The sequence below is a fragment of the Pipistrellus hanaki genome (genome assembly GCF_964339955.1).
Source record: "Pipistrellus hanaki genome assembly, chromosome: 1".
Lineage (NCBI taxonomy): Eukaryota > Metazoa > Chordata > Mammalia > Chiroptera > Vespertilionidae > Pipistrellus > Pipistrellus hanaki.
Window position 1 is genome coordinate 92553342 of NC_140503.1, and position 144179 is coordinate 92697520.

The window sequence follows — 144179 nt, forward strand, 5'->3', positions numbered from 1 at the left end:
ATTTTTTTTGCATGTATCTGTCCAATCTTCCCAACACCATTTATTGAAGAGACTATCTTGACTCTATGGTATGGTCTTTCCTACTTTGTCAAATATTAATTGGACAGCTTGAATCCATAATTTCTGGGGTCTCTGTTCTCTTCCATTGATTTATATGCCTATTCTTGTGCCAGTACTGGGCTATTTTAATGATAGTGGCTTTGTAGTATAACTTGATATCTGGTATTGTGATCTCCCACTTTGTTACTCTTTCTCAAGATTGCTGTGGCTTTTTGGGGTCTTTTTTTGTTCCACGTAAATTTTTGGTATGTTTATTCTAGATTCCCTAAATATGCCATTAGTATTTTGATGGGGATTCCATTGAATCTATAGATTGCTTAGGGTAGTATGGACATTTTAATGATGTTAACTCTACTAATCCATGAACATGGTATATTCTTCCATTTATTTATATCTTCCTCCATCTCTTTTTTTCAACATCCTGTAGTTTTCAGAGAACAAGTCTTTTACTTCCTTTGTGAAGTTTATTCCTAAGTATGTTATTTTTTTTTGTAGCAGTGGTAAATGGGATTATTAGTTTCTCTTTCTGAGAATTTGTTATTGGTGTATAAAAATGCCTTAGATTTCTGGGTGTTAATTTTCTATCCTGCTACATTGCTTAATTCATTTGTTAAATATAGTACCTTTTGGTGGTGTCTTTAGGGTTTTCTATGTACAGTATCATGTCATCTGCATATAATCATAGGATTATTTCCTCCTTTCCAATATTGATGCCTTTTATGTTTTCTCCTTGCCTGATGGCTCTGGCAAGGACTTCCTGTACTATGTTGAATAAGAATGGTGAAAGTGGACATCCCTGTCTTGTTCCTGATTTTAGAGGGAGTAGTTTTCAGTTTTTCCCATTTAGTATGATGTTGGTTGTAGGTTTGTCATATGTAGCCTTCATTTTGTTGACAGAAGATCCTCTATTCCCACTTAGCTGAGAGTTTTTATCAAAAATGGGTATTGGATTTTGTTGAATGTTTTTCTGCATCTATTGATATGATCATATGATTTTTTTCTTTCAGTTTCTTTATGCAATGTATCATGTTTATTGATTTGAAAATATTTTAGATTTTTAAAAATATTAATTTTTGTTAGGGATGTTTCCATTTTAATTTTTTAATTTCTCCAGAGTTGATTTGTGGATTTAACATTTGCATGACAATAAATAATCCTGCCATCATTTTTAATCTGAAATCTTTATCTTCTATTCTCAGGAAGGAATACAATTTTTTCACCTATAATTTGGAAGTTAAGTAAATAACAAAATGAAGCCCGTAAAGCATCAGTTGCCCTCTAGTAATAAGTTGTCAAGTGTTCCAGAATTAAGTTACAACAAAGGACTTCTTAATTCACCATTGTCACCTAAACCAAAGGAAAAACAAAGTTCAAAATCAGTGCGTGATAAACTTGAGCCAATGGTCTTAAGATCTCCACCAACAGGAGAATCCGTTGTGAGGTATGCTTTGCCCATTCCATCAAGTAAGACCAAGGAATTAATAGCAGAAGATGAATTGCTCAGAAAAATTACCAAACATCTGAAGATGGTAAGCCATTTGTTTGTTCCTGTGTGGAGGATCCCATGACCTTCCCTGGGTTTAGTGATTTGCTGGGTGGACTCACTGGGTTCAGCATATAGTCATATTGATGGTTAAGATTTATTATAGTGAAAGAATACAAAGCAAAACCAGCAAAGGAAGAAGGCACATTGGTGAAGTCTAGAGGAAACCAGGTACAAACTCCCAAGAGTCTTCTCCTTTGGAGTCATACAGAACATATCTTAATTCCTCCAACAACAAAAATGAAATGTCTACAAGAGAAGTTCATTGAAGACTCAGTGCCCAGGGAGTTTGGGGCTTGATCAACTAGATACTCTCTGCTTATCTTTATCAAATTCCAGACTCCCTGGAGGAAAGCAGGTGTTAGCATAAGTTATTATTTGTACAAACATTGGAGGAACCCATAGTGAATGGTGGGAACCCTTCTGAAATCCAAGTTCTGAGATGCAAACAGATCTTTTTTAGGGGTAGTTTTTTTTTGAAGTCTCATGCCTGCTATGTCACCTCATCTCTGCATTTTAGAAACTTTGGCTCTTGGTGTTGGGAAATAAATCTCCCTTTCTTTGGGGTTCTTTTTGCTCAATGATCCAGAATCTATATCTATAAAAGGCTAAGTGATGGGCCAACCCACCGACTGGATGGTAACTATGATACGCACTGACCATGAGGGGGCAGATGCTCAATACAGGAGCTGCTGAGCAACAGCAACTTTGTAGAGTGCCCTCTTGCACTCCAGGACCTCTCATGGGATGTCAGACTATTGGTTTCTGCCTGATCCCTGCAGGCCTGGCTGAGGGATCCCTATCTGCCGGGGGGACCCTGCTCACTCTGTTAATGCCCCTCAAGCCCTGGTGCTGCCCCAGGTGCAGCCTGCCAGGGAGGGACCATGGGAAGTTGGCTCCAGGGCATGTCCAACCTATCTCACCCAGTCCCACTCCACTGGCCACCTTCTAATTAATTTCTTTTCAATGTGCACAAATTTGTGCACTGGGCCTCTAGTTTAATTATAAATGTACCAAATACTATTGGTATAAAGACTGAAAAATGAGGAATAGCACAAACATAAAAAAATAAGAGTTTGTCAAGCTTCCAAAATACAAGTTTGCTCAAAGTTTGAGGGGTTAACTCAGATAATTTCCTTTAAAACAGTGGTTTCCAACTAGTGGTCTGCAAACTACTGTTGGTCCATGAGATCCAAAAGGTTAGCGATTGCTGCTTTAAAAATGTACAGCTTTCTGGTTTCCATTTCTCTATTTTCCCTACTCTCTCCAAAGGAGAAAGTTGAGTCAGTTAAATTTTGAGGAATACTTTGGTGGTAAAGTAAAGTTGATGCTTCAGCTATGCATAGGGAGTCTCTCTTCTTTTTAAATACCTGCCAACACAGAAATGGAAGAGTCATAGGGCCTCTCTTGCTAGGAAGTAAGGTTAAAGACTTGCTCATGACTTCTTCATGAAGATATGAGCTGGGGCATAAAATGGAAAATTTAAGTTGAGTACTGGCAGAAATAATTTTTTTTCTTTATTGATTTTTAGAGAGAGAGAGGAAGGGAGAGGGATAGAGAGATAGAAACATTGATGAAAGTGAAACATTATCGATGGGCTGCCTCCTGCATGCCCCCCACTGGGCATTGAGCCTGCATCCTGGACATGTGCCTTGACCAGGAATCAAACCAGGGATCTCTTTGGTTTCTGAATCGACCCTCAACTGCTGAGATACACTGGCAAGGCAGAAATAGTCTTATTGCTAAGAAGGTCCTGACATGGTTGATTTAATATATTTTTTAGATTTAATGTAATAATTTTAAACTGGAAATGTAGTTAATTTGCTTTTTCTCATAGGTTGTTTCTTCTTTGGAAGAAACCTATGGAATGTCCAGTGAAACTGTAGAAAAACCACTGGTGAAGTCTAAACCTGAAGAATTATCTTCATCTGTAAGTATATGCAAATGCTAATGTAGAGAAATGAACACTGAAAAGAACTAAGATTTTATTTTGTATCTACATATGTTTACAGAATGAATTCCTTATCCATGAAAAATGATCCATTTAGGATACTTGAAAATAAGAGTACTGATATTTTCATCCTCTGCCAACCACATTTTCTTAAAGTTTAACACACACACACACACACACACACACACACACACTGTTAGGCAAAAATAAGTTACAGTTGTGAGTACATAAAACACAGAGTTCATTCTTGTATTATTATTTATTGTTATATTTTTTCCAAATGAACAACTATAAATCTACTTTTGCCCACTTCTGTGTATTTTATAATCAGAAGTCATAATTTATAAGGTATACCCATAGTACTTACTTTTTTGGCCATTCATAATATTTCAGGAGTCTAAGGCTGGTTTGCTTGATTTTCTGCAACTATATAGATGAAAATGAGAGCAGAGACATAACTGGGAATGTACTTGTAAATTTTCTGGGAGCATCTGCTAGTATAGCATTTGGAGCCTGTCTAATATGTTTGAATTAACATAAATTACATATACAAAGTTATTTTTAAAATTAGTTAAATATATTAAAATATAGATGAATATGCATACAGGTTCTAAAATAAAAGCAACTTTCTATTATTCTTTTCAAAGGTTGGGGATGATCTAAATTCATTCTTGGTATGTTGTTCACAATTTGCAACTCAATTAGAAGGAGCAGTTAAAGAGGAGAGTCATGTATGTATTCTGTGTAAACTATCAAGTATAAAATATTCCTTACTATTTTAATAATATTAATAATAATATAAATAAGCTGACAATATTAATAAACATTTAAATTATTAATTATTAACACTAATTAATAATAAAATATTTAATGTTATATTGGTTATTTGACTTGACTGTGATTATCCAGAAGCATTATTAGTCTATTTTCCTTACTCGTTTTTAAATCTTTATTTTTGAAAATATTACATATGTCCCCCTTTTTTCCTCAATGACCCCTTTTAGCTCACCCCAGGCCTTTACCATCCTATTGTCTGTGTCCATGGATTTTGCATATATAGATACAATTTCTTTGGTTGATATCTTCCCACCTACCCTCGCTTACCCTATGAGATTTGACAGTCTTTTCCATGCTTCTCTGTATCTTTGATCTATTTTGTTCATCAGCTTATTTTGTTCATTAGATTTCACATATGAGTGAAATCATATGGTACCTATCTTTCTTTGACTGACTTATTCCACTTGGCCTAATCCTCTTCAGGTCCCTCTATGCTGTCTCCTTCTTTTTTTTACTGCTGCGTGGTATACCATGATGTAAATATACCACAGCTTTTTTATTTACTCATCTACTGATGGACACTTGGGCTGTTTCCAGATCTTAGCTATTGTAAATTGCACTGCTATGAACATAGAGGTGAATACATTCTTTCTGATTGGTGTTTCCAGTTTGCTAAGATATATTCCTAGAAGTGCGATCACTTGGTCAAATGTCAGTTCCATATTTAATTTTTTGAGGAAATTCCATACCTTTTTCTATAATGGCTGCATCAGTCTGCATGCCTACCAGCAGTGTAATAGGGTTCACTCTTCTCCATATCCTCACCAGCACTTGTCATTTGTTGATTTGTTGATGGTAGCCATTCTGATAGGTGTGAGGTGATACCATTGTCATTTAAATTTGCATTTCTCCCATGATAAATGAATTGGAGCATTTTTTCATATGTCCCTTGGCCATCTGTATGACCACTTTGGAGAAGTGTAAATTTAGGTCCTTTGCCTATTTTTTAAAATGGCATGTTTGTCCTCCTTTTGTTAAGTTATATGATTTCCTTATATAATTTGAATATTAACCCTTTATGAGATGTATCATTGGCAAAGAGGATTTCTTTTCATTTTCTTGATGGTTTGTTTTGCTGTGCAGAAGCATTTTATTTTATTGTATTTACATTTTTTTTCTGTTTTATTTCCCTTGCCCTAGAACATGTATCTGCAAACATATTGCTATTAGAGATGTCTGAGATTAAACTCCCTATGGTTTCTTCTAGGATTTTTATGGTTTCCCGACTTACGTTTTAAGTCTTTTATCTATTTTGAGTTTATTTTTCTGTATGGTGTAAGTTGGTAGTTTAGTTTCATTTTTTTTGCATGTATCTGTTCAATTTCCCCAAGATCATTTATTGAAGAGACTGTCTTGACTCCATTGTATGCTCTTTCCACCTTTGTCAAATAGTAATTGAGAATAATGGCTTGGGTCGATTTCTAAGTTCTCTGTTCTGTCCCATTGATCTATATGCCTATTCTTGTGCCAGTACTGGCCTGTTTTAATTACAATGGCTTTGTAATATAACTTGGTATCTGGTTTTATGATCTCTCCCAGTTTGTTCCTCTTTCTCAAGATTGCTGTGGCTTTTTGGGGTATTTTCTGGTTCCACATAAATTTTTGGAATGTTTTTTTCTAGGTCCGTGAGATAAGCTGTTGGTATTTTGATGGGGGTTCCATTGAATCTATAGATTGCTTTGGGTACTATGGACATCTTAATAATGTTAACTCTACCAATCCATAAACATGGTATATTCTTCCACTTGTTTATATCTTCCTCTGTCTCTTTTTTCAAAGTTCTGTAGTTTTCAGAGAACAAGTCTTTTACCTCCTTTGTGAAGTTTATTCCTAAGTATGTTAATTTTTTTTTTCCAGTGATAAATGGGATTATTAGTTTCTCTTTCTGAGAATTTGTTATTGGTGTATAAAAATGCCTTAGATTTCTGGGTGTTAATTTTGTATCCTGTTACATTGCCAAATTCATCTATTAAATTTAGTTTTTGATGGAGTCTATAAGGTTTTTTTTATATACAATATCTTGTCATCTGTGAATAATAACAGTTTTACAACTCCTTTCCAATTTGGATGCCTTTGTTTTTCTTTCTTTGTCTGATCTATCTGGCTAGGACTTCCTGTACTATGTTGAATAAGAGTGGTGAAAGCGGATATTCCTTTCTTGTTCCTATTTTTAGAGGAAGTAGTTGACTATGATGTTGCCTGTATGTTGTCATAAAAGGCCTTTTTTATGTTGAGGTATGATCCTCTTATTCCCACTTAGCTGAGAGTTTTTATATAAAAAAAGGGTATTGTGTTTTGTTAAATGCTTTTTCTGCATTTATTGATGTGATCATATGATATTTTTTCTTTCAGTTTGTTTATTGAATGTATCACATTTATTGATTTGCGAATATTGTAACAACCTAGCATCTTCAGAATGAATCCTACTTGTACATAGTGTATGATCTTTTTATATATTGCTGGATTCGACTTGCTAATATTTTGTTGAGGATTTTAGGATCTGTATTCATCAGGGATATTGGCCTGTCATTCTCTTTTTTTTTTTTTAGTGTCTTTATCTGGTTTTGCAATTAGGATAATGCTGGCATCACAGAAAGAGCTTGGAGGTTCCTTCCTCTTGGATTTTGGAGTATTTTGAGGAGTATAGTGTTGGCTCTTCTTTGAGTGTTTATAGTAATACTCCTTTGTGAAGCTGTGTGGGCTAGGATTTTTATTTGTTGGGAGTTTTTTGATTACTGCTTCATTTCTATTACACTGTTTCCCCGAAAATAAGACAGTGTCTTATATTAATTTTTTTCTCCCAAAGTTGTGCTAGGTCTTATTTTCAGGGGATGTCTTATCATTCCATGCGATAGGTCTTATTTTCGGAGGATGTCTTATTTTTGGGGAAACACGGTAGTTGTTATTGGCCTATTCAAGTTTTCTGATTCTTCCTGAGTAAGTTTTGAAAGATTGTATTTTTCTAAGAATTTTTCCATTTCATCAACACTATCCAGCTTGTTGATAGATAGTAGTTCATAGTATTTTCTTACATGTCAGATGTTACTTTACTGTTTTTCATTCTTATTTTATTTATATGGGTCCTCTCTCTTTGTTGCTTATGAGTCTGGCTTGTTCATTAATCTTATCTTTTCACAGAATCAGATCTTGGTTTCATTGATGCTTTTTAGTCTCTACGTCATTTATTTCTGCTGTCATCTTTTTAAAAATATATTTTTTTTTACTGTTGATAGTATTACAGATATCTCCCATTTCCACCCTTTCAACCCTAGCTACTCCCTCCTGGTCTTTACTACCCTATCTTCTCTATTCTTTTTTTTTTTTTTTTTTTTTTTTTAATATTTTTTAGCCAAAACTGGTTTGGCTCAGTGGTAGAGCGTCGGTCTGCAGACTAAAAGGTCCCGGGTTTGATTCCGGTCAAGGGCATGTACATTGGTTGCGGGCACATCCCCAGTGGGGCGTGTGCAAGAGGCAGCTGGTCGATGTTTTTCTCTCATCGACGTTTCTAGCTCTTTATCTCTCTCCCTTCCTCTCTGCAAAAAATCAATAAAATATATTTTTTTAAAAATATATTTTTTATTGATTTCAGAGAGGGAGAGAGGAGAGAGAGATAGAAATATCAATAATGAGAGAGAATCATTGATAGGTCACCTCCCACACACCCCACACCAGGGATAAATCCTGAAATTCAGGTATGTTTGTGACTGAGAATTGAACTGTGACCTCCTGATTCATAGAATTGAACTGTGACCTCCTGGCTCATAGGTCAACACTCAATCACTAAGCCAAGCCAGCTGGGCTCTTTTCTTATCTTTATTATTTCCTTCCTTCTACTTACTCTGGACTTTTTGTTTTTTGTTTTTCTCTTCCTAATTCTTTAAGTTCTAGTTTGTTATTGTTTTTAAAAAGCTTTTTTTTTTTTTTTTTTTTTTTTAGTTTGGCCTATAGTGCTATGAACTACCCTCTCAATATTGCTTTTGTTGTGTCCTAGAAAAGAGATGTTGGTTATTGTGTGTTTATTTTCACTTGTATTGAGAATATCTTTTATTTCTTTCTTGACCTTATTGGTAACCAATTCATTGTTTAATAACATGCTATTCAAACTTGATGTTTTTGAATGTTTTACTGTGATTGATTTCTAATTTCATTCTATTGTGATCTAAGAAATTGCTTATGTTATTTCAATATTTTTGAATGTGTAGAGAGTTGTTTTGTGTCCTAACATGTTGTCTGTCTTTGAGACTGATCCTTATGCCTTTGAAAAGAAAGCTGTTTATTCTGAAGCTTTGCATGAAATATTCTATAAACGTCAATAAATCCATTGAGTCCAGTGTGTTATATAGAGTCACTGTTCCCCTGTTAATTTTTTTTGTCTGGAAGATCTATCCAGTGAAGTCAGTGGGCTGTTAAAGTCCCCTACTATGACTATTTCTGTTGATCTCTCCCTTAAAGTCCTCCACAAGTTTTATTCATATATATCCTATAGATGGTGCATATATCTTGTTAGATAGATTCCTATGCTGAGAACCAAAATCAACAGTAATTAATATAAATGAAAGAAGTCCTTTCAGAAAGCTGAATTTGGGCACTTCGATATTCACAGGGTGAATATCTACATTTTATTACCTACTGCTGATTCAATGGCTTAAAGCAAACTCCCCACAACCTGATAATCTTATTGTTTACTAAACATTACCATTGATATGTCTGTTTGTATCCCTAAAAGGCAATTGTGTATTCTAGTAAATAAAAGCAGATGGGAATGGAGCCTCAGTGGAACTTGAATATTACAGTTAAGTTTTCCCTGGCTTCCCCCATAACAGTGGTTCTCAACCATTTTAATGCTGCAACACAGTTCCTCATGTTGTGGTGACCCCAACCATAAAATTATTTTCATTGCTACTTCATAACTGTAATTTTGCTATTGTTATGAATTGTAATGTAAATATCTGTGTTTTCTGATGGTCTTAGGCTCTACAGCATTGGCTCTATAGCAGCAGTTCTCAACCTGTGAGTTATTAGCAGGGTTGCCTAAGACCATCGGAAAACATAGATATTTATTTATTTACTTATTTTTTCCCCATTTCTTCTTTCATATGCGGGCTGTTTTTTGGTCTCCCCATGATCTAGGATGTCTGGTTGTGTAGTTCTCTCTCTCCTGCTTTGATTTAAAGGCACAAATTCTTCTTTCATATGCGGGCTGTTTTTTGGTCTCCCCATGATCTAGGATGTCTGGTTGTGTAGTTCTCTCTCTCCTGCTTTGATTTAAAGGCACAAAATACAACACAACCAGGTACAATATACAAGGCACTGAATAGAAATGTGTTTGCGATATTACTAACCACCAATAAGGGTGACTAGAACCCAGCTAACAAAGACATACAATCAAACAAAAAGCATAGGCAAATCAATCTTATAAAAGAAAAGCATACAACTTCAGTAAAGTTAACATTCAACATACAACTTCAAAGAGTTAGAGAGAAAGACTGTTTTGTTTTTTTTGTTTGTTTTGTTTTGTTTTTAGGACAACTGCGAGAGAGGTGTGAATGGGTTTGGAGCAGGTAGTTGGAAGTTAGATATATACAAGTAGGGTGAAATTTTAGGAGGGGGTAGACAGAAGGAATGGGGGAAATCTAGAGTAGGAAAGGGTTAAGATAAACAGGGTATCAAAGGAAAAGATTGGAAAGAGGGTGAAGGCATAAAGGTAGGGTTGAGATAGAATAAAGCATTGGAGAAAGAAGGATAGATAAAGACTGTAGAACAGTAATCCTGAGATTAAAAAAAAAAAAAAAATATATATATATATATATATATATATATATATATATATATATATATATATATATAATCAAATGAAATAAAAATAATAAAAATAAAGAAAATAAGATGAAAAAGGTAAATTAGTAGTAGTAATAATGTTGATTACATATACAATGTAATAATTATCAAGATAAAATCAAGTGAGGAAAAAGAAAAAAAAATAGTTTCTTGAGTAAACGTTGCAAATAATGAAAACAAAAATAAAAAACAAAAATTTAAAAATTAAAAAAAATAATAATAAAATTTTAAAAATTTAATTAAAATTTGCAGTAATGAAGGTCATTTGCTTCCTCTATTGTTATGATACAGTCCTGATTTTTAGGCAAGTTTTGCTTTGTTTTTATTACACTAGAGTCAATTTGTGAATTAGCCTCTGGGGGCAGTGTTTCTAGGTTGACTTCCAGACTCAGCCTCTCCAGCTTTTTTTTTTTTTTTTTTTGTCCTCTCTGAAGCTGGAACTACGGAGGGGGGGACGGGGCAGGTCCGAGCAACTGCAATCTCCCGCAACTCTCCGATATCCCTCCGAGCCGGATCCAAATGTGTTGCTCTTTAGATATCTCCCGTTAGGAGCCCCGTCCACTTTCAAGGGTGACAACTGCCCAACAGTGGGGGCTTCTACTTGTAATCACCGCCCTTGTCCTCCAGTTTCTGTGCGCTCTGTGCTCGCAGGCTTTTGTCTTCGCAGCAAACACTCTCCACCCTCTCCCCGCGAAATCTGACCTTTTCGCTGAGCAGTGGGGCACTCCAGTGCAGTCAGATGTTCGCGCCGCCTGGGATCCGCGTTCTGGGGGTCACAGATGCTTGGTGGTCGCTGCGGCTGTGGATATTCAGGCCTCTGACACGATCCTATCTTCCTCTCAAGATGGCGAGGTTTCCCCATCCAAGCTGGTAGGTAGCTCCGGGCAGGGACACAGCCCGCGTGGGTGCTTCCCTGTGAGGGGCACCTCTGTCAGCGGCCCCCCAGCAGTTTCTTTTGGTGTTCGCTGTCTCCCAGCTTGCTAATAAACACTCACAGCACAAAACCCTCAGTTGTTCTCTCTTTCTGCTTCGGGAGAGGGCTCAGAATCTGCCCATCTATTCTTCCGCCATCTTACCTCCTCTCCCATTTCTTTATTAAGGTATTATATGTGTACATTTCTTACCATTGCCCGCCCCCCCTGCCCTACTCCCATACATGCCCTCACCCCCCAGTGTTTTGCTTCCATTGGTTATGCTTATATGCATGTATACAAGTCCTTCAGTTGATATTTCTCCTCCAGCTCTCCCTAACTTCCTGCTGTAATTTGACAGTCCGTTTGCTGCTTTACTGTCTCTATATCTATCTTTTTCTTCATCTAACCTAATAATAGAGTAATATGCAAATCAGCCACTACACCAACCACGCCCACCATTCATGCCCACCAGCCAATCAGAGCGAGTATGCAAATTAACCCAACAAAGATGGTGTTTAATTTGCATATGCGGAAGGAGGGAGGAGTGAAGACTGAAGACAGCATAGAAGGAAGAGGGAGGAAAACCACTGCTGGAGGGAAAGCACTGGCAGCACATGCGGGGCAGGGTGAGGTGCACAGCAGCAGCAGTGGGAGGCAGTGGGAGGAGTGGGCACAGCGGGTCAGGTGGAAATGGTGGCAGCATGTGCAGCCATGGAGGAAGCAGCAGCTGCAGGCACAGTGGGTCAGGTGTACAGGGTGAGGTGTGCAGCGGTGGTGGCAGTGTGCAAGGCCGCGGAGATGGTGGCGGCGGTGGTGGTGGTGGTGGTGGTGGTGGTGGCTGTGGGTGGGGTGGGAGGGACGGACGGGGAGCCCCGCCCATTCTGATCTCCCACCCACTGCAGCGGGAGAGGTGGGGAGGGCAGGAGAGGTGGTGGTGTGGGAGGGAAGCCTGCCGGAAGTCTTGCAGGAATATTCCTGCAACAGGTGCCTAGTCAGTTAAGAATGTTCTTTATTATCCATAAATGAGTTAGATCATGTGGTATTTTTCTTTCATTGACTGGCTTATTTCACTTAGCATAATGTTCTCTAGTTCCATGCAGGTTGCTGTAAATAATAAGAATACCTTCTTTTTTTTTCCTGGTAGCATAGTATTCCATTGTGTAGGTATACCATAGTTTTCTGATCCATGGGCACCTAGGTTGTTTACAAATCTAAGCTATTGTAAACTGTGCTGCTATGAACATGGGGGTGCAAATATCATTTCTAATTGATGTTTCTAGCTTCTCGGGATATACTCATAGAAGTGGAATGACTGGGTCAAATGGAAGTTCCATTTTAGTTTTTTGAGGAAAGTCCATACTTTTCTCTACAGTGGCTGTACCAGCCTGCATTCCCACCAGCAGCGCACGAGGGTTCCTTTTTCTCCGCATCCTCACCAACATGTGTTGTTTGTTGATTTGTGGATAATAGCCATTCTGACAGGTGTGAGATGGTACCGCATTGTCGTTTTGATTTGCATCTCTCGGATAATTAGTGACTTTGAGCATTATTTCACATGACTCTTGGCAGTCTGTCTTCTTTTGAAAAGATTCTATTTAGGTCCATTGCCCAATTTTTTATTAGATCATTTATATTCCTTTTATTAAATTGCATAAGTTGCCTGGAGATGTTGGAGATTAAACCTTTATCAGTGATAACATTTGTAAATATGTTCTCCCATACAGTGGGCTTTCTTGTTGTTTTGTTGATGGTTTATCTTACTGTGCAAAAGCTTTTTATTTTGATGTAGTCCCATTTGTTTATTTTCTCTTTACCTTCCATTGCCCTAGGGGCAGTATCAGTGAAGAACCTTTGGCATATGTCTGATATTTTGCTGCCTGTGGATTCCTCTAGTATTTTTATGATTTCCTGTCTTATGTTTGTCTTTTATCCATTTTGAGTTTATTTTTGTGTATGTTGTAGTTGTTGATCTAGTTACATTTTTTTTTTTTTGCATCTATCTGTCCAATTTTCCCAACATCATTTACCGAAGACACTGTCTTGGCTCCATTGTATGTTCATGCCTCCTTAGTCAAATATTAATTGAGCATCGTTGTTTGGGTCAATATCTGGATTCTCTATTCTATTCCAATGGTCTATATGTCTGTTCTTGTGCCAGTACCAAGCTGTTTTGAGAACAGTGGCTTTGTAATACAGTTTGAAATCTGGTATTGAGATCCCACCTACATTCTTCTTCTTTATCAGGATTGCTTCAGCCATTCAGGATCTTTTTTTTATCCCAGATGAATTTTTGGAGAGATCTTTCTAGGTCTGTGAAATATGCCATTGATATTTTAATGGTGAGTGCATTGAATTTATAGTTTGCTTTGGGTAGTATGGACATTTTAATAATGTTGATTCTACCAATCCATGATCATGGTATGTTCTTCCATCTGTTTCCATCTTCCTCTATCTTTTTTTAAAATTTTTATCAGTGTTCTGTAGTTTTCTGCCTATAGGTCTTTTACCTTATTGGTTAAGTTTATTCCTAGGTATCTTAATTTTTTAGGTGTGATGGTAAATGGGATTGCATTTTTAGTCTCTCTATAAGTTCTCTCTATATTGGTGTATAGAAATGCCATAGATTTCTTGGCATTAATTTTATATCCTGCTATAATGCTGAATTCATTTTAAGTCTAAAATTTTTTGATGGAGTCTTTAGGGTTTTCTATGTACAGTATACTGTCATTTGCAAATAAGAACAGTTGTACGTCTTCTTTTCCAATCTGGATGCCTTTTATTTCTTCTTCTTGTCTGATTTCAATGGCTAGTATTTCCAGTACTATGTCAAGCAGGAGTGGTGAGAGTGGGCATCCCTGTCTTGTTCCTGTTCTTATGGGAAATGGTTTTAGTTTTTGCCCATTGAGTATGATGTTAGCTGTGGGTTTATCATATATAGCTTTTATTATGTTGAGGTATGGTCCTTCTATTCCCACTTTGTTGAGAGTTTTTTTTTTTTTTTTTAATTAAGAAAGGGTCTTGGATATTGTCAAATGTTTTTTTCTGCATCAATTGATATAACTATGTGATCTTTATATCTCAATTTGTTTATTAATGCATCACTTTTATTGATTTGTGGATATTGTACCATCCTTGCATCCCTGGGATAAATCCTACTTGGTCATGGTGAATGATCTTTCTGATATACTGCTGGATTCGATTTGCTAGAATTTTGTTGAGGATTTTTGCATCTATGTTCATGAGGGATATTGGCCTGTAATTCTATCTCATTGTGTTGTCTTTATCTGGTTTTGTGGTTAGGGTGATGCTGGCTTCATAGAATCAGTTTGAAAGTGTTCCTTGCTCTTGAATATTTTGGGATAGTCTGAGGAGGATAGGTTTTAGTTCTTCCTTGAATGATTGGTAAAACTCCCCTATGAAATCGTCTGGTCATGGGACTTTGTTTGCCATAAGCTTTTTGATGATTGCTTCAAATTCTTCCATATTTAATGGCCTATTGAACTGTTTAGATTCTTACTGATTGAGTTTTGGAAGCTTGTATTTTTCTAGGAATATGTCCATTTGCTCAATGTTGTCCAGTTGGAATAAAGTTGTAGTATTTTTTTTTAACAATCCTCTGTATTTCTGTGGGGTCTGTTGTTATTTCACCACTTTCACTTCTGATTTTGTTTATTTGGGTCCTCTCTCTTTGCTTCTTGTTGAGCATGGCTTTAGGTTCATCAATCTTGTTTATCCTTTCAAAGAACCAGCTCTTGGTTTTGTTGATCTTTTGTAGTGTTTTTTTGGTCTCTATGTTGTTTATCTCCTCTCTGAGATTTATTATTTCTTTCCTTCTGCTTACACTGGGCCTTTCTTGTTGCTCTATTTCTAACTCTTTGAGTTGTAGGGTTAGGTAATTTATTACCATTGTTTCTTTCTTTCTCTTTTCTTTTCTTTTCTTTTCTTTTTTTTTTTTTTTTTTTTTTCAGTATGCCTGTAGAGCTATGACCTTCCCTCTGCTTTCGCTATGACCCATAGATTTTGGATTGTTGTGTTTTCATTGTCATTTGTTTCCATGATGTTTTTTTTATTTCTTCCTTGATCTGTGTGGTAATCCAGTCATTGTTTAGTATCATACTGTTTAGTCTCCATGTGTTAGATTTTTTTGGATTGTTTTTATTATAGTTGATTTTCAGTTTTATGCCATTGTGATCTGAGAAGATACTCGGTTTGATTTCTATCTTCTTGAAATTGAAGAGACTTTGCCTATGTCCCAGCATATTGTCTAACTTTGAAAATGTCCCATGTGCACTTGAGAAGAATGTATATTCTGTGGCTTTGGGGTGAAATGTTCTGAATACGTCAATTAATTCCATCTGGTCTAATGAGTCATTTAGGATTGATGTTTCTTTGCTGATTTTTTGTTTAGAGGATTTGTCCAATGGTGATAGTGGGGTATTAAAGTCTTCTACTATGAGTGTATTGCTGTCAATCTCTCCTTGGGTGCATATATGTTTACCAGAGTTATTTCTTCTTGTTGGATTGCTCCCTTTAGTATTATGAAGTGGCCTTCCTTATCTCTTGCTATGTCCTTCACTTTAAGATCTATTTTGTCAGATATAAGTATTGCTACCCCAGATTTTTTTTTTTCATTTCCATCATGCCAACCCCAATAGCCAAGGACTATTCTTGGCACAGACCTTCCCCAGTCCTCCAGCTCCCACATTGTGTGCATTTCTCTCTCCCGCAGGAACCAGAGACCTCACCGTATCCCAGGCGAAATCTGGCCTTTCTATGGTGGAGCGTAGACCTTCTCTGAAACTGTTCCTTTGCGCCAATTGGGGCTCGGTGTTCTGGGGCTTGCAGCTGTTTGGTAGTTGCCGCAGTTGCAACTTTTCAAGCTTCCGATAAGATCCACTTTCCCCTTCAAGATGGTGCAGTGTCCAAGACAGTTGCTCTGAGAGGGAACCCAGCCACAGTGGGGCCTGCCCAGTCAGGGAAACCCTATCCAGCAGTCCTCCACCTTCTCCTGGAATTTAGCTGTCCTTTGACTCGCCAACAAATACTCCCCATGTGACCCTCAGCTGTTCCTTTTTTCTGCTCCAGGACAAGGCTTGAGACCTGTCTGTCTATTCCGCCGCCATTCCCCCCCGCCTCAGAAAATACAGATATTTACATTATGATTCATAACAGTAGCAAAATTACAGTTATGAAGTAGCAATGAAAAAAATTTTATGGTTGGGGTCACCACAAATAGCAATTGTATTGGGTTGCAACATTAGAAAGGTTGAGAACCACTGCCCCATAATTTCTTGTCTTGTGTTTTAATTTGCGTGTCAGCTCTTTCTTCAAGCCTTTGAGCCTGAAAGCCATGCTGGCCATGGCTTTTCACACCTTTAGTGTTATGTAGTGACCTTTATTGTCTCTTGTGACGGCTTTCATTTTGAAGCCTAATTTTTCAGATATGAGTACTGCTATCCCAGATTTTTTTTTTCCTTTTCGTTTTCATGGAAAATTTAGTCCATCCCTTCAAGCTCTTCCTAAGTTTTTTGTTCTGAGGTGGTTATCTTGTAGACAGCATATATTTGGGTCAAGTTTTCTTATCCATTCAGCTACTCTATATCTTTTGATTGGAGTATTTAATTGATTTACATTTTAGATTATTATTAGATACTTATTGCTATTTTAATTCTTTATGACTATGTTTCTCTCTATATATTTATTATTATTACAGCAGTTCTTTTAACATTTCTTGAAATGATGATTTGGTGATGATAAATTCCTTTATCCCATTGTTTTTTGGTCTGTGAAGCTCTTTATTTCACCAGGTATTTCAAATAATAGCCTTTCTGGGTATATTAATTTTGGTTTCAGATCCTTGTTTTCCTTACCTTGAATACTTAATGTCATTCCCTTTTGATCTGTAGAATTTCTTATGAGAAATCAGTTGACAGCCTTTGGGAGCTTCTTTGTAGATAATACATTTATTTTTTCTTGCTGCTGTTAAGATTCTCTCTTTGTCTTTAATTTTGCCATTTTAATTATGATGTGTCTGAGCATGGGGCTATTTGAGTTCTTACTGCTGGGGCCTCTCTGTGCCCCCTGAATTTGTGTAACTTTTCCTTCAGGTTTGGCAAGTTTTCTGCCATTAATTCTTCAAACAGGTTCTCTGGCCTTTCATCACTTTCTCCCTTTTCTGGTACTCCTGTGATGTATTATTACATTTCGTGTTTTCCCACAGCTCTGTTGAGTTGTCCTCCTGTTTTTTTTCTTTTTGGTTCTCTGACTGAATGATTTTCCTACCCTGTCTTCTAATTATTGGTCCAATTCTCAGCTTCTCCTAATCTGTTATGTATTCCTTTCAGTGTTCTTTATTAGTGTTATGTCATTCTTCAGTTCTGACTGTTTTTTTTTTTTTCATAGTTACTATAACTTTTATCATGCTGTTGAGCATCCTTGCCATCATTATTCCGAACTCTATATGGGATACATTCCTTTTCTCCATTTCATTTAGCTCTTCTTCTGGATAATTCTCTTGTTCTTTCATTTGGGGCTGTCTTTTTTTTTTTTGTTTTTTTTTTTTGTTTCCCCGATTGGTTTTTGTATCTATATATCAGGTAGATCTGTTACCAGTCCCAATCTCTAGTTCAGCAGAATGTCTGATGCTGTTTGTGACTGGCCCTGAGTATCCTTTTGGGCACTATCAGAAATCCATAGTTTGTGGCTTCCTCTGGTGGGGCTAGGTGCCCTTTTACAGGACTAAAATGTGTACCAGGGTCTGCTTTTCCTGGCTCTGGGACCAGAAAGGGATCAGGTAAGGACTCAAGACTCCAGATATCCATTTCTGCCTGTAGTCTGATTGTTATTAAGTGTTAGCCAGTTAACTGCCATGTGTCCAAAACAGAAACCATCCTGACATGCCACAATATTTTAAATTTTAATTAAAAAATATCTGACTCTGGAGTTGAATAAAGGATGTTTTCTTCTTATGAAGTGCTTGGTTCAATTATTTTTTAATCTGATGCCATTATTGGGATTGAATTTTATTTGCACAATATAATATATTACAACATAAAATTCAATAGCAAAATAATGACAATTTTCAATTCTACAGAAATAACAAGAGCAAGCACAAAATAAAAATAAAACATTGATATGAAAAGCCTCAAAAACACAAAATTTTGTTCATGTTCCAAAAATGAAACCTGTAAAAAAAATAATGAAGAATTCTCACCATGTTTATCATTTTTGGCATGAAATTCATAACACAAATCTCAAGTGTCACAATGACCAATAAAAACCTTAAGCGTCACAGTGTTTATCTCTCACAAGTCTGAGTGGCAACATTATATAATGATTTTGGAATTCCTTCCATATGCCCTGGAATATTTTCAAATTTTAGTTACCATAATTTTCTTTACAAACCCAGAGATGTCACTAACAAGTCTGATTTTCAAATTGGGCACCACTGTTGATATGCGAGGTTTGCAGCTATTTACGCACAATACGTGTGGGGAAGGTCCACCGATTTCATCTAGAGATACTTATGGTGTACAAAGGGTTAACTAATTTCATGCTATTGACCATACATAGAGCGAGAGGTTTTCCAACAGGGGCCAATGCTTCCCCCTCAGGGAAAAAAACTGCCTGGATGGTAAAAGTCTGCCACAGGAAGATATCCTCTGTAGTATGAGGGAATGACAGTACAGGAAATGGGGGTGGCTACCCGCCAACCTCTAACCTCAGAGCCCCCAACACTGGATTTTTTTCACATAGGTCTAGTCCACTCTGCCCTCCCTCTGCCAGAGGCCAAGGTGAGTGATTGCACATGAAATTTTTTCATGTTGACCCTTTAAGAGGGTTCCTGCATATCCAGCCATCTCTCCCTCAGAAGTTTTACTTCTTTTCCAATGTGGATGCCTTTTATTTCTTCTTATTGTCTGATTGCTATGGCTAGCACTTCCAGTACTATATCAAATAGGATTTGCTTTATAATATTATGCCATTGTGATATAAGAAGATTCTTTATATGATTTCAATCTTCTTGAATTTGAAGAAACTTTGCCTGTTTCCCAGTATGTGGTCTATCTATGAAAATGTCCCATGTACACTTGTTAAGAATGTATATTCTATAGCTTTGGGGTGAAATGTACTGAAGATGTTGATTAAATGAATCTGATGTAGTGAGTTATTTAGGATTGCTGTTTCTTTGCTGTTTTGTTTATTTAGAGCAGCGGTCGGCAAACTGCGGCTCTAGACACATGCCATGTGCGGGCAGTATTCAAAATAGACTTGCCCAGGCCAAAAACTGACTTCTTCATGCTCGCCCACCTGTGGTATTTTGTGGAAGAGCCACACTCAAGGGGCCAAAGAGCCACATGTGACTTGCAAGCCACAGTTTGCCGACCACTGGTTTAGAGGACCTATCTAGTGGTATACATGGCATATTAAAGTCCCTTATTCTGATTATATTAATGTTGTTCTCTCCCTTGATATCTTCCAGAAGATTTTATTTAATTGGGTGTTCCTATATTGGGTGCATATATCTTTATCAGAGTTATATGCTTATTCTATTAATCCCTTTAGTATTTTGAAGTGGTCCTCCAAATCTCTTGTTATTGCCTTCACTGTGAGGTCTATTTTGCCACATATAAGTATTGCTATTTCAGCTTTTTTTTTTTCATTTACATTTTTTTCTGAAAATTTTTTTTCATACCTTCACTATCAGTATGTGTGAGTCCTTTTATTCTGAGATGTGTCTCTTATAGGCAGCAAATATATGGGCCATGTTTTCTTATCCATTCATCTATCCTGTCTTTTGAATGGAGCATTTAATCCATTTGTGTTTAAGATGATTATTGATAGGTACTTGTTTATTGCCATTTTTATTCTTTATGCCTGTATTCTTTCTTGCTTTCTATTTCTCCATTTTACAGCAGTCCCTTTATCATTTTTTGCACTTCTGGTTCCCTTAGCCTTTCTTTTGTCTATGAAGCTCCTGATTTCCCCTTCAATTTTGAATGATAGCGTTGCTGTGTACATTATTCTTGGATTCAGTCCCTTGCTTTGGATCACTTTATTCCATTTCCTTCTGGCCTGATGTGTTTCTATTGGGAAATCAGTTGATAGTCTAATGGGTGATCCTTGGTAGGTAAGGATCTCCCATTAGACTTTCTGTCTCTCTCTGAAAGTCTTTAAGATTTGTACTTTGTTATCAATGTTTGCTAATTTAATTATTATGTGTCTTGGTGTTGGTCTTTTGAGGTTCATCTGTTTTGGGACACTGTGTGCTTCTTGGACTTGTGTAATGTTTCCCCCCCTACCCCCCAAATCAGGGACATTTCCTGCCAATGATTCTTCAAGTAGATTTTCTATTCCTTGCTCAGCTTCCTTCCTTCTGGCAGGCACCCTGATTATGTGGATATTGTTTCATTTTGTATTGTCTCAAATCTCCCTTAGGCTCATCTTTTTAAGATTCTCCCCTCCACCCCCCAGTTTCTGCTCTGCTTTTTTGTTTTGTTTTGTTTTTTGCTATCTTGTCTTCTAACTTGCTGATGTGGCCTTCAGCTTCTCTTAATCTACTGTTGAACTTTTCCTTTGTGTTCTTTATTTCAGATATGTCATTCTTAATTTCCTCTTAATTCTTCTTCATTTCTTCCTGATTCTTACACATCTTGTTGAATTTGTCTTTTATACTTTTCAGTGTCCTTACAATCACTGCTCTGAATTCTTTCTCTGACAAGTTGATTACCTATATTTCATTTCTTTCGTTGCTGGTGATTCCTCCTTTTCTTTCATTTTTGGGTTGTATCTTTGCCTTCCCATTTTAGCTGTTTCTTTGTGATTGTTTCTATGTATTATATTAAACTGCTATGCCATCTAGACTTTTTGAGTTTGTCTTATATAGTGGAATTTTTTGTGGGACCCAGTGGTGCAATCTCTCAGGTCTTCTGGAGTAGGTATACTAGGGATGCCCTCTTGGAATATTTGGGTTCTCTTGGTGTACTTGTATCTTGAGTGTTATTGTCCAATTTGTGGATGGAGTCTCCTCTTAAGGTGTCTGTTTATGTGGCTTTCTCTCTTCCGTGTGGACCAAACAGCACAAAATACAACTTGACAAGACACAATACAAAGGAAACAAAATGCAGAATGTTCTCATGACACCAATAACCCCCAAAAAAGTGACCAACAGAGAAAATAGGAGAGAAAAGAGAGAAAAAAATGATATTGATAAAATAAAAAAAGGTAATAAAGAAAAAGAAGAAAAATATATGGGAATAAAACATCACAAAACAAACAAATAAACCAAAAAATGAAAACAGTAAACACCCAGAAAAAGGGGGGATAGAATCTGTAAAGGCAGAGCTTATGTACAGACAGTAAGGTTCAGGAATTGAATGAATAAGGGAAGGACCATGGTTCAGTATAGAAGAGGTAGAAAGAGAATGAGTGGAAAAGAATAAAATAAAAATGAATAAGTAAAAAGATAAAACAGAGAGCTGATGAGGCAATCTGTGGACAGAAATGTTGGAGATCACCTAGAGAGAGAGTCAATGTAGGAGAGAGCTACAAAACCAGACATCCTGAGAGGAGTGAACTTGGGGAGACACAGAAACAGCTCCCATATGAAAGAAAAGGAAGAAGCACTGGTAAAGGAAGTAAACAAAATGGAGGCAAGCAATATGTCAGAGAAAGAATTCAGAGTAATGGTCATAAAGATGCTGAAAAGAATGGAGGACAAAGTCAACAATATGTGTAAGAACTAAGAGGAAATGAAGAAGAATCATAAGAAGAAATGAAAAATGACATTGCTGTAATAAAGAACACAATGAATAGCATCAACAGTAGACTATGAGAAGTGAAGGACTGCATCAGTGAGCTAGAATGCAACATAGAAAAAATACCCAAGCAGAATAACAACTGAAAAAAGATTAAAAAACAGGAGTACAGCCTAAGGAACTTTGGGATGAAATGTAACAACAACTGCATAATAGTGGTGTCAGGAGGAGAGGAAGCTGAGCAAGGATTAGAAAACTTGTTTGAAGAAATAATGACAGAAAATGTAAATGATTTTGGGAAGAAAAACTCACACAAGACCAAGAAGCACACAGAGTCACAAACAAGACACATTATAATTAAATTGGAAAACACTAACGACAAGGAAGAATCTCAAAGGCTGTCAGAGAGAGACAGAAAGTTACCAACAAGGTATTTCTGAGCAGGCTATTGACTGATTTCTCAACAGAAACACATCAGGCCAGAAGGGAATATAATGAAATATACAAAGTCATGCAAAGCAAGGGTTTGAATTCAAGAAAACTGTGCCCAGTAAGGTTATCAATCAAGTTGAGGGTGGAATCAGGAGCTTCACAGACAAAAAAAAAAAAAAGAAAGAAAGACTAAAGGAGTTTATTACCACCAAACAAGCAATGCAAGAAATTCTAAAGGGTCTGCTGTAAAATGAAGAAATAGGAGGGAAAGAAGGAAAACAGGTATAAAGAATAAAAATGATGACAAGTAAGTACCTATCAATAATAACTTTAAATGTAAATGGATTAAATGCCCCAATGAAAATACATAGTGTAGCTTAATGTATAAGAAAACACAACCCATATATTTCTGTCTACAGGAGATCCACCTCAGAACAAAGGATTAACAACTAACACAGACTGAAGTTAAAGGGTTGGATAAAAGTTTTTCAGGTGGATGCCAATGAAAAAAAAAAAAGGTGGGATAGCAGTACTTATATATGACAAGTTAGACCTTAAGGTGAAGGCCATAACAAAAGATGAGGAAAGCCGCTTCACAATACCAAAGAGAGTATTTCAACAAGAATTTATAACTCTGGTAAAGATATATGCACTCTATATAGGAGGACCCAAAAACATTAAAAAAACAAACAAACAAACCCCCCCCCCCCAAACTCCTGGAATATATCATGGAGAGATTAACAACAATACAGTCATAGTAGGGGACTTTAATAACCCACTAACACCACTGGACAAATCCTCTAAACAAAAAATCAGCAAAGAAACATCAACCATAACTAACTTACTAGATCAGATGAACTTAATTGACATATTCAAAACATCTGCTCTACAGCCACAAAATATACATTCTTCTCAAGTGCTCATGGGTTATTTTTAAAGAGAGACCACATCTTGGGAAACAGGGAGTCTCTTCAAAGTCAAGAGGATAGAAATCATATCAAGCATTTTCTCAGATCACAATGACTTAAAGTTAGAAATCCACTACAGTAAAAACAATGAAAAAAATCAAATACTTGGAGGCTAAATAGAATGCTATTAAAAATGATTGGGTTGCAAAGAGATTAAAAAAAAACAACAACAAAGAAAAACAACATCATGGAAACAAATGACTATGCAAACACAACAATCCAAAATCTATGGGACACAGTGAAAGCAGTCTTGAGAGGGAAGTTCATAGTTTGAAGCAGGGGTCTTCAAACTACGGCCTGCTGGCCACATGCAGCCCCCAGGGGAGTCTGATCCTGCCCGCCAGGTTTTTTGGGCAGTGAGCGCAGCCAAGGTGTTACAGTAGGGATTAGTAGTTCATATAGTCCGGCCCTCCAGCTCTCTGAGGGACCGTGATCTGGCCCCCACTTTAAAAAGTTTGAGGACCCCTGCTTTACAAGCCTACCTCAAAAAACAAGAAAAAATGGTAATTATCTAACCTTACACCTCAAAGAGTTAGAAAAAGAGCAATAAGAAAAGCCCAGAATAAGCAGAAAGAAGAGGAAGACATACTTCCAAGCTCTTTCTATCAAGATAGCATTACCCTAACTCCAAAATCAGGTAAAGACACCACAAAAAAACACAACAAAAACAAACAAACAAACAAAACCACAGGCCAATATTCTTGATATATATAGATGATAAAATTCTCAAAAAAATTATAGCAAATCAGGTCCAGCATTACATTAGAAAGATCATACACCATGACCAAGTGGGATTTATTATGGAGATGCAAGGATGGTACAATATCCACAAATCAATAAATGTGATACATCACATAAAGTAAGAGACAAAAATCACATACTCATATCAATAAATGCAGAAAAAAAATTTGGTAAAATCCAACACACTTTCTGGATAAAAACTCTCAGCAAAGTGGGAATAGAGGATCATTACCTCAACATAATAAAAGTCCTATATGACAAACCTACAGCCAGCATCCTATTCAATGGGCAAAAACTAAAGTCATTTTCCCTAAGAACGGGAACAAAACAGGGATGCCCACTTTCACCACTCCTCTTCAATATAGTACTGGAAGTGCTAGCCATAGTGATCAGATAAGAAGAATAAATAAAAGGCATCCAAATCAGAAAGTAAAATTGTCCTTATTCGCAGATAACATGATACTATACATAGAAACCCCCAAAGACACCATCAAAAAACACTAACGTGTTTCCCTGAAAATAAGACATCCTCTGAAAATAAGACCTACTTACAGGTTTCCTTCTGAGAGAAATATAAGGCATCCCCCCAAAAATAAGGCCACCCCTAGGCTAAACATGAGAGATTTGGTCCACTGATTCTGAAAGAAATGGAGTCACGCCGAAACCGGTTTGACTCAATGGATAGAGTGTTGGCTTGGGGACTGAAGGGACCCGAGTTCAATTCTGGTCAAGGGCATGTACCTTGGTTGCGGGCATATCCCCAGTAGGGGGTGTGCAAGAGGCAGCTGATTGATGACTCTCTCTCATCGATATTTCTAACTCTATCTCTCTCCCTTCCTCTCTGTACAAAATCAATAAAATATATTTTTAAAAAAATGGAGTCACAAGAAATTCACCAGGAAATTCAGGAATTGGATTGTTATGTCCAATTCCTGAATTTCCTGGTGAATTTCTTGTGACTCCATTTCTTTCTTTCTTTTTTTTTTTTTTTTTTTTTTTTTTTGATGATGTTCCAGAAGATGATGACATGATTGTCATTGAATAAATGAGTAAATTCTTGATACTGTAGGATTCACAGTTTGTCTGGTTTGTGTTGACAACTACTGTAGTACCGTACCGCAATCAGATAATAAATTTCCTTTATTTTCATTTAACAATAAATGTGTACCGTATTCTTCTTCATGGAAAAATAAGACATCCCCTGAAAATAAGACCTAGCGCATCTTTGGGAGAAAAAATTAATATAAGACACTGTCTTATTTTCAGGGGAACAGGGTAGATCTAATAAATGAATTTGGCAATGTAGCAGGATACAAAATTAGCACCCAGAAATCTATGGCCTTTTTATACACCAATAATGAACTCACAGAAAGAGAAACTAAAAACAACACACACACACACACACACACACACACACACACACTGCCATTGCCCCATTTGACCCAGTGATCCTAGATATAGGACTGTATCCCAAGAAACCAGAAATACCATTCACAAAGGATATATGCACCCCTGTGTTCATAGCAGCCTAATTTGTAATAGTTAAGATTTGGGAATAGCCCAAGTGCCCATCAGCAGATCAGTGGATAAAAAACAACAACAGAGGTATATCTACAGTGTAGATTCTACACAATGGAATATTATGCTGCTATAAAAAAGAAGGAATTCTTACCTACTGGTGCCCCTGGGTGGGCATCCATTAATGTCGGGGTTATTGTCCCAGTATTAATAGGGGTGCTGCAATCTGGAGAAAGGAACTGTGCATAGATTAAATAAGGAATCCAAGGATGAAAGATAATTTTGAAAGGCATTGGGGGTCAGAGGAGTTTTAACTAAAGGAGCTAAAGACTACCTCCTTGACTAAGGATCCTGCTTTTATTAACATAATTTGTCCTAAAGTGGAGATAACACACTTCAAAGGATTTACAGAAGCACTGTCAGATTGGGGAATAGCCTACAGCTGTTCAGGTGTTTGGCCAATAGGAGACAATAACATGCAGATTAAAATGCCCGGAGCTGTCTGGCAGCAAACAATCCTATTCAGGTTTGGGGAAGATGCTTTTTAGCTGTCCCAGATAATTAGCCCTGCTAACGTGCTGGAATTGGCTTCTGGTACTTACCATTTGCAATAGCATGGATGGAACTGGAGAGAATTATGCTAAATGAAATAAACCAGGCAGTGAAAGAAAAATACCACATGATTTCACTCATTTATGGATAATAAAGAACATTACAACTTGATGAACAAAAACATAGGTACAGAGCAGAGAAGCATCCAACAGACTGTCAAATTACAGCAGGAAAGCAGGGGAGGGTTGGGAGAAAGTAAGAAATCAACCGAAGGATTTGTATGCATGCATATAAGCATAACCATGGACACAAGACACCGGGGAATCAGATGGAGTGACGGCATGTGCTGGGGGGTAGAGGAGGCTGGGGGAAGGTCAATGGGGGAAAAAAGAAGACATATGTACTACTATTTGTAATACTTTAAACAATAAAAAAAAAAGAGAGAGAGAGAGAGAGACCTCAGAGGTTAAAAAGAAAGAGGAACTTTTACAATTTGCGACATCGTGGATGGAACTGGAGAGCATTATGCTAAGTTAAATAAGCCAGTTAGAGAAAGATAAATATCATATGATCTCATTCAAGTGTGGGATATAATGATCAACATAATTTGATTAACAAAAATAGACCCAGAGATAAATGGCAAGGGATTTGGTGGTGGTAGGGGGAGTTTAGAGATCAACCGAAGGACTTGTATGCATGCATATTAGCATAACCAATGGACATAGACACTGGGGCAGTGGGGGCTTACCTGGCATTGGAATGGCTTGGGGTTGGGGGGTGTCAATGGAGGATAAAGAAGACATATAAAACTTTAAATTAAAAGAAAAGATAAAACAAAGTTTCTTTTTAAGTTTATTGATTTATTCATTTATTTTTGAAAAGGAGAATAGCAGATAGGCTTGATTTTAATGAGTGAAATTAAACAATTAGGAGAAGAAAACAGGAGAGCAAAAGCATGAAAAAATTGGCAAATAAAGAAGAAAGGGAAGTTTGCATGAGTAGGGGAGAAGAAATTAGATATATTAGTAAGCCAACAGAAACTATAGTAATAATAACACATCAATAAAGCAGATGAAAGTAGATCAATTTTTAATAAGGAGTAAAAAGAAAGGAAAGTGAAAACAGAATGAAAATTGAGAAGTGAGGAAGAAAAGTGTGGAAATAAAGAAAAAATAAGATAAAATATCAACCAGAACAAAAAACTGAATGAAAAAAAATATACAAAAAAGGTAACAAAATAAAGAAAAAATAAAAATAAAAAAATGAACAAGTGAAATGTTCACTTTAGCTGAATTTTAACCTGTTAACTGGGGAGTTCCCTTTTTAATTACGCAACGTACAACGGGCGCATACTCTTTCACTAGGACGTATCAGTACGTCACACCCAGTGGACATAATTTTATATTATTGTTTTTTTATTTATACTTAATTAAAATAAATGAAATATATATTTTTCATTTATTTATATATAAAGCACAAAGTAAAATACAAAATTACAAACAAATAGAAAAGAATACCAACAAAAAAATGGAAACATCGAATTAAAAAATTATAAATTTTACAAACAATTATAAAGATTACAAAAAATATATTTTTTTATTTCTGTACACAATAAAAAATAGAAAAAGTTAACAATTACAGAACAATAAACAAAAGCACACAAATAAAATAGAAATATTGAGTTTAAAAAATTGAAATATAGATGTAAAAATTCAAAACTCAACTTCCGTGTGATATATTTTAAAACAATTGTTGATACCTTACAATTTACCAGACACCAGTATGTAGATTCTTTCCTAACACCTTTTCTGTAGCAAACTCAGCATTTCCTGGATTTAGTTTTTCCTATATCGCTTTTCATTTGTTCTGGAAAATGCCTTTCAACTAAGCGTGATGGTTTAGATGTAGAGCTGCTTGTTGATGTCTTTGGGTGGGTTTTCACTATGTTGTTATCTACCAATTTCTCTACACACTCTATCAAAAAGTGTAATCGATCCAAATGACCCTTAACTTTTTTGTATATAATATATGCATTGAAGCAGCACATATCAATTAATTGTAGAAAAATTTTTTTATAAAATTTTTTTACCCTATTAGTGTAGGCCACCATAACTCCATCTCCCAAATCTACGCCGCCCATATTCTTGTTATAATCCAGGACAACATTCAGTTTTTCTTGCCTTCTTTCTCTCTTTTCAATCATTGTCTTTTCGCCATTATGAATAGAACTGAACATCAATACGTCTTTTTTATCCTTCCATTTTAAAACCATAAGTTTGTCTTTGATTCTTACATATGTTCATTTTTCTGTAATTTTTTTGTTTTTATTTCACTGGGGATTCCGACTCTGTTTATCCTCATTGTTCCAACAATGTCTGTATTGTTTTAACACAAGAGTTCAGCCAAATGAATTGATGCATAGAAATTACCTAAGTAAATCCTATACCCTTTATTCAGTAAGTCATGTGTTAACTCCAAAACAATTCTTATTAATTGTTTTTCTTGTGGGTAGTTCGAACCATAATTTGTGTCCTTGCCTGTGTATAAAATTATATTTTGTACGTATCCAGATTGGCTTTCACTCAAAATAAACAACTTCATTCCAAATCTAGCTCTTTTTGTAGATATATATTGTTTCCAAGATAAATTCCCTTTCCATAATAAAAGAGATTCATCTACGCATATTTCTCGTTCACATACATAAAAACTTTTAAACTTTTCTGACAAATTATTGATGATTGGATCAATTTTATATGTTTTTTTATTATGTAAAGGTTGGGGATATAAAAAATAAAAGTAAATAATATATAATACGAAAATAAGTAGGTAAGTGTAAGTACGTACCCGTCACTGCTCACCCAGAACATGTCCACCACTCTTAATAGCAAAATTATACTGATTCCCTCTGTGTCTTAAATTCATGTCGAGACATGTATGGATGACTAATACCTTTGTTGTTTGGAAATATACATCCCTCCCGTTTCATGGCGCAACATATATTTCAAGGACGTATTCATAGTCCTACCCGTACCCAATATTGTTTACGTTTGACGTATGTATACGTCTCACTCGGTTAACAGGTTTAATGTCCCCTTTGGGGCTGGTTTAAGATCCCACTATTCTGTCTACTACTTCTCTGTTTCCTGTTACATAGTCAGTACCGTGTTGAAATTCCAAATGATCCACTGCTCCTCAGTGTCTATCTGAACAGCATTGGCTGTAAGCAGGAAGGACCAATCTGCTAGCTTTGTCTGTCTGCCTGCTGTCAATCTTAATTACTCAAGTCTGTTTCTGACAGGGCTGTATTGCTTTCTGGTACCGAATGACCCTTCTTTAACCCAGTCCCTGGGGACTCTTTGGGGCTATTCAATGTCTTTGTTTCCTTTGTAAAGCTCATGGTGTAGGCTGGGTGTGTCTGTATTAGCTGTCTTGAGGCTGCTGGGATAGGCTGGCTTTTAAGGAGAAAAATGGCTGCTTAGGTTTGGACAATCACGAATGTCTCAGTGCCAGATTCTTGTCACCTTTTCCTTTCCTGCTCTCCTCCATAGCCTCTCCCCAGTCTCCACAAATCAGCACCTCTACCTGCATTGCAGCATTGGGGGAGTGTTTATAATTGAAAGGTCCTATAAAATGGGTTTAATGAATAAAAGCAGAGACAAAGTAGAGGCAAAACAACCACGCAACTGCAAGTTTCTCTTCCCCCAGAACTGTGCTGCTTCGGCAGCTTTTCAGGCTGCCTTTCTGGGTGCAGCCGCTTGTGGCTGTGGACTTAGATCTACATTTCCCAGCTGCCAGCAGCTCTGTGGACTTCCTTTCCACAGTTGATGTTACACCTATCCCTAAGATGCAGTGCAGCTTCCGTCTGACATTCTCGCCCCAGTGTTCATGCACCTCTCTCCAGCTCAGATCCCCGATCCTACCATTCTCCAGGTGTCCTCTACCCTTCCTGGCTGCAAATTGTTTCACCAGATGTGTCTATTGGTAAAGTATTCTGTTTTCTTATTGACATTCTGTCTTGATTGTTCTACCCATAACTGAAAGTGGGTTTTTGAAATCTTCTAATATCATTGTGTTGCTCTCTGTTTCTTCCTTCAGTTCTGTCAGTGTTTGTTTCAGATATTTTGGTGTTCTAATATTAGGCACACCTATATTTATAGTAGTTGTATATTCCTGGTAAATTGATCCTTTAATCCTTATATGATGTCATTCTTTGTATTTTTTTGGGCACTTTTCATTTTAAACTCTATTTTGTCTGATATAAAATTGGCTACTCCTACCCCCTTTAGGTTTCTGTTTACATGGAATATCTTCTAGCTTTTCTCTTTTAACCTATGTCATTGCTGAGCTCTAAAGTGAGTGTAATGTAGGTAACATTTAGTTGGATCTTAAAAAAATAAATTTAGCCATAATGTCTGCCCTTAAATTAATTTGTTTAATTGATTTACATTTAATGTAGCTACTAATAGGGAAGGACTTTCTATTGTCATTTTGTTAATTGCCTTCTCTGTCTCTTGTTTTTTTCTTCCTCTTTACTTTCCTTGCTCTCTTTTGAGTTTTGTTGATTTTTGTGTAGTGACATCTTTGATTTCCTTCTCATTTCCCTTTTTAATATATTCTACAGATATTGATTTTGTGGTTACTATTGAAATTACATGCAATTTTTTTAAAGTTACAACAACCTATTTGAAACTGATAACAACTTAACTTCAATTGCATATAAAAACACATACTTTCTCCCTTCTGCTATATGTTACTGATGACACAAACAACATCTTTTTATATTGCATATCATTAACACAAATTTATAATGATTTTTATGCATTTAAGTAAAAATTCTGTACCTGATTTGTAATTATTTACTCACTTTACAACATTATAGGATTTTTGTATTTGATATATTTACCTTTGCAAGGGAATTTTATATTTTTAAATGCTTTGTGTTGATATTTATTGTCTTTTTATCAGTTGGTAAGATGCCCATCAGCAGTTTTTGTAGGAAAGATATAATGGTGATGAACTCCCTCAACGTTTTTTTAATTTTTTTTTTTTATTTTTAAATCTGGGGAAGTCTTTTTTTTTTAAAAAAAAATTTATTGTTCAGATTATTATAGATATCCTTCTCCCCCCAACCCCATAGTTCCCCTCCACCCAGTTCCCAACCCACTCTGGGCTTTCACCACTCCACTGTCTGTGTCCATAGGTACTGCATACATGCATATAATATCTTTGTCCAAATCTCTTCCCACCCACCCCCAAACCCCCTTCCCCTCGAGAATTGTCAGTCTGTTCTATTTCCATGCCCCTGATTTTATTACATTCACCAGTTTATTCTATTCATCAGATTTTTAATTCATTTGATTTTTAGATTCACTTGTTATATATTTGTTGTCGCTTTGTTGTTCATAATTTTTATCTTTACCTTTTTCTTCTTCCTCTTCTTAAAGAATAACCTTCAGCATCTACACTAATAAAAGAGAAAGATGCAAATTAGGGATGAGTATGCAAATTAACCCAACAAAGATGGTGCATACACAGGTGCTGAGTGGCTGGGGGTGAGATGCTTGCATAATCTCCATGGCAATGATGTAGGCGTTCTGCACCACCCTAGCTGCTCCAGGCCTCTGGGCAGCGTGGGAAGGTGGAAAAGCAGCTTTGGGCCAGAGCAAAGGCGGTGCTGTCAGCCCAGGGAAGGAAGGCTCATTCTTGCACAAATCTTCGTGCATTGAGCCTCTAGTTTCATATAATAATGGTTTGGTTGTGATGAACTCCTTTTGCTTTTTTCTTGTCTGTGAAGCTCTTTATCTGACCTTCAATTCTAAAAGACAGCTTTTCTGGGTAAAGTAATCTTGGTTGGAGGTGCTTGCTATTCAACACTTTGAATATTTCTTGCCACTCCCATCTGGCCTGAATAATAGTTTCTGTTGAGATATCAGCTGACAGTAATGTGGGTACTCCCTTGTAGGTAACTGTTTTTCTCTTGTTGCTTTTAATATTCTCTTTGTCTTTTGCTCTTGGAATTTTAATTATGATGTGTCTTGGTGTGGTCCTCTTTGGATTGTTTTTGTTTGGGGTTCTGCATGCTTCCTGGACTTGTAGGTCTATTTCTTTCACCAGGTGGGGGAAGTTTTCTGTCATTATTTCTTCAAATAGGTTTTCAATATCTTGCTCTCTTTCTTCTTATGGAACTCTGATAATTCAGATGTTGGTACACTTGAAGTTATCCCAGGGGCTCCTTACACTATCTTAATATTTTTGGATTCTTTTTTCTTCTTCTTTTTTTTTTTTTTTTTCTGGTTGGGTATTTCAAATATTTGGCTTGATTCTTGGGATCCTCTAGTCGGCTGTTGAATCTTTGTATATTGTTCTTTATTTCAGTTAGTGTATGCTTAATTTCTAATTGGTCCTTTTTCATATCCTTGAGAGTCTCACTATATTTCTTGGAGGTTTTTAGAAGATTATAACTGTGGTTTTGAACTCTATATCTAGTAGTTTGCTTTCCTCCATTTCTTCCATTTGTGACTGTTTCTTTGTCTCCACATTTTGGCTACTTCCCTATGTTGATAGAGTGGCTTTGTGTGCAAAGTGTCTTATAGGGCCCACCATTACCTGAGGTAGACATTCTTGGTATACCCCTTTGTCAGCTGTGTGTGCAGTCTTATTGTAGTTAACACTTGATTGCTGTTGGTATCACTTGGAGGAATTGACCTCCAGGCCAGTTGGCTGTGAGGACCAGTTGTGTCTACAATGGGAGAACTTTTGTGCTGGAGATCCCCTTATGGGAGAGGACTTGCTTCAGTGGGGCTTTGGCGCTCATTGAGTCTGCCTCCTGAGTGGGTCTCTTATGGATGTGAAGAGTTGTAATCTGGATGGTCTCACTCTAACCATTGGGTACACTAGCTCTTGGATCTCGAAGGAGGTGCAAAGTCATCCACTGCCTGAGGCCACCCAGCAGGAGCTACAGAGAGATCTTCAGATTCCTCCTCCTTTGTTTGGCATTTGGAAGTGCCCAGATGAGGCCCAACTGTGAATGTTGATGCTGGTGAGGCCTTAGTCCTTCTTTTTATAGGTTTGGGGCTCCCTAACCCAGCAGTAAGCTTGTTTGACAGGTTGTAGGCTGATAAAGTATAGACCATTCATATGCAAATGCCTCTGCACACAGCTTGGGTGGGTTATAAATTGGGTAGGGCTGGGTCTCAGGGAATCTCAGGGCAAACAGCAATGGCTGCCAGTCAGCCCTGCATCAGGGAGGTCCCAGCACAGGAACTGTTGTGAGCACCTTTGTCTGTAAGAAAGTCACCCTGAATTCCTGCCCTGATGCCAGACAGTCCAGTTTCTCCCTATTTGTTTCTGGGTCCCTCTGAGTCTTGCTAGCACTGGAGCTCAGAGCAAGTGGGAACTTCTATCTTCTTCCCAATTAAAAAAGGTGCCAGCCCTTTTTGCACATTCACACCTTCTACCAGTCTCAATGTACTTTCTTCTTCTTCTTTTTTTTTTTTTTAAATCAATCTTTATTGTTCATATTATTACAAAGGTTCCTCATTTCCCCCTTCTACCAGGTTCCCACCCCACCCTCTGCCCCCTCCCCAGCCCCCATTGTCCTCATCAATAGGTGCACAGTTTTTGTTCAGTCTCTTCCCACATCCACCACTCCTCCTTTCCCGGAGAACTGTCCGTCCACTCCCCTCCCATATCGCCAACTCTACTACAATCAACAGCTAATGTTCATCAGGTTTTTCAATCTCCTTTTTTTGTTGTTGTTGTGTGTTTTTTTTTTTTAATTAATAAACTTTTACACTTCTAAGAATAAATTTTAAAATCTAATAATTTTAAATCTTGTTTTTTTCTGCCCTGGGAATTGAGAAGCAAACTTGTTTACATGTAAACTTGCCCTTAGGCTATCAAAAAGTGTAGCCATTCAAGTGTAAATGAACACATTGTTTAAAGATAGCTGCTGGTTGGAATTGGATTACCTGTTCTGGGTGGGAAGGGCTTGTCCTCCCCTTTCTCCATTAAAATTAAGGTGTTAGCTTTAAAACCTCTTTTTGGCAAGAGACCTTAAACTTTCAGAACTTTAAGTTTTTCAGGTAGTAAATCAGTTACTTAGCATTTTCTCAAATCAATAATACCTCCATATGCCCAAGGATACACTTCACACAAAAGACATTTCCAAATAGATCAACCAACATCATCCAGACCCCACACAAGGCACTCACAGATCAACACCCCAGCGCTATACTAACTCAACACATCCAGATCTAAGCCTTCATCATTTGATTCAGCAGACCCTCAAGTTCCCCCAAAAGTTTCCAGCCATGTCTCAGAGGCAGCCCTGGGGCAGGGGCAGGCGAGGAGCGGGCTGTTCCGGGCCTGGCTGCTCTGGGCCTGGCCTCTGTTGCTCTGGTTCGCTCCACAACCAGCTGCTCCGGGTCTGGCCACTGCCTCTCCTGGCCTGGCTGCTGCTGCTCCTGGCCTGGATGCTCTGGGCCTGGCTGCTCCGGGCCTGGCCACTCCAGCCTGGGTGCTCCTGGGCTGGCCACCCTGGGCTTGGCCGCCTCTGCCCCAGGCCTGGCTGCCACTGCCCCAGTTCTGGCTGCTCCGGGCCTGGCTGCTGCTGCTCCAGGCCCGGCCACTCTGGGCCTGGATGCTCCCGACCTGGCTGCTCTGAGCTTGGTTGCTGCTGTTCTAGGCCTGGCTGCTTCCGACCCGGCTGCTCTGGGCCCAGCTGTTCCGGGCCCGGCCACTCCAGGCCTGGGTGCTCCTGGACGGGCCACCCTGGGCTTAGCTGCCTCTGCCCCAGGCCTGGCTGCCACTGCCCCAGGTCTGGCTGCTCCAGGCCTGGCTGCTGCTGCTCTGGTTCTGGCTGCTGCTGCTCTGGGCCTGGCTGCCACTGCCTTGTGCCTGGCCACTCTGGGCCTGGCCGCCGCTGTTCCAACATTCTGTCCTTTTTTTAAAAAACGCATTTATGTTGCAATGTTGGCTGCTGAGTTGAATTCTGACTTAGTCTTCGATTTTTCAAGATCTTCTTTGTATTCTTTCTTAAGTAATTTTACTATCTTTTGCTATTGATTTTCAACTTGATTTCTTCACGTTGAAAACTTCTTCGGTTTCTTTCTCCTTGTCCTGGAAGCTCATCAGGCTGGCCTGCGGCACCCCTTTGTTCTCCGCGGCCTTCTGCGTGGCTTCAGCCTGTTGCCGGGGTCGTCGCCACCCAGGAAGCAGCCCCCAGCCTCGGCTCTGTGGCCCGCGATCAGTGGTCGAGGGCCCAGCTGCACCCCTCCCCCCCGGGTGCCCCATTGCCCAGCTCCTTGCCAGCGCCCAGCTGGCCGGTGTCCGGCAGCGGCTCCTGCTCATCACGTTCCTCCAGTCTGGAGCTTTTTTTTCCCTTCCCGCTAGGGGAGTCTAGCATCAGAGTCAACAGACTGTCCTCTGCGCGCAATGTGCGCGACTCCAGAGGATCTGCCCCTCGCCGTTCCCCTTGGACTCCGCCTCACAGCCCCGTCTCTCCCTGTCTGAGCCTGGGTCCCCAGGGTCTGGCCTAGAACTGGGGTTCAGAGCAGTCGGAACTGGGGCCCAGCATGGCTGGAGCTCTTGTTTCCTTCCCGCCAGGGCAATCTAGCCTCAGAGTCAACATTCCTTCCCTTGCGTGCCATGTGCGCGACTCCGGGGGCTCCGACTTTCGCCGCTCCCCCGGGATTCCACCTCACAGCCCCATCTCCCTCTGCTTGAGCCTGGGTCCCCAGGGATTTGCCTAGAACTGGGGTTCAGAGCAGTCGGAATTGGGGCTCAGCACTGCTGGAGGTTTTGTTTCCTTCCCGCCAGGGCAATCCAGCATCAGAGTCAACATTCCGTCCTCTGCGAGCAATGTGCGCGACTCCAGGGGCTCCGCTTTTCGCCGCTCCCCTGGGATTCCGCCTCACAGCCCCGTCTCCCCCTGCCTGAGCCTGGGTCCCCAGGGTCTGGCCCAGAACTGGGGCTCAGTGCTGCCAGTTCTGGGGTTCATCCCAGTCCAGGGCTTTTATTTCCTTCCTGTTAGGGAACGCCAGGCAGCACCCAGCCTTCTCCTCCTCTCCGGCTCCGTCCTCTCTGCGTGCATGTGCGTGCGTTCAGCATGTCTCCGTACCTTAGGCTTTTTCAGCTCCCCTGATTTTCCTTCTGCTTTTCTATTTTTTTCTTGTTGTAGAATTTTCAGTCAGTCGACTACCTGTAGCTCTGGGCAGTGCCCATTTTATATTTTAGTTGTATTCCATTGAAATTGTTGTGTGCGGCTGCGGTTAGGTGTTTACCCGAGCAGCCATCTTGGATCCTCTCTTGTACTTTCTTCTTTACCTCTCTGGTTGTAGTTCTTCTACTCAGTCAGCTTTCCCATGGTTGATAGTTGTTATGTATTTTAGTTGTAATTTTGATGTGGTTGTGGGAGGCAGCAAGTACAGGTGTTTACTTATGCTGTCATCTTGTTTCCTATCTGGGGAAGTCTTAATTTCTCCCTCATTTTGAAGGACAGTTTTGTAAGATACAGTATTCATGATTGCATTTTTTCTTTTAGTCCTTTGAATATGTCATTATATTCCTCCTCCCAACCTGCAGGTTGTTTGGTTAGAAATTTGCTGATGATCTGATAGAAACTATTTGTATGAAATGAGTAATTTGTTTTATGCTCTTGTCACGATTATCTCTCTCTGTTTGTTATGACTTTTGACAGTTTGATTATTGATGTATCTTTGTATAGATCCCTTTAGATATTTTTCTAGTTGGAGTTCTTTAAGCTACTTGAATTTATATGTCTATTTTTTCCCCTCAGATTTTAGAAAATTTCAGCATTTCTTTAACTAAGTTCTCTTCCCCTTTATTTGTTTGCCTTCTTGGATTCACATGTTTATATTTTTCTGCTTCTTGATATCTTATATATTCCATAGGCTTGCTTCACTGTTGTTGTTTTTTAAGCTTTAATTCTTTTACTTCTTTGTCTCAAATTTGAATATTCTGCATTGAATTTGCTGAATCTTTACCTGTTCAAATTTGCTCTTGAGCCCATGTAATAAAATTTTCAATAAAGTTATTGCATTTTTTTAGTCTCAGAATTTCTATTTCATTTTTATTCATGGTCTCTATATTTTTATTGATATTCTCATGTTGTTCATGCATCATTTTCCTGATTTAGTTTTGTTGTCCATCTGTACTTCCTTTTAACGCATTATACATCCTTAAGATGATAATTTTGAATTGCCTGGCAATTCAAATACTGTATTTTGTTGTTGTTTTTTTAATTCTCGTTTTTGGAGATTTAGTTTACTTGTAATATTTGATGGCTTTATTTATCTTTGTCTTATTTTTTGTTGTTGGAATTTTGGCATCTGAAGAATCAGCCAATTTTCCCACTTTGTGATCTGATTTTTTTTTTTTTTTTTATGGACGATTTTTGCCAAACTGCCTTAATTCTGGAGACCTTTCCAACATTTTGTGTGTGTGTGTGTGTGTGTGTGTGTGTGTGTGTGTGTGTGTGTGTAGGTGGTCCCTCGCCTAGATTGCATATAATCTGCTATGATTATTCAGGCATTTTCCACTGTCTCCCTGGGATACTTTATTTATTTATTTTTTAATATATTTTATTGATATATTTTTTTGCCTCCCTCCCTCCCTCCCTCCCTCCCTCCCTCCCTCCCCCCCTCCCACACATACCCTCCCTCCCCAGAGTTTTATGTCCTTTGGTTGTACTTATTTGCATGTATACAAGTCCTTCGGTTGATCTATTATCTCCCTCCCTGGGATACTTTAGTCTGACTTGTGCTATTGTAAATCATAGAACTGGTGCTCCATCTTGTGTCTATTTCTGGTACTGCAGACTTTAGGATCCTCCCATCTGTACTTGGAGAGAGGCAAGGGTGAAATCAGACCCTTGGGCAGTACTCTGTAAATGTGATAAATTTGTATGCGAGTTCTAATACTTTCTATTCCCAAGTGAAAAATCGGAGTTCAGGAGATCCAAGTGTTGGGCTTTGATGTGGTTAGCTTTGTCCTCAACTGAGGTTCAGCAGCCTTATAACTGGTTTCTGGATTTTTCATAGAGGCAGCTAGTTTTGTTGTGGGCGACCGCAAATGAAGATCACTAGTCAGCCAAATTGGAATTTAGGAAGCCTTTATTACGAACTCGAGTCCGGGCTCCCGTCTCAACTGACACAGCAGCGAGCAATGAGAGCCCCGACCCACTCTAAGCATGCTACTTTTATCCCCGTCTTAGGGATGCCTGGCAGATTATGATTGGCTAAAAGTTTTAACAAAGAAAAGTCAGTTATAAGTTATAGAAAAATTCCACTAGTACAGTAACATTTAAAGTTTATACAACACCTGAGGTGGGGGTTTATTTTCAGCTTAAGCAGTCTCTGTTTGACCTGGTTTTGTCTGTTTGTTCTGCCATGTGGCTACTGGAAACAGGACGTGCCTGCCTGGGGGTTGAGCCTTGCAACAGAACTATTTTATGGCTAACAGTTATGCTTAGCTAAAGTGTATCATGCTACATTTGTTGTGGGTCTGGTTGCTCGTTCCTTCCCTGGCCTGGAGTCCTGCCTCAACAGGGTCTTGCTGGCCATCTGGAGCCCTGCCTCGACTGGGTCTTGCCAGCCACAACAGTTTTTTAATGTTAAATTTCTGTCTTCATGGGGGAAAGAGGATATTGGGTTTCTTATTTGCCATTTTGCCGAAGAAGCCTTTTTTTTTTTTTTTTTTTTTTTTTAATGGGAAATTTTATTAGGAACCAAGATCTAATAGTAGTTAATTGTATCCACTTGATCCTGGAATGTCTTGGCTTTTCTGCCCTTTCAGCAGACAGAATTAGGAAATGTATGCAAGTGTATATATACACTTGATATATTCATACATACATATAAAGTACACAAATAACCTATTTAATAAATGAGTAATATACAAATTGACTGGCATTCCAACACACAAGATAGCTGCCCCCATGTGGACACATGATGGCCACCACAAGATGGCTGGCAGGGGAGGGCAGTTGTGGGCAATCAGGCCAGCAAGGGATGGCAGTTAGGGGTGACTGGGCCAGCAAAGTAGGCAGTTGGGAGAAACCAGGCATGCAAGGGAGGGCAGTTGTGGGGACCAGGCCTGCAGGTGAGGGAAGCAAGGGAGGACAGTTGGGAGGGACCAGGCCTGCAAGGGAGGAAAGTTAGGGGTTACCAGGCCAGCAGGAGAGGGCAACCAAGACTGCAGGAAAGGGCAGTTAGGGGCAATTGGGCCAGCAGCAGAGCAGTTAGGGAACTGACAGGCTAACAGGGGAGTGTTTAGGGGGTGATCAGGCTGGCAGGCAGAAGTTAGGGGCGATCAGGCAGGCAGGCAAGTGAGTGGTTTGGAGCCAGCAGTCCTGGATTATGAGAGGGATGTCCGATTTCCCATTTAGGCCTAGTGGGATCAGGCCTAAATGGGCAGTGGTACATCCCTTGAGGGGTCCCAAATTGGAGAGGTACAGGCTGGGCTGAGGTACACACAAACACACAACCCTCCCCCGTGCATAAATTTTATGCACCAGGCCTCTAGTAGGTAATATATTAGTTTCTAAGGACTGCCAACACAAATTACAGCAAACTTGGTGGTTTAAAACAAAAATACATTATCTCACATTTCTGGAGAACAAGAACTCCAAAATCAGTGCTCAATAGAGCTTATATAATATTGTTTTTAAAGAGTGCTTTGTTTTCTCCATATAGAAAAATGGAAACTTTTAAATGTTTATTCCTAATGTTTTATTTTTTGTTGTTGTTGCTAGTCATGCACCACATAATGATGTTTTAGTAAATGACAGAACACACATACAATGGTAGTTCCATAAGATTATAATGGAGATATACTGTACTTTTTCTAGGTTTAGACATACAAATACTAACCACTATATTACATTTTCTAGTGGAATAACATGCTGTTTAGATTTGTGTAGTAGTCTAGATCACCCATTAGTTATGGTGTATGATCTTTTGAATGTATGGCTGCATTGGACCTTCGAATATTTTGCTAAGGATTATAGTGGCTATGTTCATCAGGGTTATTGGCCTGTAATTTTCTTTCTTTGTAGTGCCTTTATCTGATCTTGAAATTAGGCTAATGCTAGCCTCATAAAGAGCTTCCTCTTGGAGTTTTGGAATAGTTTGAGGAATATAGGTGTTAGTTCTTCGAATGTTTAGTAAAACTCCCTTGTTAAGTCATCTGGATCAGAGCTCTTGTTTGTTGGGAGTTTTTAAATTATTGATTCAACTTCATCAGTAGTTAGTGGTCTATTTCACTTTTCTGATTCTTCCTGATTGAGTTTTGGGAGATTATATTGTTCTAGGGATATGTTTACTTCATCCAGGTTGTGTAGTGTGTTCGAATATAGTTGTTCATAGTATTTTTTAATGATCTTTTGTATTTCTGTATGGTCAGTTGTTACTTTGCCTTTTCATTTATGATTTTGTTTATTTTGGTCCTCTCTCTTTGTTTTAAGATAAGTCTGGCTAAAGGTTCATTAATCTTTATTATATTTTCAAAGAACCAGTTCTTGGTTTTATTGATCATTTGAATTGTGTGTGTGTGTGTGTTGTTTTTTTCATCTCTATGTCACTTATTTCCACTCATATTTATTATTTCTTTTCTTATACTTACTCCCGGCTTTTCTTGTTCTCTTTCTAATTCTTTTAGTTGTAAGGTTAATTGGTTAGAAAGTTTTCTTGATTTTTGATATAGGCTTGTTATGCCACGGACTTTCCTCTAAGGACTGCTTTTATGTGTTCCATAGACTTTATATTTTTGTGTGTTTATTTTAATTTTTTTCTAGGAAGTTTATGACTTCTTCTTTGACCTCATTGGTAATCCGTTCATTACTTAATAACATTTTATTTAATCTCCATGTGTTTGAATGTTTTTGATTGTTTTTATTGTAGTTGATTTCTAATTTAATGCCACTGTGATCCAAGAGTATGCATGATATGGTATCAGTCTTTTTGAACTTGTAGAGACTTAGTTTGCGTCCTAACATATGGTCTGTCTTTGAAAGTGTCCCATGTGCACTTGAAAACAATTTATATTCTGTATCTTCGGAGTGAAGTGTTTTATAAATATCAATTGATTCCATCTGATCTACTGTGCCATTTAGAATCACTGTGTACTTGATTTTTTTTTTTGTCTAGAAGATGTATCCAGTAATGTCAATGGAATGTTAAAGTCCCCGACTATGATTGTATTGCTTTCCATCTTTCTTAAAATCCTCCAGAAGATTTTTATGTGCTTGTGTGCTCCTGTATTCAGTGCATATATGTTTACCAGAGTTACTAGTATACCCTTTTGTTGAATCAATCCTGTTAGTATTGTGAAATGCCCTTCATTTTCTCTTGTTATGGACTTCATTTTGAAGTCTATTTTGTCAGACATGAGTATTGTTACTGCAGCTCTTTTAGTAGTATTTTTCATTTCCATTTGCCTGGAAAAATATTTTCCATCTCTTCAGTCTCATCCTGAGTCTTTTGTTCTGTGCTAGGTTTCTTGTGGACAGCATATACGGGCCATGTTTTCTTATCCATTCAGCTACCCTATATCTTTTGATTGTAGCATTGGAGCCATTTGCATTTAAGGTTATTATTGATAGCTACTTATTAGTTGTCATTCTTATTCTTTATGCCTGTGTTCTTTTCTTTCCATTTCTTCTTCTTTCATCATTCCCTTTAGCATTTCTTGCAGAGCTGTCTTGGTAGTAATAAATTCTTTAAGTCTTTTTTGGCCGGCAAATCTTTTTATTTTACCTTAATAAATCTTTTTATTAAAAAAAATCTTTGTATTTGAAAGATAGCCTTGTTGGGTAGAGTAGTCTTGGGTTTAGTCCTTTGGTTTTCATTACTTTGTATACTTCAAAACACTGGCTTCTGGCCTGATGTATTTCAATTGAGACATTAGCTGACAGTCTAACGAGAACTTTCTGGTAACGCTCTCTTTCTTGTAGCCTATAAGATCCGTTCTTTGTTTTTAATGTTCACCATATTTATTATTATGTGCATAGGCCTTTTGGGATTAATCTTCATTGGGCCTCTTTGTATTTCCTGAACTTGAGTAACATTAAAAAAAACTTTTTTTCTTTATTGATTAAGGTATTACATATGGGTCCTTATTCTCCTTCCATCCCCTCACTCAGGTTCGCACCCCCCTGGTGTCTATGTTCATTGGTTAGGCTTATATGCATGCATATAAGTCCTTTGGTTGATCTTTCTCCCTTACCCCCACACTCCCCTACCTTCCCTCTGAAGTTTGAGCATCTGATTAATGCTTCTGTCTCTGGATCTGTTTTTGTTCATAGTTTATGTTGTTCATTATTTTCCATAAATGAGTGAGATCATGTGATACTTATCCTCTCTGACTGGCATACTTCACTGAGAATAATGCTCTCCAATTCCATCCATGCTCTTGCAAATGGTAAGAATTCCTTCTTTTTTACTGCAGTGTAGTATTCCATTGTATAGATGTACCACAGTTTTTTAATCCACTCATCTGCTAATGGGCACTTAGGTTGTTCTAAATCTTAGCTATGGTAAATTGTTCTGCTATGAACATAGAGGTGCATATATCTTTTCTTTTTTTTTTTTTCTTTTTTTTTTAATAAGTTTTTATTGTTCATATTATTACAAATGTTCCTTCCCCTCCTCCCCACCATTGCTCTCCTCCACCAGGTTCCCACCCCACCCTCTGTCCTTTCCCCACCCCCCATTGTCCTCATCCATAGGTGCACAGTTTATGTTCAGTCTCTTCCCACGCCCCCCTCTCCCCTTTTCCCCAAGAATCATCAGTTCACTCCCCTTCCATACCTCTGATTCTATTATATTCAACAGTTACTATTGTTCATCAGATTTTTTTTTTTTAATTTCCTTGGTTTTTAGATTCACTTGTTGATAGTTACGTATTTGTTGTTCATACTTTTTATCTTTGTTTACTTTCTCTTCTGAAAGAACCCCCTTCAGCAATTCATATAATTCTGGTTTGGTGGTGATGAACTCCTTTAGCTTTTTTTTATTAGTGAAGCTCTTTATCTGACCTTCGATTCTGAGTGATAGCTTTGCTGGATAGATTATCTTTGGCTGTAGGTTCTTACTATTCATCACCTTGAATATTTCTTGCCATTCCCGTCTGACCTGCATGGTTTCTGTTGAGAAATCAGCTGACAATCGTATAGGTGCTCCTTTATATGTAACTACCTTCTTTGCTCTTGCTTCTTTTAATATTCTCTCTTTGTCTTTTGCTCTTGGAATTTTAATTATGAGGTGTCTTGGTGTGGTCCTCTTTGGATTCCTTTTGTTTGGAGTTCTGTGCGCTTCCTGGACTTGTAAGTCTAATTCTTTCACCAGGTGGGGGAAGTTTTCTGTCACTATTTCTTTCAGTATGTTTTCGATATCTTGCTCTCTCTCATTTTCTGGAACCCCCATAATTCTGATGTTGGTTCGCTTGAAGTTGTCCCAGAGGTTTCTTACATTATTTTCAATTTTCTGGATTCTCTTGCCTTCTAGCTTCTGTGAAGGAGTGTCTTCTGGCTCTTTATGTTCCAAATCTTTGACTTGATTCTTGCGATCTTCCCTTTTGTTTTTAGGACTCTGTAAAATATGTTTTATTTCAGACAATGTATTCTTTATTTCTTGTTGTTCCCTTATCATTTCTTGATGGTCTCTTTTCATATCCTCATAGGTCTTATCCATCTTTTCTAGGAAATTCTTGAAAAACCTTATAAGCGTAGATTTGAACTCTATATCCAGACGCTTTTTGTCCTCCATTTCTTTTGTTTGTGATTTATTTTGTTGTCGCATTTCGCAGTTACAGATGGGGCGAGGTTTCAGGGTGGAGCCTACAGCTTTGGCTTCCGTCAGCCCCGCCCTATGCGGGTCCTTCAGTGCTCGCTGCCGGCGCCTCTGAGAGAAAGGTGCCCTCGATTTTCGCCTGCTGCCAATCAGTCTATGCTCTCCCCCAATGAGCCCGGTATTGGGGTTCAGTTCAGTTGGAAGTGGACTTGGAGGTGGCGTTCAGAGCAGTCTGGAGCCCCAGTCTCCTTCCGGCCAGGGCAATCCCGCGGCACAGCCGACCGTCCCTTCTCTGTGCGCAGTGTACGCCGCCGGGACCTCCTTTCGCCGCGGCTTCCCCGGGTCCGCCTTACAGCCCGGCTCCCTATGGCTGAGCCTGGGTCCCCAGGGTCTGGGGAACGGGTTCAGAGCAGTCGGGGGCCTAGCACAGTCGGAGTTTTATCTCCTTTCCCCTAGGGAACGCCCGCCAGGCACTCCGTCTCCCCCTCCTCTCTGGCTCCGTCCTCTCCGCGCGCCGCGCCTCCGTACCTTGGGCTTTTCCAGCTCCTCCACGCCTCCTTCTGGTTTTGTCCTTGCTTCTCGCTGTAGAATTTCCAGTCAGTCAACCTTCCTGTAGTTCTGGGCAATGTCCGTTTTATATTTTAGTTGTATTTTATTGAAATTGTTGTGTGCGGCTGCGGCTAGGTGTTCACCTGCGCGCAGCCATCTTGGATGATTGCATATATCTTTTCTGATTGGTGTTTCTAGTTTCGTGGGATAAATTCCTAGAAGTGGGATCACTGGGTCAAATAAAAGTTCATTTTTAGTGTTTTGAGGAAACTCCATACTGTTCTCCACAGTGGCTGCACCAGTCTGCATTTCCATCAGTAGTGCACAAGGATTCCTTTTTCTCTGCATCCTCACCTGCACTTGTCATTTGTTGATTTGTTGATGATAGCTATTCTGACAGGTGTGAGATGGTACGACATTGTTATTTTGATTTGCGTCTCTCAGATGATTAGTGACTTTGAGCATGTTTTCATATGTCTCTTGGCCTTCCTTATATCTTCTTTAGAAAAGTATCTATTTAGGCCCATTACCCATTTTTTTTTTATTGGATTGTTTATCTTCATTTTGTTAAGTTGTGTGAGTTTCCTGTAATGTTGGATATTAAACCCTTATTGGTGATAATATTGCCAAATATCTTTTCCCATGCAGTGGGCTTCCTTGTTATTTTGTTGATGGTTTCTTTTGCTATGCAAAAGCTTTTTATTTTGATGTAGTCCCCTTTGTTTATTTTCTCTTTTGTTTCCATAGCCCTGGGAGAAGTATCTGTGAAGAAATTGCTTTGGCATTTGTCTGAGATTTTGCTGCCTGTGGATTCCTCTAGTATTTTTATGGTTTCCTGTCATATGTTTAAGTGCTTTATCCATTTGGAGTTTACCTTTACACATGGTGTAAGTTGGTGATCTAGTTTCATTTTTTTTGCATGCATATGTCCAATTTCCCAACACCATTTATTCAAGAGACTGTCCCAACTCTATTGTATGTTCCTGCCTCCTTTGTTGAATATCAATTGAGCATAGTGGTTAGGGTCGATTTCTGGGTTCTCTATTCTGTGCCATTGATCCACATGTCTGTTCTTGTGCTGGTACGAGGCAGATTTGAGGTAAGTGGCTTTGTAATACAGCTTGATATTTGGTATTGAGATCCCTTCTGCTTTGTTCTTCCTTCTCAGGATTGCTGCAGCTATTGGGGGTCTTTTTTTATTCAGATGAATTTTTGAAGAGTTCGTTCTAGGTCTGTAAATATGCCATTGGTATTTTAATGGGGATTGCATTGAGTCTGTAGATTGCTTTGGGTAGTATGGATATTTTAATGATGTTGATTCTACCAATTCATGAACATAGTATGTTCTTCCATCTGTTTATGTCTTCTTCTATCTCATTTTCAGTGTCCTATAGTTTTCCACATATAGGTCTTTTACTTCCTTAGTTGAATTTATTTCTAGGTATCTTAATTTTTTAGGTGCAATGGTAAATGGGATTTTTTTTTTTTAAGTCTCTCTTTCTATAAGTTCACTATTGGTGTATAAAAATACCAGAGATTTCTTGGCACGATTTTTTAAGTCTAACAATTTTTTGATGGAGTCCTTAGGGTTTTCTGTGTACATGTCATCTGTGAATAAGGACAGATTTACTTTTTTTTTTTTTTTTTTTCCAATTTGGATACCTTTTATTTTTTCTTCTTGTATAATTGCTGTGACTAGCACTTCCAGAACTATGTCAAGCAGTAGTGGTGAAAATGGGCATCCCTGTCTCATTCCTGTTCTTAGGAGAAATGGTTTTAGTTTTTGCCCTTTGAGTTTGATGTTGGCTATAGGTTTTCATATATGGCTTTTATTATGTTGAGGTATGATCACTCTAATTCCATTTGCTGAGGGTTTTTAATGAAGAAAGGGTGTTGGATTTTGTAAAATGCTTTTTTTATATCAGTTGATATGACTTAGTGATTTTTATCTCTCAGTTTTTTAATGTGATATATTGTTTATTGATTTGCAGATATTGTACCATCCTTGCATCTAGGAGTTAAATCCTACTTGATCATAGCGTATGATCTTGCTGATGTACTGCTGGATCCAATTTGCTAGAATGTAGGTGAGGATTTTGGCATCTATGTTCATGAGGATTTTGTCTTGTAATTCTCTTTCATTGTGTTGTCTTTATCTGGTTTTGGTATTAGGTGATGCTGGCTTCAAAGAATGAGCTTAGAAGTGTTCCTTCCTTTTGAATTTTTTGGAATAGTCTGAGAAAGATAGGTTTTAGTTCTTTGTTGAATGTTAGGTAAAACTCCCCATTGAAGTCGTCTGGGCTTTGGTTGCTGGAAGGTTTTTGGTGACTGCTTCAATTTCTCCCACAGTTGTTGGCCAATTGAGACTTTTAGATTCTTAGTGATTGAGTTTTGGAAGGTTGTATTTTTCTAAGAATATGGCCATTTCTTTGGTGTTGTCTAGTTTGTTGGGACAGAGTTGTTCATAGTGTTTTTTTAATTTAATATTTATTGCTCAGATTACTACAATTGTTTCTCCTCTCCTCCCTCCCCCCCTACACACATGCACATAGCTCTCCTCCACCTGGTTCCCAGCCCACCCTTACCTATCCCCCACTGTCCTCGTCCGTAGATGTACAATTTTTGTCCAGTTTCTTCCTTCACTTCCCATACTCCTTTCCCCTGGAGAATTATCAACCCACTCCCTTTCTATTACCCTGATTCTATTATAATCACCAGTTTATTCTGTTCCTCAGATTTTTAATTCACTTGTTGATATGTATTTGTTGTTCGTAAGTTTTATCTTTACTTTTTTCTTCTTCTTCCTCTTCTTAAAGAATACCTTTCAGTATTTCATATAATACTGGTTTGGTGGTGATGAACTCCTTTAGCTTTTTTCTTACCCTTGAAGCTCTTTATCTGATCTTCCAATCTGAATGATAACTTTTCTGCGTAGAGTAATCTTGGTTGTAGGTTCTTGCTATTCATCACTTTGAATATTTCTTGCCACTCCCATCTAGCTTGCATAGTTTCTGTTGAGCGATCAGCTGACAATCATATGGCTGCTCTGTGTAGGTAACTAACTGTTTTTCTCCTGCTGCTTTTAATATTCTGTCTTTGTCTTTTGCTCTTGGAATTTTAATTATGATGTGTCTTGATGTGGTCTTCTTTGGATTCCTTTTTTTTGGGGGGGTGGGGTTCTGTGTGCTTTCTGGACTTGTAAGTCTATTTATTTCACCAGGTGAGAGAAGTTTGCAGTCATTATTCCTTCAAATAGGTTTTCAGTATCTTGCTCTTTCTCTTCTTCTGGCACCCCCATAATTCTGATGTTGTTACACTTGAAGTTGTCCCAGAAGCTTCTTACACTATCTTCAACTTTTTGGATTCTTTTTTCTGTTTTCTTTTCCGGTTGAGTGTTTTTTTGCTTCTATGTATTTAAAATCTTTGGCTTGATTCTTGCATTCTTCTAGTCTGCTGTTGGGTCTATGTATAATATTTTTTTATTTCAGTCAGTGTATGTTTAATTTGTAGTTGGCTTTTATTCATATTCTTGAGGGTCTTGCTAAATTTATTGGCCTTTTCTAGGAAATTCTTGAAAAACCTCATAAATGGGGTTTTGCATTCTATATCCAGTCATTTGTTTTCCTCCACTTATTTTGTTTGTGATCTGTTACTTTGTCTCCACATTTTCATTGCTTCCTTGAGTTGGTAGGGTAGCTTTGTGTGCTAGCTTTCCTATATGGAATATATTGTCTCATTAATAGATAGAATCTCTTTCAGTCTTGCTGACTCTGTAGCTTACCCCTGACCACATCATGTGAGGTGCTGCTCTTTGGGTGGGGGCAGGTTCCTCATATGGATGCTGCTCCTTGGATGGGAGCAGGCTGCTTGCACAGCTGCAGCTCCTCAAACATGGGTGGGGTGCTCTCCCAGCTGCTGCTGCTTGGGTGTGTGCGGGCTGCTTAAAAGGCTGCTGCTCCTCAGATGGTGGTAAGCTGCATGTGAGGCTGCTGCTCCTCAGATGTGGGGGTCACTAATGCCGCTGCTGCTCCTTGGATGGGGGCAGGCTGTTTGCGTGGCTGCTGTTCCTTGGATGGGGGCAGGCTGTTTGTGTGGCTGCTGTTCCTTGGATGGGGGCAGGCTGTTTGTGTGGCTGCTGCTCCTTGGATAGGGGCTGGCTGCACACAAGGCTGCTGGTCCTTGGACAGGGTGGGCTGCTTGTACAGTTGCTGCAACTTTCTCCAGGTGTTCTCTGTCCTTCCTGAATGTGGATTGTCTACTTCACTAATTTGGGATGGAAGTTACTCAATTTAGTTGCTCTTTCTATCTGCTTTGGGACAAGGCTTGGGACACATAGGTCTATTCCATCGCCATTTTCTCTCCCTTGAGTGATTTTCCTTCACCAGAATAGGGAAATTTTCTGCCATCGTTTTTTTCAGGCATATTTTCTGTTCCTTGCTTAGTTTCTTCTTTTTCTGCAACCCTTATAATATGAATGGTGTTACTTTTCATGTTGTTTCAAAGGTCCGTTAGACTTGTCTCCTGCCTTTTTTAAATTTTTTTATTTAAACTATTTTTCCTTTTGCTGCTCTGAACGAGTATTTTTTTTCCTGTCTTGTGTTCTAATTCACTGATTTAGTCCTCAACTTCTTGTAGTCTTCTCTTGAATCCTTTCAGGGTTTTATTTATTTCAGCTATGTCATTCCTCATGTCCAATTGATTCTTATTTAATGTTTCTATCTCTCTTTTCAAGTTCATGGGATTCTTTAAGCCTCTTATAATTCTTATTAAATTCCTTATAATTCTCTTTAAATTGCTTGTAGATCTTACTGAATTATATGAGCACATTTATTGCCATTATTCTGAATTCTTTATCTGGCAAATTGCTTGCCTTCTCCTGACAATTCCTCTTCTTTCATTTGGGTGTTATTTCTTTGTATGCCTATTTTTGCTGTCCAGTTTTACATGTTTTTGTGTATTATATCATACTATATACTCCCTACAGTTTGGTCTTATGTAGTAGATGTTTTGTGGGACCCAGTGGTGTGGTCTCTTAGATCTCCTGAGCTGGGTGCTCCAGGAAAGTCTCTTGGTTGAGTTTTATAGGTTTTCCTATTGTAGTTGGATCTTGAATGTCATTGTCTCATTAATAGATAGAATCTCTTTCAGTATTGCTGACTATGTAGTTTACCCCTGACCACATCATGTGAGCTGTTATGGAAGTCCTGACAGAACAGATCATAATTTGACACAACAAAATGCAAAACAAAAGAAATAAAACAAAAACATACACTGGACCCCTACAGTAACAACACAAACAACCACCAAGGAACAGGGCATTAGGAAAGAGAAAAGAGAACAAGAATGACAGAAGAAAAGAAAAAAAAAATATGAGGAGAAAAAGAACAAACCAGCCAACAAACCAAACAAAAAGCCCCCACACAAATGAAATGGAAAAAAAAAGTGGAGAAAAATAAATATTTAGGTACAGAGCTGAAATAAAGAAAATCAGAACAAAGATTTAGGAGAATGGAGAAAAATAAAGGAGGTTTAAAGAATGGTTTAAAATAAAGGAGGAAAAAAAGGAGAGAGAGAGAGAGAGAGAGAGAAAAGGGAAATAGAGGAGCATGTCAGTAGACCCAAAATAAGAAAAGAAAAATAACTTGAGAAAGTAGGAGAAGAGGAAAAGAGAAAAAAAAAAGATTGAATAGGAAAAGGGTAGAGGAAAATTAGATATATGAATAAAACAGTAAGATTAGTAATAACAAACCAATAAAGCAAATAATTATAGATGACAACTTAAAAAAGGAAAAAAAGAAAGAGAAAAAAATGAAAATAAAAAAGAACAAAAAAGAGAAAAAAGAAAAAGAAAATGAGGAGAAATAAGAAAGAAAAAGATAAAGTGGTATTTTTTCAGCAGAGTATAGTGTCCCATGGGAGTTCCCTTTGGATCCTACTCTTCTAATGATGGTGGCTGACTGTTCTGTTTGCCACTTCTGAACTTCCGGTGAGATACTTTGGTTCTAACCACTGTCAAAACTCTCCTCGTTTGGGTTTCAGCAACTTGTACAAAGCTCCAAGTGATTCTCTGATCTGCTTACACCTGTCTCCAAAGGATTTGGCTGCAACTATAAAGCTCTGCTTTATAGTTACAGTCTGCTCTATAAAGCAATTTGTAAGCAGCGTGGGGTCCAAAGGTGGTTCAGCAAACTTCCTCTGATTCTCTACGCTCTGCCTTTTTCCAGCTTTGCCTGCTAGCCAGCTGTCAATTTTAATCTTACTCAAAAGTCTGTTTCTGAAAGGGCTTTAGGTAGGGGAGGTACTGCTCAGATTTTAGAAAATGTGGTTAGTGTGTTTTCCTGCCCCAGAGCTATTCCTCTGTAAATGGCTCAAAACATTTCTCTGCCCTCAGATGGATAGAGATTCTTGTATGCAGTCCAGTGGGATTGGCTGGAAGCGAGTTTCTATCAGTGCTCCCATTTGGAGAAAGTACAGGTTCCCAGGATAGTGGGGTGGATAGCCCTTCCCCCAGTCTAGTCACTGACCCCCTCAGACTGTTCAAACCTGTAGGTTGGGTCTCTGCTTTTGTTTCCTCTGAAAAGGTAAAAAAGTAGGGTATATCACTTATGGTGGCTACTGGGAGTGACTAACTTCCTCAGGAAAAATGGCCATTTCAGATTGGGGGCATACAACCAAATGCTGCTGCATTTCCATGACTCCCTGCAATGCTTCCTACCTCAGCCTCTCCTTAGGTACCTTAGGTACTTCCTTACTGAAGCCTCTGGTAATGAAGAGAAATAGCTTCAAATGAAACTCCTGTGCTGTATTTCTCTTATTTGTGATTTTTATTTTTCCAATTTGGGACATGTTTCGTTGTCTTCCCATTTTGCCTGCCTTTTTGTGTTTGTCTCTGTGTATTTGGTAGATCTGATATGACTGCCAAACATGTTATGATAGCTTTACTACGCAGATGTTTTGTGAGACTCAGTAGTGCAATCTTACAGATCGCCTAAGCTGAGTGCTCCAAGAATGTCTCTTGTGTGGGTTATGTGTACCCTCTTGTTGTAGTTGAGTTTTGAATGTTGTTGGTCCATTTGTGGATGGAATTAAACTTCAGATTAGGTGATTATAATGGTGTACCTTAATAATCATACATATCATTGTCATTGTGCAGGGGCCATAATCAGAAGCAGAGTTGTTCCCAGCAGGTCCTAGTACTGGCCAGAGTTGTTTTTTGAGTGTGCCATTTATATGGCTAGTTGGATTGAGTTCTGGTGAACTTTGAACACCACCACTGTTTGTGTTGGCTCTGGGTTTGCTTGGTTGGGCTGGGTTCTGGTGCAATTTGATGTCAGAGATTGCTTATAACTGGCCTTGGGCTAGCTATCAGTGGCTACCACTCTACTCAATTTTTGTGGTTGCATCTTCTGGGCTTGGGTGTGTGTAGGAGGGGCCATGCTATGTATAAGAATTGGCTTCCTTCTGCTCTGATCTGGCAGTAGATCAAGAAAAAGTTCAAGGCTCTCTGAGTTCCATCTCTTCTTGTTACCTATTCCAACTCTCCCTGAGGTTTCCTGGTCTTTCTCTAGAACCTTCAGAAAAGAAGACTGTAGAGTGGTCTCAGATTGGCCATGAACCACAGACCCATCCACAAGGTGTGAGCTTGGTAGAGAGGCATGACCAGGATCATGAGGATGGAGCTAATGGGTCTCCTTCTTGGTGGTTGTGTGGTCAGGCACTCAATGTGGGTAAGTGACTCTACACCAGTGAAGTCAGTGGGGTGGTAAAATCCCCTATTATTACCGTACAGTTGTCAATTTTCCCATAAAGTCCTCCAGAATCTTTTTATATATTTAGTATTGAGTGCATATATTTTTACCAGGGTTATGTCCTCTTCTAAGATAAATCCCTTTAGTATTATGTAGTGATTATTATTGTATATTGTGATGGCCTTCATTTTGAAGTCTCTTTTGTCAGAAATGAGTATTGCTAATGCAGCTTTTTTTCCATTTGCATTGAAAAATTTTACCCATCCCTTAACTCTCATCTTGTGTTCTGAGATGGGTGTCTTGTAGATAGCATATATTTGGGTCATGTTTTCTTACCTATTCAGCTACCCTGTGTCTTTTGATTGGAACAGGTTATTATTGCCATTTGAATTCTTTGTGATTATGTTTCTCTATATTTCTTCTTATTACACAGTCCCTTTAACATTTCTTTTTTTTTTAAATTAAATTATTATCTGTGTACATATTTTAACATTGCCCCCCCCCTTACATACCCTCCCTCCCCAGAGTTTTGTGTCCATTGGTTGTTCTTATATGCATGTATACAAGTCCTTTGGTTGATCTCTTATCTCCCCCAGAGCTCCTTATAATCCTCGCTTTAATTTGACAGTCTGCTTGTTGCTTTACTGTCTTTATATCTGTCTTTTGGTTCATCAATTTATAATGTTTTTAATATCCATAAATGAGTGAGGTCATGTGGTATTTCTCTTTCATTGACTGGCTTATTTCACTCAGCATGATGTTCTCTAGTTCTATCCAGGTTGCTGCAAATGATGAGAATTCCTTCTTTTTTATGGCAGCATAGTATTCCATTGTGTAGGTGTACCATAGTTTTTGATCCAATCATCTGCTGATGGGCACATAGGCTGTTTCCAGATTCTAGCTATTGTAGATTGTGCTGCTATGAACATAGGGGTGCATATATCCTTTCTGATTGGTGTTTCTAGTTTCTTAGGATATATTCCTAGGAGAGGGATTATTGGATCAAATGGGAGTTCCATTTTCAGTTTTTTGAGGAAGCTCCATACTGTTCTCCACAGTGGTTGCACCAGTCTACATTCCCACCATCAATGCACGAGGGTTCCTTTTTCTCTGCAACCTCGCCAACACTTGTCCTTTGTTGATTTGTTGATGTTGGCCATTCTGACAGGTGTGAGATGGTACTGCATTGTTGTTTTGATTTGCATTTCTCGGATAATTAGTGACTTTGAGCATGTTTTCATGTGCCTCTTGGCCTTCCTTCTGTCTTCTTTTGAGAAGATTCTATTTAGATCCATTGCCCATTTTTTAATTGGGTCATTTATCTTCCTTTTATTAAGTTGTGTAAGCTGTCTGTAGATGTTGGAGATTAAACCTTTATCAGTGATAACATTTGCAAATATGTTCTCCCATACAGTGGGCTATCTTGTTGTTTGGTTGATAGTTTCGTTTGCTGTAAAAAAGTTTTTTATTTTGATGTAGTCAAATTTGTTTATTTTCTCTGTAGCTTCCATTGCCCTAGGGGCAGTATCAGTGAAGAAGTTCTTTTGGCATATGTCTGAGATTTTGCTGCCTGTGGATGCCTCCAGTATTTTTATGGTTTCCTATCTTATGTTTAAGTCCTGTATCCATTTTGAGTTTATTTTTGTGTATGGTGTAAGTTGGTGATCTAGTTTCATTCTTTTGCATGTATCTGTCCAATTTTCCCAACACCATTTATTGAAGAGACTGTCTTGACTCCATTGTATATTTGCGCCTCCTTTGTCAAATATTAATTGAGCATAGTGATTTGGGTTGATATCTGGATTCTTGATTCTATTCCATTGATCTATATGTCTGTTCTTGTGCCAGTACCATGCTGTTTTGAGAACATTGGCTTTGTAATACAGCTTGAAGTCTGGTATTAAAATCCCTCCTACTTTACTATTCTTTCTCAGGATTGCTGTGGCTATTTGGGTTCTTTTATTGTTCCAAATGAACTTCTGGAGAGTTTTTTCTAGTTCAATGAAATATGCCGTTGGTATTTTAATAGGGAGTGCATTGAACGTATAGATTGCTTTTGGAAGTATGGACATTTTGATGATGTTGATTCTACCAATCCGTGAACATGGTATGTTCTTCCATCTGTTTACCTCTTCATCTATCTCTTTTTTCAGTGTCGTGTAGTTTTCCGCATATAGGTCCTTTACTTCCTTAGTTAAATTTATTCCTAGTTATCTTAATTTTTTTGGTGCGATGGTAAATGGAATTGTTTTTGTAGTCTCAGTTTCTATAAGTTCACTGTTGGTGTATAGAAATGTCATAGATTTCTTGGCGTTGATTTTGTATCCTGCTACATTGCCAAATTCATTTATTAAGTCAATTAGTTTTTAATAGAGTCTTTTGGTTTTTTTATGTCCAATATCATGCCATCTGCAAATAAGGACAATTTTTCTTCTTCTTTTCCAATTTGGATGCCTTTTATTTCCTCTTCTTGTCTAATTGCAATGGCTAGTACTTCCAGTACTATGTCAAAGAGGAGTGACAATAGTGGGCATCCTTATCTTGTTCCTGTTCTTGGAATGGTTTTAGTTTTTGCCCATTGAGTATGATGTTGGCTGTGGGTTTATCATAGATAGCTTTTATTATGTTGAGCTATGATCCTTGTACTCCCACCTTGTTGAGAATTTGAATCAAGAAAGGGTGTTGGATTTTATCAAATGCTTTTTCTGCATCAATTGATATGACTGTACGATTATTTTCTTTCAATTTGTTTATGTGATGTATCACGTTTATTGATTTGTGGATATTGTACCATCCTTGCATTCCTGGAATAAATCCTACTTGGTCATGCTGTATGATCTTTGTGATCCTCTGCTGGAGCCAATTTGCTAGAATTTTATTGAGGATTTTGGCATCTATGTTCATGAGGGATATTGGCCTGTAATTCTCTTTCATTGAGTTGTCTTTATCTGGTTTTGGTATTAGGGTGATGCTGGCTTCATAGAAGGAGTTTGGAAGTGTTCCTTCCTCTTGAATTTTTTGAATAGTCTGAGGAGGATAGGTTTTAGTTCTTCCTTGAATGTTTGGTAAAACTCTCCTGTGAAGCCATCTGGCCCTGGGCTTTTATTTGCTGAAAGTTTTTTGATGATTGTTTCAATTTCTTCCCAAGTCACTGGTCTATTGAGGTTATTAGATTCTTCCTGATTGAGTTTTGGAAGTTTGTATTTCTCTAAGAATATGTCTATTTCCTCCAGGTTGTTCAGTTTGTAGGAATAGAGTTGTTCGTAGTATTTTGTAACAATCCTTTGTATTTCGGCGGAGTCTGTTGTTATTTCACCTCTTTCGTTTCTGATTTTGTTTATTTGGGTCCTCTCTCTTTCTTTCTTGGTTAGCCTGGCTAGAGGTTCATCAATCTTGTTTATCCTTTCAAAGAACCAGCTCTTGGTTTTGTTGATCTTATGTATTGTTTCTTTGGTCTCTATGTCATTTATCTCTGCTCTAATTTTTATTTCCTTCCTTCTGCTTACACTGGGCTTTTCTTGTTGCTCTTTTTCTAACTCTTTGAGTTGTAGAGTTAGATAATTTTTTTTTTTTTTTTTTTTTTTTTTACCAGTTTTTCTTGTTTTTTGCAATAGGCTTGTAGGGATATGAACTTCCCTCTCAAAACTGCTTTTGCTGTGTCCCATAGATTTTGGATTGTTGTGTTTTGATTGTCATTTGTTGCCAGGATGTTTTTAATATCTTCCTTGATTTCTCTGGTAACCCAGTTTTTGTTTCATAGCATGCTGTTTAGTCTCCATGTGTTTGATTTCTTTGGATTATTTTTATTGTAGTTAATTTCCAGTTTTATGCCACTATGATCTGAGAAGATGTTTGATATGATTTTTATATTCTTAAATTTTAAAAAAATATATTTTATTGATTTTGTACAGAGAAGAAGGGAGAGAGATAGAGAGCTAGAAACATCGATGAGAGAGAGTCATCTATCAGCTGCCCCTTGCACACCCCCCATCGGGGATATGCCCTCAACCAAGGTACATGCCTTTGACCAGAATTGAACCCGGGACCCTTCAGTCCCCAAACCGACCCTCTATCCACTGAGCCAAACTGGTCCCGGCTATCTTCTTGAATTTGAATAGACTTGCCTATGCCCCAAAATGTGGTCTATCTTTGAGAATGTCCCATGTGCACTTGAGAAGAATGTATATTCTGTGGCTTTGGGATGGAATGTTCTGAAGATGTTGATTAGTTCCATCTGGTCTAGTGCATCATTTATTATTGATATTTCTTTGCTGATTTTTTGTTTAGATGATTTGTCCAAGGGTGACAGTGGGGTATTAAAATCTCTTACTATGATTGTATTGCTATTAATCTCCCCCTTAATGTCCTCCAGAAGTGTTTTTTTTTTTTTTTTTTAAATGTATTTGGGTGCATATATATTTACCAGGGTTATTTTTTCTTGTTGGATTTCTCCCTTTAGTATTATGAAGTGGCCTTCATTATCTCTTGTTATGTCCTTCACTCTGAGATCTAATTTGTATGATATAAGTATTGCTACGCCAGATTTTTTTTTTTCATTTCCATTTGCCTGGAAAACCTTTTTCCATTCCTTCACCCTCAGTCTGTGTGCGTCTTTTTTTCTGAGATGGGTTTCCTGTAGACAACGGATGTATGGGTCTTGTTTTCTTATCCAATCTGTTACCCTATGTCTTTTGATTGGAGCATTTAAACCATTTACATTTAAAGTTATTAATGATAGGTACTCATTTGACGCCATTTTTATTCTATACCCCTGTGTTCCTTCTTCGCTTCCTATTTCTTTATTTTTACAGTAGACCCCTTAGCATTTCTTGCATTGCTGGTTTGGTGGAGATAAATTCCTTTAGTCTTTTTTTGTCTGTGAAGCTCCTGATTTCCCCTTCAATTTTGATTGATAGCCTTGCTGGGTACAGTATTCTTGGATTCAGACCCTTCCTTTGCATGAATTTGTATATCTCATCCCATTCTCTTTTTGCCTGATCAGTTTCTGTTGAGAAATCAGTTGCTACTGTGATGGGGGTTCCATTATATGTAACTTTCTGTCTCTGACTGCTTTCAGATTCTTACTTTGTCATTGGTGTTTGCCAATTTAATTATAATATGCCTTGGCATCGGTCTTCTGGGATTCATTTAGCTTGGGACTCTGCGAGCATCTTGGATTTGTGTGGGTTTTTCTTCTCTATCTCAGGAAAGTTTTCTGTCATTATTTCTTGAAATACGTTTTCCATGTCTACCTCAGTTTCCTTTCCTTTCGGAACCCCTATTATTCGAATATTGTTTTGTTTCTATTGTTCCAAAGCTCCTGTAGGCTCTCTTCCTGCTTTTTAATTTTTTTTCCCCCAAAAGCTGCTCTAATTGGGTATTTTTTTCCATCTTGTCTTCTAACTCACTGTGCTGTCCTCTGCTTCTTCTAGTCTACTCTTGATGCTTTCTATTGAGTTCTTCATGGTTGCGATGTCATTTTTCATTTCTTCTTGGTTCATCTTCATTTCCTCTTGGTTCTTCTTCATTTCCTCTTGGTTCTTCTTCAATTCCTCATGTTTCTTATTCATATAGTCAAATTCCTCTTCCATCCTTTTTAGCCATCCTGTGATCATTACTCTGAATTCCTGCTCTGGTAGGTTGCTTGCCTCTAACTCGTTTACTCTCTTTTCTGGTGGTGCCTGCTTTTTTTTCATTTGCGGGCTATTTCTTTGTCTGCCTATGGCCTCTCTTTTCAGGATGTCTGGTTATGTGGTTTTCATTCTCCTTTACGTGGGTGATTGAAGAACTCCCTTGAATCCATGTGTTTGCGCCGATTGGGGCGTCACAGCTGCTTGATGGTTTCCTCTGCTGTGGGTTTTCCAGGCCTCAGAGAAGATCCTCCTTTCTTGGTAATATGGCGCAGCCTTCCCTATGAGCCTGTAGCTCTGGGAGAAGTCTCCGCCACAGCAGCGCTGGTTGCCTGGTCATGAAATCCTGTCCAAAGGACCCTTACCTTCTTTCAGAGTTTTGCTCCCCCTTAGCTTTGCTACCCCTTAGCTGTACTCCTTGTGTGACTCTTAGAAGCTGATTCTATCTGTTCTGGGACTAGGCTCCGTCTGATCGGTCTCCATCTTGTCTCCTCCCCCCCTTTAACATTTCTTGCATTGCAGGTTTGTTGGTGACAAAGTTCTTTAGCTAGCTCCCTTCCCTCCCCCCTTTTTTTTTTTGAGGTGGAGGGAATCTCTTAATTTAACCAACTATTTTGAATGGCAGCCTTGCTGGATATAGTAATCTTGCTTTCAGATCCTTGCTTTTTATTATCTTGAATACTTTGCATTATTTCCTTCTGGCCTGTAGAGTTTTTGATGAAAAATAAGTTGACAGCCTTATGGGAGCTCCTTTGTAGGTAACACATTGTTTTTCTCTTGCTGCTGTAAATATTCTTTTCTTGTCTTTAATTTTTGCCATTTTAATTATGATATGTCTGGGCTTGGGCCTATTTGGGTTGTTCTTACTTGGGACTGTCTGTGCTTCTGGAAATTGTGTGACTTTTTCCTTTCACAGGTTAGGGAATTTTTCTGCAATTATTTCTTCAAACAGGTTCTCTATCATTTGTTCACTTTCTTCATCTTCTGGTATTCCTTTTATGTGAATATTGTTACATTTTATGTTGTCTTATAGTTCCCTTAAACTGTCCTCTTTTTTTTTTTTTTTCCCTTCCCTTTTTGGTTCTCTGAATAATTTTTTTTTTAATCCTCACCTGAGGATATATTTTTTTCATTGATTCTAAAAGAGAGTGAAAAGAAGGAAGTAGGAGGGAGAGAGAGAAACATTGATGTGAGAGAGACATGTGATTGATTGCCTTCAACATGTGCCCCCACCAAGGGGTAGAGAGCAAATCTGCAACTGAGGTACATGCCCTTAACCAGGAATTGAACCTATGAGCCTTTGATCCATAGGCCAATGTTCTAACACTGAGAAAAACAGGCCAGGGCTAATTGGGTGATTTTTTCTACCCAGTCTTCTAATTCACCAATTCAGTCCTCAGTTTCCCCTAGTCTGCTGTTTATTCCTTCCAGTGTGTTCTTTATCACTGCTATGTTATTCTTCATTTCCAAAAGGTCCTTTTTTCATAGTTTCTATATCTTTTTTTTATGCCATTAAGCATCCTTATAATCATTATTCTGAACTTTATATCTTATAAATTTCTTATCACCATTTCTTATTTTGTTATTTAATTTGGAGTTTTTTTTTTTTGTTTCCCCATTTTGGCTTCCTGTTTGGGATTGTTTCTATGTATTAGGTAGATCTGCAATGACTCCCAGTTTTCTGGGAGGCTTCTAACACAGGACAATGCCAGACACTATTTGCGACTGGCCAAAAAGTAGCCTTTTTGGAGCTATTAGCAATCCATACCTTATAAATCCCCCTGTTAGGGCTGGGTGCCTTTGTAAAGGAGCAAGATGTTCACCAAGATCTGCTTTTCTTATTTTTTAAAAAAATATATATTTTATTGAATTTTTACAGAGAGGAAGAGAGAGGGATAGAGAGTTAGAAACATCGATGAGGGAGAAGCATTGATCAGCTGCCTCTTGCACACCCCCTACTGGTGATGTGCCTGCAACCAAGGTACATGCTCTTGACCAGAATCGAACCCGGGACCTTTCGGTCCGCAAGCCAACGCTCTATCCACTGAGCCAAACCGGTTTTGGCAAGATCTGCTTTTCTTAGCCCCAGGCCCAGAAGGAGATCAGGTAATATACCTCTGCCTGCAGGCTTATTGTTATTCTCAGTCTCTTAATGAGCTTCAGGTTTCCTAAAAGGGCAGGGCAATTTCTCCCCCCATCCCTGAGGCAAAAGCTGTCTGGATGGTAAAGGTCTTCTTTAGAAAGATGTCCTCTGCAGTATAAGGGAATCCTACCAAACAAAATAGTAATATGCAAATTAGCCATCACTCTGCTACACCCATAAGCCATGCCCACTAGCAATGCCCACCAGCCAATCAGAGAAAGTATGCAAATAAACCAACCAAGATAGCTACAGCCACAGAGATCAGTTGAGAGGCTTGGGTTTCCCAGGAAACAGAGGAAGCTTTCTGCCTGCCCTTGCCAGCCTAAGCTTCCACTCAAGTTTCAATTATAGAAGGTAAACAGATCCAAATAGAAATGGCAGCAGCCACGGAGCAAGCAGGAGGCTTGGCTCTGCTCCAGGTTACAAAGTTTCAATTCTAGGAGGTAAATAAATTCCAGATACTAGGGCTTCTCATTGGGTTGCCAGAGGGTGTGGCTTGCCTGAAAACCACCACTGGCCCCTTGCTCAGGCTGCCCTACACCCCAAGAGAACCCCCACCCTGATCTGGGACACCCTTCAAGGCAAACCAGCTGGCCCCCATGCACCAGGCCTCTATCCTATTTAATAAAAGAGTAATATGCAGATTGACCATCACTCCAACACACAATATGGCTTCCCTAATGTGGTCAAAGACCCTGCCCCCATGTGGATACCAGATGGCTACCACAAGATGGTCAGCAGGGGAAGGCAGTTGAGAGGGACCAGGCTGTAAAGGAGGGCAATTGGAGGTGATCAACCCTGCAGGAGAGGGGAGTTAGGGGTGACCAGGCTGGCAGAGGAGGGAAGTTGGGGGCAAACAGGCTGGCAGGAAAATAGTTAGACATCAATCAGGCTGGCATGGGAGTGGTTAGGGGGTGATCAGGCTGGTAGGCAGAAGAGTTTAAGGGCAATCAGGAAGGCAGGCAGGCAAGCAGTTAGGAGCCAGCAGATCTGGATTGTGAGAGGGATGTCTGACTGCCTGACTAAATGGGCAGTCCGACATCCCTTGAGGAGTCTCAGATTGAAGAGGGTGGAGGCTGGGCTGAGGGACATCCCTCTGATCCCATGCACGAATTTTGTGCACTGGGCCTCTAGTGACTTATAACAGGAAACTGGGCAAGTGTCTTCCAACCTCTAACTCCAGATTCCCCAACCCTGGATTCTCTTCACATAGTTTTTGTCAACTTTTCCCTCCTTATGCCAGAGCCCAAGGTGAGTAGCTGTACATGAAATTTTGTGCATTGACCCTTTCAGAGTGTGCCTGCATTTCCAACTGAGATTTCCCTCCAGAACTTCAACTCCAGTGGAGCCTGACCTCCAATGGAGACTTGTTTTGTGGCCTAACGTAGTGTATTTTTGAAAATGTTCCATATGCACTTGAAAATAATGTATATTCTGCTGCTTTTGGGTGAAATGCTCAAAATATCAATTAAATTAATCTGGTCTTGTGAATAATTTAAGGCCACTGTATCTTTGTTGATTTTATGTCTGGAAGATCTATCCATTGATCTATTCATTGTCAATGAGGTGTTAAAATTCCCTATTATGGCTGTGTTATTGTCACTGTCTCCATTTGTGTACATTAAGATTAATTTTATATATTTAGGTGCTCCTGTTTTGGGTTTATAATTGTTAACAAGGTTAAATTGTCTTGTTGGATTGAGCCTTTACCATATATAATGTTCTTATTTGTCTCTGGTTTTAGCATTTGTTTTAAGGTCTATTTCGTCTGCTATAAGTATTGCTACCCCGATTTATTTTTTGTTTCAGTTTACCTGGAATACATTTTTCAATCCCTTTAATTTCAGTCTTTGTCTTTAGATATGAAGTGGTTTTTTTAGTAGACAGGATATATGTGGGCCTTGTATTCTATTAATTCAGCCACCCTTTGTTTTTAAATTATAGTTTACATTCAGTATTTTGTATTAATTTTAGGTATACAGCATAGTGATAATACAATAATATACTTTACAAAGTGACCCTCCTTTATATATCCAGTACCCACCTGCCTCAACACATAGTTATTACAATACTAGTATTATTGACTTCATTTCCTATGCTTTATATGCTTTATATTTTTGTACTATTTTGTAATTAACAATTTATACTTCTTTTTAAAAATAAATTTATTGAAGTGACACTGATAATGCTGTCTTGTCAATCTAATTTGTCTCTACTTCTCTTTTAGTCCCACTTTTTTTCTTTAACCAAGTTATTTTTAGTAGTTTGTTGTAGTTAAAATGCTCATATTCTAGAAAGCAATATACAGATTTATGGTATTCCCTTCCAAAACCTCAATAACTTAAAAAAAAAAAAAAAGAACAAAAAACCCACCTATTGTTTGGAACTACAAAAGACCTCAAGTAGCCAAAGTAATACTGAAGAAAAAGATGAAGCCAGAGGTATCCCACTACCTGACTTCAAATTGTACTTCAGAGCAATGATAACACAGCATGTTGTTGGCAGAAAAAGACACACAAGACCAATGGAACAGAATTGAGAGCTTAGAAAAAAACCCCACATGGTTATGGGCAAATAATTTTTTTTTTTCATTTAAAAAAATATATTTTATTGATTTTTATAGAGAGGAAGGGAGAGGGATAGAGAGTTAGAAACATTGATGATGGGAGAGAAACATCAATCAGCTGCTTCCTGCACACCCCATACTAGGGATTGCCTGCAACCAAGTTACGTGCCCTTGACTGGAATTGAACCTGTGACCCTTGAGTCCACAGGCCGATACTCTATCCATTGAACCAAATCAGTTAGGGCTGGGCAAATAATTTTTGATAAAGAAGCCAAAAACTTACAATGGAGAAAAGAAAGCCTCTTCAATAAACGGTGCTTGGAATCAAGTCAAAGATTTAGAATACCAAGATGCAAAAAACACTCCACTGGAAAAGCAAAAAGCAAGTAGAATACAAAAAGTTGAAGATAGTGTAAGAACCTTCTGGGACAACTTCAAGCATACCAATATCAGAATTATGGTGGTGCCAGAAGAAGAGAGAGAGCAAGACACTGAAAACTTATTTGATGAAATAATGACAGAAAACTTCCCCCACCTGGTGAAAGAAATAGAGTTACAAGTCCAAGAAGTGCACAGAACCCCAAACAAGAGGAATCCAAAGAGGACTACACCAAGACTTATAATTAGAATGCCAAGAGCAAAAGACAAAGAGAGAATATTAAAAGCAGCAAGAGAAAAAACAGTTAGTTACCTACACGGGAGCACCCATACAATTGTCAGCTGATCTCTCAACAGAAACTATGCAGGCCAGGCAGGAATGGCAAGAAATATTTAAAGTGATGAATAGCAAGAACCTACAACCAAGATTACTCTACCCAGGAAAGCTATCATTCAGAACTGAAAGGCAGATAAAGAGCTTCACAGATAAGAAGAAGCTAAAGGAGTTCATCACCACCAAACCAGTATTATATGAAATGCTGAAAGGTGTTCTTTAAAAAGAGGAAAAAGAAGAAAAAAGTAAAGATAAAAATTATGAACAACAAATACATATCTATCAGCAAGTGAATTTAAAAGTTAAGTGAATTAAAAATCTGTGTAACAGAATAAACTGGTGAATATAATAGAACCAGGGGCATAGAATGGGAGGGGATTGATAATTCTCAGGGGGAAAGGGATGCATGGTGTGGGGTACAGGAAGAGACTGGACAAAAATCATATACCTATGGATGAGGACAGCAGTGGGGAGGTAAGGGCAGAGGGTGGGGTGGGGACCTGGCGGAGAAGAGTTCTGGGGGGAGGAAAAAATAAAAAAACAATTGTAATAATCTGAACAATAAAGATTTATTAAATAAAAAAATAAAAACATGGGCAGAGGACCTAAACAGACATTTCTCCCAAGAAGATATACAAATGGCCAACAGATATGAATATATGTTCAACTTCACTAGCTGTTAGGAAAATGCAAATCAAAACTACAATGAGATGTCACCTTGTACCTGATAGAATGGCTATTATCAACAAGATAGTAACAAATGTTGGAGAGATTGTGGAGAAAAACAAATCCCCATTCACTGGTGGTGGGAATGTATACTGGTACAGTCACTGGTACAGCATGGAGATTTGTAAAAAATTCAGGAATAGAATTAGCCCTGTTTGGGTAACTCAGTTTGTTGGAGCACCAATTGGTTGCAGGTTTGATTCCTGGTCACATATCTAGGTTGGGAGTTTGCTCCCATGTCAGGCCCATACAGAGGGCAACTGATCAATGTTTTTCTTTCACATCAGTGTTTCTCTCTTTTCCTTCCTCTCTCTCTAAAAATAAATAAATAAACATACCTTCAGGTCAGGATTACAAAAAAAAAAAGAATAGAATTAGCATATGACCCAGCAACCTCTGTTCTGTGTATCTTTCCCTAAAATTGGAAACATTTATTTGCAAAGATATATGTACCCCATGTGTTTAGTGCAGCTCTCTGTTCACAGTGGTCAAGGCATGGAAACAACTGAGTGTCCTTTGATAGATGATTGGATGAAGAAGATGTGAGATGTGGTGCATATATATTGTATAATGGAGTACTACTCAGCCTTAAGACAAATGAAATACTATCAGTTGCAACAACATAGATGGACTTTGAGAATATAATACTAAATGAAATAAGTCAGTCATAAGAAAACTAAGAAACATATAATTTCATATGTGAAATATAAAACTGAAACTCATAGGTACATTAAAATCTTGATATAACTAATTTGGGCTGAAAGTCCATTATATAGTAAAGTAGCTTTTTTAAATACATATGTTAAAAAAAAAACCTGACAAATTAGTTTACCTGTTTTAATTTATGTAGACATTTGTGTAATTAAAATTAGTATGTATCAAGAGTTTAATTTCACAAAAATGTTTTCTGTATATATTATTGCTTATGTACCCACCATAGTTTTGAGACTGTAATAAATATGTGATCTAAATAGAAATAAACAAACATTTCTGAAAATGCACTTGGATTATGTTTAACAAATAAATAATGCTCTTAAAAACAAAACAAAATTTTATAAAAACACATAAAAGTTTTACTACTTAATCATCTTTGGATGATATATCCAGACACTGCCATTGTGGCATAATATTAATATTCTGTGTTTAGGTAATGCTTGGCTTAGGTAATCTTCCTTCTCAAAAAACTAACAGATTTTGTCTGAACTTTTGAAGTCTGCTATTTATTTATTTTTTATTAACTCCTTAAAATGACAAAAATTGGTAGGGTAAAGAGGAATTTTGTTACCTGGTGAATTCTCAAAGTTATTAGATCATCGAGCTGTGATCTAATCACTGATAACTTTATTTTTAGGTGTGTTGTTTCTTCTTCCTCATCATCTTCACTACCATCCTCATTTTTCAAGGTCATAAGCTCATTTTCCATTTCAGTCAAGATGTGATACCCAGGGTTACCTTCATCTTCTAACCAATGTAAAATATCTTCTTCAACTACTGCTTTTCCACCCATATTCTTTCTTTCTTTTTTTTTTTTTTTTTAATATATTTTATTGATTTTCCACAGAGAGGAAGGGAGAGGGATAGAGAGCTAGAAACGTCAATAAGAGAGAAACATCAACCAGCTGCCTCCTGCACACCCCCTACCGGGGTTGTAACCACAACCAAATGTACATGCCTTTGACCGGAATCAAACCTGGGACCTTTCAGTCTGCAGACCGATGCTCTATCCACTGAGCAAAACCGGTTTCGGCTCCACCCATATTCTTTATTGTCCTACAGTAATTAGTAACCTCTAGTCCTTCTGAATTCAAATCTGCATCTTTGTTGTCAAGCAAATTCTTCCAACCATTTTCCAATTCTTCCATGCTGCAGCAAAATTAAAAATTACCAATTTTAAACTGTAGCTCTTTAAGTTTTGTAAATTATATAGTCCTCTTGTATCTTCACTGTCTTTATCCTACAATACAACCATTACTTCCTCTAAAATCTTTTTTGTGGTATATTTGTTTGGTTGTCAGATTTATCCCCTGATCTATGGGCTGGATAAGTGATATTGTATTTTTTGATGAAAACATACATCTAAGTTTGCCATCTTATAAACATAAAATATTTTTGGATGGATGAGCAGGACCGTCGTCTAAAAGCAATAAACATTTTGTATCATAGGTGGTATTTCAAGCTCTTTGCTTTGAAATTTCCTGTTTGCAGGCACAAATTCGTTAAAAAACTACTTCTGGAAAATGTCCAAGATGAACCAGGCCTTTTTAGAGTTATAATAAAAAACAGGCAGATGATTCATCATATTTTTTAAAACTTCAAGTGTATGAGATTTGCTAACAATTACAGATGCCAGTTATGAGCTCCATTGGTGTTGGCACAAAGCAGAGCCAAGATCTTGGCCTTCCTGATTTTCTTATTTTCATATTTGGAAGCTTGTGTGTTTTCAGGCATAGAATGCCAGAATAAACCAGTTTCATCAGTATTGTAAATCTGAGACTGTAATAGCATTTTGTTCTAATAATTTTTGCCTAAATAGTTTAGTATCTTCTATTGACTTACTGAAGCTTTGCTTATCATAAATCTGTTTGTGCATGATTTTGTGCTTTTTGTGAAAGCACCAAAGCCATTCATCACTTGCTTTGAGTGGTGTATTTATATGATTGCTAATTTCATTGCTACAGATTTCAATCCAACTTTGTGAACTGGGCATAAGGGCATTCAACAATGCTTCCTCAGCTGAAATTCTACATGTTCATTTCATATGTTTTCTGGAATTGGAGTTTGCACCTACATCACATATTAATGCAAATTTAAAAAATGTTGTCTTTAAAAAAAATGTATGCTATAGTTGGCTTTTTTAATGCATCAATGCTAACATATAAGAACACAAACACTCCTGACTCTAACTTTTATATGACTTCTAATTTTTGATTTAACATTAAATTAACTCTTTTCTGTTTGTCCATATTTTAAGATGTTAGTTTATATGATCCATTGGCATTGATGTGTTTTACTGTATGTACAAAACAATGATGTTTTACTGTACAAACATAATTTTAAATTTATACTTAATAGGTCTAGTAAATGCAAGCATTTACCAGTTACTGCGAGTAAACAAATGCACATATGCACATGACTGGGGCTTAGCTCACTTGGGAACATTCAAACTGCTGCAGAAAGTCACACAATACAACAGCAGAACCAATTACCACGTGACACAGTGTGAACAAGTGCTAATCTTTTGCCAAACACTGTTTACAAGTGTTGACTCTTGGATTTAAATATGCAGATTATGGTTGTAGGTATGTACTATTTATGTTGGTGAAATTACTACAGTGCTTTTTCCAACATAATGGCATATTCGCAAAAATTTGTTAAAAATAACGGTAAATTAATAACAAAAATATAACAAGTTAATTCAATTATAAGCAAAACTTGGTTAAAGGCATTTTAAAATTAACAGGGTGTTAATTTTCACATATGACATATAAACTAGAAATTTTGTTTTTTAAATCTAAAGTCCATTAAATTGAAATCCACAAAATTGAAGGTGAAGGGACATTGTAAATAGTAAAGAGGGCCAAATATATGGTGATGTAAGATGATTTGACTTTGGGTGATGGGCACACAATGCAATACACAGATCATGTATTATAGAAATGTACACTTGAAACTTATATAATCTTATTAAGCAATTAGAGGACTGGTGCATGAAATTCATGCACTTGGTGGGGTCCCTCACCCTGGTCTTCATCCTCTCACAGTCTGGAAGCCCTGGGGGGATGTCCAACTGATGGCTGAGACCCTTAGCACTGCCACGGAGGCGGGAGAGGCTCCCGCCACTGATGCTGTGCTCATCAGAGCCCAGCCTCTGGCTGAGTGGTGCTCCCTCTGTGGGAGTGCATTGACCACCAGGGGGCAGCTCCTGTGTTGAGCATCTTTCCCTGGTGGTCAGTATGTATCTGACCACCATAGCGACTGGTTGTTCCATCACTTGGTTGATTTGCACATTAGCCTTTAATATATAGGATTGACACCCCAATAAAATAATAAATATAAACATTTTGTACAAAAAATCACTAATTTTATTGAAGTTTTGAAAGTTATTTGCATAGTGTTATACAAAGTAGTGTCTTATTATTTTAATAAATCTTTATTCAGATTATTACAGTTATTCCACTCCCCCCCCATAGTTCCCCTCCACACAGTTCCCACCCCACTCCCTGCCCTTACTCCCCAACTGTTCTCGTCCATAGGTATATGATTATTGCCCAGTCTCTTTCCACACCCCAAACCCTCTTTCTCCTGAGAATTGTCAGTCCACTCCCTTTCTATGCCCCTGATTTTATTACATTCACTAGTATATTCTGTTCATTAGATTTTTTATTCACTTGATTTTTAGATTTACTTGTTGATAGATATGTATTGTCACTTTGTTGTTTATAATTTTTATGTTTACCTTCTTCTTTTTCCTCTTTTTAAAGAACATCTTTCAGCATTTCATATAATACTGGTTTGGCGGTGATAAACTCCTTTAGCTTCTTCTTATCTGTGAAGCTCTTTATTTGACCTTCAATTCTAAATGATAACTTTGCTGGGTAGAGTAATTTTGGTTGTAGGTTCTTGCTATTCATCACTTTGAATATTTCTTGCCACTCCCATCTAGCTTGCATAGTTTCTGTTGAGAAATCTGATGACAGTCATATAGGTACTCCCTGTAGGTAACTGTTTTTCTCTTGCTGCCTTTAATATTCTCTTTGTCTTTTGCCGTTGGCATTTTAATTATGATGTGTCTTGGTGTGGTCCTCTTTGGATTGTTTGAGTAGCTTTGTGTGCTAAGTGTCTTATATGGCCCATTGGATCAGCCTCCCTAATTACCTGAGGTGGACACTCTTGGTATACCCCTTTGTCAGCTGTGTGCACAGTCTTATTGTAGTTAACACTTGATTGTTGTTGGTATCACTTGGAGGAATTGACCTCCAGGCCAGTTGGCTGTGAGGACCAGTTGTGTCTACAATGGGAGAACTTTTGTGCTAGAGATCCCCTTATGGGGGCTTTGGCGCTCATTGAGTCTGCCTCCTGAGTGGATCTCTTATGGATGTGAAGAGTTGTAATCTGGATGGTCTCTCTCTGACCAGCATTTAAACTGGCTCTTAAATCTCCAAGGAGAGAGGCCACTCAGCAGGAGCTACAGAGAGATCTGAAGATCCCTTCTCTGTGTTTGGGGTTTGGAGGTGCCCAGATGAGGCCTAGCTGTGAAGCAATGCAAGCTGCTGTGGAGCCTTGGGCCTTCTTTTGGAAGCTCTGGGGCTCTCTGACACAGCTGCAGTTTGTTAGGCTTTAGATTACAAAAGGCCAGTCCATTCATATGCAAAAGCCTCTGCCCAAAGCTTGTAAATTGGGTGGGGTAGGGTATTAGGGAATCACCAGGGTGGAGCAAAGAGCAATGGCTGCCAGTTAGCCCTGACTGAAGAGGCCCTGGGTCTCTGTGTTTCGTAGCACTGTGCAGGAACAATAATTGCTGTAAGCACCTCTGAGAGAAAGCCCCCTTGTGTTTTGGCCTTATGCCAGACAGTCTCGTTTCTCTCTGTATGAGTTTGGGTCCCCAGAGTATCACCAGAAACTGAAGTTCAGAGCAGTTGGGAGCTTGTATCTCCCTCCTTTTTGAAAAAGACAACAGCGTACCCAGTTGCCAACCACTTTCTCGTGCGCTTTCATACCTCCTCACTTACACACCTCCACACCTCCTACTGGACTCAATGCACTTTTCTCTTTCCTTCTAGATGTAGAATTTCCACTCAGCCAGCCTTCCCATAATTCTGGATGATATTCATTTTGTCTATTGTAGTTTTGATATGGTTGTGTGTGGCAGCAAGTTCAGGTGTTTACCTATGCTGACATCTTTTATTATTATTATTTTTTAAAAAAACTTTATTGTTGAGAGTATTACAGGTACTCCCTATTTTTCCTCCATAACCCCCCTGCCACATGGCTGCACCCTACCCAGGTCTTCCCCACCCTATAGACTGTGTCTATAGGTTATGCATAAATGCATATAAGTTCTTTGATTAATTTCTTTCTGCCACACTACCCCCTTCTCTGTGAGATTTGTCAGTCACTTCCATGCTTCCATGCCTTTGTTTCTATTTTATTCATAAATTTACTAGTATTTTGTTCATTAGATGAGATCATAGATATTTGTCTTTCTCTGACTGGCTTATTATTTTTTCTTTATTGATTTAGATATTAAATATGTGTTCTTATCCCCCCATCATTCCCCCTTCTACTCATAACCTCACTCCCCTAATGCCTGTTTCCATTGGCTGTGCTTATTTGCATGCATACAAGTTTTTGGTTGATCTCTCGCCCTTACCCCCACCCTCCCCAACCTTCCCTCTGAAGTTTGAGAATTTGATTGATGTTTTTTGTCTCTGGATCTGTTTTTGCTCATCAGTTTATGTTGTTCATTATATTCCACAAATGAGTGAGATCGTGTGATATTTATCTTTTCTGACTGATTTATTTCACTTAGCATAATGCTCTCCAGGACCATCTATGCTGTTGTAAATTGTAGGAGTTCCTTCCATTTTACAGCAGAGTATAGTATTCCATTGTGTTTTTAAATCCATTCATCTGATGATGGGCACTTAGGCTGTTTTCAAATCTTAGCTATGATAAATTGTGCTTTTATGAACATAGTGGTACATATATTCTTTCTGATAGGTGTTTCTAGTTCCTTGGGATATATTCTTAGGACTGGGATCACTGGGTCAAATGGGACTTCCATTTTTAGTTTTTTGAGAAAACTCACATTGTTCTCCACAGTGGCTGCACCAGTGTTCATTCCCACCAGCAGTACATGAGGTTCCCCTTTTCTCCATATCCTCGCCAGCACCTGTCATTAGTTGAGTTGTTTATGATAGCTATTCTTGCAGGTGTGATATTGACATTTTTATCTGCATTTCTCAGAAGATTAGTGACTTTCAGCATGTTTTCACATGTCTCTTGGTCTTCCTTATATCCTCTTTCAAAAAGTATCTATTTAGGTCAGTTACCAATTTTTTGATTGGATTTCTTATCTTTCTTTTGTTAAGTTGTAAGAGTTCCCTGTAAATGTTGGAGATCAAACCCTTATTGGTAATAACATTGGCAAATATGGTCTCCCTTGCAATGGGCTTCCTTATTGTTTTGTTGATGGTTTCCTTTGCTGTGCAGAAGCATTTTGTTTTTATGTAGTCCCATTTGTTTCTTTTCTTTTTAGCTTCCATTACCCTAGGAGCTGTATCATTGAAGAAATTGCACTGGCATATATCTGAGATTTTGCTGCCTGTGAATTCCTCTAAGATTTTTATGGTTTCCCTTCTTACATTTAAGTCCTTTATCCATTTTGTGTTTATTTTTGTATATGATATAAGTTGGTGATCTAGTTTCATTTTTTTTTGCATGTATCTGTCCAATTTTCCCAACACCATTTATTGCAGAGACTGCCTTGACTCCATTGTATATTCATGCCTTCTTTGTAAAAAATTGAGTATAGTGGTTTTGGTTGATTTCTAGGTTCTCTATTCTATTCCATTGGTCTATATGTCTGTTCTTGTGCCAATAAAAGCTGTATTACAAAGCCACTGTTTTGAGAACAGTGGCTTTGTAATACAGCTTGATATCTGGTATTGAGATCCCTCCCACTTTGTTCTTCTTTCTCATGATTGCTGCAACTATTCAGGGTCTTTTTTTATTCCAGATGAATTTTTGGAGAGTTCTTTGTAGGTCTGTGAAATATGCCCTTGGTATTTTAATGGGGAGTGCATTGAATCTGTAGATTGCTTTGGGTAGTATGAACATTTTAATGATGTTGATTCTACCAGTCCCTGAACATGGTATGTTCTTCTATCTATTTATGTCTTCTTCTATCTCTCTCTCTTTTTTTTTTAAAGTGTTCTTTATTGTAGTTTTCTGAGTAAAGATCTTTTACCTCCTCAATTAACTTTATTCCTATGTATCTAATTTTCTTGGTGCAATTGTAAATGAGATTGTATTTTTAGTCTCTTTTTTGTTCTCTACTGGTGTATACAAATGCCATAGATTTCTTGGCATTAATTTTGAATCTTGCTACAGTGTTAAATTCATTTATTAAGTATAATTTTTTTTTGATGGAGTCTTTAGGTTTTCTATGTACCTAAAATGTCATCTGTGAATAATGTCACCTGTGCATAATGAGAATTTTACTTCTCCCCCTCCTCCCCCCCCAATTTGGATACCTTTTCTTTCTTCTTCTTGTTTAATTGCTATGGCTGGCACTTCCAGTACTATGTCAAACAGGAATGTTGAAAGTTGGCATTCCTGTCTCATTCCTGTTCTTAGGGTAAATGGCTTTAGTTTTTGCCCATTGAGTATGATGTTGGTTGTGTGTTTGTCATATAAGGCTTTTATTATGTTGAGATATGACCCCTCTATTCCCAGTTTGCTGATGGTTTTTTATCAAGAAATGATGTTGGATTTTGTCAAATGATTTTTTTTTTGGTATCAATTGATATAACTATGTGATTTTTATCTCTCAGTTTGTTTATGTGATGTATCATGTTTATTGACTTGTGGATACTGTACCATCCATGCATCCTCGTGATAAATCCTGTTTGGTCATGGTGTATGATCTTTCTGATATAATACTGGATCCTGTTTGCTAGAATTTTGTTGAAGACTGTGGCATCTATTGGTATATTCATGAGTGATATTGGCCTATAATTATTATTGTCTATATCTAGTTTGGTATTAGGATAATGTTGGCTTCATATAATGAGCTTGGAAGTATTGCATCCTCTTGAGTTTTTTTGGAGTAGTCTGAGGAGAACAGGTTTTACTTCATCCTTGAATGTTTGGTAAAATTCCCCTGTGAAGCCGTTTGGCCCCGGGCTTTCATTTGCTGGAAGCTTTTTGATGACTGCTTCAATTTCCTCCTTAGTTATAAGCCAATTGAGATTTTTCAAACTCAACTCCCTGATTGAGTTTGGGAGGTTTCATTTTTATAGAAATGTCCTTTTGCTCTATATTATCTAGTTTGTTTAAAAAGAGTTTTTCACAGTATTTTATTTTATTATTTTATTTTTATTTTTTACAATCCTTTATATTTTTGTGGGATCTGTTGTTATTTTACCTCTTTCATTTATGATTTTATTTCTTTGGGTCCTCTCTCTTTGTTTTTTTGGCTAGAGGTTCATAAATCTTGTTTATATTTTCTCAGAACCAGCTCTTGGTTTCATTGATCTTTTTTATTGTTAATTTTTGGTCTCTATGTCATTTACTTCTGCTGTGATCTTCATTATCTCCTTCCTTCTGCTCATTCCAGGCTTTTCTTGTTTTCTTTCTAATTATTTAAGCTGTAGAGTTAGATGATTTATTATTATCATTAAGATTTATTATTATTATTATTATTATTAATTTTTTTTACATCTGCCTGTAGCTCTGTAAACTTTCCTCTTAAGACTGCTTTCACTGTGTTCCATAGATTTTTAAAAAAATATATATTTTATTGATATTTTACAGAGAGAAAGGTAGAGAGATAGTTAGAAACATCGATGAGAGTCATCGATCAGCTGCCCCTTGCATGCCCCCTACTGGGGACATGCCTGCAACAAAGGCACATGCCCTTGACCGGAATCGAATCCAGGATCCTTCAGTCCGCAGGCCAACGCTCTATCCACTGAGCCAAACCGGTTTCAGCGTGTCCCATAGATTTTGGATTGTTGCATTTTCATTTCCATTTGTTTCCAGTATGTTTTAAATTTGTTCTTTGATTTCTTTGGTAACTCAACCATTGTTTAATAGTAGGCTATTCATCTTCCAAGTGTTTGAATTTTTTGATTGTTTTTATTGCATTTTATTTCCAATATTATGCCATTTTAGTCTGAGATGATGCTTGATATGATTTCAATCTTCTTGAATTTGGTGAAACTTTGCCTGTGACCCAATATGTGGTTTATCTTTGAAATGTCCCATGTGCACTTGACAGGAATGTATATTCTGTGGATTTGGGGTTGAAATGTTCTGAAGATGTCCATTAAGTTCATCTGATCTAATGAGTCATTTAGGATTGCTGTCTCTTTGCTGATTTTTTTGTCTAGAGGATTAAATCAGTGATGGTAGTGGTGTATTCAAGTCCTCTACTATGATTTTATTGTTATCCATCTCTCCCTTCATATCTTCATGGAGATTTTTTATTTATTTAAATATTTGAGTGCTCCTTCTTTGGGTGCATATATGCTTGCCAGAGTTATTTCCTCTTTTTGTATCCATCCCTTTACAATTATGAAGTGGGGGATTGTAAATTAGATATATAACTAGGGTGAAATTTTAAGTAGGGGGCAAAGAGAAATAATTGGGAAAATCTAAAGCAGAAATAGGGCAAGAGAAACTAAAGAAAAAGGACAATAAAAGGGGAAAATTGAGGAAGCAAGTGTTGGCATAAAGGTAAAGTTGAGATAAGAGTAAAATGATGCTAAAGGAAAGATGAAAATATAATGTAGAATACTAATCACAAAATAAAATAAAGAGAAAATGAAATTATACTTAAAAATAAAGATAAAATAGTAGTAGTAATAATACTGCCTAAAAATAAACATATAATAATTGAAAAGTTAAAATCCAGTAAGAAAAAATAAAAAATAGTTTCTTATGTAAAAGATGAAATAAAAATAAAAATGTTCAGTAATGAAGGTCATTCACATCCTCTACTTTTCTGTTTGGGTTGCCTGTTTCCTAGTCAGGACTGTATTGAAGTTCCCTGTGTTCCACTCGTACTTACTGTTGTAGGCCACAGTCCTGATTTTCAAGCAGTCAGTACTTTGTTTCTTATACTCCTTTATTTGTGTTTACACAAGAGTCAATTTGTGATTCAACCCCTGGGTGGCAGTGTTTCTGGATTGACCTCAAAGTCTATAGATCCTCTCTAGCTAGTACTTAGATTTTGTTTTCCCTGTCACACTTAATACTGGTTTGGGGAAATGGGCTGCCCCAGAGCTGGTTCTATGATCGTTATTCCCCACTCTGATCCCCAGGTTCCACAAAAACAACTTTCCCCTGCAGTCCCTTAGAGTGTCCCCAATTTGGTGATCCTATGTTCTGGGCTTAGTAATCAAAAGCAAGTACTTAAAGAGGAAAAAACAGAAAAAAGAGCCAAAGTATGTGTCAAACACCCATGCTGTGGCTCAAGTCTGTACAGTCTTTTTTTCTCTTAGGTCAACGCTTAACACCAGCCAGGCTGGACATATATATATATATTTAATTAAATCTTTATTGTTCAGATTATTACAATTGTTCCTCTTTTTCCCCTCCATAGCTCCCTTCCACCAGGTTCCTACCCCACCCTCTGCTCTTTCTCCACCCCCCCTACATTGTCCTCATCCATAGGTGTACTGTTTTTGTTCAGTCTCTTCCCGCACTCCCTACTCCCGTTTTTCCCAAGAATCATCAGTCCATTCCCTTCCTACACCCATGATTCTATTATATTCACCAATTTATACTATCCATCAGATTTTTTATTCCCTTGGTTTTTAGATTCACTTGTTGATAGTTACGTACTTGTTGTTCATAATTTTTATCTTTATCTTCTTCTTTCTCTTAAAGAATACCTTTCAACATTTCATATAATCCTGGTTTGGTGGTGATGAACTTCTTTAGCTTTTTTTAATTTTTTTTATTTGTGAAGCTCTTTATCTGCCCTTCAATTCTGAATGATAGCTTTGCTGGGTAGAGTAATCTTGGTTGTAGGTTCTTGCAATTCATCACTTCCAATATTTCTTGCCATTCCTGTCTGGCCTGCATAGTTTCTGTTGAGAGATCAACTGACAATCATATGGGTGCTCCCGTGTAGGTAACTAATTGTTTTTCTCTTGCTGCTTTCAATATTCTCTGTCCTTTGCTCTTGGAATTTTAATTATGATGTGTCTTGGTGTGGTCCTCTTTGGATTCCTCTTGTTTGGGGTTCTGTGTGCTTCCTGGACTTGTAAGTCTATTTCTTTCACCAGGTGGGGGAAGTTTTCTGTCACTATTTCTTCAAATAAGTTTTCAGTATCTTGCACTCTCCTTCTGGGATACCCATAATTCTGATGTTGGTATGCTTGAAATTGTCCCAGAAGATTCTTACACTATCTTCAACTTTTTGTATTCTATTTTTGCTTTTTCAGTGGAGTTTTTTTTTTTCTTTTTTCTTTTTTTTCTTCTTCTTGGTATTCCAAATCTTTGACTTGATTATTGTGATCCTCTAATCTGCTTTTAGGTCTCTGTAATATATATATATATATATATATATATATATATATATATATATATATATATATATATATATATAATTTCAGTCAGTGTAGGCTTAATTTCTAGTTGATCCCTTTTCATATCCTCAAAGGTCTCTAATTTATTGGCCTTTTCTAGGAAATTCTTGAAAAACCTTATAACTGTGGTTTTGAACTCTATATCCATTCTTTTGCTTTCCTCCATTTCCTTCATTTGTGGCCTGCATCTTTGTCTCTGTATTTTGGCTGCTTTTCTGAGTTGATGGGAGTGCCTTTGTGTGCTAGGTGTCCTAGCAGGGCCCAGTAGCTCAGCTTCCTCAGTTACCTGAGGTGGAGTCTTGGTGCAGCCCTTTGTGGGCTGAGTGTGCAGTCTTGTTGTAGTTAAACCTTGCTTGTTGTTGGTATCACTGAAGAGAGTTGATCTCCAAGCCAATTGGCTGTGAGGATCAGCAGTGTCTCAGCTAGGAGGGCTTCTGTGCTCAGCTTGGATGGGGTGGAGTCTCTAGGTGGTACAGACAAACTTTGGTTTTCTGTCAGCCCCACCCTATGAGGGCCCTGTTTGAATCCCACGGCAGTGGCTGTTAGCTTGTGCACCTCTTGAGAGAAGGCTGCTCTCGAGTTTTACCCTCTGCCTGACAGCCCAATTTCTCCCCTGCTGGAGATGGCTATCAGTGCAATAGGGAGGTTTTGTTTTCTTCCCGAATGAGAAAGCTAACGTTAGCTGTCCACCCTCTCTGTGTGCGCTGTGAGTAAGCCAGCAGCGTATTCAGCCACCTGCCCTTTCCACGCTCACGGATCTCCGCTCCTTCACAGCTCCTGAGGCTCAGCGCCCTTTTCTCCTTTTTTCTAGTTGGTAGAGTTTCCACTCAGCCAGCTTTCTGTAAGTTCTGGACAATGTTCACTCTGTTTTCTAGTTGTAATTTTAAAATTGTTGTGGTAGGCTACATTTAGGTGTTTACCTTAGCCACCATCTTGGTTTCTCAGGCTGGACATATTTTAAAAATGTATTTGTGCTTTTATTAATTAACTGATTAGTTATCTGGGGATTTTTGTGTCTTTGATTTTTTTTTCAAAGAACCATAATTTTGTTATATTACTATTATTTATTTTTTCTTTTTCTCATTAATAATTGCTTTTAAATTATTATTATTATTTAATCTTTATTGCTGAAGGTATTAAATAGGTTCCCTTTTCCCTCCTTGACCCCTTCTAGCCTGCCCTGCCCACCTCCCCCGCCCAGGCCTTCACTACAGTATTGTCTGTGTCCATGGTTTATGCTTTTTTTTTCATTAGTATTTTCTATTTAAAATTAAATTTAATAGGGTGACATTGATTAATAAAATTATATAGGTTTTTAAGTATGCATTTCTATGATGCATTTCTGCGTACTGCATTATTTCTTTATGTTATCTTTTCATTTATTTTTCCTAGTGTTTTGAGTTTTACTTTATTTGATTTTTGTATTGATATTTTTGGGGCTATGAGTTTTGCACTGATCAGTGCTATACTTTATGATATGCATTGTTTTAGTTATTAATAGTTTTCAGAAATTCTGTAATTTCTATTCCCTATTCACTTAAGAATTGTTCAGTAATATCCTAAAGGAAGGTCCTTTTTTTTTAAAAAAAAATCTTTATTCAGATTATTACTAATGTACCCCATAACTCTCCTCCACCCAGTTCTCACCCCACTACAGGCCTCCCCCACCTGCTGACTTTGTCCAAAGGTGTAAACTATTTGTAAAATCTTTTCTAGCACCCTTCAAACCTCTTCCCCTTGAGAATTGTCAGTTAGCTCCATTTCCATGCCCCTGACTCTGTTACATTCACCAATGTGTTCTGTTCATCAGGTTTTTTTTTTTTTAACATTTGATTTTTAGGTTCACTTGATGATATATATTTATTGTCACTTTGTTGTTCATAATTTTATCTTTACTTTTTTCTTCTTCTTCTTAGAGAATATCTTTTCAGCATTTCATGTAATAATGCTTTGGTGGTGATGAACTCCTTTAGCTTTTGCTTATTTGTGATACTCTTTATCTGACCTGCAATTCTAAATGATAACTTTGCTGGATAGACCAATTTTGGTTGTAGGTTCTTGCTGTTCATCACTTTGAATATTTCTTGCCACTCCCTTCTGGCCTGCATAGTTTCTGTTGAGAAATCAGCTGACAATTGTATGGGTGCTCCCGTGTAGGTAACTAATTGTTTTTCTCTTGCTGCTTTCAATATTCTCTGTCCTTTGCTCTTGGAATTTTAATTATGATGTGTCTTGGTGTGGTCCTCTTTGGATTCCTCTTGTATGAGTTTCTGTGCACTTCCTGGACTTGTAAGACTATTTCTTTCACCAGGTATGGGAAGTTTTCTGTCATTATTTCTTCAAATAGGGTTTCAATATATTCCTCTTTTTCTTCTTCTGGTACTCCATAATTCGGATGTTGGTACACTTGAAGTTATCCCAGAGGCTTCTTATACTATCTCCATATTTTTGGATTCTTTTTTCTTTTTGTTTTTTTCTGGTTGGGTGTTTTTTTATTCTTCATATTTCAAATCTTTAACTTGATTCTTGGAATCCTCTAGTCTGCTATTGGATCTCTGTATATTGTTTTTTTTATTTCTGTCAGTGTATGTTTAATTTATGATTGGTCCTTTTTTCATATCCTTTAGGGTCTCACTAAATTTCTCAGAGGTTTCTAGAAGGTTCTTGAATAACATTATAACTGTCATTTTGAACTCTATAACCAGTGGTTTGCGTTCATCCATTTCTTTCACTTGTGACTTGTTTCTTTGTCTCCACATGTTGGCTGCTTTTCTGTGTTTGTTTCCATGAACTGGGTAGCTGCTAAGTCTCCTTGAGTTGAGGGAGTGGCCTTGTGTGGTAGGTGTCCTATAGGGCCCAGTGGCTCAGCCTCCCCAGTCACCTGAGGTGGATGCTCTTGGTGCACCCCTTTGTGGGCTGTGTGCACAGTCTTGTTGTAGTTAAACCTTGGTTGCTGTTGGTATCCCTGAGAGGAATTAACCTCCAGGCAAATTGGCTGTGATGACCAGCTGTGTCTACACAGGAGACATCCTTATGGGGCAGAACTGATTTCAGTGGGTCTTTGGTGCTCACTGAATCTGCCCCTTGAGTGTGTCTCTTATGGCTGTAAAGAGTTGTAAGCCAGTATGATCTCACTCTGACTATTGGGTGCACTGGTTCTTGGATCTCCAAGGAGGTGAAGGTCAGATACTGTCTGGGGTTGCCCAGCAGGAGCTACAGAGAAATCTGCAGACTCTTCCTCTTTGTATGGGGATTGGAAGTGCCCAGATGAGGCCCAGCTGTGAAATAAGGCAGGCAGGTGCTGCTGGGCCTTTGGACTTCTTTTGGAAGCTCTGGAGCTCTCTGAACCAGCTGCAGTTTGACAGGTTTTAGGCGTAGAAATGACAGGGTATTCATTTGCAAAAGCCTCTGTGCAGAGCTTGGGTGGGGTCTCTGGGAATCACCAGGGAGGAGCAAACAGCAATGGCTGCCAGTCTGCCCTGCACCTGAGAGGTCCCCGGGTCTCTGCAGCCCAGGCCCCTTATAGGAACAATGATTGCTGAGAGCACCTCTGAGAGAAAGACGCCCTTGTGTTCCTGTCCTGAAGCAAAATAATCCAGTTTCTCCCTGTGTGTGTCTGGGTCCCCCAGAGTCTTTCCCATAAATGGAGTTCAGAGCAAGCAAGAGCTTATATCTCCCTCCTGATTAAAGGAGCAGCACATCCAGCTGCCAGAACTTTCCACACATTTGCACCTCTTACTAGTCTTAATGCACTTTCTTCATCTCTCTATTTGTGGAACTTGTACTCAGCCAGCTTTCCTGTGGTTTTGGATGGTAGTTGTTCTGCCTTTTAGTTGTAATTTTGATGTACGTGCGAGAGCAAGTATAGTTGTTTACCTATGTGGTCATCTTGGTTCTCTGGAAGGTCCTTTTTTATTACATTTTTACATTCCAGTTTTATTGTGTTGTGATTAAGGAGTGTTGTTTGTAATATTGCCATTTTATATAATTTACTGGTTTTCTTTATATCTTAATATACAACTTAATTCTGTGATATTCCCCCCCCCCCCCCCCCCCCCGTGAACACTTGAAAAGAAGGTATGTTTTCTATTGTTTGAAAATAGTCTGGGCCTGTCAGAATGTATTTCATATATTCTACTTTATTACATTGGTTCTACTTTATTACATTGTTGGTTTTTTAAAATGTCATTGTTATGCCCAAGTGTCATAAACCCCAAAGACTACCAGGGAGCCGAATCCGATGCAATTGCAGAAAGCCTGTATTTATTTCGGACTAGTCCGAGCTCAGTCCCACTTACACCAGTGAGGGCATGGTGAGAAAGAGAGAGAACTTAACATATCAATGGGTTTTATAGGGAGGGTGGTGCCGCTACCTTGGCTGACCCGATGGTTGGGTTAGGCCTAGGGTCCAGTTACCGGGAGCTGGACCCGCCCCACCCTGCCCTCTCACCCCGCCTGCCCTCTCGCCCCGCCTGCCCTCTTACCCCGCCCTGCCCCCTCATCCCGCCCTGCCCTCTCATCATAATTTATTTTTGTCCACGAAACCTGTCAAATTGTTTTATATAGGTATTATGTTGTTTGGTATATAGATACTCTTAAATGTGGTATATTCATTATGGAATGTGAGTTTTAACATTATAGAGCATCCTTATTTGTCCAAAGAAATGCTGTTTTGGTTGAATATTTTGTTTGAGGTTGCATATTCTACTTTCTTAGTAATTTCATTTTTTTGTGTGATAAATATTTGTCTATCATCTTATTTTTAACTTTTTGAATCATTGCATTTAAGGTGTGTCTTTTAAAAATAGATTTAAAAAAATATATTTTATTGATTTTTTTACAGAGAGGAAGGGAGAGAGATAGAGAGCTAGAAACGTCGGTGAGAGAGAAACATCTACCAACTGCCTCTTGCACACCACCTACCGAGGATGTGCCCCCAACCAAGGTACATGCCCTTGACCGGAATCGAACCCGGGACCTTTCAGTCCACAGACCGATGCTCTATCCACTGAGCCAAACCGGTTTCAGCCTTAAAAATAGATTTTTATTATTGATTTCAGAGAGGAAGGGAGAGAGAGAAAAAAAAAATCAGTGATGGGTGAGAACCATTCATTGGCTGCCTCCTGCACACTGGGATTGAGCCTGAAGCATGTGCCCTGACTGGGAATTGAATCATGACCTCCTGGCTCATCAACCACTGAACAACACAGACTGGGCTAAGGTGTGCCTTTTATTCATTGATTCATAAGTCAGTTTGGAAATTTTTTAAATATTAAAGTTATGACCATATTGATATGATTATCAAATGTTAGCATGCAAAGGAATCAACTGAGAGGCTGGTTTATACACATATTGCTGGCCCTACTCTCAAAGTTTTTGATTTAGTAGGCTGAAATGAGGCCTGAGAATTTGCATTACTAACAAATCTGGATGGTTGTTTAGGTCTTGGGTTCACACTTTTTTGACTATTGATCTATAGTTAGTGTTTCAGAAGGGAAACTTTAAGCTATCCTGATTTTTTTTTGTTGTTGTTAAGTAACATTTCTTCTGTCTGAATGCATGTAGTAATATTTTTCTTTAATAGTTTATGTCAAAATTTTTTTTATCTCTGATAGTGTTTATGTGTGTGTGTGTGTGTGTGTGTGTGTGTGTGTGTGTGGTAAGTGTTATCATTTTAGCAGTTCATTTTTTAAGTAGTAAATATTGACATTTTAAACTGTGTGATTGGTTTTATATATTTAGTTTCTCATAAGCTCCTATATGAGACCTTTGCATTTTCTTTGAAAAGTATTTAGTAGTAGTAGTATTTTATATTTTGATTTTTAGGCCCTTTAGCAGAAAAAAATACATTGAAGAGGTAATGTTTGGTAAGGTAATGCTTGCTTTTCATTATTGTACTCTCTTCTATATGAATAAATAATGCTCTTTTGAGATGAATTTAAATTTTATTTTCTAAACCTAAATTAAAAAATATAAAATCATATATGTAAATTATTTTGGGATCTCTTTTAATATAGATCTATAAAAATGAAAATATTTTGCTAAAACTAAGTTGTCTATGCAAGTTGTATTAAAATATTTCTATAAATATTAAAATGTTGTTATTTTGGATTATAGATTTATGTTTTAATAATTTGTATATTTTGGGATTGAAAATTGCAAGACTTGAATGAAATGTTTTATCACACATCGTGAAGAATTTTATTTTAAAATGTTTAATTGCAACTTTATTTTCCAGATTTTGGAATCTCTTTTTAAGGTATGTTCAAAATATGCAGTTTAAGTTTACTAAAATTAAATACAGAAATATATGTAAATGAAGTTTCTAAGGTTTGAGGTAGTAAAATTCTTTTACTTGCTGCTATATATATTTAAAAATTTTATATCCCAGTTGTATGCTACACTAACCCTCTTCTGAGTCTTAGGATAAATGATGTTTGGCTCAGTACTAATTTTAGATATATGAAAATTCTCTCTTTTCACTCTCTCTCTTTCACACACACACACACACACACACACACACACACATGCATACACACATACCCATTTATTTTACTGCAGAAATTTAACTTGTCAATAATTATTTGTTTTCTGTTCCTTTAAAAAAAAAAGTGGTTTCAGCGACAGGTCAATCAAATGGAAGAGGTAAGTAAAACATTTCTTAATTGTTAATTAAATTAATATTTTATCTCATTTATAAACCAATTTGAAGTATAAGTTAAATTTTTTTGAGTAACCATTAATTATAATGTTGATTTACATAGAGAAATAATGATTGGATAGATACAAATGTCTCAGTGGTTTATGCACTACATTCCTGTATATATCTGGTATACTCTGAGTTTGGTACATTCTTTCATCTAAAATTGGACAATAGAAAAATTTTTTAAATATATTTTATTGATTTTTGTACAGAGAGGAAGGGAGAGAGATAGAGAGAAACATCGATGAGAGAGAGTCATCAATCAGCTGCCTCTTGCACACCCCTTACTGGGGATATGTCAGCAACCAAGGTACATGCCCTTGACCGGAATCGAACCCGGGACCCTTCAGCCCCCAAGCCGATGCTCTATCCATTGAGCTCTATCCGGTCCCGGCTGGACAATAGAAATTTAATTATTATTCTTTCCCTAATTTATATAAAATAATAAATGACTAGAGAAAACTTATCAAGTTAAAAATTATCCTCTATTTAAATAATCATGCATAATATATATGCTTACTATTAAATTATATATTTGTATTTTTAAAAATTTAATGTTATTTTAATGACTTTTTTTTACTTTTTGATTTTCAGGTGCTTTAGTACCTTTTGGAAACTATTGGTGTCTGTTCTTAGGGGTTTTAAATTCTATTTTGGAAAAGACTTTATGTAATTTGTTTAGATAGCAAAATGATTTCCAGGATAGCTTTAGTGATTCATGGAATTATTTTAGTTTTCCCTTGGATATGTTTGTGGCTCAGCCCAATTAAACACTCTTGAAGTCCAGACACTTTAAAGAGTATACTTTATTTATTTGGAATATAAATTAAATATTAAAGTTAGACATGGAATCCTAGCAGTTTTAATTTTTTTTAATTTTTTAATTTTTTAAATTATTTTACCTTTGGCCCCAAAGTAAACTTTTATGATCTTGCACTCTTTGCTTTAGATATGCTGACACTGGAAGAGTATTGGTAATTGTTCTTTGAGTATGGTAGATTGGTCATTATCTTTCCAGAGAAGTAGGATTGGGGTGAAGTTCACTATTTCCCCTCACCCTTTTATAAAATCGGTACTTCTTTGCAATTTGGGTAATGCAGCTTATCTTTTGTCTTCTTATTTTTTTTTTGTATCAACCTCTTTTTATCATATTTTTTTTTTCATGCAGTTGTCTCACTCTCTTCTTTATACACTTTGTGTCAGTGGTGTGAGACCCATCCTAAACTGGTTTCTCAGTTTCTTTACCTTCTTATCTCTGAAAATCTCTGTCCTTCTTTATCTCTAGCCCCACTTCTGGTCACACTTTAGCAAGTGGTTCTCAACCTTTCTAATGCCACGACCCTTTAATACAGTTCCTCATGTTATGGTAACCCCCAACCATAAAATTATTTTTATTGCTACTCCATAACTGTGATTTTGCTACTGTTAATGAATCATAATGTAAATATCCGTGTTTTCTGATGGTCTTAGGCAACCCTGCTAGCGGACCCTGCTGCTATAGAGCCTAAAACCATCAGAGTTAGTAGTAGAAAATATTAGCATTTGACAACAAATTATTGTGTCTTTCCATAGTTTATCATAATAATAGTATTCTTAGAATGGATTTTGAGGAAATTATTACTTTAAAATTTCTTGTAAATAATTTGAATTGCATTTAATGCTGCTACAATTGTTATTGCACTTGCGTAGATTCTTAAATGTTAAAATAATAATAAGAATATTGGATTTGAGTTTTGACATATAAAAGTCAACACTTAGCTGTTATTATGTTGCTAGGTATTTGCCCATATCAGTATTTTGTAAAATATTTGTATTTGATTATAGCTATGGATAGGAATAATATAAAGTTATTTAGATACAATAAATGAAACAATAATATTTCTTTAAGGTAAGGGGACAAAATGTGTCATTTCCTAAATACTTTGTTAATTTTGTTGTTTTAGATAAGTAAAGATCAAAGTTTTTCAGAAAGAGAGTTTCCAGTACCTGATAAAGCAATCACTTTAAGCATTGCACAGATAGTTAAGCAAGTGCAAAAACTTGAAGAACTGAAAAATCGACTTAAAAGATCTACTAAACACCCCTCAAAAGTCTTGCTCTCTAAGCCCAAGTAAGTAAAATATGAGTTAATAGAATTGAAAACAAGAGTGGGTATTAAGTAGTAATGAATGTAAGATAACGTTTTAGATATACTATCTGTAGAACTAAGTCAAATCAGAAGGTCTAGTCAGTTTGTACCTATTTGAAAATTTTAATAGTTTGAATTGGTACTATTTAATACAGTGGACACTAGCCTTTTTGTGGCTAATAAAGTTAAAATTCAATTTAATTAAAAAAACAATTTCTGTGTTGATTATAATAGAATCAGAGATACGGGAGGGGAGTGGACTGACAATTCTCGGGGAAAAGGGGAGTGGGGGATGTGGGAAGAGACTGAACATAAACTATGCACTATGGATGAGGACAATGGGGGGTGGGGAAAGGGCAGAGGGTGGGGTGGGAACCTGGTGGAGGGGGGAAAAATGAGGAACTTTTGTAATATGAACAATAAAGATTGATTAAAAAAATAAATAAAAAAACAATTTCTGCCCTAACCTGTTTGGCTTAGTGAATAGAGTGTTGGCCTGCGGACTCAAAGGTCTCAGGTTCAATTCTGGTCAAGGGCATATACCTTGGTTGCAGGCACATACCCAACAGGAAGTGTGCAGAAGGCAGCTGATTGATGTTTCTCTCTCATCGATGTTTCTAACTTTCTATCCCTCTCCCTTCCTCTGTGTAAAAAATCAATAAAATATATTTAAAAAAAAAATTTCTTAGTCATACCAGCTACATTTCAATTACTCTTTTTAGTATGTTTGGGTAGAAAACTAAAGTATAATTAAATATTTTATTATTCATAAACATAATTATTTAAAATTGCATAAGAACAGGACATGTTCCAATAAGTAAATTCCCACTTTTTAATTGGGAAAACCCCTTCCCTGTCACCCCCGCCCCTGCTGGTGGAAGATTCAAATGAATGATTACAGTGATCCTCCCATTTCTGTTGGTGCTGATTTTTGATATTTGAGGGTTAGCTGTCTTGGAATAAATAGATGAATAAATCATCATTATATAATATCTTCAGTGATTTTTTTTTTTTTTACCTCACATAGTTACTGTGTGTGTGTGTGTGGATTGGGTGAGAAAACTTCAGACCCACTTTCTTAGCAAATTTTAAGTATATAATACAATAATAGCATTATTAACTACTGATGTATATAAGATCTCTAGAATTTATTCAACTTATAACTGAAAGTTTGTATCAATTAAGCAACATTTCTGAATTTCCCCAATGCCTCAATCCTTGGAAACCACTGTTGTACTCTCTGGTTCTAAAAGTCTGACTTTTTCATGTTTCACATATAAGTGAGATCATTTACTTTCTCTGTCTGGCTTATTTCACTTAGCATAATATCCGCTGGGTTTATCCATGTTGTGACAAATAACAACATTTCCTTTTATTTATAAATTTTATTGTATATATTTGCCACATTTCCTTATCCATTGTTAGGTTGTTTCCATATCTTGGCAGTTTTAATATTGCAGTAAACAAGATATCTCTTTGAAGATAGATTTTTTTTTTTTTTTGAAATGGGATTGCTAGATCTTATGGTGGTAGTTTAAAAAAAATGTTTTGAAACCTACTGTTATACAAAAAGGTTATATCAATTTACATTATCAATAGCAGTGTACAAGTGTTCCCTGTCTCTACATTCTTTTTTTTTTCTTTTTAATATATTTTATTGATTTTTTACAGAGAGTAGGAGGGAGGGATAGAGAGCTAGAAACGTCTATGAGAGAGAAACATCGACCAGCTGCCTCTTGCACACCCCCCACTGGGGATGTGCCCGCAACCAACGTACATGCCCCCGACCGGAATCGAACTTGGGACCCTTCAGTCCGCAGACCGATGCTCTACCACTGAGCCAAACTGGCCTTGGCTCTACATTCTTTTTTAAAAAATATATTTTATTGATTTTTTTTTTTTACAGAGACGAAGAGAGAGGGATAGAGAGTTAGAAACATCGATGAGAGAGAATCATCAGTCAGCTGCCTCTTGCACACCCCCTACTGGGGATGTGCCCACAACCAAGGTACATGCCCTTGACTGGAATTGAACCTGTGACCTTTCAGTCCGCAGGCTGATGCTCTATCCACTGAGCCAAACCAGTCTTGGCTGTCTCTACATTCTTACCAACACTTATCTATTGTCTTTTTGATAATAGTCACCCTCACTGGTATGAGGTGGTATCTCATTGTGGTTTTGATTTGTGTTTCCCTGATGATTAGTGATGTTTGTATATCTTCTGTGGAAAATGTCTATTCATTTGTCTATCTCTTTGCGATTTTAAAATTTGGGTTATTTAGTTTTTGCTACTGATTTGTATGAGCTGCTCATATATTTTGGATATTAATTTCTTATTAGGTATATAGTTTACAGATATTTTCTCCTTTTCTGTAGCTTTCTTTTTCATTTTGTTACTATTTCCTTCAGAGTACAGAAACTTTCATATTTGATGCAATTGTATTTGTTTATTTTTGCTCTTGTTGGCTGTGATTTTGGTTTAATAACCAAAGTATCATTGCCAATACCAATTTCAAGTAGTTTTCCTCCCATGTTTTCTTCTAGGAGTTTTATAGGTTCAGGTCTTACACTTAAGCCTTTAATCCATTATGAGTTCATTTTGTATGTGGTGTAAGATGATGGTCCTATTTAATTCTTTTACCTATACATATTCTGTTTTCCCAGCACCATTTATTGAAGAGACTACCCTTTCCCCATTGTGTATCTTTGGCATCCTTGTCAAAGATGAATTGACTGCACGCATGAGGGCTGTCTGTTCTGTTCCATTGGTCTGTATTTATTTTTTATGCCAATACCACAATGCATTAATTACTATAATTTGAAATCAGGAAGTAAGATTCCTCCAGCTTTGTTGCTGTTCTTTTTTAAAAACATTTTTTTAAAGTTTTCTGAAGAATTGGCTGTTCAGGCTCTTTTATGGTTCCATATGAATTTTAAGATTCTTTCTCTTTTTTAAAAAACACTTAATTTTTATTGTTGACACTATTTCAGATGTCCTCATTTTTCTCTCCTTTGCCCAGCTCTACCCATCCCCTGCTCCCCTCCCTCTGGCCATCACCACACTGTTGTCTGTGTCTGTGGGTAATACATATGTGTTTTTGGGCTATTCTTTTCACCTTCTTTCATCCAGTCCCCCGTTTACCCTCCTTTCTATCAGCTATCAGTTCCATATATCCATTCCTCAGTTTCTATTTTGTCAGTTTATTTTGTTAGATTCCACTTATAAGTGAAATCATGTGAGATTTGTCTTTCTCTGACTGGCTTATTTCATTTAGCATAATAATCTACAGGTCCATTTATGCCATTACAAAAAGTAAGATATTCTTCTTTTCATAGCTACATAATATTCCATTGTATAAATGTCCCATAGATTTTTATCCACTCATCTGTTGATAGGTAACTTGGGCTGTTTCCAGATCTTGGCTATCGTAAATAAACCTGAAATGAATATAAGAGTGCTTATATATTTTTGAATTGTTTTCTGGGATTCTTAGGATATATTCCTAGAGTTGGAATCACTGGGTCAAGAGGCAGTACAATTTTTAATTTTTTGAAGAAACTCCATATTCTTTTCCACAGTGGCTATACCAGACTCCATTCTATTTCTGTGAAAAGTGCCATTGGAATTTTGATAGCGATTATATTGGATCTGTAGATCACTTGGGATAGTATGGACATTTTAACAATATTAATTATTTCATTCCATGGAATATTTTTCATTTATTTCTCTATTATTCTGTTATCTTTAATCACATTTGGTATAGTAATTTATCTAAGTAAAAATTTAAAATTATAAACAACTTTTTTTGCATTAAACATATACCAAACCTTTTAATTTTATAGTGTTAAAATAGAAAGTATCTGTAATTGGGAAGGGTTACTATTTATTATGCAATTACTTTATTGATAGCTCCATTTATCACCGACTAGCCTTAAGTGAATAAAGGGAGTGGTACATGATTTGGCTCCAATGGAAATTGCATAATAGAGCCTTGATTAAGAGGCTCAGATATATTCCATTGAGCTATCTATTGTGAGGCACAAAATTAGTTTTTAATTATATATTAATATTAATACCTGAAATGTAATTATCTTATGTTTGCTAGGTATTTTCCTTGTAATTTTATATTTACCTTTGATCCTTACAAATGCTTTATGCAATAGGTACTCTAATATTTTGCTTTTAATAGATGAAGAAACTAAAGCTCAGAGAGGTTAAATAACTTAAGTACCCAAGGTCACATAATAAATGGGTAAAATGTTTTGAGCAAAGTATTTTGACTTTAAACTTGTACTTTTAATGCATATACCATTAATAATAATTGACAAAAAAAAAATGTCTTGCTTCTACCCAATTCACTTTTGCTATTTTTGTTGTTAATATTGTTGGTATATTTATAGAATTTAAAAAATTACATAGTTTGACCTATTTACTTGCTAATCATTTACTTTATTGTCTGTGAATAAAAGTTAAAGAACATCTTAAATTTTATTTTATAAACTATATATATTCTAATTCTTATTTAATAATCTTATTCTTTGATAATAAATATTTTATTTTTTGACATTTTAACAGGGAAATTGAAAGTCCACCAGAAGCAGTGCTAAGTTATGAAAATGTACAGCAGAAAATTGAAGGTGATCTTTTATATATGGTTGCCTTTATGAGGTTTCCCTAAATACATTAACTTTTTGAGATTTATAGTTTAAAAATTCATAGCCATAAAATTATATAATAGTAAATTTCAAAAGATGTTACTAGAGGGAAAGGAGGAGAGATAGTAAAGGGTAAAGGGAGTCAAATATATGGAGATGGAAATAGTTTTGACTTTGTGTAAACAAGTAGTACAATACACAGATGATGTATCATAAAATTGTACACTTAAAACCTGTAACATTTTATTAACCAATGTCACCTCAAAACATTAAAAAAATTTTTTTGTTGTTAATCCTCATCCAAGGATATTTTTCCATTGAGTTTTTAAAAGTGAGTGGAAGGGAGAGGGAGAGACAGAGAGAAAACATCGATGAGAGAGAGACACATGAATTGGTTGCTTTCTGCATGCACCCTAACCAGGGCCAGGGAACCTGCAACCAAAGTATGTGCCCTTGACCAAAATTGAACCTTTCAGTCCGTGGGCTGACAATGCTCTATCCCCTGAGCCAAACTGGCTAGGGCACCTCAATACATTTAATTAAAAAGATATTTAATAGTGAATTTGAAAAAATAGTTTTATATTTTCAATAAAAATTCTTACTATATTGCAAATTCTAGGAGTGTATAAAATGAATACAATTTGGTTGTTGCTTTCATAAAACCCACAACTTCTTAGGGCACAAGCATATAATATTTTTTTAATGAAATGCATGATAATTGTTTATATCATATGTAGTGAGTCTATAGGAAGGAGCCAATTTGTTCAATTTGAGAGGAAGATTTAAGCAACCTTAAAACATGAATAAGACTTAGTTAAATGAAGAAGGGAGCTATTTGGTACTTTAAGAAGATATAATATAAACAAACAGCATGAATGGGGAATTGCAACTGGAATGGTATTATACTAGATTGTAAAGCAATAGTTAGGAATAATGTAGGAGAAAGCTTAGTCAGAGGGATTGAATGTTGTGCTAAGGACTATTTATTTATTTAATTTGTTTTATATAATAGGGACTTATTGAAGATTTTTTTTTGTAGGGAAGTGACATTGTTGTATTTAATTTTAAATATTATTCTGGCTACATGGTAGAAGCTGGATTAAAGACCTGGGAATAGGAAAGAGAAGTTATTACTGTATCTCAAATGTGTAATAAGTGCCTATGTTGAAGCACAAGTGGAAAAGAAGGGTCATATTTGAGAAATATGTGCCTGGTAAAATAGACAAAACTTGGTGATTTATATGAAAGGAAGAGGGATTAGATGATGGTAACAATAAGAGAATATAAGATGAAAAACAAGTATGTAAAAAAAATAATGATTTCACATCACTCAGTTATAGATATTCTTTCAGATATTACCATTGTTACTCAATTGGAAGGATCTGCATGTTTTAGCTCTATTGTTTTTCTTAGAATATTTTCTTTTGAATTAATTATTAAAATAAAAAACTATAACATTTAAAGTCAATTATATATATATCATTTATATTTGAAACAACAAATTCATTGTTATTTCAGAATTTATAGGAAGTGCCTCATCTGAAGACTTCAAGGACGTTTCTGCAATTGAATCACGTAAGTTTCCATTCATTTAAGCATCAGTGTTATTAACCTCTATTGAGGGAATTGATTTCTATAATCCTATCTAATAAAGGAGTAATATGCAAATTAACCATCACTGCTACACCCACAAGCCACGCCCACCAGCCAATCAGAGTGAGTATGCAAATTAACCCCAACCAAGATGGCTGTGGCCACAGAGAGCAGGAGGGAGGCTTGGGTTTCCCTGGCAATGGAGTAAGCCAAGCTTTCCACACATCCTGGCAGGCCCAGGCCTCCACTCAAGGGTATAAAGTTTCAATTATAGAAGGTAAATCAATTCCAACAAAAATGGAGGCAGCCACGGAGCTGGAAGAGCAAGAGGCTAAAGTTGCCCTGGGAGATGGAGGAAGCCAAGCTTCTGCATCCCTGGCCAGCTCAGGCCTTCATTCCAGGCTACAAAGTTTCAATTATAGAAGGTAAATAAATTCCAACAGAAATGACTGCCATCAGGGAGTTAGCAGAAGGCTTGGCTCCGCTCCAGGCTACAAAGTTTTAATTGTAGAAGATAAATAAATCCCATATACCAGGGCCTCCGCTTGGATCACTGGGGGCTGGCCTGCAAACCACCATAGGACCCTCGCCCAGGCCACCCCAGGCCCCAAGGTAATCCCCACCCTTATCCGGGGCACCCTTCAGGGCAAACCAGCTGGCCCCCACCGGTGCACCAGGCCTCTATCCTATCTAATAAAAGAGTAACATGAAGATTGACCATCACTCTAACACACAAGATGGCTGCCTCCATGTGGTCAAAGATCCTGCCTCCATGTGGACACAAGATGGCCAGCAGGAGAGGGCTGTTGGGAAGGACCAGGCCTGCAAGGAAGGGCAGTTGGGGGCAATCAACCCTTCAGTGGAGAGGGCAGTTAGGGGTGACCAGGCTGGCAGAGGAGGGAAGTTGGGGGCAAACAGGCTGACAGGGGAACAGTTAGACATAAATCAGGCTGGTATGGGAATGGTTAGGGGGTGATCAGGCTGGCAGTCAGAAGCTATTAGGGGCAATCAGGAAGGCAGGCAGGCAAGCAGTTGGAAGCCAGCAGTTCTGGATTGTGAGAGAGGGATTGGGCCTAAACGGGTAATGGCATATCCCTCGAGGGGTCCCAGATTGGAGAAGGTGCAGGCTGGGTAGAGGGATACCCCTCCCCCCTCCGCACGAATTTTGTGCACCGGGCCTCTAGTTTCCTATAATTTAAAGTAACAATTATTAAGTTACAGCATAGATTCCCCTTAATTTTAGAGTCATACAATCAAGCCGGTTATCAAGTAAGTATTGACATTTCTAGTTAAGGCTACATGTTACCAAAAATAGACTCATTTTTGAGGAGCACCATGTTATTACTGGGAATGGAGGATTTTAGTTGTGATGAGAGTACACTATTGACAAGTTGCAGGAGTGGCAGGCCTTTAAGATGGAGCAGTAATAAAATTAAGAGATCATTTTTAGACTTTGTTATTATTAATTACAGATCATCTCGTAAACACTAATGCTACTGGTAGGTACTCAGCTGTAGTCACAGCTGCTAGAACTAGGATGTTAAAGTTCTGACAACTTGTCAACAGGAAGGAGACATTACCTTGGTTATGTCTTAATAATGGACAGAATTTTATAACAATCATGTAATATATACTATGGAATACAGTTTAGAAGTAGAAAATAAGAATTGATTAGAAAAAATTGATGGGAATCCTGTCCTCTTTCAACACGAGCTTTAAACCCTAATGTTTCCATGTATAAAACAAAGACAGATATACATTCTTCAGTACTGCCAGGTTCTATATAGACTTCTGGTCAATAGATTCTATCTAGGTAGGATAGAAAGGTATCTAGAGCTTTGGAGTGGATAGTGAAAGCCTTTCTCTACATCAGACTCTCTACACATCTATGGAGCTCTCTTAACCTGTTAACTGGGGAGTTCCCTTTTTAATTACGCAACATACAACGGGCACATACTCTTTCACTAGGACGTGTCAGTACGTCACACCCAGCGGACGTAATTTTATATTATTATTTTTTTATTTATACTTAATTAAAATAAATGAAATATATATTTTTTGTTTATTTATATATAAAGCACAAAGGAAAATACAAAATTATAAACAAATAGAAAAGAATACCAACAAAAAAATGGAAACATCGAATTAAAAAATTATAAATTTTACAAACAATTATGAAGATTACAGCCGAAGCCAGTTTAGCTCAGCAGTAGAGCGTCGGTCTGTGGACTGAAAGGTCCCAGGTTCGATTCCGGCCAAGGGCATGTGCATTGGTTGCGGGCACATCCCTGGTAGGGGGTGTGCAAGAGGCAGCTGGTCGATGTTTCTCTCGCATCGATGTTTCTAGCTCTCTATCTCTCTCCCTTCCTCTCTGTAAGAAAATCAATAAAATAATATATTAAAAAAAAAGATTACAAAAAATATATACTGTCCCTCTCAGGGCGCAACATATATTTCAAGAACGTATTCATATGTCCTACCTGTTTCCGATAGTGTTTGTGTTTGACGTATGTATAGGTCCCGCTCGGTTAACAGGTTAATCTGTGTGGCTTACTTCTCTCTGGTACTGTGCCCTATTAATTCTAGTTGCCAAAACTCTAAACTTTGTCTTTGAACTCAAGGAAACTCTTTGGATTCTTCTTTCTTATGCTGAGGCCTAGAAACACCAGGCAATAAGCTGCCATGAATGTCTTAAGTCTTTTTCCTTTGTTTTTCTTTTTTTTCCTCAGGGATATTACCTTGCACTTTTTGTTCTCTAATGTCTGAACATTGCTGTTCCTTTATTTTTGTCCAGTTTTTCATTATTTAAAAGTGGAAGGATAATTCTGGACCATGATGCTTTATTATGGTTTAAAATAGAAGTCAATGTGCCTACTTATATGCCAATGGAACACATCCTCCAACAACAAAAAAAGTTCCCCAAAATACAGTAGAAATTCTTTGTTTTGTTTTTTTGTTTTTGTCTTTTTTTTAAATTTTAATTTTAATTTATTTTTATTTTATTGATTTTTTACAGAGAGGAAAGGAGAGGAACAGAGAGTTAGAAACATCGATGAGAGAGAATCATCCATCAGCTGCCTCCGGCACACCTCCTACTGGGGATGTGTCTGCAACCCAGGTACATGCCCTTGACTGGAATCGAACCCAGGACCCTTCAGTCCACAGGCTGATGCTCTATCCACTGAGCCAAACTGGTCTCGGCTGTCTTTTTTTGAAAATAAAAAAATTAAATTATTATATGTGTACATATCTTACCATCCTCCCCCTCCCCCCATACATACCCTAAAATACAGGAGAAATTTTATACATGACTTTTCAGGGAAGCACAGGATAGGGTTACATTTCACAATATGGTGTGTAAAACCTTTTACAGGTTCCTAAGTATCTTTTTTCATGGAAAAGTCCTTGAGCCCATTGGTAAACATCTATTCTCTGTCCATATTGTTTCACTTGTATATGCTCTCTTCTTCTTTTTTTTTCTTTCTTTTTTTCTTTTTTTAAACTAGCCCCTTTTGGAAAAAAAGAAAAAATAACCAATGGGACTACATCAAACTAAAATGTTTCTACACAGCAAAGGAAACCATCAACAAAGTGAAAGGACAACCCAATTGATGGGAAAACATATACATGATGATACATCCGATGAGGGGTTAATGTCCAAAATTTATTAAAAATGCTCACATACACAAAATAATCCAATTAAAAAATAGGGAGAAGACATGAATAGAAACTTCTCTAAGGAGAACATACAGATGACCAATAGACATGTGAAAAGACATAGACATATAATTTGTATCTTTGACTCAATGACACTAATAGAAAGATTCAAATTATAACCTCACACATGTCAGAATGCCTCTCATTAGTAAATCCACAAATAAATAGTGTTGGTGAGCATGTGGAAGTCCTTGTGCACTGTTGGTGGGACTGCAGTATGGAGGTTCTTCAAATTTCTTTTGAGAGCCCAAAATTTTAAACTTAAATCTATTATAAATTGTGCTTCTATGAACATAGCGGTGCATATATCCTTTCTGATTAGGGATCACTGGGTCAAATGGGAGATCCACTTTTAGTTTTTTGAGGAAACTGCATATTGTTCTCCACAGTGGCTGAACCAGTGTGCATTCCCACCAGTAGTGCATGAGGGTTCCTTTTTTCTCCATATCCTCACCAGCACTTGTTGTTTGTTGATTTGTTGATGATAGCCGTTTTGAGAGGTGTGAGATGGTACCACATTGTATCTATCTTAAGAATGTCAAAACAATAATTTGAAAGAATATATGCACTTCTGTGTACATTGCAGCATTATTTACAATTGCCAAACTATGGAAGCAACCCAAGTGCCCATCAATAGATGAGTGGAAAAAAAAGAAAAAAGAAAAAAGGTGTGGTATGGATATACCATGGTATGTTACTCAGTTATAAAAAGAATGAAATCTTACCATTTGTGACAGCATGGGTGAAATTATGCTCAGTAAGTCAGTCAGAGAACGACAAATACCATATGACATCACTTGTATGTGGAATCTAAAGATCAAAGAACACTGAATCAAATTCAGAGAACAGACTGGTTGTTGCCATAAAGGGAGGAGTTTTAAGGGACTGAGTGAAAAGATAAAGGGATTAAGAAGTGTAAATTAGCAGTTATAGTCATGAGGATATAAAGTTCAGCATAAGGAATATAGTCAATAATATTGCAGTAACTATGTATGGTGCCAGGTAGTTACTGGAAATATTAAGAGGAACACTTTGTAAAGTATATGATTGTTTAACAAAAGTGGATACTAATACAAAAGAATACTGAAAATAAGCTGTTACTGAAAATAGACAAATAGTACCCCTTTCATCTTCAGCCAAACTTTATTCTCTTCTTCCTTCTCCATTCTCTAAATAGAATTAAATTATATAGCCCAGTGGTCGGCAAACTCATTAGTCAACAGAGCCAAATATCAACAATTGAAATTTCTTTTGAGAGCCAAAATTTTTAAACTTAAACTTCTAATGCTACTTCTTCAAAATAGACTCGCTTAGGCTGTGGTATTTTGTGGAAGAACCACACTCAAGGGGCCAAAGAGCTGCATGTGGCTTGTGAGCCACAGTTTGCTGACCATGGATATAGCCTGATCAATAAGAAAAAGCTACTTTTTTATGCCACTTATTTTTTCACTATAATTTAATCTTGATGTTGCTTCATATATTTTAATAGACTTTATTTTTTTAGAGCAGTTTAGCTTTATAAAAAATTGAGCAGAATTTACGAAGTTTCCATATACTCAGTATCCCCACAATCCTCTCCACAAAGTTTTTTCTATTAGTAATGTTTTTCATTAGTATTAATATTGTTTCATTATTATTAATTAAAGTCCACAGTTCACAGAGTTCAATTTTTGTGTTGTACAGTTCTATGGGTTTTGACAAATGCATAAAGTCATGACCCACCATTACAGTATAATACAGAATAATTTTACTGCCCTGAAAATCCCACGTTCTACCTATTTACCTCTCCCTCCATCTACCTGAATCCATGGTAACAAATAATCTTATTTATTTATTTATTTATTTATTCTTTTTTTAATTTTTTTTTTTATTGATTAAGCTATTACATATATGTCCTTATCTCTCCAATACTCCTCACACCCTACTTATGCCTTTACCCCCTGTTGTCTGTGTCCATTGGTTAGGCTTATATGCATGCATACAAGTCCTTTGGTTGATCTCTCTCCCCCTTACTCCTCCCCTCCCCTAGATTTCCTCTGAGGTTTGATGTTCTGATGAATGCTTCTCTGTCTCTGGGGATTTGTTTTTGTTCTTCAATTTATGTTGTTCATTATATTCCAAAAATGAGTGATATCATGATATTCTTTCACTGACTGGCTTATTTCACTTAGCATAATGCTCTCCAGTTTCATCCACGCTGTTGCAAATGGTAAGAATTCCTTCTTTTTTACCGCAGTGTAATATTCCATTATGTAGATGTATCACAGTTTTTTAATCCACTCATCTATTGATGGGCACTTAGGCTTTTTCTAAATCTTACTATTATAAATTATACCGCTATGAATACAGGTGTGCATATATCCTTTCTGATTGGGGATCACTGGGAGTTCCATTTTTAGTTTTTTGAGGAAACTGCGTATTGTGCTACACAGTGGCTGAACCAGTGTGCATTTCCACCAGAAGTGCATGAGGGTTCCTTTTCCTCCACATTCTCGCCAGCACTTGTTGTTTGTTAATTTGTTTTTTAAAAAATATTTTTAAATTAAATTATTATTTTTGTACATATACAAATGCCCACCCCCCTCCTGTACATACCCTTCCTCCCCAGAGTTTGTGTCCATTGGTTGTACTAATATGCATGTATACAAGTCCTTCGGTTGATCTCTTATCTCCTACAGATCTCCCCAACCTCCCCGCAGTAAATCGACAGTCTGCTTGTTGCTTTACTGTCTCTATATCTATCTTTTGGTTCTTCAATTTATAATGTTCTTTATCATCCATAAATAAGTGAGGTCATGTGGTGTCTCTCTTTCATTGACTGGCTTGTTTCACTCAGCATGATGTTCTCCAATTCCATCCAGATTGCTGCAAACGATGAGAATTTTTCTTTTTTATGGCTGCATAATATTCCATTGTGTAAATGTGCCATAGTTTTTGGATCCAATCATCTGCTGATGGGCAACTAGGCTGTTTCCAAATCCTAGCTATTGTAAATTGTGCTGCTATGAACATAGGGGTGCATATATTCTTTCTGATTAATGTTTCTAGCTTCTTGGAATATATTCCTAGGAGAGGGATTATTGGGTCAAATGGGAGTTCCATTTTCAGTTTTTTGAGGAAGCTCCATACTGTTCTCCACAGTGGTTGCATCAGTCTACATTCCCACCAGCAGTGTACGAGGGTTCCCTTTTCTCTGCAACCTCACCAACACTTGTCCTTTGTTGATTTGTTGATGTTGGCCATTCTGAAAGGTGTGAGATGGTACCACATTGTTGTTTTGATTTGCATCTCTCGGATAATTAGTGACTTTGAGCATGTTTTCATGTGCCTTTTGGCCTTCCTTCTGTCTTCTTTTGAGAAGATTCTATTTAGATCCATTGCCCATTTTTTAATTGGGTCATTTATCTTCCTTTTATTAAGTTGTGTAAGCTGTCTGTAGATGTTGGAGATTAAATCTTTATCAGTGATAACATTTGCAAATATGTTCTCCCATACAGAGGGCTTTCTTGTTGTTTTGTTGATGGTTTCCTTTGCTGTAAAAAAGTTTTTTATTTTGATGTAGTCCCATTTGTTTATTTTCTCTTAAGCTTCCATTGCCCTAGGGGAAGTATCTGTGAAGAAGTTCTTTTGGCATATGTCTGAGATTTGCTGCCTGGGGATGCCTCTAGTATTTTTATGGTTTCCTGTCTTATGCTTAAATCCTGTATCAATTTTGAGTTTATTTTTGTGTATGGTGTAAGTTGGTGATCAAGTTTCATTCTTTTGCATGTATCTGTCCAATTTTCCCAACACCATTTATTGAAGAGACTGTCTTGACTCCATTGTATGTTCGTCCTCCTTTGTCAAATATTAACTGAGCATAGTGATTTGGGTTGATATCTGGGTTCTCAATTCTATTCCATTGATCTATATGTCTGTTCTTGTGCCACTACCAGGCTGTTTTGAGAACAGTGGCTTTGTAATACAGCTTAAAATCTGGTATTGAGATCCCTCCTACTTTACTCTTCTTTCTCAGGATTGCTGTGGCTATTCGGGGTCTTTTCTTTTTCCAAATGAACTTTTGAAGAGTTTTTTCTAGGTCAGTGAAATATGCCGTTGTTATTTTAATTGGGAGTCCATTGAAGCTATAGATTGCTTTGGGAAGTATGGACATTTTGATGATGTTGATCCTACCAATCCCTGAACATGGTATGTTCTTCCATCTGTTTATATCTTCCTCTATCTTTTTTTTCAGTGTCGTGTAGTTTTCCGTGTATAGGTCTTTTACCTCCTTAGTTAAGTTTATTCCAAGGTATCTTAATTTTTTTGGTGCCATGGTAAATGGGATTGCCTTTTTAGTTTCTGTTTCTGCAAGATCACTATTGGTGTATAGAAATGCCATAGATTTCTTGGTGTTAATTTTGTATCCTGCTACATTGCCAAATTCATTTATTAAGTCAATTAGTTTTTTAATGGAGTCTTTTGGGTTTTTTTATGTCCAATATCATGTCATCTGCAAATAAGGATAACTTTACTTCTTCTTTTCCAATTTGGATGCCTTTTATATCCTCTTCTTGTCTAATTGCAATGGCTAGCACTTCCAGTACTATGTCAAACAGGAGTGGTGAGAGTGGGCAACCCTGTCTTGTTCCTATTCTTAGAGGGAATGGTTTTAGTTTTTGCCCATTGAGTATGATGTTGGCTGTGGGTTTATCATATGATATATAGCTTTAATTATGTTGAGGTATGATCCTTGTACTCCCACCTTGTTGAGAGTTTTTATTAGGAAAGGGTGTTGGATTTTATCAAATGCTTTTTCTGCATCAATTGATATGACTGTACGATTATTTTCTTTCAATTTGTTTATGTGATGTATCACGTTTATTGATTTGCGGATATTGTACCATCCTTGCATTCCTGGAATAAATCCTACTTGGTCGTGGTGTATGATCTTTGTGATGCCTTGCTAGAGCCAATTTGCTAGAATTTTGTTGAGGATTTTGGCATCTATGTTCATAAGGGATATTGGCCTGTAATTCTCTTTCATTGAGTTGGCTTTATCTGGTTTTGGTATTAGGGTGATTCTGGATTCATAGAAGGAGTTTGGAAGTGTTTCTTCCTCTTGAATTTTTTGGAATAGTCTGAGGAGGATAGGTTTTAGTTCTTCCTTGAATGTTTGGTAAAACTCTCCTGTGAAGCCATCTGGCCCTGGGCTTTTGTTTGCTGGAAGGTTTTTGATGACTGTTTCAATTTCTTCCCAAGTCACTGGTATATTGAGATTTTTAGATTCTTCCTGATTGAGTTTTTGAAGGTTGTATTTCTCTAGGAATATGTCCATTTCCTCCAGGTTGTTCAGTTTGTAGGATAGAGTTGTTCGTAGTATTTTGTAACAATCCGTTGTATTTTGGCAGGGTCTGTTATTTCACCTCTTTCGTTTCTGATTTTGTTTATTTGGATCCTCTCTCTTTATTTCTTGGTTAGCCTGGCTAGACGTTCATCAATCTTGTTTATCCTTTCAATGAACCAGCTTTTGGTTTTGTTGATCTTATGTATTGTTTCTTTGGTCTCTATGTCGTTTATCTCTGCTCTAATTTTTGTTATTTCCTTCCTTCTGCTTACACTGGGCTTTTCTTGTTGTTCTTTTTCTAACTCTTTCAGTTGTAGAGTTAGATCATTTGTTACCATTTTTTCTAGTTTTTTGCAATAGGCTTGTAGGGATATGAACTTCCCTCTCAAAACTGCTTTTGCTGTGTCCCATAGATTTTGGATTGTTATATTTTCATTGTCATTTGTTGCCAGGATGTTTTTAATTTCTTTCTTGATTTCTCTGGTAACCCAGTCCTTGTTTAATAGCATGCTGTTTAGTCTCTATGTGTTTGATTTCTTTGGATTATTTTTATTGTAGTTGCTTTCCAGTTTTATGCCACTATGATCTGAGAAGATGCTTGATATGATTTCTCTCTTCTTGAACTTGAAGAGACTTTGCCTACGTCCCAAAATGTGGTCTATCTTTGAGAATGTCCCATGTGCAGTTGAGAAGAATGTATATTCTGTGGCTTTGGGGTGAAATGTCCTGAAGATGTCAATTAATTCCATCTGGTCTAGTGAGTCATTTAGGATTGATATTTCTTTGCTGATTTTTTGTTTAGAAGATTTGTCCAAAGATCACAATGGGGTATTAAAATCTGCTATTATGATTGTATTGCTATTAATCTCTCTCTAAATATCCTCCAGCAGTTTATTTTATTTTATTTTATTATTATTATTATTATTTTAATGTATTTGGGTGCTCCCACATTGGGTGCACATATATTTACCTGGGTTATTTCTTTTTGTTGGATTTCTCCCTTTAGTATTATGAAGTGGCCTTTATTATCTTTTTCCATCCCTTCACCTTGTGTGTGTCTTTTTTTCTGAAGTGGGTTTCTTGTAGACAGCAGATATATGGGTCTTGTTTTCTTATCCAATCTGTTATCCTATGTCTTTTGATTGGAGCAGTTAATCCATTTGCATTCAAAGTTATTACTGATAGGTACTAATTTGTCGCCATTTTTATTCTATACCCCTGTGTTACTTCTTCGCTCCTATTTCTTTATTTTTACAGTACACCCTTTAGCATTTCTTGCATTGCTCGTTTGGTGTTGATAAATTCCCTTCGCCTGTTTTTGTTTGTGAAGCTCCTGATTTCCCCTTCAATTTTGATTTGAAGCCTTGCTGGGTACAGTATTCTTGGATTCAGACCCTTCCTTTGAGTGACTTTTATATTCTATCCCATTCCCTTCTGGCCTGATGAATTTCTGTGGAGAAATCAGTTGCTAATCTGATGGGGGTTCCTTTATATGTAACTTTCTGTCTCTCTCTGGCTGCTTTTAAGATTCTTACTTTGTCGTTGGTGTTTGCCAATTTAATTATAATGTGCCTTGGGGTTGGTCTTCTGGGATTCATTTTGCTTGGGACTCTGTGAGCATCTTGGATTTGTTTGGGTTTTTTTCTTCTCTATCTCAGGAAAACTTTCTGTCATTATTTCTTGAAATATGTTTTTCATGTCTTCTTCAGTTTTCTTTCCTTCTGGAACCCCTATTATTCTAATAATGTTTTGTTTTGCATTGTCCCAAAGTTCCCTTAGGCTCTCCTCCTGCTTTTTAATTTTTTCCCCCCCAGAAGCTGCTCTAATTGGGTATTTTTTTACATCTTGTCTTCTAGCTAACTGATTCGGTCTTATGCTTCTTCTAGTCTACTCTTGATGCTTTCCATTGAGTTCTTTACAGTAGCAATGTCATTTTTCATTTCTTCTTGGTTCTCCTTCATTTCCTCTTGGTTCTTACTCATATTGTCAAATTTGTCTTCCATTCTTTTTTGCCATCTTATGATCATTACTCTGAGTTCTTTTTAAAAAAAATATATATTTTATTGATTTTTTACAGAGAGGAAGGGAGAGAGATATAGAGTTAGAAACATCGATGAGAGAGAGTCATTGATCAGCTGCCTCATGCATGCCCCCCACTAGATATGTGCCTGCAACCAAGGTAAATGCCCTTGACCGGAATCAAACTCGGGACCTCTCAGTCTACAGACCGAAGCTCCATCCACGGAGCCTAACCGGTTTTGGCCATTACTCTGAATTCTTGCTCTTGTAGGTTGCTTGTCTCTAACTCATTTACTTCATTTTCTGGTGATGCCTGCCTTTCTTTCATATGCGGGCTGGTTTCTTTGTCTCCGCATGATCTCTCTTTTCAGGATGTCTGGTTATGTAGTTTTCTCTCTCCTTTTCGCTGTGTGGTGGGGCACTCCTTTGAGTCCAAGTGTTCGTACTGCCTGGGTTCAGCGTTCTGGGGCTCACAGCTGCTTGGTAGTCTCTGTGGCTGTCTTAATCTAGAAAGCTTCCTTTTAACTGGTAACAGAATCCTCTAGTTGTTCAGGGGCATGATGGCTCCCATAGTGCAGTGATGGCCTCTCCTGGACTCTGTGTGTCTCCCTCCACAGCTTTCCTGCGCTACACACCCCGCCTCCTCCAAGCCCCGGGGGCGCAGGGTGGGGCGCTCCCCCACTGCCAATCCCCGCCGGCAGAGCCCAGTCCTCAGTCCTCGAGGCGCCACTCTGGGAGGGTGAGCCCGGATCCCCAGCCTTGGAGTGAGTGCTATTATATCTATTTTATTTTGTTTCATGTTGTCCTAAAGCTCACTTAGGCTCTCCTCCTTCTTTTCATTCCCCCCCCACCCCCCCTCCATTTTGTTCAGATTGGGCTTGTTTCTCTACTTTATCTTCTAACTCACTAATTTGGTCCTCTGCTTCTTCTAATCTACCATTAAAGCCCTCCATCACATTTTTTATTGTAGCTATATCACTTTTGATTTCTTCCTGATTTTTGCATAGGTTGTTGATTTTCTTGTCCATCTGGTTTATGCACTTTATGACTATTATTTTGAATTCTTTATCTGACATGTTGCATGTCTTAATTTCACTTATTTCCTTTTTTAGTGATTCCTCTTTTTCTTTGCTTTGGGGATTGTTTAGATGTCTCCCCTTTCTAGCTATCATTAGAAGGTCCAAATGCTGAGTTTCAGGGATCTGAACCATGTGAGGCTGGAGCATTGTGCCACCCCATTGTCACTAAAGAGCTCAAACACAGAGACGTTTGTCTGCTGTGGTCAGCAGGAGCCTCGTGCACTGAGAGTCAGAGTCCCAGTGTGTCTGCGCCAAGAATCAGTCATGGGAGCTTAGTGTGGCCTCGTGCATGCACCAAGAATTGGAATCGTGCACACCTAGAATCAGGATCCCTGCACACACACGCTGAGAAACAGAATCCCTATACGTGGAACGCTTATGCTGGGAATCAGAGTCCCTGTGTGTATGTGTGCTGAGATAAATAATTGGAGTCTCTGGCTCTCTGTGTGGCCTCACACATGCTCTGAAAATCACGGTCCTCATGCATGCATGTCAAGAAACAGAGTCCCCACATGTGGGCACTGAGAATCAAAGTTCCTGGTACTCAGTGTGGCCTCATGCAGTACCAAGAATCAGTCTGTGTGCGCTGATAATCAGAGTAAACATGCACACATGATGACAAAAATAGTTCCTGCTTGCACGTGCAGAGAATCAATGTCACTGGTGCTTAGTGTGGTCTTCAGCACACATACCAATAATCAGAGTTCCTGGCCTGCTAGGGATCAGTTTTGCACAGTCGCCCAATGTTGTGGAAGGCCTGCTCATTGTGCAAGCCCTATACCAGTGTGGTGGGCCGAGGGGGGGGGGGGCATGTGCTCTATGACTCACAGAAATCTGTGGCCAGGGTGTCTGGAGTCTTAGTGTCCCTGGACCTGCAACTATGGTAGCAGGTCTTTGTCCAGTAGGGTCCCAATTTGCATCAGAGTGGTGGTGAGGCTAGAATCCTAACCACAGAAATCCTTCCCTTCAAGATGATGTGGTTTCTGTGCCAGTGCTGGCCTCCTGAAAGTGTTTGCAGCAGCAGCAGCAGTGAGGTCTTGCAGTTTAAGACTGTCCAGTCCACCAGCCCCTGAAAGTCCTACAGGATCTAACTGTCCCTAGCTCACACACACCACTACACATGCCCACACACTCTCCTTTTGCTCCCTTACTCTCTCACACTTTCTCTGCTCACTATCTTCCTTCTTCCTGATGTTTTTTTTTTTTTTTTTTTTTTTGTTTTTTTTTTTTGTTTTTTTACATTTGGGACATGTTTTTTTCTCTCCCCATTTTATGTATTAAGTAATTCTGCTATGTCTCCCAGTTTTGGTGTGATGCCCTTGATTTCTAGAAGTTCACTGGGGTTCAGTTGCACAGTGTTCCTGATCACCTGAGATAAGTGCTCCAGGAATTTTCTTTTTGTGAGTTATGTGAACCCTCTTGATGTAGTTGATTTTGATTGCTTTTGGCCTGTATGTTGGTTGGATTGACTTTCTGGCTTGCTATGAATCTTGACCTCAATCTGTAATGTATGAGGTGTGTGCTGACCCCATGAAACAGATTTCACCCTAATTGTCTGGTGCCTACCAAGATCTCTTTTTGTGTATGTCCTACTTATCAATTGGCTCATGCTGTGATAGAATCTGAATCCTACCACTGAATATATTGGTTATGGGGTCACTTTGGAGGTACTCCAGTGCAGATGAATATCAGGTGCTGCCTATGACAGGCCCTAGGATATCTGTTTAGTGTTACAATGTGATCCACAGTTTGTGATTGCCTCTCCTGGGCCTGGGTGTGCATGGAAGGGCAAGGCCCATGTTTATAAGTATGGAACCCAGGGTGAGGTCAGCAAAAGGCCCAAGGCTTCCCAAAATATGCTTCTACCTGCTAGCTGATTATTAGGTTCACTTATTGAAAAAGCCTTTGGAAACATATGAGTTGCATGAGATAGGTTCTCAGTGAGCACCAGGTAGGGATGTGAGTGGTATTCACCAGATTAATACAGTTTCAAATTTGATTCAAGAACTGGGTCTGAGGCCACTGGCCAAGAGTCTCAGGATATAGCCACATGGCTTAGTTTTTCCTAGAGTCTGCCTGGACCTCCTGAAGAGTCTTCTACACAATGGGACAAGGCTGGTGAGAGCCCATCAGACATTACTGTAGAGTGCATGCTAGGCAGGATGGGGCCACTGGCAGTCAGACAGGTCAAGCTTATGGTTTTCCATGGTGGGCCTGTTGGAACAACTTTGGGAGTGTGGAGTGCCACTGCTCTGGCATCAGGGGTGAAATTCCTAGGCCACTATTCTGGGAATCCTGGGTGGGGATAGTGCACAGTGATATGTTTCAAGGGGCCCAGCTATTCTGGTGCACAGGTGGGTAGGACACTCCTGCTATCGTGTTTGGGGAGTGTGGTGCTGATGTTCTGGCACAAGGGTGCCACTGCTCTGATTGCTTGGGGTGCGTTGCCCTCCTGTGCTGCTCTGTCACATAGATGGCATGAAACTGCTGCTATCTCATGGCTGGATGAAGGGAAATGGCCTAGCCTCACAACTCAGTCTCTTACTCCTCCTGAGTTCACCTTCAGCATCCTTAAAAAAAAAGTGTACACCACAGTTTTATGCAGCAAACTTATTGAAGGGTGTGAACTCAACAAGGAAAAGGCCAGGGATTTGGGAGGTTGGGTCTAATGCATTTACCCAAGCTGAGGACTTAAAGAGAGGAATGCTTGATACAGGAAGGATAATGTCTATGATGGTGTGGGAGATTGACTAGACACCGTGATCTTGGTGGCTGTTCTTTTAGCATCCTCACTGGAGCCACAAAACCCAGTCTGTCTTCAAATAACTCCAGTGTGCTCTGATACACCCTTCCTCTACCAGGGTGAGTGGCTATCGATAAAATATGTGCAGTGGCCTTTTAAGAGGGTGCCTGGGTTTCTAGCAGAGTCTGTCTCTCCCTGGCATAAAGAATCCATGCTGATTTTCACAGCCATATCTGATATGGATACTTCTTTCTAGCTATGGTGCTTTAGGCTGTGGAGCCTGGTTTGTGGCTGAGACCCTACATAACTCAGGTGTGGACCTTTGCAGCTGATAGATATGTCTGGATTCTCAGCTGCCACACATGGGTATGAGGCTATCCCTCCTTTAGTCTCTGCCCTTCTCAATGTGGCTTCTTCTGTAAGTCTTTGGCCATAAAACTTTTGTTCATCTAGTCTTCAGTTGGTTATTCATTTTTATTATTCTATAATTTAATTCCAGCTTGGTCTTGAGAGGTGGTGAATGTAACTTTCATCTACTCTGCTGATTTTTCCTCCACCTGGTTGTTTGCTTTCTTATTGTTGAGTTTTAAGAGTTTGTTGTATATTTTGAGCACAAGTGCTTTATCAGATATGCATTTTGTAAAGATTTTCTTTCAGTCTACAGCTTATATTTTTATTGTCTTAGCAAGCATCTTATGCAGAGCAGAAGTTCTTAATTTTAAAAAAGTTTAACTTTTCAGTTTTTTCTTTCATGAATTGTGCTTTTGGTGTATCTAAAATGTTATATTTAAATCCATGGTAATCTAGATCTTATATTCCAGAAGTTTTATATTTTATATTTAAATCTGTGATTCACTTTGAGTTAATCTTTAGAAAGGTATAATGTCTCTGTCTAGATTATTATTATTTTGAACATGTAATTTTCTAGTTTGTCCAGTCTCATATGTTGAAAAGACTAATCTATTTCCATTAAGACTAACCTTTGTGCCTTTGTTCTTTTGCTAAAGACCAGTTGACTATATTTGTATGAGTTTATTTCTGGGATCTATACTCAGTTCCATTGATCTGTTCATTTATTCTTTTGCAAACTGTCTGAATTATTGTAGGTTTTCTAGTAAGTCTTAAATTTGGATAGTGTCAGTTATTCTACTTTATTCTTTAATATTATATTGGCTTCTCTTGATCTCTTGCCTTTCCATATAAAGTTTAGAATTTAGGTTTTTTGATATACACAAAATAACTTGCTGGGATTTTGATTGGGATCACATTAAATCTAAAAATCAATTGGCAGAAACTGGTATATTATAATATTGAATTTTCTTATTGCAGTTATTCCCTATATATAAGCAATAAACAAAGTAAAATTTGAAACTTTACACACACCATTTGCATCTACACCAAAACTCAATACTAAGATATTAATCTAGTTAAATATGTAGAAGATGTATATGATGAAAAGTACAACATTCTGATGAAAGAAATTAAAGAAGATAAAGTAAATGGAGAGACATCTCATGTTGATGGGTAGGAAGGAACTGTGGTATGCTTTCATGTTACTTAACATTTTCTTTGCACTAGTAATGTCTTATTTATATAGCAAAAACAGTGCAGGGACTGTTTTTGTCATATTATTCTGTGTTTCAAGATTGAAGAGTCTTGTATTACTACCCTGAGAGTTCATTGTTATGGATCCTCATTATCTTGGATTCCTTTTATGTAGCATCTTAAGTAACCTTAAGGGTTATTTTATTCAGTTGAAAAATTTAGCATGGTTGTTAGATTCTTCTCATAGAACTTACTGGCTTAGCTGCAACAACCAAAGCAGTACTCTAAGCATCATAGAGTCTTTTTATATATAACTAGAGGTCCAGTGCATGAAATTCATGCACAGGTGTGTGTGTGTGTGCGCGTGCGCGCGCGCGCGCGCGCGCGTGTGTGTGTGTGTGTGTGTGTGTGTGTATGTGTGTCCCTCAGCCCAACCTGCACCCTCTCCAATCTGGGATTCCTCAAAGGATATTCATCTGCCCATTTAGACCCAACTGCAAGCCTGGTTCCCCCAAACTGCCCTCCCCTGCTAACCTGATCACCCACAACTATCCTCCCCTGCTGGACACAGTTAGGGGATCAGGCCTAAATGGTCAGTTGGACATCCCTCTCACAGTCCAGGACTGCTGGCTCCCAGCTTCTTGCCTGTCTACCTGCCTGATTGCCCCTAATAGCTTCTGCCTGCCAGCCTGATCACACCCTAACCACTCCACTGCCAGCCAGACCGATGCCTAACTGCTACCCTGCTGGCCTGATTGTCCCTAACTGCCCTCCTCTGCAGGCCTGATCACCCCTAATTGCTCTTCCCTGCTAGCCTGGTTTCCCCTAACTGCACCACCCCCCCCCCCCCCCGCCCAACTTTCTTCCCCTGCAGACCTGGTTCCCCCCAACTATCCTCCCTTGCAGGCCTTGTCCCTCCAACTATCCTCCCCTGCTGGCCTGAACGCTCACAACTACCCTCCCCTGCTGGCCTGATTGCCCCTAATTGCCCTCCCCTGCAGGCCTTGTCCCTCGCAACTGCCCTCTCCTGCTTGCCTGATCACCCACAACTGCCTTCCCCTGCCGGCCATCTTGTAGTGGCTATCTTGTGTCTACATGGGGGTGGCCATCTTTGGCCACATGAAGGCAGCCATCTTGTGTGTTGGAGTGATGGTCAACTTGCATATTACTCTTTTATTAGATAGGCTTTCAGAAGGAAGTGACACACACTGAACCTCATTCCACTTTTGTCACTTATAGATGCATAGTTTTTTTCATCTATGTAATAAAGAGCCAAGGTCCTAAGGACTGTTACAGCTGAAGGCTTGACCAGACTGGAAGTCAGTGCTGATTTGCTATGGTGACCCAACACTGACTGAGCCACTGCCAGCACCCTAACCCAGAAGTGACTACCTAGGAGGCTGCGGATCAGGCTTGGAGAGAGACCTGCAGAGAGAGAGAGGCAGGGTCTAATCTAGGGGTGTCGAACTCAATCAGAGAAGGGGCCAAAATCTAAAATCCAGCCTAAATCGCGGGCCGAATGGTTTACTGAACAGTCATAAACTGACAATGTCATAAACTGACAGCGGAGTGCAGTGATGACAGCGTGGTGCGGGCCACATTGCAAGGCCTGGCGGACTGGATTTGGCCCGCGGGCCTTGTGTTTGACACATGTGGTCTAATCCATAGCCTCTGTGGCAACCATTGATCAGAACTTGCCTCTTTTCCTCTCCCCACGTGGCCAATACCCATTCCTCCATTTCTTTGCCAGACACTGACTGGCATAGATACTGACCAATCAGAACCAAATTTGGGTGAAGTGTGAGGAGCTAATGGCTGCCTAGGAGGCAGAGCTTTTGATGCTGACTGGCATAGAAACTGACCAGTCAGAACCAAATTGGCCAGCAGAGGAGGGAAGTTAGGGGTGTTCAGGCAGGCAGAAGCAATTAGGGGTGATCAGGCCATCAGGGGAAAGCAGTTAGGGGAGAGATCAGACTGGCAGGTGAGGGCAGTTAGGGGTGATCAGGCAGGCAGGCAGATAGGTTAAGGACAATTAGGCCCTTCCCCTTCCCCTTCCCCTTCCCTTTCCCCTTCCCCTTCCCCTTCCCCTTCCCCTTCCCCTTCCCCTTCCCTTTCCCCTTCCACTTCCCCTTCCCCTTTCACTTCCCCTTCCTCTTTCCCTTCCCTTACCCTCCCCTTTCCCTTCCTCTTCCTTTTCTCTTCCCCTCCCCTCCCCTCCCCTCCCCTCCCCTCCCCTCCCCTCCCCTCCTCTCCCCTCCCCTCCCCTCCTCTCCCCTCCCCTTCCCTTCGCTTTCCTTCCCTTCCCTTCCCTTTCTCCATGCACAAATTTCATGCACCAGACCTCTAGTATTATATAACCACTCTGAGCCTCAATTTATTTATTTTCAAATGGCAATAGTATCTTCCTTTTTTTTTTGTTTTTTTTGTTTGAGTATTAGGAAAATGTAAAATAGTATAGTGTCTTGTAAATGGCACTATTTTTATCTTAAGCATTTTGTTTCTTGAATACTTAATATAACCCTGCTGTCTCTTCCCTATGCTTGTGTAGTTTCACACATATTGAAGTGAATGATATCACCATGGAGGTAAACTTCAGTCATTTATAATACCTTTAAATGTTTTCTTTTTTTAAAACAATAGAAACTACGTATTCAGTACCAAATCGACTGAACGCCATGTTGAAAATATTTGAGAAACAGTCAAATGTGTTAGAAAGGTAAGCTTTTAAAATAATTTTTTCCAATTATAAAACTGAAACGGATTTATTTTAGAAAAATTGGAAGTAGAAGAAAATAAGATCACTATTAAAATTTAGTATCCTTACATCAATTTTATGATACATGTAATTTTAAAACTTAAAATTATAGTCTCACAGAATGTAAAATTTATAGTTACAATGTGAAATAATTCCTCAAAAATTTAAAAATGTAATTACCATGTAATTCAGCAATTCCATTTCTGGGTATATAACCCCCAAATTGAAATTAGCATCTTGAAGAGATATTTATACACACATATTCATTGTAGCATTAGTAACAAGAGCAAAGAAATGGAAGTAACCCAAGTGTGCAATGATGAATGAATGGATAAAGAAAATGAAATATATAAATACAATGGAATATGATTCAATATTTAAAAAGAAGGAAATTTTGACACATGGTTCAATCTGAATGAACATTGGGAATATTATGCTAAGTAAAATGAGCCAGTCACATAAAGACAAAAGTTTTATGATTTCATTTATATGAGATACACTGTGCAGTAAAATTCATAGAGACAGAAATAGAGTGATGATTGTCAGGGACTGGGGAGAATGAGGGATAGGAACTTGTTGAATGGGTATAGAGTTTCAGTTTTGCAAGATGAAAGTGTTCTGGAGATTGGTTGCACAATAATATGAATATTTTAACTAATGTATTATACACTTAAAATGGTTAAAAGACAAGTTTTGTGTTATGTATATTTTAAAATTTAGAAAACAAAAATTACAAACATAAAAATATCACTTATATAAATACTTTTGACTTATTGATCATTATTTATAAATTCATAATTATTTTTAGGTGAATGTTTTAAAGTTAAACATTTTAGAGTTCATATCACTTATGTTTTCAAAAATTTTTTATTTAGATTCAACATTGAAAAATTGGGAAATTTTACATGATCATATTTTCTAGTTATAAAATCCAATGATCAAGAGTTAATAGAAAAGTTTAAAGAAAATGTAATAAAAGTCCAGGGAAACTGCTAATAATGGAATTAAAGGACGTATGGCTTGTATTCATTAATAGCCAGATTATTGGTATGTAATTTATTTAGGCCCTATTTATCATTTCCCCTTGTTAGAGTCCTCTGTGTTAGAATGACAGGGTCAGAACTTGCACAGCTTTGTCAGATGAAATCTGTAACATGTTAGAGGGGCATTCTTAAAGGAGGAGGTTAATTTCCATGAATATTCTTTCCATTGGACCATAGTATTAAAACAGACATTTATACTATTATTTATTCTAGCTCATCACATTAGGCTATTGGTGATAATTACAGCTGGTTTTATAATTCCTGGGTGTAATAGAAAGCTGTAGGAAGAATAGCTGAAGGGATTACTTTATAGAATAGAATTTCCAACTCAAATTGTGTCATTGTCAAAATAAGCTTAATACAATTGTCTGGTTAGAATATCTTTTGTACATTTCTTTGAATGTCAAGAAGTATCTTCAAAGGCACTGTGGATGACCTATAGTTCTTTCTGGTGGCTAAGGTTATATTAGTTATACAACTTGTCTGTTGAAAAAAACAAACAAACACATATTGTGGAATGAAATCACAAAGCCCCTTTTTTTTTTCTTTGCATTCATTTATATTTCCTATTTTGGACCAATTTCCCCCTGCTCCTAAAGAAAAATTAGGCTTTTCTGATTACTCTTAAAGAATAATTCATTTACATTTAAATTATAAACACTGCTCTAAATAGAAAATTAACATTTCTTATAAAATATTATAGTCAATATTTTAATTTTTATTCAAAGTTAAGATTTATCCCCTCCACCATGCCAGTATTCCAGCTGGAGTCTGCTGGGAGATGTGGTTAGCTTTTAGCTTTTATATTTTTCAAAATATAATTTTGATTTCAGAGAGGAAGGGAGGGGAAGAGAAATATAAACATCAATGACGTTTCTTCATGCCCTCTGCCTCCTACATGCCCCTTACTGGGTATTGAACCCATAAATCAGAGCCTGTGCCCTGACCAGAAATCAAACTGTAATATCCTGGTTCATAAGTTGATGCTCAACCATTGAGCCACACCAGCCAGGCTGGCTTTCTCTTTTATTACTTTATTTCCCATTAAGTAGTTGTGGTTTCTGTTTTTATGTGTTTGGAAAAAAGAGAGAAGAAAGGTAAAATATATAGGAAAGATCTTGATTGTCACTGCCTTCCTTGTCTATAACTAGAGATAACATCTAAGAATTTTTCTGAATATTCTGTTTAAAGTGCCTTTCTAGGTTTGAGATAAGGTTAACTGTATTCATCTTTCCCTTAAGGGTTTAGATTAGGGCCCAAGACATCTGTTAGTTATCTACAAAGAAATACTCTTTCTAAATCTTCTTTCACAATTCTTTTATATTGTTCATATTGGTGAAAGGTTTTAGTGCTCTTTCTTGAATGCCTATTTTTTTCAAGTGCTAACAGTCATCTGCCTCACCTCATACTTTGATATGTGATGCTGTTAATATTCTGTTAAAATAAATGCAGGGTGTGTCAAATGTCTTAGAGTGGTTTTCAGCTTTAAAAACTTCAGAACTATAATAAGCATTGCAATTTGATTATATACATTTGTTTTGCACTTATTTAAACATTTTTAATACAGATTAAAAAAATTTTAGCTAAATTTTTTGTTTGGGTTAGCATTTTCTATATTCATTCAGAGAAATTGAAACAAAATTTATTGTTCAAAATTCACAAGACTATCTTATGTTAAGAAAGTGGAAATAATTAAACTGCCAGATTTTACATGGCATTTATATCTCTGGAGTCATTGATACTTAAAACTACACCAAAACTTTTAGAACATACTGAATTTATTGAACTTCTTCCAGGTGGCTGAGTGCTTAGGTGAAAATCCCAAATCAAATTAGTCTGAGCAAACGACATTTTATTACATTTAACCTAATGATAATAATATGGCTCAGTATTAGAAACAAGTATAAACCAGAACTTGAACACTATCAAGATACTTTTAAAAATATAATATTTTTATTATTATTTTTATATTAGTTTCAGCTGTATAGTTTGGTGGGTAAATAACTGTATAATTTACAAAGTATTCCCACTGATATTTCTATTACCTTTCTAGCACCACACATAGTTATTATCATATTTTTATGCTATCTTTTACAACCCCATGACTGTTTCATAACTATCAATTTCTACTTCTTTAAAAAAATAATTTTATTGATTTCATAGAGGAAGAGAGAAGGAGAGAGAGATAGAAACATCAGTGACAAGAGAGAATTAATGCTGGGCCCAATTTCTCCTTCTTAATAATTTTACCTCTTTCATTCAGTCTCCCAATCCCAATTCTCTCTGGCAACCATCAGTCTCTGCTTATCTGTGAGTTTGTTTCTGTTTTTTTTGTTTTGTTTGTTTTTTGTTCATTAATTTTGTTTTTTAGATTCCATATATAAGTGAAATCATATGGTATTTATTTTTCCCTGACTGAATTATTTCACTGACCACAATACCCTTAAGGTTCATGCTATTGTAAATTGTAAGATTTAAAATATTTTTATAGCTGAATAAATATTCCGTTATATATATACCACAACTTTCTTAAATGTTTCTTTTAAAAAATATATATTTTTTCTTGATGTCAGAGAGGAATGGAGAGAGAAAAAGAGATAGAAACATTAATGATGAAAATCATCAATTGGCTACCTCCTGCATGCCCACTGCTGGGGATTGAGCCTGAGACCCTGTGCCCTGATTGGGAATTGAACCATGACCTCCTGGTTTATAGGTCAACGCTCAACCACTGAGCCATTGGCATCACTACACCACAACTTTTTTATCCACTCATCTACTAATGGGCTTGCTTCCATATCTTGGCTATTGTAAATAGTGTTGCAATGCACATATGGGGTGAATATATTCTTTCAAATTATATATATATATATATATCTCCAGAAGTAGAATTGCTGGGTCATAAGGAAGGTCCATTTTTATTTATTTATTTATTTATTTATTTATTTATTTATTTATTTATATTTTTATTGATTTCAGAAAGGAAGGGAGAGGGAGAGAGAGAGAAAGAAACATTAGTGATGAGAGAATCACTGATTGGCTGCCTCCTCCACGCCCCCCTACTGGGGATTGAGCCGCAACCTGGGTATGTGTTCTTGACTGGAATCAAACCTGGGACTCTTCAGTCTGCAGGCTGACTCTCTATCCAGTGAGCCAAACAAGCTAGGGCTCCATTTTTATTTATTTATTTTTTAAGAAAATCCATACTGTTTTCTATAGTGGCTGTACCAATTCTGTATTCCCATGAACAGTGCACAAGGGTTTTCTTTTCTCCAAATCCATGCCAACACTTGTTTGTTGATTTATTGAAGATAGCCATTCTGACATGTGTGAGGTGATATTTCATTGTGGTTAATATATGACAAAGGAAGGAAGAATGTACAGTGGGGTAAAGACAGTCTATTCAATAAATGGTGGTGTAAAATTGTACAGACACATGCAAAAAAATTAAACTAGACCACTTTATTATACCATACACAGAAAATTCTCAAAATGGATTGAAGATTTAAATGAAATACTCAAAACCATAAAACTCCTAGAAGAAAACATAGGTAGTGAAATCTCTGACATATCTCTTAAGAATACTTCTTATGATATATCTCCCTGGGCAAGGAAAACAAAACAAAAAATAAATAAATGGGACTACATCAAATTAAGATGTTTTTGCACAGCAAAAGAAACTATGAACAAAAGGAAAAGTCAACCTACTGAATGGAAGAAGATATTTGTCAATGATATACCTGGTAAGGGGTTGATATAAAAAATTCATAAAGAACTCACACTACTACTCAACACCAAAAAGATCCCCAAACTATTCAATTTAAAAATGGGCAAAGGACTTTAGTAGACACTTCACCAGAAAGGACATATAGCCAATAGATATATGAAAAGATGCTTAAAATACTTTTCTTTTTACTCCATACAAGAACTTTATTTCTTCCATTGCAGACCCTTTCTTTCCATATTTTTTGGTTACTTTATTTTTCCCATAAATGGGAAGCCATTTTTTGATTGCTGACAATTTCTAAAGTTTAATCTCACAGCTTTAGTCACTTGGGGGATAGTACTGAATAAGTCTATAAACGAGAATATCTCTAGTTCAGCTGGAACAGATACCTATTTTGGGACCAACCAACTCTAGTCAAATTATATTGATTCAGAGAGGTGTAAGAGGGGGTTCTCAAAAAATGGAATGAGGTCTATTTCTGAAATACTTGGTAATGATAAGAGTAATGGGATGAAAATCATGTTAATATAGAATAACAAAGAAAAAAGGATAGTATTTTGTTATTATGCATGAATTATACAGTGGCACAATAGGGTAATAATCATACTGGTTTTGGGGAGAGCTGATAGATTTATTCATGAGGATCTGGTCAAATTGTTCATCTAATGTTGATCTGTAGTGAAAGGAGGAACTGAAAAAATAAGTATATATCCAGAATACCTTGAAAAGTTCTTTCCTCATTTATGGGGAAAATTGGAGTTCCAATTAAATATTGGATTATAGGATGGTTTGTGAAAGCATACTACAGAATGCTGAAAGCTGTAGTAAAGTGTTGGTGATGAGATTGTCAATATTGGTGAGAACACTATCCATCACCAGAATCATGTATAGTCCTGATGGGAAAGCAGGCCTTTTAAAAGATCCATCATGTTTTCTCTAAGAAGGCATAAGGTCAGAAGTGAGGTTAGCAGGCTGTTTTATCTTTCCAATTGTCTTTAGCTCAGGTACATGTGTCATAGGTACCCTGTTTCCCTGAAAATAATTATTATATTAATTTATTATTATATTAATTATTATATTAATTTTTGCTCCTAAAGATGCACTAGGTCTTATTTTCAGGGGATGCCTAATTTTTCCATGAAGAAGAATACGGTACACATTTATTGTTAAATGAAAATAAAGGAAATTTATTACCTGTATATGGTACAGTAGTACAGTAGTTATCAACACAAACCAGTCAAACTGTGAATCATACAGTATCAAGAATTTACTCATTTATTCAATGACAATTATGTCATCATCTTCTGGAACATCATCATAACAATCCAATTCCTGAATTTCCTGGTGAATTTCTTGTGACTCCATTTCTTTCAGAACCAGTGGACCAAATCTCTCATGTTTAGCAATAGCACTGTCTTTAAATGAGTACTTCTTATCAAGGTAGCCTGCTCGCAGTGCATTTGCAATGCAACTGTCAGTGATTTTCTCCCATGAATTCTTCACCCAAGTCACAACTTCTTGCAGTTTAGGTTCCACAAAGTTTCCATGCTGATTTCTCTCCATTCTATTTTCAATGTAGTCATTAATTTCTATGCACAAATTGTCTTTGAATGACCTGTTTATTGCAATATCAAGAGTCTGGAGATAGGCCGTCATTCCTGCAGGAATCATTATCTGATCTATTTTTCTTTCGTGAAGAAATGTCTTCATGTCTTTAGTGCAGTGAGTGCTGGCTGCATCTCAGACTAGCAGACCTCTTTGTCTCCCTCCCATAACAAGCGGCAGCATTAAATTGACCCACTTCCTTATAACTGCTTGTGTGGCCCAGGCTTTTTCAGTTTCAAGAATAAAAATGCCCAAAACACATTCAATCTTTTTCTTCTTGCCCATAGAAATGATTAAAAGTGGGATTTTAGTGCCCTCCAGATGAATTGCCAAAATACAGGAAACACGTGCACTTTCGTAAGCAGTGGAGGGAATGTACACTAAGGAGGCATCCCACTGTTCAATTGTTGTTTGAGATGATTGGCCCATACACACTGCAGTTTCATCCATAGCAATCATGTTGGAAAGATTGTATTCAGATAAGTCAGCATCATCAATAAAGGTCTTGACTGCAAGTGCTCACTTAATAATTTGAGTATCTTCCAATCTAAACAATGTTGTAGATCTTCTTAAAGACAGTTCACTGCTCTGAAGGAAATTATCCAGCCAATGTTGTGATGCTTTGAAGTCTTCGGGGGCTATGTCAAACTGTGGTGCCATTGCAAGGGCAAATTCTTGAATCTGAGCCCTATTCACAACCAAAGCCTTTGCTCTCCTGTCAACAACCCATCCACAGATTAGGTCTTCCAGCTCAGAAAATAATGATTGCCGACCTGATCCACACTTGTGCTTTTTAGCATTTCCCTTGTCCACTTGTTCAATGGGTTACCATACTCTGCTCGCCATTTTTGGACCAATCAGATACTCAACATCTTCTCTTTGCAGAAAGCAGTAAGATTTTGGTCCCAAGAGTCTTGCATAATTCTTTTTTTGTACTCCATGAAGTAGCTTTTTCTTTTTGCGCTCATTTCTAGGGGTAAAAAAAAGGAATTGGGGTATCAAGGTGGGGGGAGGGGGATCACTTAAAATGACACCTGAGAGATCAGAGGAGCTAATCAAAATGGCACAGGAGAATCAGAGGGGGGATTACCATTTTAGTAACCCCTTTTGATCCTCCTGTGTCATTTTGATTGCCCCCTCTGATCCTCCTGTGTCATTTTAAGTGATCTCCCTCCCCCCACCCCTGTGCCACTGAACACCTTCACCAGACATCCCCCCTACCCCTTTATCAGACATTTACCCGCTGGGGCCTGCCTGGGGACTGTCACTGGGCTTGATGGGGCCTGGATCTGGGCTGGAGCAGGGTCTGCCACTGACTGAGAACCTTCAGTCATCATGAGGGCAGCTGCGAGCATCAGGTAGTGTCACCAGAGACAGATCAGCACTCACCACCTTCGCTGCATCCTGTTCGCTCTAATCCTCCTGTTCTTCCACTCGCATCTGCGAAAGTCTCCTCCTCTCTCTGGCTCCCCGCTCACCGCTCACTCTGACCTCCGCTCCGCCTCCACACAGCAGTGACATCAGAACTTTGCATAATGTCACTGGTTGCTAGATGCCAGTCGGGGCGGCCCTAGCGACCAGTTTACGGTAAATTAATTTTCATTCTGAGACAGAGCCTGGGGGGGCGGGGCTTATTTTCGGAGGGATGCCTTATATTTCACTCAGAAGAAAACCTGTATGTAGGTCTTATTTTCGGAGGATATTTTTTGGGGAAACACGGAAGTTATATCAAAATGGAGTCATATTATGTCCAACTGGAGGCTCAGTGCATGAAATTTGTGCACTTGGGAGGGGTCCCTCAACCTGGCCTGTGCCTTCTCACAGTCCAGGAGCCCTCGGGGGAAGTTGGACATCTTTAGCACTGCCATGGAAGTGGGAGAGGGTCCTGCCACCACTACTGCGCTCCCCAGCCCTGAGCCCAGCTTCTGGCTGAGTGGTGCTCCCCCTGGGAGATTTGGCTGAAACTGGCTCTCTAACATTCCCTGAGGGGTCCCAGATTGTGAGAGGGCACAGGCCAGGCCGATGGACCCCACTGGTGCACAATAGGGGTGGGGAAGAAATGCGGGAGCTTAGCCAGCCTGGGAGGGACTGTGGGAGGGCTTCATGGCATGTCGGCCAATCTCATTCAGCTAGACCTCAGCAGCAACCTAACCTACTGTTGGAATAGTCTGCTCCCTGGTGGTCAGTGCACATTATAGTGACTGGTCTACCAGTTGACTGTCTGTCCCCTGGTGGTCAGTGCATGCCATAGTGACTGGTCGACTATCTGCCCCTAGTGGTCAGTGGAGGAGGGAGAGGGTCCCACCAGGACTGAGGAAGTGCTGGGAGGAATGGGATGTGACTGCTAAAGGGTATGGTGTATCTTTTTGTGTAATTAAAATGTCCTAAAAAATTAGATAGAGGTAGTAGTTAAGCAACTTTGTGAATATATTAAAAACCATTGAATTGTGCATTTAAAATGAATGAGTTGAATGGTATATTATTTTAATAAAGCTTTAAAAATTCAGACTATAATGGATAAACAACTTACTTGTCAAGAAAAATACCTATAGTTTATCAATCTTATGGATGCGATAGCTGCAAACTGCAGCCAGTGAATAAAATTTAGCATGCAGCTTGTTTTTGAAAAGGAAGTTCTATTGGAACATAGTAACACCCACTCATTTATTATCTATAGCTGCTTTTTCAGAGTTGGGTAGTAGTAACAGAGATGTTATGGCCTGAAGAATCTATAATACTTACTATTTGGGCTCTTTACAGAAAGAGTTTGCCAAATCCTGTTATGGAATAAGAAGTGGTACTTATTTTATTTTTTAAGACGTGGTATTTATCCCACATGAGTCCCAGATGTCATGTCTGACATTTCGCTTAACATGATATTCACTCTATTTATTTTTTAACTAAATGTATTATGGCAACATTGATTCATAATATTATATAGGTTCCAGGTGTAATTCTATAATACATCATCTGTATATTATGTTGTATGGTCACCCATACCACATCTTTATCCAGTCATTTATTGAAGGACACTTTGGTTATTTCCATGTCTTGGCCACTTGAATAATGCTGCAATGTACATGGGGGTGCATATGTCTTTGTGAATAAATGTTTTCAAGTTTTGGGGGTAGATACTCATATGTGGATATTAGAGCAACAAATGAACAAACAAGAAAAATAAAGAAAAACTAATAGACACAGACAACTGTATGGTGGTTATCAGAGGGAATGGGGTGGTTGTGGGTAGTAAAGGATAAAGGATGTGAAATATATGGTGATGACAGAAGATTATTTGACTTTGGGTGGTGGGCAAATAATGCAATATGAAGATCATAGTAATGTAAACTTTAAAACTATATAATCTTATTAACCAATGTTACATTTAATAAAAAGAAAGAAAAATGAATCTTGTTGCCTATGTTTTCTTCTAGAATTTTTATGGTTTCATGACTTACATGTAAGTCTTTTATCTATTTTGAGTTTATTCTTGTGTATGGGTGTAAATTGGTGGTCTAGAATTATAGTTTTGGTATATACCTGTCCAATTTTACCAACATAGTTTATTGAAGAGACTGTATTTACTCCATTGTATTCTCTTACCTCAAATATTAATTGAGCATAATGGTTTGGGTTGATTTATGGAGTCTCTGTTCTGTTCCATTGATCTATATGCCTGTTCTTGTACCAGTACCAGGATGTTTTTATTACAGTGATTTGTAGTATAGTTTTATATCTGGTATTGTAATCCCTTCAAGTTTGTTTTTATTTATCAAGATTGCTGTGGTTATTTGGGGGTATTTTTTGATTCTGTACAACTTTTTAGAATATTTGTTCTAAATTGATGAAATATACCATTGGTATTTTAAGAGGTATTGCTTGAATCTATAGATTGATTTGGATAGTATGGACACTTTAATGATGTTAATTTTACCAATCCATGAACACGGCATATTCTTTCAATTGTTTATATCTTCCTGTATTTCTTTTTTCAGGGTCCTGTAGTTTTCCAAGTACAGGTCTTTTATTTCTATTACCTAGGTTAAGTTTATTCATAAGTATCTTAATACTTTTATTGCAATGATAAATGGGATTGTTTTTCTTCATTTCCCTATCTGAGAATATACTATTTGTGTATAAAAATGCCACAGAGTTATGGGTGTTAATTTTGTGTCCTTCTACATTACACAAAATCATTTATTCAATCTAGTAGTAGTTTGGTGGAGTTTTTAGGGTTTTCTATGTACAATATCATGTTATTCCCAAATAATGACAGTTTTACTCCTTCGGTCCAATTTGGATGACTTTCATTTCTTCTTCTTTGATCCTTGTGGCTAAGCTTTTTAGTATTATGTTGAATAAGAGTGGTGAAAGCAGACATCCCTGTCTTGTTCCTATTATTATGGGAAATGGTTTTAGTTTTTGCCCATGTGTATGCTTTGACTGTAGGCTTGTCATAATTGGCCTTTATTAGGTTGAGATATAACCCCCACTAATCCTCTTTGCTGAGAGTTTTTTTTTTTTTAAATGGGTGTTAGATTTTGTTGAATACTTTCTCTGTGTCTATTGATATAGTCATGTGATTTTTGTCTTTCAATTTGTTTATGTCATCTATTGACTTGTGAACATTGTACCAGCCTTGCAGCCCTGAAGTAAATCTCACTTGATCATGGTGTATGATCTTTTTAATATATATTGCTGGATCCAATTTGCTAAAATTTTGTTGAGGATTTTAGCGTCTATATTCATCAGGGATATTGGCCTTTAAGTCTCTTTTTTTGGTAGTATCTTTATCTGGATTTGGAATTAGCATAATGTTGGCCTCATAAAAAGAGCATGGAAGTGTTCCTTTCTCTGGATTTTTTTGAATAGTTTAAGCATGATAAGTGTCAGTTCTTCTTTGAAAATTTGGTAAAGATCTCCCTGTGAAGCCATCTGAACCAGTGCTTTTGTTTGCTGGGAGTTTTTTTTTTTTTTTAATTACTGCTTCAGTGTCATCACTTGCATTAATATGTTTGTTGACATATCTCCTCAGGGAAGGGAAACAAAGGAGAAAATAAACAAATGAGACTATATAAAAATAAAAAGATTCTGCACAGCAAAGGAAACCATCAACAAAATGAAAAGGGAGGCCACTATCTGGGAGAAATATTTGTCAATGATACATCAGATAAGGGGTTAATTTACAAAATATATAAGGAACTCATACAACTTAACAAAAGGAAGACAAACAATTCAATTAAAATATAGGCAAGGACCGAAATAGACACTTATACATACAGAAGGCCAAAGACATATGAAAAAATGCTCAAAATTACTAATTATCAGAAATGCAAATTAAAACGACAATGGGGTATCACCTCACATCTGTCAGAATAGCTACCATCAACAAATCAACAAATGGCAAGTGCTGGCGAGGATGTGGAGAAAAGGGAACCCTAGTACACTGCTAGTGGGAATGTAGACTGGTGCAGCCACTAAGAAAAACAGTATGGAACTTCCACTTGACCCAGTGATCCCACTTCTGGGAATATACCCTAAAAAACACTAAACATCAATCAGAAAGAATGTACTAATATGCACCTGTATATTCATAGATGTGCAATTTACAATAGCTAAGATCTGGAAACAGCCCAAGTGCCCATCAGCAGATGTTGGATAAAAAAGCTGTGGTACATTTATACCATGAAATACTATACAGCAGTAAAAAAGAAAGGATCTCTTACCTTTTGAGACAGCATGGAGGGATATGCAGAGGATTATGTTAAGCAAAATAAGCTAGTCAGAGAAAGACAAGTATCACATCACCTCACTCATATGTGTAGCCTAATAAACAAACAAACAAACAAACAAAAAACCTGATGAACAAAATAGATCCAGAGGCATAGATACAAATATCAGACTGATGAATTGCAGAGGGAAAGGTGGAGGTGGGTGGTTGGGAAGAGATTAACCAAATAATTTATATGTATGCTGGAGGTCCGGTACACAAATTCATGCATGGGTGGGGTCCGGCTGGCTCATCCCAGTTGGGGCCAATTGGGGCCGATTGGGCTGGGTTGGCCAGGGAGACAGAATGTGGGAGGTTGGCCAGCCAGCCCCACTTTTGATTAGGGGAGTGGGAAAAAGATTGGGGTTGTGGCTGGCCAGTGGGGGGGCCACAGGTGGTTGGCGGGCTGGTCGAACTCCCAATCAAATTCTGGGTCGAGAGGAAAATTTGCATATTAGGCTTTTATTACATAGGATAAGCATAACCCAGGGACACAGATGAAGATGAAGGCCTGGGGCATGGTGTGGGGAGATGCTAATGGGGGGTTCAGTGGGGAGGGGGGTGGAAGGGTATATCTATATTACTTTAACAATCAAGATAAATTTAAAGAAATGTATCTTGTTGGAGCCATGGCCAGGTGTTTCAGTTGGTTTGGGTGTCATCTTATACACTAAAATGTTGCAGGTTATATATTTGGTCAGGGCATATACTTAGTTTATAGGTTTGATCCCTAGTTGGGGTGCATATGGGAGCCAACCGATGGATGTATCTCTCTCACACTGTTGTTTCTCTCTCTCTCTCTCTCTCTCTCTTTCTCTCTCTCTCTCTCTCTCCCCCTCCCTCCCTCCCTCTCTCCCTTCCTCTCTCTCTGAAATCAGTAAACATATCTTTGGATGAGGATGAAATATAATGTATCTTGTTAAGTACAAAAAAAAAGAGAAAGAGTGGTATTTAAAAGAAATGAGATTGATATATGTTTAGCAATATAAATAGATCCCAGAAATTGTGTTAAGTGAAAAACAATAAGTTGAGAATATATAGTGATGTCTTTTATGTGAAAAAATAAAAGGGATAATCAACCCATTAACAAAAATTATAGAATCTAATAGGTACATGCAATATTTACAAATTCATGGAACAAGTTCTGGGAAGATATACAACAATCTAATATTACCTCCAGGGCAGGGGTGGAATTCCAGCCCTCAAATTGTATAAGGCCCACAAAATCATGTGGTCTGGCCTTGGAAAGGCATTAGGGGTGAATTAATTACATGTTTAACAAAATATAGCAGGCTGATTTTTAAGTTGATAATTTTGTATGACCCATAAATGATATTATAAATATCCAAATGGTCCTTAGCAGAAAAAGGTCCCTCACCCCTCTGGGAGAGCATTGAATTTTTCAAATGGCAGTCAAAGTGTACTCTAATCTTATCTGTTATACTTAAATTATTTTACAAAGAATATATATATATATATATATATATATATATACACACAATATATATATATTATACATAAAACATAAAATTATATATATTTTTAATTTTTTTCAGAACTAGGAATGAGAAAACTTTGTTAGAAACTGTAAGTATGGCAATCTCAATTTGAAATTGTCTTTGTTGTTAATGGATTCTAGAAATTGTCAGAATATATCATTTTAAAGATCCAATGATTAATTAGTTTATTCAAAAGATTTATATGCATATGTGAGCTGGAAAGCTTTTTTTATTTTTTTATTTTATTAGACCTTATCTCTCAGAAATACTTCACTATGAATACTTAACTATAATATCCCTCAGTTTTCTAAACTTTAATTCATTGTCACTTCTAGTTCCTTTGCCTGTTTCTACCTCAATTACAACTCCCATTACAGATTAATACCAATGGTTCATTATTTTCATGATTTAATGAAGACTTTCTTACTTTAATAATTAAGTGCTCAAATAAGTTCTCTATATTGATATTTTGCTTTACATTGTTACTAAAATTATAATATTTGTTTTTAGAAATACAAACAGATGCAAGATGATTTCCAAATGTTATCAGAGGAGAAATCAATGCTGGAAAATGAACTACAAAAGCTGAAGATTATAGAGGTTAGTTAAATTTTAGTGAATGAAAATGGAATACAGTATCAAAAAAGTTTTATTATATTAAAAAAGGAATAAATATATATTTAAATACTTTATTATACATTTTCAATATTTATAATTGGTAACATCTATATTTTAAAACTTAAAAACACTACACTTAAATTATATTATTTATGAAAACCAAAAGAATGCTACAAAAACAGACTAAATTTTAAACATTCTGAAAGACATTTCTAGACCAAATATTATATTTACCTTTGTTTAAAATACCAATTATTGAATAATTAAGGTTTTCCAATACATCTTAAATGCATCTTACTGTATTCTTTGGATTTATTTAATGTGTGTCCCAGTTCATTATACCAAATAGAACAGAAATATTCACCATAAAATTTGTTTACTAATTTTTTTCCACTTTGCAATTTTTATGAAGCTTATAAATTTCAAAATGTAGACAATAAAGTCAAATGGACTAAAAGCAAATTTTTACTAGTCTCTTAAAACCATAAGATGTATGTTTTAACAGAAAATCAACAAAATTGAAGTAAAATACTCTTTCTTAACTGTACTAATGGTGGTTACCACATAATTTTTCCTTACTAGATGATGAAGCAGAAGTAGTACTAGGAGATTTCCTATTAATCAGTTAGAGAAGTAGTGATCCTATACAGATGTTAAATATAAGTTCAGAGTTGTCAAACACATCCAATTAGGAATAGTTCCAGTTAGGTATCATTCAAACTAGGAATAGAAAATTAATTAATTAAATAAAAATAAAGTAGTACATTACTATCCTAATGTATAAAAACCCTGTGTTTTTGTGAATGTGTTGAAATGACCAATAACAACCTAGGCTGACCAATAACAACCAGAAGTCAGTCCAGTAGTCAGTGCTGGGTTGTGCTGACTGCTTCCTTTGCAGATGTGGTGCCCCAGCACTGACTACTTAGGGAACTGTGAATCAGGGCAAGAGAGAGGCCTGAAGAGAGAAGCAGGGACTGATCGATTGCCTCTGTGGCAGCTGTTGGTCAGCACTTTCTTTTTCTTCCAGTCTGACCAGCATCTGGGCCTCCATTTCTCTCCAGACCTCTACCAGGACTGCTGACCAGCCCTGCCTTTCTGATCAGGCCCTGTTGATAGGCACAGAGACACTGACTGGCATAGAAACTAACCAATCAGAATCAAATCTAGGTGATGTGCTTAGGAGGCAGAGCTTTTGACTGACTGGCATATAAACTGACCAATTAGAACCTAATCTGGATGAAGTGTGAGGAGCCAATGGCTGCCTAGAAGGAGGAGCTTTTGATGCTGACTGGCATAGAAACTGACCAATCAGAATCAAATTGGCTGGCAGAGGAGCGCAGTTGGGGGCAAGATCAGGCTGGCAGGGGAGGGCAGTTGGGGGGAACCAAGCCAGCAGGGGAGGGCAGTTGGGGGTGAGATCAGGCTGGCATGGGAGGGCAGTTGGGGACAAGATCAGGCTGGCAGGGGAGGGCAGTTTGGGGAAACCAGGCCGGCAGGGGAGGGCAGTGGGGAGTGACCAGGCCAGCAGGGGAGGACAGGTTGGGGAAAAATCAGGCCAGTATAGGAAGGCAGTTGAGGGCAAGGTCAGGCCAGCAGGGGAGGGAATTTGGGGGTGAGATCAGGCCAGTAGGGTAGGGCAGTGAGGGTGATAACAGACCTTCAGGGTAGGACAGTTAGGAGTGAGATCAGGCAGGCAGAGGCAGTTAGGGGTGATCAGGCAGGCAGGCAAGCAGAGTGGTTAGGGGCAATTAGGCAGGCAGGCAGGCAGGCAGAGGCAGTTAGGGGTGATCAGGCCAGCAGGCAGGTGAGCAGTTAGGACCCAGTGGTCCCAGATTGTGAGAAGGATGGCCTATGGGATTGGGCCTAAACTAGCTGTCAGACATCCCCCAAGGGGTCCCTATTAGAGAGGGTGCAGGCTGGGCTTAGCGACCACTGCTTCCATGCACAAATTTCGTGTACCAGGCCACTAATATTTAATAACTGAGTAGTTTGGCCAGTATGAGCTAGTATAAGCATTTTGCAACATTTAACCATGCACCATTACATCCACATTAAAAAAACACAAAACTTTAGAGTGGGTTTCTGTTCAAGATGGCAGTGTAGGTAAACACTGTGCTCACCTCCTCGCACAACCACATCAAAAGTATAAAACAACCATAATTCAGAACTGTCTGAAGTTCAGCTGAACAGAATTATTTATAACTAAGGATATAGAGAGGAGGCCTCATATTTATTAGTAGGAGGGGTTAAGATGTGGAATGGTCTGGTCTCACACTCACATGTATGAGTTACAAATCAGGAGGGATATCTCATATGTGGAGGTCTTCCCTGAAGAGGGAAGGGTCCCAATGCTGGGAAGAGAAGTCCCCATAAATTCTGGCTGTGAAGCCTAGTGGGGACTGTGGCTGAGTGAGACAAGAAGCTGCTTGAGTCCCAGTGTTCCTCCTAATGTTAGAGCCTGCACACGGACTTACTTGGATTCACTCACTCTGAACTCCAACACTATAAGAGCAACTTAAAAAGCACCAGGAATATATTGGGAGGAACTGAATTGACTATCAAGGGCTGGAGGGGTAGCATTTTATCAGAAGTGCTGACAGAAATCATTATTCCTTTCCTAAGTCCTCCCCACACAGAGTTGGCAGACAAATGCCATATTTGAATCTCTATCAATCTGCTCTTAACAGGTGATTTCCTGAGATGCTACTTCACTCAATTTGCAGGCCTACACAAGCTGCTTTTCCATTCAAATGGCATTTCTGGGCTCATGATGTGGACTTTTTAAAAATATGTCAAGTAACATCTCATCTTTGATGCCCTAGACTGCTTGCTAAGAAGTCCTTAGGCCCAGCTAGAAATGCTAAAGGGTCTGCTATAAAAATAAAAAAGAAATAGGAAATGAAGGAGGAACACAGGGGTATAGAATAAAAATGGTGACAAATAAGTATCTTTCAATAATAACTTTAAATATAAATGGATTATATGCCCCAATCAAAAGATGGAGAGTAACTGATTGGATAAGAAAACAAGACCCGTATATCTGCTGTCTACAAGAAACTCACTTCAGAAAAAAATATGCACACAGACTGAGAGTAAAGGGATGGAAAAAGGTTTTCCAGGCAAATGGAAATGAAAAAAAGCTAGGGTAGCAATACTTACATCTGACAAATTAGATCTCAAAGTGAAGGACATAACAAGACATAACAAAGGCTAATTCATAACTCTAAAGGGAGAAATCCAATAAGAAGAAATAACCCTGGTAAACATATATGCACCCAATACAGGAGCACAAAAATACATAAAACAACAACAACAACAACAACAACAACAAAACAAAACAACAACAAAAAATGCTGGAGGAAATTAAGGGAGAGATTAATAGCAATACAATCATAATAGGAGATTTTAATACCCCACTGTGACCTTTGGACAAATTATTTAAAAAATCAGCAAAGAAACATTAATCCTAAATGACTCACTAGACCAGTGTTTTTCAACCTTTTTTGGGCAAAGGCACACTTGTTTCATGAAAAAAATCACGAGGCACACCACCATTGGAAAATGTTAAAAAATTTAACTCTGTGCCTATATTGACTATATATAAAGTAATTCTCTTGAATAGGAATCAAATAAACACAAAGAAAGTATTTTATAATTACTTTATTATGAAATATTAAGTAAACAAAATAGTGAAAAATTATAAAATTCTTGTCTTGTCTGCACCTACGGCACACCAGGCAACATCTCGCGGCACACTAGTGTGCCGCGGAACAGCGGTTGAAAAACGCTGCACTAGACCATATGGAATTAATCGACATCTTCAGAACATTTCACCCCAAAACCACAGAATATACATTCTTCTCAAGTGCACATGGGTTATTTTCAAAGATAAACCACATATTGGGACATAGGAAAAGTCCCTTCAAATTCAAGAAGATAGAAATCATATCAAGCATCTTCTCAGATCATAGTGGCATAAAACTGGAAAGCAACTACAATAAAAAGTACCCTAAGAAATCAAATACATGGAGACTAAACAGCATGCTATTAAACAAGGACTGGGTTACCAGAGAAATCAAGGAAGAAATAAAAAACATCCTGGCAACAAATGACAATGAAAACACAACAATCCAAAATCTATGGGACACAGCAAAAGCAGTTTTGATAGGGAAGTTCATATCCCTACAAACTTATTGCAAAAAACTAGAAAAAAATGATCTAACGCTACAACTCAAAGAGTTAGAAAAAGAGCAACAAGAAAAGCCCAGTGTCAGCAGAAGGAAGGAAATAATAAAAATCAGATCAGATATAAATGACATAGAGACCAAAGAAACAATACAAAAGATCAACAAAACCAAGAGCTGGTTCTATGAAAGGATAAACAAGATTGATGAACCTCTATCCAGGCTCACCAAGAAACAGAGAGGACACAAATAAACAAAATCAGAAATGAAAGAGGTGAAATAACAACAGACCCCTCCGAAATACAAAGGATTGTTACAGAATACTACGAACAACTCTATTCCAACAAACTGGACAACCTGGAGGAAAATGACATATTCCTAGAAAAATATAACCTTCCAAAATTCAATAAGAAAGAATCTAAAAATCAAAATAGACCAGTGACTTGGGAAGAAATTGAAGCAGTCATCAAAAAGCGTCCAGTAAACAAAAGCCTAGGGCCAGATGGCTTCACAGGACAGTTTTACCAAACTTTCAAGGAAGACCTAAAACCTAGCCTCCTCAGACTATTCCAAAATATTCAAGAGGAAGGGACACTTTCAAACTCCTTCTATGAAGCCAGCATCACCATAATACCAAAACCAGATAAAGATAATATAATGAAAGAGAATTGCAGGCAAATATCCCTCATGAACATAGATGCCAAAATCCTCAACAAAATCCTAGCAAATCGGCTCCAGCAGAACATCAGAAAGATTATACACCATGACCAAGTAGAATTTATTTCAAGAATGCAAGGATGGTACGATATCCACAAATCAGTAAAAGTGATATATCACATAAACAAATTGAGAGGTAAAAATCATGTAGTCATATCAATTGACACAGAAAAAGCATTTGATAAAATCTAACACCCTTTCCTGATAAAAACTCTCAACAAGGTGGGAATAGAAGGATCATACCTCTACATAATAAAAGCTATATATGATAAACCCACAGCAAACATCATACTCAATGGGCAAAAACTAAAACTCTTCCCTCTAAGAGCAGGAATAAGACAGGGATGCCCACTCTCACCACTCCTGTTTGACATAGTACTGGAAGTACTTGCCATTGCAATTAGATAAGAAGAGGAAATAAAAGGCATCCAAATTGGAAAAAAAGAAGTAAAATTGTCCTTCTTTGCAGGTGACATGATATTGTCATAAAAAACCCAAAGGACTCCATCAAAAACTAATAGATTTAACAAACGAATTTGGCAATGTAGCAGGATACAAATCAATGCTAAGAAATCTATGGCATTTCTATACACCAACAGTGAACTTACAGAAACAGAGACTAAAAAAGCAATCCCATTTACCATTGCACCAAAAAACCTAAGATACCTAGGAATAAACTCAACTAAGGAGGTAAAAGACTTATAGACAGAAAACTACACAACACTGAAAAAATAGAGAAAGATGTAAACAGATGAAAGACATATCATGTTCATGGATTGGTAGAATCAACATCATCAAAATGTCCATACTTCCCAAAGCAATTTATAGATTCAATGCACTCCCTATTAAAATATCAATGGCACATTTCACTTATCTAGAAAGAACTCTCCAAAAACTCATCTGGAACAATAAAAGACCCCAAATAGCCACAGCAATCCTGAGAAAGAAGAGCAAAGTAGGAGGGATCTCAATACCAGATTTCAAACTGTATTACAAGGCCACTGTTCTCAAAATAGCCTGGTACTGGCAAAAGAACATATTGTACATACAGATCAGTGGAATAGAATAAAAAATTCAGATATCAACCCAAGTCACTATGCTCAATTAATATTTGACAAAAGAGGCATGAACATACAATGGAGTCAAGACAGTCTCTTCAGTAAATGATGTTGGGAAAATTTGACAGATACAAGCTTAAGAATGAAACTAGATCACCAACTTACACCATACACAAAAATAAACTCTAAATGGATACAGGACGTAGACATAAGACAGGAAACCATAAAAATACTAGAGGCATCTACAGGTAGCAAAATCTCTGACATATGCCAAAAGTACTTCTCCACTGATATAGCCCATAGAACAGTGGAAGCTAAAGAGAAAATAAACAAATGGGACTACATCAAAATAAAAAGCTTTTTTACAGCAAAAGAAACCATCAACAAAACAACAAGAAACCCCACTGTATGGAAGAACATATTTGCAAATGTTAACATCAATAAAGGTTTAATCTCCAACATCTACAGACAGCTTATACAACTTAATAAAAGGAAGATAAATGATCCAATTAAAAAATGGGCAATGGACCTAAATAGAATGCTTTCCAAAGAAGACAGAAGGAAGGCCAAAAGGCACATGAAAACATGCTCAAAGTCACTAATTATCCGAGAGATGCAAATTCAAACGACAGTGTGGTACCATCTCACACCTGTCAGAATGGCTATCATCAACAAATCAGCAAATGACAAGTGTTGGCGAGGTTGCGGAGAAAAAGGAACCCTCGTGCACTTCTGGTGGGAATGCAGACTGGTACAACCACTGTGGAGAACAGTATGAAGCTTCCTCAAAAAGCTGAAAATGGAACTCCCATTTGACCCAGTAATCCCACTCCTAGGAATATATCCCAAGAAACTACAAACACCAGTCAGAAAGGATATATGCACCCCTATGTTCATAGCAGCACAATTTACAATAGCTGGGATTTGGAAACAGCCTAGGTGCCTGTCAGCAAATGATTGGATCCAAAAACTATGGTACATCTGCACAATGGAATACTATGATGCCATAAAAAGGAATTCTTATCATTTGCACCCACCTGGATGGAATTGAAGAACATCATCCTGAGTGAAATAAGCTAGTCCATGAAAGAGAAACTCCACATGACATCACTCATTTATGGATAATAAAGAACATTATAAACTGATGAACCAAAAGATAGATATAGAGACAGTAAAGCAACAAGCAGACTGTCAAATTACAGCGGGGAGATTGGGGAGATATGGGGTAAATAAGAGATCAACAGAAGGAGTTGTATACATGGATATAAGTATAACAATGGACACAAAACTCTGGGTAAGGAGAGCATGTATGAGAGTGGGGAGGGGGGGACAATGGTAACATATAATAATTAAAAAAAAAAAAAAGAAATCCTAGGCCCAGCACTAGCTACAGCTGGCCTTGGTTTGCAGTTTGTCCTCTCCTGGGGCACCTCCAAACCCAGAAAAACTAGCATCCACGTGCAGATCACTTTGCAACACATGCCTAGGGGCCCGAATAGGGCACAGGTGGTGGTTGACCTTGCCTTTATTTCTGCAGAAGCCCCAGTGTCATCACACCTTGCAGAGAGCTTTAGACTTCAATAAAGCACCACCAAACCACTCCCACAAGCAACACAGTTAAGGGACAGATTCAATGAGCACTATATCCCTGCTGAAGCCAGTTCTGCTCTGTGGGGTCAGCCGTTGAACAGCATATTCTCCATGGTCATTATGGCCAGTTCTTGCTGCCAATTGGACTGGATATAGATCCCTCCTATAATGTACCATTAACAATCAAGGCTTAACCACAACAGGAGGGTGTGCACAGCCCATACAAGGTGAAGGGTATGTACCTCAAGTTCCCAGATAAGTGAATGGGGAGGCTGTGACACTATGCCCTATAGAAAACCTATTATATTAAGCAACTCTAACAAGACCAGGAGATATAGCAGCTCTACCTAATACATAGAAACATGGGGAAAGCCAAGCCAAATGACTTGAACAAGAAACATTCCAATTGGGAAAAAATAAAGACCAAATCTCCAGAAAAAGAACAAAACAAAATGGAGACTTGCATCTGATAGAACAGGTATTCTATCAGATGCAGAGTTCAAAACACTGATTATAACGATACTCAATTATCTCAGTAAGAACTTCAACAAAGAGATAGGGAAATATACCAAGGAGATAAAAAACATAGAAAAGCACCAGTCAGAAATGAAGAAATGAAGAGTACTGAGAATCAGTAGTAGAGTAGATGAAGCAGAGAACACTGCATAAGAACAACAACAACAAAAGGAATAAAAAAGAGGTTAGTTTAATGAGCTTCTTGGATAACTTCACACAATCATTCAAAACTGAAGGTGAAGTAAAGAGCTTCCCAGACAAGTTGAAAGCTAAAACAGTTTATTACCACCACACCAGTATGATAAAAAAAAAAAAGTTAAATAGTTTTCTTTTAGAAAAGGGAAGGAAAAAAAAAGAGGAACATAGTTAGAAAGAATAAAATGGTAATAAGTATATACCTATCAATAGTCACTTTAAATGAAAATGGGTTAAATGCTCCAGTCAAAAGAGACGTATAGGGCTGAATCGATAACAAAATAAGACCCTTACATATGCTGTCTATGAGAGACTTGAGATTGAAAGACACATACAGATGAAAATTAAAGGGATGGAAAAATATTTCATAAAAATGAAAACCAACAATGACAGCAACAACAAAAAAGACACACAAACAAACAGAAAGCTGGGGTAGCAATACGTATACCAGACAAAATAAACTTTAAAACAAAGGCATAACAAGATACGCAGAAAGGCCCATCAATTCCACTTCTGGGTATTTATCTGAAGAAACCCCAAATATTAAATTGAAAGGACAAATACATATATTTGTTCATTGCAGCTATATTACAGTAGCCAAGATATGGAAGAAACCTAATTGTTGATGAATAGATGAATAGATAAAAACGTGATGCATACATACAATGGAAATATGACTCAGCCATAAAAATTTCTCACCATCTCTAACAACATGGGTAGACCTAAAGGGTATTGTGGTGAGTGAAATAATTCAGATAGAAAAAGACAAAAGGCCAGATCATTTCACTTATATGTGTAATCTAAAAAACAAAATAAATGACCAAGTAAAACAGAAACAGATTCATAGACATAGAGAGTATTTTTATGGTTTCCAGATGAGAGGAGGTTTGAGGGACAGGTGAAAAAGGTGAAGGGATTAAGAAGTACAAATGGGTAGTTACAGAATAGTCATGGGGATATAAAGTACAGCATAGGGATATAGTCAATAATATTGTAGTATCTATGTATGATGTCAAATGGATTAACTAGATTTATCAGGGTGATTACTTAGTAAGTTATATAGTTGTCTAATTACTGGGTTGTTTCACTGAAACTAATCTAATCCTGTATGTCAACTGTAATTGAAAATTTAAAAAATTATTAAAAAATTGTGGGGCTTCTTAGATAACTCGAAGGTGTTGCAGCAGTTTCTGGTTTGCTTTCTTGTATTATTTCTGTAGGTTTTCTGTGTGGAAACATAAAGAAATATAGAAACAAGAAGGAAAAATATGGAAGGATCATGTCTACATGTATAGTAGTAATATTATATCCAAATATATCTCTAAACGTTGGAGTGCATTTGTTCTTTTCAATTTATGTTTTGGGTTTTCTTAGGATATATTCCTAGAAGTGGGATCACTGGCTCAAATGGCAGTTTCATTTTTATTTTTTTAAAAGGAAATTACATACTGCTTTTCATGGTGGCTGCATTAGTTTGCATTCCCACCAGAAGTATACTAGGGTTCCCTTTTCTCTAAATCCTTGCCAGCACTTGTCATTTGTTGGTGTGTTGATGGTAGCTATCTGACAGGTATAAGGTATAGCTCATTGTAGTTTTGATTAGCTTTTCTCTTGTGATTAGTAATGTTGAACACCTTTTCATATGTCTCTTGAACATCTGTATGCTCACTTTAGAGAAGTGTCTTTACAGGTCCTTTTTCCTTTTTTTAATTGGATTGTGTCTTCCTTTTGTTAAGTTTCAGGAATTCCTTATATACGATTTACAATAGCTAATTTCTGGAAACAACCCAAGTGCCCATCAGTAGATGAGTGGATAAAAAAGCTCTGATACATTTCAGAGAGGAAGGGAGAGGAGGACAGAGAGAAGAAACTATGTTGCTGTAAAAAGAATGATCTCTTATCTGTTGAGACAGCATAGAGAAACCTGGAGAGTATTATGCTAAGTGAAATAATCATTCAGAGGAAGATAAGTATCACATGGTCTCACTCATATGTGGAATCTAATAAATAAACTGATGAACAAAATAGATCCATAAGACATAAAAGCCTGAAACAGGCTGACAAATCTCAGAGGGAAGGCAGGGGTGGGTGGGGAGAGATTAACTGGGGAATTTATAGGCATATATGCAAAGCCCTTGGATACAAACAATAGCTTAATTTGATCTCTTTTAATAATTTTATTTTTGTAGACAACCAATTTTTTAAAAGATATATTTTTATTAATTTCAGAAGGTAAGGCAGAGGGGGACAGAGAAAAGAAACATCTATACTAATAAAAGAGTAATATGCTAATTAGAGCGGACATCTTCTGGACAAAGGCATGGCTGCTGCTGTGAGGGTCAGACCCAGGCTTAGTCCTGCAATGGCAGCAGTAGTGGGGTAATTGGGGCAGTGATTTCCTCTGATCTGCTAGGTTGCCTCCCACAGAGGGAGGCCAAACTGCGGCCTATGCTGGTGCAGAGTTAGGGTTGATCAGGCTGGCAGGGGAGCAAGTTAGGGTTGATCAGGCTGATAGGGGGGCAAGGGAGAGGCAATCAGGCTGGCAGGGGGCGGGGGGCAAGGTAGGGGCGATCAGGCTGGCAGGGGAGCAAGGTAGGAGCGATCAGTGTGGCAGGCAGAGGCAGTTAGGAGCAATCAGGCAGGCTGGCAGGTGTGGGGTTAGGAGCCAGCAGTCCTGGATTGCTAGAGGGATCCCAGATTGGAGAGGGTGCAGGCCAGGCTGAGAGACCTCTCCCACCCCATGGTGCACAAATTCATGCAACAGGCCTTTAGTCAATGATAAGAGAGAATCATTGATCGGTTGCTTCCTGCATATCCCACACTGAGAATTGAGCCTGCAGCCCAGGCTTGTGCCCTGATGGAATCAACCATGACTTCCTGGTTCATAGTTTGATACTCAACCACTGAGCCATGCTGGCTGACAAACAATTTTAATAATCAAAAGCCACATTTGACTTCTAGCCTTGTCTACCAAATGGTAATCAGTAGTTTCCTGTGTCCATTAAGGGTTTTATTATTATTACTAAAGGCCCAGTGTACGAAATTCATGCCCTGGTGGGAGGGTCTCTCAGCCCAGCCTGTGCCCTCTCACAGTCTGGACCCCTCGCTCCTTACCACCTGCCCGCTCACTGCTCCTTAGCATAGCCACAGAGGCAAAAGAAGCTCTTACCACTGCTACTGTGCTCACCAGCCATGAGCTTGACTTCTGGTTGAGCAGCACTCCCCCTATGGGAGTGCACTGATCACTAGAGGGCAGCTCCTGCAATGAGCGTCTGCCCCCTGGTGGTCAGAGTGCATCATAGCAACCGGTCATTTTTGTTGTCTGCCATAATGGTTGCTTAGGCTTTTATTATATAGACCATTGATTTTTTTGTAAGTAGGAGAAACTAACTCTCACTATCTAAAGCAAGAAATTTTTTGGATGGGTAACTCAAAGAATTGAAGGAAAATTGAACAACATGTTTGGTGAGGGATAGATCCACGGCAGTTCTTGGAGTCAAAGTAATAGAAGTTTACAAACAGCCACCACATCTGTCATTTTAGGGAATTTTTAGAGAGGGAGCTTATGGCTATTGCCCCATTCCCCATCCTCTGCCAACCTGCCAACCTCATCCCTTTGTTTAATGGTTTTGGAATTTCTCACCTCCATAATAGACAATTCTTGGGTGATTATATCTTTCTGACCTTGCTTGGGTCAAATGTCAGCTGGACAATTTGAGATGAGGGAGGGGCAGAATCCTCCTAAAATGTGGTGCTGTTTCTTAACACAAGGTTAAAAGAATACTGGTCACAAATACCTGGTATTTATTGTACTTGGTAAAGTTTCCCTAATTACTATCTTATCTTTTATTCCAAGTATCAACAAACTTTTTCTCTGAAGGGCTAGATAACTATTTATGTTTTTAGGCCACACCATCTCTATTGCATCTACTCAGATCTGCATCTATAGTATGAAAATAACTACAGATAATACGTAAATGAATGAGCAGGGGTGTGTTCCAATAAGAACTTATTTACAGAAACAGGAAATAGGGCAGATTTGGTATAAAATTTGCTGACCCTTATTTACTCTGTTTCTGCTATCACCTGGCTTTCTACTCTAGCTTCCTAATTAGACCTCCCAGAAACATATATTTTGATATGCTGTCACAGGAAAATACTATGCTTAAAGAAAATTTATTTTTGCTCTTTCAGTTCTGTTCCACTGTCCTTGTCTTTTCCTACTCCAATGTCTGAGATCCTTAATGATTAAAAATTTAGATTAGGTCATATTTTTTTTTTTTTATTAAAGTAAAGTTTATTCTCCAGTAATGAGCGGGACTCATTACGGAGGTAGAGAAATCAGAATTGAAGGAGTGGGGAGAGGAGAAAGGACCCGGTCTGGCTGCCTCCATAGATGGCGATGAGAGAAGCAACACTTGGCTGGTCGGGGGAGTCTTTTTTGAGGGGAGGAACAGGAAAGGGTTGGACCCAGGGCAGAACAGGAAGGGGTGGGCTCCAGGGCACTTCAGCATGCCCTGATGGGTGGCTCAATGTCTTGGTGATGTCTCTGTGGCACATGCTAGTAATTTCATAACTCCTTCCACAGGTCAATTTTTTTTTTTATAGGCCAAGTCAACCCCTCCTTTTTTTTTTTTTAAAAAAAAATTTATTTTAATTAATTTATTTTTATTAAGGTATTATATGTGTACTTTTCTTTTCATTGTGCTCCTCCTCATGCCCATAAATGCCCCCCTCCCCCAGAGTTTTTCGTCCATTGGTTTTGCTTACATGCATGCATACAAGTCCTTCGGTTGATCTCTTATCTCCCCCATATCTCCATATCCTCCCCGCTGTAATTTGACAGTCTTTTTGTTGCTTTATTGTCTCTGTATCTATCTTTTTGTTCATCAGTTTATGATGTTCTTTATCACCTCTTTTTTTAAATAAAAATTTATTTATTATATGTGTATATAGTGAAATGCTACTCAACCCTAAGATGAAATACTGCCATTTGCAACCACATGGATGGATCTTGAAAATATGCTAAGTAAAGTACGTCAGACAGAAAAAGTTAAGAACCATATGATTGCACTCATGTGTGGAATATAAAACTGAAAACAACAAATAAACAGATGAAAACAAGTGAACCAAAACTCACAGATACAGACAACAGTGTGGTAGTTATCAGTGAGAAGAGGGGATAATAAAGGGTAAAGGGTGTTCAAATATATGGTGACAGAAGAAGGTTTAACTTTGGGTGGTGGGCACACAAAGTAATATACAGATGATGTATCATAAAAATGTATACTTGAAACCTATACAATTTTATTCACTGATTTCACACCAATAAATTTAATTTAAAACGAAGTTATTTATTTTTGGCTTTTGCACTTTAATATAAACTTTAGAGTTAATGTCAAAGTCTATCATTGCACTGAATCTGTACATCAAAGTGGAGATATTTATATCTAGGATATCAAGACATCTGTTTGTTTGTTATTAAACGTTTCAATTTTTGAAAGTTTTCTTTAATTTTAATGATAAAATGCTTATTGTTTTCTTCTTAAGCTTTCACTCATTTTTAATATTAGGTTCTTCATATTTTTTACGCTACTTTAATTGCTATCTTTTAAAAGATATTTTTAACTGTTGATAAAGAAGTACAATACTTTTTTTTTGTATGTTGAATTTGCATCCACAAATCTAGTTACAGTCATATGATTAGATTTTTATTCCTTACTTACATAATCAAAGCTATGGATAATGATAAGCTGACTTTTCTTGCTTTCTAACTTTTAATATTTTCTACTCTTTATTTGTATTGCATTGCTACACTGGCTTTAATAGTATTGAATAGATAATGAAAGCAGGTATTTTTAATTTGTTCCTAATTTTAAAGGGAATCTCCCTCTCCCTGTCCCTGTCCCTGTCCCTGTCCCTGTCCCTCTCCCTGTCCCTCTCCCTCTCTCTCCCTGTCCCTGTCCCTCTCCCTCTCCCTCTCCCTCTCCCTCTCCCCCTCCCTCTTCCTCCCTCTCTCTCCTTTCCTACCTTCATCTTTCTCTCCCTCCTATTTATCAAATTAAGGGACTAGTCTTCTTTACATAATTTTCTAAATATATTTTTTATGCTCCACAAAATTCTTTTTCTCAATTATAAATTTACATATAAAATGTTTAGTTGTATATTATAACAGCATCCCACTTCCAGGTAGAAAAATCTATTAGGATTGACCATTTTGTTTTTAATGAATGCAGTCATATACAAGTGACATTAAATCACTTCACATACATGAACCTTAAATTAATAGGTTTTCATTTCTCCTTGAGCTATTGTTTTCATACACATTATATGGCTTACTATATATAATATAAATTGCACAACACATTGTTATTAGTTTTTCTGTAAACTACTACCTTTTCTAAAAAATTCTTTATTGTTTAAAGTATTACATGAGTCTCCTTCCTGGCCCCCCCAGACTTCTCTCCTGCCACCCCCACCCCCAAGCACAAGCCCTTTTAATGAGATTTAAATAAGAAAAAAAGTCTTTATATTTACTCATGCAATTATGGTTTCTGGTGCTCATTTTTAATTGATGTATTCCTTATTTATGTATGATACCATTTTTATGCTTTAAAGGATTCTTTTATCATTTTCTTTTTTGTTGTGCAGTTTTGCTAGTGATTTATAATTCAACTTTTTGAATTCTAAAAAACAAATGCTATGCCTTTAATTTTGAAAAATATTTCTTTTGGATAATGAATTCCAGGCTGATGTTTTTCTTCAAGTATTTAAAAGATTTTGCCCTGTCTTCCTCCTTTCCTTCTTCCTTCCCTCCTTCCCTCCCTTTCTCCTTCCCTCTCTCCCTCCCTTCCTTTCTTCTTTCCTCACCCAAGAATATTTTCCTATTAATTTTTAAGGAGAGTGGAAGAGAGAGGTAAAGACAGACAGAAACATCAATGTGAGAGAAACACATCAACTCGTTGCCTCCTGCACAGGCCCTGGGAGGAGCCTGCAACCAAGTAATGTGTCCTTGACTGCAATAGAATCAAGATTTTTTGGTCCTTAGGCTAAGACTTTATCCACTGAGCCAAACCAATGAGGGCTACTTGCATTGTTTCTGATAAAAAGAAGTCTTCTATCCTCCTTGTTCTTGTATGTAATCTGCTTCTCAGTATTCTTTTAAGAATTTACTGCTGCTTTTAAATAACTTTATTATGATACTAGAGGCCTGATGCACAAATTCATGCATGGGAGCAGGGGGATCCCCTCAGCTCAATTTGTACCCTCTCCAATCCAGGACCCCTTGGGTGATATCTAACAGGGATCTGGCCTAAACCAGCAGTCTGGCAACCCTCTCACAATCTGGGACCACTGGCTCCTAACTGCTCACCTGCATGATTTGCCCCTAACTGCCCCCGCCCCATCAGCCTGATCACCACTAACCACCTCTGCCTTCTATGTGGTCATTCCTCGCTGCCCCTCCTCTGCCGGCCTGTTCACCCCTCACTGCCCCCACCTGCCAGCCTGGTCTCCCCCCATAGCCTGCTGTTCAGTCACTTGGTTGTCCCTCACTAACTCCCCTGCCAGGCTGGTCTCCCCATGCAGCCTGCTATTCAGGTGTTACTGTGAGGGCGTACTGATCAATTTGCATATTACCCTTTTATTAATATAGATACCTTGAAGTAGTTTTTTTTATTATTGTGGCTTTGTGCATATATAATTTCCCTCAAATTTGAAAAGAAACTAGCCATTATTCCTTTAAATACTTATTTTTTTCTTTACCCCTTCTCTTCATCATGATTTATAATTATAAGCACATTAGTTCTTTTGAAATTGTCATACAACTCACTCATGATCTGTTCATCATTTTTGAGTCTTTTTTTCCTTTCACTATTCTAGCATTTTGATTGCCAATATGTATTAGATTTTTCTGAATACTAAGTATATCCAAAGATTCATATTTAAATTCTGGGCCTTAACAATTCTTATTAAGAATTTATTGTTTATTTTTTTTTAATTTTAAAAATTTCTTTATTGATTAAGGTATTACATATGTGTCCTCATCCTTCCATTAACCCCCCAACCCCTCCCAACTCATGCCCTCACCCGTTGGTGTTCGTGTCCATTGGTTAGGCTTATATTTATGCATACAAATCCTTTGGTTAATCTCTCCTCCTTTCCCCCACCCTCCCCTACTTTCCTTCTGAGGTCTGGCAGTCTGATCAATGCTTCTCTGCCTCTGGATCTATCCCTGTTAATCAGTTTATGTTGTTCATTACATTCCACAAATGAGCGAGATCATGTGTTATTTATATTTCTCTGAGTGGCTTATTTCACTTAGCATAATGGTCTCCAGTTCCATCCACGCTGTTGCAAATGGTAAGAACTCCTTTTTTACTGTAGCATAGTATTCTATTGTGAATATGTACCACAGTTTTTTAATCCACTCATCTGCTTATGGGCACCTAGGCTGGTTCCAAGTCTTAGTTACGGTGAATTGTGCTGCTATGAACATAGGGGTGCAAATATCCTTTCTGATTTGTGTTTCTAGTTTCTTGGGATATATTCCTAGAAGTGGATTTCAGGGTCAAATGGGAGTTCCATTTTTAGGTTTTTTTTTTTTTTTTTTTTTTTTTTAGAAAACTCCATACTGTTCTGCACAGTGGCTGCACCAATCTGCATTGCCACCAACAGTGCAGGAGTGTTCCTTTTTCTCCCCATCCTTGCCAACACTTGTTTGTTGATTTGTTGATGATAGCCATTCTGACAGGTATGAGATGATACTGCATTGTTATGATTTGCATCATTCAAATGACTAGTGACTTTGAGCATGTTTTCATATGTCTCTTGGCCTTTCTTCTGTCCTCCTTCGGAAAGTATCTATATAGGTCTTTTGCCCATTTTTTAAATTAAATTGTTTATCTTACTTTTGTTAAGTTATATGAGTTCCAGTAAATGTTGGATGTTAAACCCTTAATGGTGATGACATTGCCAAATATGTTCTCCCATGCAGTGGGCTTTCTTGTTTTTTGTTTATTTATTTTTTCTGTGCAAAAGCTTTTTATTTTGATGTAGTCCCATTTGTTTATTTTCTCTTTAGTTTCTGTTGCCCTAGGAGCAGTATCAGTGAAGAAGTTCCTTTGGCATATGTCTGAGATTTTTCTGCTTGTGGATTCTTCTAGTATTTTTATGGTTTCCTGTCTTATGTTTAAGTCCTTTATCCATTTTGAATTTATTTTTGTGTATAATGTGAGTTGGTGGTCTAGTTTCATTTCTTTTTTTGCATGTCTCTGTCCAATTTTCCTAACACCATTTGTTGAAGAGACTGTCTTGACTCCATTTTATGTTCATGTCTCCTTTGTCATATTAATTGGGCATAGTGGCTTGGGTCTATTTTTGGGTTGTCTGTTCTGTTCCATTGGCCAATATGTTTATTCTTGTGCCAGTACCAGGCTGTTTTAAGAACAGTGGCTTTGTTATACAGCTTTATATCAGGTATTGAGATCCAACCATCTTTGTTATTCTTTCTCAGGATTGCTACAGCTATTTGGGGTCTTTTTAAATTCCTGATGAATTTTTGGAAAGTTCGTTGTAAGTCTGGAAATATGCCTTTGTTATTTTAACGGGGATTGCACTGAATCTGCAGATTGCTTTGGGTAGTATGGACATTTTGATGATGTTGATTCTACCAGTCCATGAACATGGTATGTTCTTCCATGTATTTATGTCTTCTTCTATCTCTTTTTTTAGTGTCCTATAGTTTTTCACATATAGGTCTTTTACATCCTTGGTTAAGTTTATTCCTAGGTATCTTAATTTTTTTGGTGCAATGATAAATGGGATTGCTTTTGTAGACTCTCTTTCTATAAGTTCACTATTGGTGTAAAGAATTGCCATAGATTTCTTGGCATTAATTTTGTATCCTGCTACATTGTCAAATTCATTTATTAAGTCTAATAATTTTTTGATTGAGTCTTTATGGTTTTTTATGCACAATATCATGTCACCTGCAAATAAGGACAGTTTTACTTGTTCTTTTCCAATTTGAATGCCTTTTCTTTCTTCTTTTTGTCTGATCACAATGGCTAGTACTTCCAGTACTATATTGAACAGGAGTGGTGAGAGTGGGCATCCCTGTCTTATTCCTGTTCTTAGGGGAAATGGTTTTAGTTTTTGCCCATTGAGTATGATGTTGACAGAGGGTTTTTCATATATGGTTTTTATTATGTTGAGTAATGATCCTACTATTCCCACCTTGTTGAGTTTTTTGATCAGAAGAGGTGTTGGATTTTTGTCAAATGCCTTTTCTGTGTAAATTGATATGATTATGTGGTTTTTATCTCTCAATTTGTTTATGTGATGTATTGTTTATTGATTTGTGGATATTGTACCATCCTTGCATTCCTGGAATAAATCCTACTTGTTCATGGTGTATGGTCTTTCTGATGCACTGCTGGGTCTGATTTGCTAGAATTTTGTTGAGGATTTTGGCATCTATGATCATTAGGGTATTGGCCTGTAATTCTCTTTCATTGTGTTGTCTTTATCTGCTTTTGGTATTAGGGTGATGCTGGCTTCATAGAAGGAGTTTGGAAGTGTTCCTTCCTCTTGAATATTTTGGAATAGTCTGAGGAGGATAGGTTTTAGCTCTTCCTTGAATGTTTGGTATCTCTCCTGTGAAGCCATCTGGCCCCGTGCCTTTGTTTGCTGGGAGATTTTTTTTTTTTTTAATATATTTTATTGATTTTTTACAGAGAGGAAGGGAGAGAGATAGAGAGCTAGAAATGTCGATGAGAGAGAAACATCGACCAGCTGCCTCCTGCACACTCCCCACCGGGGATGTGACAGCAACCAAGGCACATGCCCTTGACCGGAATCAAACCTGGGACCTTTCAGTCCGCAAACCGATGCTCTACCGCTGAGCCAAACTGGTTTCAGCTGCTGGGAGCTTTTTGATGACTGCTTTAATTTCTTCCATAGCTATAGGACTATTGATAATTTTAGAATCTTCCCAATTGAGTTTTGGAAGGTTGTGTTTTTCTAGGAATATGTTCATTTCCTCTAGGTTGTCTAGTTTGTTGGACTAGCGTTGTTCT

At 37.7% G+C, this 144179-nt stretch overlaps 1 protein-coding gene across 1 annotated transcript; it reads left to right on the forward strand.

The window, feature by feature from the left end:
• Positions 1 to 1279: 1279 nt before the first annotated feature.
• Positions 1280 to 111488, forward strand: CCDC7 (coiled-coil domain containing 7; the record flags this gene model as incomplete). The annotated part of the gene is made up of 10 exons (XM_084865023.1): positions 1280 to 1589; positions 3441 to 3533; positions 4202 to 4285; positions 82554 to 82574; positions 82928 to 82960; positions 84962 to 85128; positions 89723 to 89784; positions 91321 to 91377; positions 110465 to 110540; positions 111455 to 111488. The coding sequence occupies exons 1-10, from the start codon at positions 1311 to 1313 to the stop codon at positions 111486 to 111488; spliced, it is 906 nt and encodes a 301-aa protein (XP_084721149.1). The 5' UTR covers positions 1280 to 1310.
• Between the last annotated feature and the right edge of the window lie 32691 nt (positions 111489 to 144179).